Source organism: Haliotis rufescens, unplaced genomic scaffold (assembly GCF_023055435.1).
Source record: "Haliotis rufescens isolate VD_foot unplaced genomic scaffold, xgHalRufe1.0.p SCAF_5, whole genome shotgun sequence".
Taxonomy (NCBI): Eukaryota; Metazoa; Mollusca; class Gastropoda; order Lepetellida; family Haliotidae; genus Haliotis; species Haliotis rufescens.
The window spans coordinates 42,100,399-42,244,577 of NW_025964223.1; the positions used below are offsets into that span (position 1 = coordinate 42,100,399).

The 144,179-nt window shown below is 40.1% G+C and overlaps 11 protein-coding genes across 14 annotated transcripts in view; 7 read left to right on the forward strand and 4 right to left on the reverse strand.

Moving 5' to 3' along the window:
- Positions 1-718: 718 nt before the first annotated feature.
- LOC124110282 lies at positions 719-3,346 on the reverse strand. Its single transcript, XM_046469529.2, has 3 exons — positions 2,971-3,346; positions 1,561-2,093; positions 719-1,267 (listed from the first exon to the last, which is right to left on the reverse strand). Exons 1-3 carry the CDS (start codon positions 3,255-3,257, stop codon positions 1,110-1,112), a joined length of 978 nt encoding a protein of 325 aa, XP_046325485.2. The 5' UTR covers positions 3,258-3,346; the 3' UTR covers positions 719-1,109.
- Positions 3,347-6,599: 3,253 nt separating this feature from the next.
- On the forward strand, positions 6,600-18,626 carry LOC124110296 (tryptophan--tRNA ligase, mitochondrial-like). Of its 2 annotated transcripts, none has more exons than XM_046469543.2 (7): positions 6,600-6,719; positions 8,591-8,778; positions 9,934-10,015; positions 11,794-11,874; positions 12,585-12,667; positions 14,483-14,601; positions 17,181-18,626. In XM_046469543.2, exons 1-7 carry the CDS (start codon positions 6,609-6,611, stop codon positions 17,627-17,629), a joined length of 1,113 nt encoding a protein of 370 aa, XP_046325499.2. In that variant the 5' UTR covers positions 6,600-6,608; the 3' UTR covers positions 17,630-18,626. The 2 variants fall into 2 exon arrangements, with proteins under 2 accessions (XP_046325499.2, XP_046325500.2); XM_046469544.2 differs by having other exon boundaries at positions 6,605-6,735.
- Positions 18,627-21,251: 2,625 nt separating this feature from the next.
- LOC124110281 lies at positions 21,252-24,580 on the forward strand. The gene has a single exon (XM_046469528.2). The coding sequence runs from the start codon at positions 21,581-21,583 to the stop codon at positions 22,478-22,480; it is 900 nt and encodes a 299-aa protein (XP_046325484.2). The 5' UTR covers positions 21,252-21,580; the 3' UTR covers positions 22,481-24,580.
- Positions 24,581-25,572: 992 nt separating this feature from the next.
- LOC124110295 lies at positions 25,573-32,892 on the forward strand. Its single transcript, XM_046469542.2, has 5 exons — positions 25,573-25,824; positions 26,608-27,885; positions 29,294-29,475; positions 30,685-31,076; positions 32,179-32,892. Exons 1-5 carry the CDS (start codon positions 25,767-25,769, stop codon positions 32,369-32,371), a joined length of 2,103 nt encoding a protein of 700 aa, XP_046325498.2. The 5' UTR covers positions 25,573-25,766; the 3' UTR covers positions 32,372-32,892.
- A 4,465-nt stretch (positions 32,893-37,357) lies between these two features.
- On the reverse strand, positions 37,358-45,300 carry LOC125373351. Its single transcript, XM_048384373.1, has 2 exons — positions 44,073-45,300; positions 37,358-37,638 (listed from the first exon to the last, which is right to left on the reverse strand). Exons 1-2 carry the CDS (start codon positions 45,006-45,008, stop codon positions 37,447-37,449), a joined length of 1,128 nt encoding a protein of 375 aa, XP_048240330.1. The 5' UTR covers positions 45,009-45,300; the 3' UTR covers positions 37,358-37,446.
- Positions 45,301-62,524: 17,224 nt separating this feature from the next.
- Positions 62,525-65,468, forward strand: LOC124110294. The gene is made up of 2 exons (XM_046469541.2): positions 62,525-62,613; positions 64,107-65,468. The coding sequence occupies exon 2, from the start codon at positions 64,107-64,109 to the stop codon at positions 65,025-65,027; it is 921 nt and encodes a 306-aa protein (XP_046325497.2). The 5' UTR covers positions 62,525-62,613; the 3' UTR covers positions 65,028-65,468.
- A 1,738-nt stretch (positions 65,469-67,206) lies between these two features.
- Positions 67,207-78,213, reverse strand: LOC124110293. 2 transcript variants are annotated; one of them, XM_048384501.1, is made up of 8 exons: positions 78,089-78,213; positions 76,706-76,754; positions 75,070-76,316; positions 72,242-72,337; positions 70,400-71,129; positions 69,726-69,877; positions 69,234-69,280; positions 67,207-68,578 (listed from the first exon to the last, which is right to left on the reverse strand). In XM_048384501.1, exons 3-8 carry the CDS (start codon positions 75,221-75,223, stop codon positions 68,279-68,281), a joined length of 1,479 nt encoding a protein of 492 aa, XP_048240458.1. In that variant the 5' UTR covers positions 75,224-76,316; positions 76,706-76,754; positions 78,089-78,213; the 3' UTR covers positions 67,207-68,278. The 2 variants fall into 2 exon arrangements, with proteins under 2 accessions (XP_048240458.1, XP_048240459.1); XM_048384502.1 differs by lacking the exon at positions 69,234-69,280.
- A 14,478-nt stretch (positions 78,214-92,691) lies between these two features.
- LOC124110292 lies at positions 92,692-103,824 on the forward strand. The gene is made up of 12 exons (XM_046469539.2): positions 92,692-92,975; positions 93,113-93,174; positions 93,584-94,853; positions 95,181-95,282; positions 96,607-97,336; positions 97,542-97,690; positions 98,241-98,329; positions 98,651-98,672; positions 100,532-100,608; positions 101,203-101,353; positions 101,797-101,822; positions 102,646-103,824. Exons 3-12 carry the CDS (start codon positions 94,697-94,699, stop codon positions 102,835-102,837), a joined length of 1,695 nt encoding a protein of 564 aa, XP_046325495.2. The 5' UTR covers positions 92,692-92,975; positions 93,113-93,174; positions 93,584-94,696; the 3' UTR covers positions 102,838-103,824.
- Positions 103,825-122,537: 18,713 nt separating this feature from the next.
- On the forward strand, positions 122,538-123,839 carry LOC124119684 (uncharacterized protein F54H12.2-like). Its single transcript, XM_046482280.2, has one exon. It carries the CDS (start codon positions 122,538-122,540, stop codon positions 123,837-123,839), a length of 1,302 nt encoding a protein of 433 aa, XP_046338236.2.
- Positions 123,840-125,383: 1,544 nt separating this feature from the next.
- Positions 125,384-126,289, forward strand: LOC125373298 (death-associated inhibitor of apoptosis 1-like). The gene is made up of 2 exons (XM_048384298.1): positions 125,384-125,712; positions 126,112-126,289. The coding sequence occupies exons 1-2, from the start codon at positions 125,384-125,386 to the stop codon at positions 126,287-126,289; spliced, it is 507 nt and encodes a 168-aa protein (XP_048240255.1).
- Positions 126,290-142,595: 16,306 nt separating this feature from the next.
- Positions 142,596-144,179, reverse strand: part of LOC124110280 (toll-like receptor 4) — a 6,337-nt gene continuing 4,753 nt past the window's right edge. For both annotated transcript variants that reach the window (XM_048384009.1, XM_046469527.2), the window contains exon 2: positions 142,596-144,179. This exon is cut by the window's right edge and continues 2,054 nt beyond it. In XM_048384009.1, the coding sequence (XP_048239966.1) occupies positions 143,697-144,179 (483 nt within the window). In that variant the 3' untranslated portion in view covers positions 142,596-143,696.

Consider the following 144,179-nt stretch of genomic DNA (forward strand, 5'->3'; position numbering starts at 1 on the left):
GAAAGAAAAGTGTCATTTCTGTGACAAACTTCCAATACCATGCAGGGGGCAGGGGTGGCCCAGTCGTCTAAGGCGCCGCGAGTTGCGTCCCTTGGGTACGCCAGAAACCTATCATTGTGGCTTCGAATCCCGGTTCGCCCCGATTATGTTTCTAGGTTTGTCAGCACCATACCCGTGCTCGTGGGTTTCACCTGCATCACTTCGGGCTTTCCTCCCACATTGAGCTGACACGGAATAACTGGAATACTGTCAAAAGCGGCGTTAAACCCAACTCACTCACTCACTCACTCACTCAATCCAATTCCATCAAGTCATAATATAAGCCTGGTGTGGCGGTATTGGTATTGTGACGAGATAAGAAACAAGACATTTAGTGAATATATTTAAACGTATTTATTCTAAACTATGTTTCATCATCAAATGTGAACGATACAATGACGCCTCAAATATCTAAGTACATTATTCTTTTTACACATCTTTCTCGAAAGCTGTACAACTGATTTCTATATTTTATTTTCAAATGAAATTATTACAATAAAAAATAACATTATATAATAATACATTATTGCGATTCAACTCCCCACAAATGCGATAACCATGAACAAACCTTTAATGCTTCGTTTAGACATTACTTAATTTACATATCATCTCGTGCACTTTGTATAGAATGTGGCTGTTGCCGTTTTACCGATACTTATTTCACTGTTTGAAATAACAAAAATATGTTATTAGTATCCTTAAATCGAAGGCCTATTTTTATCAATTTTGGATTTTATCGTTTTTATTGTTTTTCCTGTTACCGTTTTCGTATATTTTTATCGTTTATTCCATTTTGCAATGATCAGCAAATACAATCAGTGCAGCGATGACATGTGTATACGAGCGTAAGAGACCAATAAGGAAGTTATTCCGCCTGTCCCCTCTTGAGATTTTGTACAAACTTCGTCGCTACATGGCTGAAGAAATGCCGATGCGAAGTTAATTTTAACCCACTCACTCACTGTCCCATCTTCACTTGCTGCCTTGCAGGGTGCACGCATGATCATATTCACCGCCGTTACGCCGGCGCGCCATCTCACCCTGCATCCCTCACCCTGACCCCACACGCTTTACATCAGGCTTGCAGCCCACTCAGTGACCCCGATCATCACAAACCCCAAGAAGGGCACCAGTGCCGGAAGTTGGCTGAACAGTGAGCGCCACTTTGTTTCGTGGGAAGGTGATGCTGGAGGCGGGATGGCCATGGCTGCTTCTTCTCTCTCGGTAACTGAAGCAAATGTAAACTTATAACATGATTGTGATTTACCTTGTAAACAGACAAATCAAAATGCCAAACCATTCAGTTCACTGGACATCACTATAACATTATATAAAAGTCATATAGTCACGTGGAAAATACATAGCATGCTCAACGAAATAACGGTGACGATTTCCAGCCTCGGTCTAGAAATCAGAGCAATCTCTAACCGCTTAATTGATCTACATCATTAAATGTGAGTTAGCAGACCAATATTGCTAATATTGCCAATTGACGCCTTTAAGAAGCAGAGAGTCACTCACCTGCAAAATACTTGTCTTCGACAGTAGCATTTGCGATCCATTTGGTTGCTACATCCTGAGGCGCATTGCACGTCATCTGGCTGTAGTTGGCGATGTTCACTTTGGTCATGTCGACGTTTCTGTACATGGACACAGGGACACGGTGTTGGATGAGGGACTCGCTGTTCCATCTGGCTTCTATCACAAGACGCTCACAGTTGGTCTTCAGATGACGGTTCCAGCGCTCCTCCCAGCGTCTGACGGCTCCAGTCTCAGCGTCCAGAACCACCCACTTCCAGAGGTAGTTGACAGAACAGTCCAGAACAGTGTGAGCAATCCAGCACCCGGACTTATACGGGTTCTCTCTGGCGCGGATGGCGTTCTCTGGCTCCCAGGACCCGAGACAGGCCTCAGAACCCGCCACAGCCAACACCTCTCCTGGCTGACACTGGTATCGAGTGCGAATGTCTGCTCGGCATGTGCGGGAGATGAACTGAGAGTGTTTAAGACCCCATCGGACCTGCATAGTGCCGCCGAAGAAGTTCAGACTTGTCCTGCAACAGTTAAGTTCACACATACACCAGTCAGAAATTATTCAGTGGGAACGAATGTGTCCGTACAATCAGCTCTGTTTGAAGAAGCTGCGGCGATTGCACAACTAAACACTGGTTCTAAATTTGGACCGATAAATGTTATTTATCATACGAGAAGAAGTCATGTTTTTGAAAGATCAGGTAAAGATAGTTACATTATTATCCTTCAAGGACAAAATAAATATCACATTCATGTGTGAAGTAAATCAAATTTATCTGTGTAAAATACGGTAGGTGCAGGATAAACAGTAACAACAATTATCATACATTAGATGGATTATCATGAGTAGGTACAGTAATAACAACAGAAGGATTATTTTGTAAAAAGATGGGCAGAGAACACGGATGAGGACGCCAATTAAACCGGTTGGAAAAATACTTAGCTGGGATGATTGGAAAACCTACTGCTAGGTAAATTTACAGTAGGCGGATGGGATGAAACAGCCTCGACCTCTTTATATGTGTACTTGGGCGTTTCACGATGTACTGATTTGATTTGATACTATATTAACTGATACTTGCCACGGGAACATATAGGGAAGGCTGCTCTTAAGACACTGATTGCATTAGAGCCTTTTATGGAAATAATTGACAACGTGCCATCAAACGTGTGTATGTTTCAAACACCCTGTAGGCCCTAGTTAAGCTGACGTAAATGTATTTGTACACATCGCGGCTGATTTCGAAATAAAAAGGGGTAGGAAAGAAAAACGGACGTATTGTATCCATCGACTTGGGGAATTGAGTTGACACAGTATACCCAACTGATCACATCGCAAATCTCATGTACTTGGGTGGAGAATGGTGCATGCTAATAACGAGGGTATGGAAAACTCACTGTCTGTTTCTAGCAGGGTCCCAGTACAAAACCTGTGAATCATGCGTTGTCACCAGCCACGACCACGTGAACGTGGCCGATATGGGCAGATAACTCGTCACCTTCCACACGTCCTGCTCTGTCTCCGACGGCCCGGCAGTCAGCGTCTGAGGGATGTTCCAAGAGCCAAGGTCGGGGATCGAACCCAGGACTCCGAGTTTAACCCGGCTATCCGCTCTCATCGCGGCCTTCACACCAGGGGGCAGGCCGTAGACCTGAAACACGACCTGTACAGTCAGGCCTGGCATCTCGGGGAAATACACACTGACAAAATAGCGACAGTCAGTTGAATGCGGCTGTGTATCTAGGCAGATAGACAACAATAACGTCACGTGACACGCAGACTCAACCTCATGGTGTGACGTCATCATAGAGATACTTTCAAGCTGTGACGTCATTGTGATTATAATCATGATTCAATTGTGACGTCACGTGTTTGTGAAAGCAACGAGCAGCAGCACTCTGCTCGTCCCAGCCCAATATGACGTAGTCTGATGAATGAGAAATGTGTACCAGTGTTTTGTTTGTTGTTCAACGTAGTCTGTAAATAAGCGAGTTTGGATTAGACAATCCAGTGACAGACAGCATGAGCATCGATCTAAGCATTGGGATACGATTACATGCATCAACTAAGTCAGCGAGCCTGAACACCCGATCCCGTTAGTTGCCTCTTACGACAAGCACAGTCGATCAAATGTGGCTACATATTTTAGAGGCTTTTTCGAGAGCAAAACAGAAACTTGGACAACATTTAACACTTTCAACCAGTCTTTCATTTTTCCACCATGGAGTTAAAAATTCAGTAATATGCAACTCGGTTAAATTGGAAAGTCAGAGGTTGACCCAGTACCAAGCAACCGCGATTCTCGCACAGCGTTGATTTTTCAAAACTATGCGTCTGAACATAAACTCGGCACCCAGGATCCCATCGGTAATGTAGTAAATCACAATCAGACCCGAGTTGTATGCAACTCGCCGCCGTATGAATGGCGAGTTTTATACAACTTCAGTCCGTACAACTTATTGCATACAACAAATTGTATACAACTAGTTGTACCGTGTGAATGCCCCTTTAGTCCCCTCTTACGACAATGCATGGGTTGCTGAAGGCAGTTCTGACCCGGATCTGCGACCAGCCGAATATACCGATTTTCCTACCAGCACATTTATTATTTCTTCGTTCCATTGTGATAAAATACTCTTCACCACGCAACTGTAGGGTCCCGACCTAAAGACACAACCTATAAAAAAACCGTCCAAGCAAATAACCCCGTTCTTTCACAGTTGAAACAAGCTGGAATTACACCAGAACTAGACTCAATTTGTTGTGTGTCACCTCAAGTACAACTTAGGACACCCTGTAGCACAAGGACAAACCTTCCGTTGTCTTAATACTCAGAATAAAACATTATTTCCAGCTAAAACATTATTATAACTATCTTGTAATTTGATTAATAGCTACGAAGGCTCGCTCTTACGAGGCCTGAAATTTAAAATTAGATGTATGCCTAAGTCCCGTTCAGAAGAGCCGTTCTGATTGATTGTTGATTTCAACCTCATGACCGAGAGACATTCTACGCAAAGTTGGTGAAATGTTTGTCGATAAGATTTTAATCGGGTTATTTATTTACAAAATATGTTTAATATATATGCGTTTAAAATATTACAATAATGACAACCAAGTGACAGGGGAGGAAATATTCCCTCTTGGCCTGCAGAAACTGCATGATGTAAGAGTGAGTGATTTGTTGGGTTAACGCCGATTTTAACAGTATTCCAGTTATATCGCGGCGTGTCAGCTTAATATGGGAGGAAATGACGCAGGTCTCAGACGTTTACCACTTCGGTGAAACCCACGAGCACGGGTATGGTGCTGACAAACCTAGAAACATAATCGGAGTGAACCGGGATTCGAACCCACAATCATAGGTTTCTGGCGTGCCCAAGGGACGCAACTCTGCACAGCGAATCGCGGCGCCTTAGACGACTGGGCCACCCGTGACCCCTAACATGATGATTGTAAGAAACGAGTAGAACCGTTAAAATAGTTTTTTTTCCTGATTATATTCTTATGTAATTAGTTCCGTTGCTGTTCTTTCAAGCATAGGCGTGTCGAATGAAAGATCTCCACCAAGGCATCTGATTTGTTTCCTCTCAAAAACTGGCGTGATTGAAAAACACGATTATTTCAAACATTGAACATTCATTTCAACAACAAAAGGGAGGAAGTATAAATTCTCACTTTACTCCAACGCTCACCACTTTCGGATGAGCGCGGTTTGATATCTAATTTAACATGTCATCAGAACAAGTATGGTTGACCGTAACTATATAGAAACAACAGTCGTGCAAATATAAAAATATAAATATCAGTATCCCATTTTGTTTTGGTGTCAATGAAAAGCAGTATCTTATTAAAAGGAGACTAAACGAGAACCAACTGGCGGTTACGTTAAGTCCACTTAGTCTGATTAGTTTCCTTTGCGTGATGATTATCAATCTAGCGGTCAAGGATTACCACAATCAGAGACACAATTCATTCATATGCGGCCGGAATAGCCTCTGTTTTCGCGTTCGACAGGTGGAGTCCGCAAAAATATTGCAAATTTTAAGTTGATAATTTGTTCGTTGGTATTTTCTATACATTACTATACGGGCGGTGAAATTATCATAACAATTTTATGTATTTTAAAGAATGAAAGATTATATCATTTCTTCCCAGGTGCTTATATCACTTTATTGAATTGGGAGTGGGGGTGAACTCCACACGTGAGTTGAAATAACGTGATGAATGTGATGAAATGGGACTTAACTTTGCAGTTTTAGTTATAGTTTTACAACTTTGGTATTTAAAATAACGAACTGCTAGACAGTATATGCACGTATCTGACTGTTTAATTTGTGCTTTCATTAGATATTGAAAGCCTGCATATCATGAATAGTCTCAACATAATAACGGTTACTATTGTGTCGTGTATGTTCATTATAATCTGTTGCACATTTCGTAGATTTTTTCTAGGTATTTGAATTACATTTTACAGTGATAAAACAAACATTTCTTGGTTCCAAATTCGACATACTTGTGTCGGCTAGAATGCAGCTGAAATGTCACTTAGATGAAAGAATCTCCTAGCTCCTATCTTTGATGATATCGGAAGCAAAGATTGATGTCGAGGTGACACATTAAACGCTTCATGTCATATGCGTGTTTTCGTTGATTGGACAAAGTAAGAAAAATTCTTACGCAAAGCATATAGCATTTGGCAAGACAGTTACTGTAGACAAGGTTGTGCTTAGCTTTGTATATTCAAAAACATATTGACGGGATGAAGAGCTAATGTTTAAGGCTTTTTATCTTCTCGCCGAAGAATAAAATTTACAACATAAACAATGTAATTGGTGCAAGTGGTAGTAAAATCACCACGTGCAGTACAAAATGTGGCTTTAGTGAATCATCTTACAAAACCCATACAAACCAAAGACAACATGAAATATAAAGCATGCAATAGGGAGCCTACAGTGATTTTTGTCCTATGGAATGTTTAAATTTGAGAATCATCTCCCGAATGAAATGCAGTTTTAGTTTTGCACGAACCAAAATGGCTGCGCCCTTGACAAGGCATGTGCCGGTTTGTGTACCAATGTTGCAACAGATTGGATTGTTATCCAGATTGTCAACAAGCACAAACCCAGATAATAACAACAAGAAGGTACATCCATCATATAGTGAGCTGACGCGTTATTAATCGTATTTAATTATAGAAAATGAGACCTACGTGTAATATGTCTGTCCTAATTTCGATCACTTTAGATCTTCAAAATTGTATTTCTGAATTATATTGGGAGTAGCTTGGAGACTTTGCCAGGGCCAGGGTCTTTAAATATGAGTCTTAACTGATAAGAACACCCACCTAATATACACATCGTCATAGGCACGATACGCAAGCATACGAAAAAAACCAAATTGTCAGCTTTAAATTATCTTTGTTTGAAAAAGAAAAAAAACAAAACACCACGCCCCTTCCATCGGTACAAAAACAGTTTGTATCATGGGGACACAACACTGTTTGCACGAGTCAGATAGTCATGAACAAGTGCATGTGCACAAATTGTTTCAGTTACTATAAGAGGCCAGTGTTATACAGCCACGTTTAAACAAGTGTTAGTCACAGCTCCAGGTGCATATTTGCATAAAATATGCAAATTAAATCACCATAATCCAATCAATTTTGCGTTGTGTGCCCACAAGTACACATGATAAAAAATTAATAACCGAAATGAAATATATAGTAAGTAAACAACAGGCACATGTACAACACTGTATTTCCCAGTATAGCATAAAATTTTCAGCTTGCGTAGGCATACACGCATATATATTTAAAGATCTTTACTTACTGACTGAATACAGGCATCATAAAAATACATGCAGTGAATTATCCACAGAATAGAAGTAAAATTAATTTCAAACATGTCATTGTTGTACAAAACCCAAGAGGGTAAAACTATATTGAATACCAAATAAAATAAGTATCAACATGATCAATACCCAATCTGAATGATAACATCATAACGTGAGTGAGTATGGTTTTACGCCGCTTTTAGCAATATTCCAGCAATATCTCCACAGGGGACACCAGAAATGGGCTTCACACATTGTACCCATGTCGGGTGTTTGGCGTGACGAGTGAACGCTTTAACTATCAGGCTACCCAACCACCCTTGTGAGCAAATGACAAATGCTAAAACAATTCTCTTGAGCACTTGTTAGTTGTTTGTTTTCTAAACGTTCCACTCCATGTGACAAAAAGTCTGTAGAGGATTGTTGGTTGTATATACTGAGCTGTAGATAAGCTTTTGGTTATTTGGGTATTTTCCCCAGGGTTTTGATTTTGATTGGGTATTAGTAGTGGGACGATATTCCGATGCATCGCTGGATTGCGATTTTTTACTTCTCGATACAAGTATCGATCACAATCGCACACTAAGTAAAAAGTATCAATTCTTACCTAATATGTATTTTTTGATAAATGTTACACCAGTCATTGGATTACTAGTGACAATAAGTAGTGAATATGTTCATATTTTCATCCACTGCGCCATACTTGACACTGCCAACTGTAAATTGTTAGTGTGCAAGGTATTTGGCTGTCCTGTCTATTAAAAAAGATGGCTTACAGACCACAGCTAAGAGCACATGCAAGTATCGTGATACATATTGGATCGTGAGCAAGGTATCGTGATACATATCGGATCGCACAGTTGGTGTATCGTCCCAGCCCTATTGGGTATCCACAATTTTAGAGGGTATTCAAATCTTTTTCACCCACCTGTTTCTTGACATTTGGGTATTTTAACTTAAAATCTGTTTTGGTACATTCCCCTTAATCATTTAAAACTATGTGAATAGTTGTATAACCGCAATGATAACCCGCTGATACACAATAATGTTTTCTGACAGTTGTAATATATGCAATTTTTTATCTAATAGCTGTAATTTTATTTCAATAGCTTGTTTATAGATTTTGCTTTAAAAGAGTAAAAGAGAAAGAATTGCTAACTAACAGATGCAATTCTTTTTCAGGCTTCCAAGTTTGCACATTGTCCCCGAAGAGTATTTTCTGGAATACAGCCAACTGGCATCCCTCACATAGGCAACTACGTTGGCGCCATTAAGAACTGGGTTCAGCTGCAGAAGAAGTATGATGATGTCATCTTCAGCATCGTAGACCTCCATTCAATAACAGTACCTCAGGATCCAGCTGGCCTCAGGTGTGACATCCTTACAAGCCTTGATGCTGTCATGTTTATAGGACCCGTGAAGATCCGGGGTAGAATAGGTCTTCAGCAACCCATGCTTGCCGTAAAAGGCGACTATACTTGTCGTAAAAGGCGACTAATGGGATCGGGTGGTCAGGCTCACTGACTTGGTAGATGCATGTCATCGATCCCAATGTGGATTGATGCTCATGATATCAATCACTGGATTGTCTGGTCCAGACTTGATTATTTACAGACCGCCGTCATGTAGCTGGAATATTGCTGAGTGCGGCGTTAAACAACAAACCAACCAAAGCAATGTCATGTGTATAGAGGCACAGAGGTCCAGTCGGCCAATCTGCAATGAAGACTCCCCAGGACTCCCCAAATGTTGTTTCAAATCCTTACTCATTTTCTGTTTGTTCGCCCAACCAAGGCCCAGGTTTAATTCCCATATTGGCCATGATATTTCTAAAATTGACATAAAAACATACTTTATCACTCACTCAGATGTTATGTCAATCAACATGGTAATGTTTCCTGTGAGAATTCATGGAAAAAACTTCTAAAGATTTACCATTTTTCTGAGAATATCTTTCAGTTCGAACCTGTGGGGATGCCTGTGCCCAGCACCCTATGTTTGTGATAGACACGACTAAATGGATCAGATGGCCAGACTCTGTTACGTGTTTGACTACATGTCTTTGTATCTCAACTGTGTAGATCGATGTTCATGATGTCAATTACTAGATTTATTAGTCTTCTTCAGACTCGATTATTTACTGACTGTTGTTTAGTAGCTGGAATTTGCTGAGTACAGCATAAAACAACAAAGAAACAAAAAACAAAACCTTTAAAGTTCAACAGTCATAAAATCCAAGGTAGATTAGGTCTTCAGCAACCCATGCTTGCTGTAAGAGGCGACTGAGCTTGTCGTAAGAGGCGACTAACGAGATCGGGTGGTCAGGCTCGCTGACCTGGTTGATGCATGTCATCGTATCCCAATTGCATAGATTATGTCCATGATATCAATCACAGGATTGTTTGGTCCAGACTCGATTATATACAACCGCCGTCATATAGCTGGTATATTGCTGAGTTTGGCTTAAACAACAAACAAACAAACTCTAACTGCATGCCCTCAAGACCAGCACGTTTTGTTTCCAGGGAGAATGTCCTGGACATGACAGCCTGCCTGCTTGCATGTGGTATAGACCCAGGGAAAAGCATCCTCTTTCAGCAATCTGCAGTAAGTGTTACCAGTATTATCACACAATAAGATTGTCATAAGTCTCATGATGAAGAAGATTAGGAGACATGCCAGAAAATATACCAGGCAAGCCTTCAACATGTTCAAGATTAAATATATCAATTGTCGGTGGCGGATCCAGAGGTGGGTTCTGGGAGAGGCAACACCTGCCCCACCTTTTTTTTTTACGTTTTGTATGCACATTTCCTACTATTTAAGATGTTTATGTGATCATTAATGTAAACTTATCAGTGTTTGAAATAATTTTAAAACCCACCAAGACAGTCAGACATGTGGCCCATAAATGTTGCCTGCCCATCTTCAAGTTACCTGCCCGTATTCAGACATTATAAATATTGAAAAATCATGAAAATTAAGAGACAATTCTTGTCCATGTTCAGTTGAAATTATGCAAACAATTACTTGAGAATCTACGAGGAGTTATAATAAAGCTGAATACATAAGTAGTCTTAAAATTATCTGCCAGACAGTCGGGCAGGTGGAAGACAACTTCATGCAGCCCGACTGAAAAGTTACCAGCCACGGTTAGGCGGGCCGGCAGCTTCAGACATTATGAAATATTAACAAGTGGCCCAAGTAAAACACTCTAATTTTAAGAATCTTGGATCCACCCCTGCATTGTTGTCCATGGTGACTTAAATTATGATATGACTCCCATGTGCATAGACATTTAGCAAGTTATGGTAGATTGAAACAGTGAGTGAGTTTGGTTTGATGCTACTTTGATCAGCATATTAAGTTAAATGTTGGTTTGTCAGCTTGATGTGGGAAGAAAACTCAACGTAAGTCAGATTTTAGACATTTTTACCAAGAAAAATAATCAGGGGAGGAATTCAAAACCATGAGTGTTGGTTTCTGTTAAGCCTAAGGGACACAACTCTGCACAACACTGATTGGGCTTAGTGTAAGACAGATTTACTTCCGTAAGGTGAGGTCGACCTCCTGAACATAATGTATGTGGGGCCTGTGTTAGAAAACTATAGGTGTAGTCGTGGTAATTGCCTGGGTGGCATTGATCTTTGCTCATGATTTCAGTCACTGGTTTATCTTGTCCAGACATTGAGAGGCCACCATCATGTAGCAATAATATTGCAGGCTCTAGGGTATAACAACATTCAGACCCTCACTAAGTGTGTCACGATGACCCTGTGTTTTTTTCACCGGTTAATCAACTCTGATGATGGACCAGTTGACTGAAGCAGACCAAAAATCCCTGTAATTCACACATCCAAAAGCATGATATGAGGGAATATCATTATTGTGCTGTTAGTAAATTGAACATCACTGTCTGTAGCCATGGCAACTCCTCAGGGGACTTATTGGGGAATATTAAGAGCTGTGCAAAATGAGTCCACCCGTGCCAAACTTGACTGGAATTTCAGAATTATATTTTGTCTGGCCCAGCAAGTGCATCATCCAATTAAAATCGTGTAACTAAATTGATATCCGGTTCGTAAACATGGCTACTGACGAGCAGATTTTGGTCGATTTTCAAGATTTCCAAATCTTTTCATGTTCTTTTTAACGTGCTCAAATGATTTGATACACTTCGCGAGACTAGATCTATTTTATTACAAGAAAAATCTTGATTATTGATGAGATTGTCTTGCCTGGGCACCACTATTCTGATTAAATCAAATGCAAGGGATATGAGAGGTGGAATCTGATTTGTCAGTAGGAGGGATATAGAAGGGACATAACTCAAGCCCTACTCACTCACAATCTCTCTATAAAGTGTACTTGTATATGTTAATCAGGTGTCCCAGCATGCAGAGCTGAACTGGATATTGAGCAGCCTGTGTACTCTACCTCGACTCAATCATCTGCCCCAGTGGAGGGTAAGTGTCGTCACATTCTCGTCATAGATGGTCGGCTCAGAGTCTGTATAATGTGTCTGAGTGGACCATCCATATTAAACTATGTCATGGTATTTCAGTGGACTTACACTTTAAAACTGGCATATGTCTGGACTAATACAAGCAGCCACACACACACCTGCATGCACATTGCTGTACATGGTAAATAGACCCGTGAAGATCCAGGGTAGAATACCGGTAGGTCTTCAGCAACCCATGTTTGCCATAAGAGGCGACTATGCTTGTGGTATGAGGCGACTTACGGGATTGGGTAGTCAGGCTCGCTGGCTTGGTTGATGCATGTCATCGATCCCAATTGTGTGGATCGATGCTCATGTTGTCAATCACTGGATTGTCTGGTCCAGACTCGATTATTTACAGACCGCCGTCATATAGCTGAAATATTGCTGAGTGCGGCCTTAAACAACAAACAAACAACATGTTAAATAATTCTTAACGCTACATTTCACCTCACCTAACCCTGCCACACCCCACCTCACCCCACCCCAGATTTTCATGCCGCCTTGGGGTATTCATGAGTGGGGTATTCATGTTAAAGGGCAGCATGGTATCTAAGTTGGCTAGCTCTATTCCAGACTAGTAGAGGCAGACACACACATGCACACACATGCATGCACGTCGCTAACCCTGTTTCACCTCACATCACATTGATATTAATCTTTTTGTTTCAGGAGAAATCTGAAAGGCTGAAGGACCCCAGTGTTGGTCTGTTCACCTACCCTATCCTCCAGACAGCTGACATCATCCTGTACAAGTAGGTTCTCTCCACTGAATCAAATCACATGGATGTAACTGCATTCATTAAAGCAAGGGGCAGTCGGGTAGCCTTGTGGTTGAAGCGTTTGCTCGTCACGCAGAAGGCCCAGGTTCAATTCCTCACATAGGTACAATGTGTGAAGCCCATTTCTGGTGTCCCCCCACTGTGATTTTCCTGGAATATTGCTAAAATCGACGTAAATTCTTATCCACTAACTCACTCATTAATGCAAGGTAGCACACATGCCCCAGTGGCACTGCAGCCTGCTGCAAAGCAAAACAGCTTGACCCGTGCTGGTTTTCTACAAATCTCATTAAATTCAGATGTTTTCCTCCATGTACTCCGATATGGTATCTCTGTCTGTTAAGACCATTTTGTTCAGAACTTTTCTTTTCTTTCCCGAGATCCCCAAAGGGCTGATATGGGGGCCTCGGGGTGATATGGGGTATGATATGAAACGGTCATCTAATGACCTCTAAATATCATTACCTTGGGAAAATAGAATGCTGCTCATGCTATCACCCACTGGTTTCACTGGTTTATTTGAAGGCTGTAATGACATACATTGAATATTGTTGCCTGCAGTATGTAGCATTCAAATTGTCTATGAATCAGATACATACAAGACCCGTGAAGATCCGGGGAAGAATAGGTCTTCAGCAACCCATGCTTGTCGTAAAAGGCGACTCTGCTTGTCGTAAAATGGCGACTAACAGGATCGGGTGGTCAGACTTGCTGACTTGGTTTATGCATGTCATGGGTCCCAATTGCGCAATCACTGTATTGTCTGGTCCAGGCTCGATTATTTACAGACCGCCGTCATATAGCTGTAATATTGCTGAATGCGTATCAAGCTACGTAATTGGGAAATGGTGACATGCATCAACCATGACGTCACACAGCATAACCATTAGATCTATATTCTTTCCTGGAAATCCCATGGGTAAGTGGTGCATTGATGAATAGTTGCAGGTTGAACACAACCAAATGTTTTCCATAGACTTCTATAGAAACGTTATATCTTGAAAAAAATTAACTAAGCATTCACCAGCTATTACATGTACATGTGTGCACAGTCTGACCTTAACACAGCATAGTTGCCTTTAACAGCAAGCATGGGTTCAGCAACCCATGCTTGCCGTAAGAGGCGACTATGCTTGTCGTAAAAGAATACTAAAGGGATCGGGTGGTCAGACCCGCTGACTTGGTTGATGCATGGCATCGATCCCAATTGCGTGGATCGATGCTCATGATATCAATCACTGGATTGTCTGGTCCAGACTCGATTATTTACAGACCGCCGTCATATACTTGTAATATTGCTGAGTGCGGCGTTAAACAACAAACCAACAAACCAACCTTAGCACAGCAATAAAAAGAAAGTATCTGACTGGCTTAATCCTTTTTCAGAGTACACAAAACACATCACCCCACATCCGCACCAAATGTCACTTGCTTGAAAATATCCGTAGTCACATTCAGCATAAGACATCATTAAAAAAAGAAAAACACAGTCTTTTTAAATCACTGGATCGATGTACATTTAAAAACATATAAATCTTACACAAAATCCTCCAATCACATGTGAAGGCTCGCTACAAAAACTGTTGGTCGGAAGCTGATTCTGATTTGGTGTAGAACTTGTGCAGCCTTTGTGTCGTCGAGTCCTACAGAACATCAGTAACTTGCATTTTGTCAAAACAAATCAGAAACAGAATGAAGTCGTTATTTGGAGCATGTCACCTTGAAAAAATCTAATGACTCTACTTAGTATCCATCACTTATTTGTCTGTCGAATGTTTTGCTTGCCAGGGCGACGGACGTGCCCGTAGGAGATGACCAGATACATCACATCGAGCTGGCCAGAGATCTCGCCAAGGCTTTCAATAGAACATTCCAGGTCATATTTCCTAGACCTGAAGTTCTTTCAAGTAAGATGTTTTTCATGAATCGTATCTGTATCAGATTCTGTCTTGGATTGGCCACATTAATAGGATCACTGTCAGTGATGAATAATTACAAGTAAAACTGTAAAGGAATTTCATCTGACATACTCTGAATTCCCAAATCTCATGTAGAAAGACATTAACACCAGACTCATTGATGAAAGAAATAGGAATCATTATTTGTGTACTGCAACATAATTTGATCTGAGTAAATGTAGAGTTGTGTCCCTTTGAAAAGTTCACTAAAGGATTGAAGTTATATTTGTTGACGTTCATCAGCTGATGAAGACAGTGCCTCACATGAGCAAATTCCATGATGTGTGAAGCATTATAAAAAATTATTTAAGTTTATCAAAGCTTTTCTAAAACCCAACCTAAAGGGATTCCGGATATTGGCCTCCAGTAAGCCAGTAAACTTTGTATTATACTTGGGTGGTCACACTCGGTGATTTGGTTGATTTCGATGGATTTAACACTGAGTGTAGATTGAAATGTACCATTGCTTATGAAAGAAAGATGTTAATAAAATCCATTGATGCCTATATCATCAAAGCTATCATCTAATCTGTAAATACAGTGGGAACATGTATCAACAAAATTTGATACTCTTATCAGTGAAAAAATGGAAATAACTTGATAGTGATTGGTACCTCATGAAATCATACTGTTTTTCCCTTCACGTTTGTAAGTGAATTGTATATGCTGCTGAATATTTCAGCTCCATCATGATGGCCTGTAGATTATTGAGTGTGGGCCAGCTGAATAATCAGCTTTTCGCAGGATGAATCAGCCAGGTCACACACTACCCAATCTTAATAAGTCAGGCTCGTGCAACAATCATGGGATAACATGGAATACCCACAGGGTAGATCATTGGATGAATTATTCAGAAATTACAGTGACACCATCAGCCGGTCACACACCACTCTTGCAATAATCATGGGATAACATGGAATACCCACAGGGTAGATCGTTGGATGAATTATTCAGAAATTACAATGACATGATCAGCTGGTCACACACCACTCTGGCAACAATCATGGGATAACATGAGATACCTACAGGGTAGGTTGTTGGATGAATTATTCAGAAATTACAATGACATGATCAGCTGGTCACACACCACTCTTGCAACAATCATGGGATAACATGAGATACCTACAGGGTAGGTTGTTGGATGAATTATTCAGAAATTACAATGACATGATCAGCTGGTCACACACCACTCTGGCAACAATCATGGGATAACATGGAATACCTACAGGGTAGGTTGTTGGATGAATTATTCAGAAATTACAATGACATGATCAGCTGGTCACACACCACTCTGGCAACAATCATGGGATAACATGGAATACCTACAGGGTAGGTTGTTGGATGAATTATTCAGAAATTACAATGACATGATCAGCTGGTCACACACCACTCTGGCAACAATCATGGGATAACATGGAATACCTACAGGGTAGGTTGTTGGATGAATTATTCAGAAATTACAATGACATGATCAGCTGGTCACACACCACTCTTGCAACAATCGTGAGATAACATGGAATACCTGCAGGGTAGGTTGTTGGATGAATTATTCAGAAATTACAATGACATGATCAGCTGGTCACACACCACTCTGGCAACAATCATGGGATAACATGGAATACCTACAGGGTAGGTTGTTGGATGAATTATTCAGAAATTACAATGACATGATCAGCTGGTCACACACCACTCTGGCAACAATCATGGGATAACATGGAATACCTACAGGGTAGGTTGTTGGATGAATTATTCAGAAATTACAATGACATGATCAGCTGGTCACACACCACTCTGGCAACAATCATGGGATAACATGGAATACCTACAGGGTAGGTTGTTGGATGAATTATTCAGAAATTACAATGACATGATCAGCTGGTCACACACCACTCTGGCAACAATCATGGGATAACATGGGATACCTACAGGGTAGGTTGTTGGATGAATTATTCAGAAATTACAATGACACAATCAGCTGGTCACACACCACTCTTGCAACAATCATGGGATAACATGGAATACCTACAGGGTAGGTTGTTGGATGAATTATTCAGAAATTGCAATGACACGATCAGCCGGTAACATACCACTCTGGCAACAATCATGGGATAACATGGAATACCTACAGGGTAGGTTGTTGGATGAATTATTCAGAAATTACAATGACACGATCAGCAGTCACACACCACTCTTGTAACAATCATGGGATAACATGGAATACCCACAGGGATGAATTGTTCAGAAATTACAATGACACGATCAGCCGGTAACATACCACTCTTGCAACAATCATGGGATAACATGGAATACCCACAGGGTAGATCATTGGATGAATTGTTCAGAAATTACAATGACACGATCAGCCGGTCACACACCACTCTTGCAACAATCATGGGATAACATGGAATAACTACAGGGATGAACTGATCAGAAATTACAATTCCTTGAAATGTATGGAGACTGGTACAACTTCGTCCTCAAACACAGCATGATTGTAAATGTTTCATTCTTTGTTATCTTCTCTTCAGGTGATGCACCAAGGATCAAAAGTTTGAGAAATCCAGAAAACAAAATGAGTAAATCAGAACCAAATGCAAAAGGTCGCATCGACCTGACAGACAGTCCCGATGAGATCCGAGAGAAGATAAAGAAGGCAGTCACTGACTTTACAGCAGTGTTGTCCTATGAGCCCGAGGAAAGGCCAGGTGTGTCTAATCTGATTGACGTCCACTCCTCGCTCACTGGCCTGGTGCAGGAGGAGATATGCGAGGAGAACATGTTGTTGAGTAAAAGTGACTATAAAGCCAAGTTGGCTGACATTGTCATTGAACAGTTGGCTCCAATTAGAGAGAATGTGCTGAAACTAAAGGGAGATAAGTCTCACCTGGAACAAGTGTTGAAAAGTGGGAATGAGAGAGCCAGGGAAATAGCGGAAGAAACTATGAAGGAAGTGAAGAAGGCTGTAGGGTTGTCATGACAACAGCTAGCTCAGCTGTAATTACGGAACACTAACAAAGGACCAGTCTTAGTCATATTTGAGTGTTGTTCAAGAAAATACGCAATTGTATTGTATACATCATTCTATCATGAATTTGGAAATTACACAGTTTGTATTAGTCATTCAGGGGTTATCAAATCACAATAAACCCCCTCTGATTGAAACAGCCAATTTATTGACCGCATCACCATGGAAACTGATATTTAATGAACAGAACTTCTGTTTCAATCATAACCAGTAGGCATTTCAAAATAATTATGTGTATAGTTATAGATTACTAAATGCAAAGTTGCAGTTACTTCAATATTCAAAGTGTGCATGGCAATAGTTGAAGAACATGTTGTATATGCCTATGTCAGTTTGAGTGGATGCTTTTATGAAACTGGAAGAATGGACAAAAACTACTGAAAACCATAACAAAAATGGAACATCGAGGTGATGGTATCAGCTACCCAAAACACACCGCTGAATGCAATCAGTGGTTGCACATGCAATACATTACAAGTAACAATCAGTGTGTTATATTATAAAATAGTTAATTTCAGATGCAACTTAATTGCACTCTTGAAAATTGAAAATGCGATTTTTTTAGAAATATTTCTGTGTGACCCCTAAATAATGACACAGTGTAACTGAATTTTACCTTCGTGCTGTTTCTCTTGATCATTTTCAGTCTGGAATTAATGTATTCTACAAAGTTGATATGTTGCCATTGAGTGATTTTGGGAACTTTATTTTTTGCTTGGTTGATCTGGATTTTGTAGAAGAACATTAAGCTGTATAATCATGATAATAACCCAAAACTGTGACTGCCATATTTGACTCTGAGCTTAGGTTTCTCAACTTTTGATAGGATATTCTATCTGAGTGTCTAGCCTGGGGACATGGATTGAGATAAATATGTTTTTTATATTGCCTTGGAGCTCAGACAACTTGAGTTTAAGAGATTCAAATAAAAATAAACACAAATATTAAATTCTCTTAGTTGTTATTCTTTTCAATACTTTTCTGAAATATTTAATTTAATCATCCAGTGGAAGGTATTAGTTCAGGAAATGCAGCAATGTGTGACCTCCTCCGCTTTCAACCATTGGTTTATCTATTCCTCCTTTGCTATCAACCAGTAGTTTATCTGACCCTCCTTCGCTATCAACCAGTAGTTCATCAGGCCCTTCTTTGTCATCACCCAGTTGTTTATCTGGTCCTCCTTTGCCATCAACCATTAGTTTATCTGGCCTTCCTTTGTCATCAACTAGTTGTTTATCTGGCCCTTCTTTGTCATCAACCAGTTGTTTATCTGACCCTCCTTTGTCATCATCCAGTTGTTTATCTGGTCCTTTGTCATCAACCATTAGTTTATCTGGCCTTCCTTTGTCATCAACTGGTTGTTTATCTGGCCCTTCTTTGTCATCAACCAGTCGTTTATCTGACCTTTCTTTGTCATCACCCAGTTGTTTATCTGACCCTCCTTCGCTATTAACCAGTAGTTTATCTGGCCCTCCTTTGTCATCAACCAGTAGTTTATCTGACCCTCCTTCACTATCAACCAGTTGTTTATCTGGCCCTTTTTTGACATCAACCAGTAGTTTATCTGGCCCTCCTTTGTCACCAACCAGTTGTTTATCTGGCCCTCCTTTGTCATCAACCCGTAGTTTATCTGACCCTCCTTCTCTATCAACCAGTTGTTTATCTGGCTCTTCTTTGTGATTAACCAGGAGTTCATCTTGCCCTCCTTTGTCATCAACCAGTTGTTTATCTGACCCTTCTTTGTCATCAACCAGTTGTTTATCTGACCTTTCTTTGTCATAACCCAGTTGTTTATCTGACCCTCCTTCGCTATCAACCAGTAGTTTATCTGGCCCTCCTTTGTCACCAACCTGTAGTTTATCTGACCCTCCTTCGCTATCAACCAGTAGTTCATCTGGCCCTTCTTTGTCATCAACCAGTTGTTTATCTGACCCTTCTTTGTCATCAACCAGTAGTTTATCTGGCCCTCCTTTGTCACCAACCTGTAGTTTATCTGACCCTCCTTCGCTATCAACCAGTAGTTCATCTGGCCCTTCTTTGTCATCAACCAGTTGTTTATCTGGCTCTTCTTTGTCATTAACCAGGAGTTCATCTGGCCCTCCTTTGTCATCAACCAGTTGTTTATCTGGCCCTTCTTTGTCATCAACCTGTAGTTTATCTGACCCTCCTTCGCTATCAACCAGTAGTTCATCTGACCCTTCTTTGTCATCAACCAGTTGTTTATCTGGCCCTTCTTTGTCATCAACCTGTAGTTCATCTGACCCTCCTTCGCTATCAACCAGTAGTTTATCTGGTCCTTCTTTGTCATCAACCAGTTGTTTATCTGGTCCTTCTTTGTCATTAACGAGGTTTATATGGTTTATCGAGATAGTACCAGCATATGCTAAAAACATCATCTTTGGTCATAAGTGTGTTGAAAGAGGTTCTCTTGGAGTTGAACATTTTAGCCAATTTTATGATAATTTTTGTACGGTATATGCAAACCTTTCCTTGATTGTATAATTTCAGATTTCCAGCGATCTGTAAAGGGCCCTTATCGTACCTCTTCCTTTACTGATTGTGTGTTGAAGGGTTAGTCCATCCAATAGATTGATGTGGATGTTAAAAGTACTACAGGGTTTTCTAGTTCAAGTGTGTTCGGATGTACAAAATGAGTGCTGAATATGGATAATTCCTCAGATTTGGCTGATGAAGATGTTTCCTTTCGCCTCACGGCATATATCAATGTTCACACTGTTGATCACTCGCTTGGCAGCGCTCTGTAGACCACGTAAGTAGAAAATACGCTGACTGCAGGATTAACTTCAAACAAGCACCACTCCCGTTCCTTATTTTTTTTAAACAAATCTTTTTCACGAAAGTATCTACTTCTACACAATTATGCTAAAGATCTAAGGAAGTGTTGAATGCTAGACTTATCAAAAGTACCCTTTACAGCGAGATAATTACATTTACGACTTTTAACTTCCCTGTACTGAAAGCCAATGCATGTACATCGGCAAGTTCATAAATCAAACTTGAACCGTTTCATGTTTTAAAGTGTGTTTTTACATAATATTACATTTCACAGACACTTCAACCGACAACACTCCAATTGCTTTACCAACCCGCACGAAGTTTGACTAGAAAGATATTTACTTACTCTGTGTCAACAAGAACCTTTCATTTTGCCGAGATGGGGATTATGTTTCAAGTTAAAGTAAGTTGACAAAGCATTTAGGGACTAAGTACATTTAAGGAGAACCAAATACTCAAGAAAAAATAGAGGCTTTATTTTGATATATTGTTCTCGTACTTTACACGAGTGCATGTGGTTATCTTTCTGCCCTGCTTTGAGAAAGTGACCTGACTAATCGCTGCCTAAACAATATGACACAAGGCGAACAAGAATACGTGAAACTTAAAACCATTCAGAAATTCACAAGCTGATTCTATATTCGCCCTAAGCTATTCAAACACGGCGTTCACCAATTATCAGAAGTACAATCTTGACCACTTGCTTCTACAGGACTTGTTTAACTGATCGGTACGATTGCGTAAAGCATGTTGTGTACACTGATCCGACAGGGTTTTCTTTAGAATTATAAACGTATTTATCGAATGCTGTCGTACCCTGTGTATAGTCAGACGCAAGACGGTTAAGTGAATTTTTTAAAAAGGGACTGTCGGTCATGTTCAGAGTACAGGATCATATATTCTCCATGTTCCAATTGTACACCTGTGTGCTTGTGTTTGGGATTTCTTCCCACGGCGTTTTCGACATTTAGGTCGAAAAGACATACAGTCTACGTTTACGTGATCGGAATATGATATTAGATCTCCAAATCATCGAAAGACTATGTCTAGCTGCCGTCAGACTGTAATTGATTTGTGAAGAGAGCAACAATTAGCATCAGGGACGCAATGGATGATCTGTCGTACAAGCTCCAGGTGTTTCACACTGTTAACGAATATAAGGCCCATCGTTTAAACAGGACCGAACAGTGCAAACTTGAATCTGCTCGGACCTTGATCCATAGGGAGAAGACTCTCTATGAGAAAGACTTTCAGCTTCGAGTTCAGAAACTTAAAACTCGACAGCAAGAGATGAAAAGGGACGTGGATGTAGGCACTGATGACGAGAGGAAGGAGTTGCCCGATTCAGCGAGATCGTCATCGCTTCGATTCAGGGGCTGTAAATCTGCTCGCCTACCTAAGAGTGAGGAGTGTTCTCTATGTGACCGGATTACTGACATAGTTCTTAAGTACGAGGCAGAGAAGCGTCCAAAGAACACAGCAACGTATTCCACGTCTACGAATCTGCGCCAATCTGACAGCCATGTCAGACAGTTTCTGGAGTCTATAGAAACAACGGTGATGCCTTTGAAGTGGGACGTTACCTCTGGGAGTTTTATGGATGCTGGAAGAATAAATTTAGACGGACGTTGCAAAGATGGGATGCTTAGTATGAAGACTGATAAGAACCCAGATATAAACCCATCTCAGAAAAGACTGATCAGAGAATCCACCAAAATGCTTCCACCAGACGACATGGGTCACGTGTGTACGACCTTGACCTCGGCCAAAAGTCGACGAACGTTTCCCGCCAAGATTGAAATTCAAAGGAAGGTTGGCGAGTTTGTACAGTCACAAGAGGTGTACAATAGGTCGAATCCTATCAATGAAGACATCGTTGTTCAGTGCGAGGCCTTTCGTCTCCATAGCGGCAACAGGGTGGACCGAAAACCACCACATTTCGTCAGTAGGCGGGAAGCCATGATTTCTGAAGTCTTGGAGAAACTAGGAATGACAAGAGCCAACTAGCCATCGCACGGTTGCTTCTTTTTCAATGTTGAACTTCGATCGTAAACGACAAGTGCAGCTTCACTTATTGTTGTAGATCCATGTCCAAGCGAAATGTGGATGGTGTCCTCTTGGATATTCCTGCAAAACGCGATATGTAAATCAGGTACATCAGTTAAGGTCTGGTATCAGACATTTAACGTTTAGTGAAAGTTGAATGCTTAACATATGCAATATGCACGCTTTTTGTACTTTAGGCCTGAAACCTATAGTGACAGTCACAAACCGCAGCTGATCAAACTGTTCAAAATGAACAGATACGAAACAATCCTACGTCGTAGCTGTGCAAAACGTCACGCAGTATTATGGAAACAAGTCCAGGTCCGTTAATTCATGCGGCTATCTGTTCGCGAGGCAGCGGAGAAAGCACAGAGAAACAGACATCGATATTTAAGTTACATTTTACTTTTCATGAAAGTGGTATGTAATCGAATGAAATACTTATTCTATGACAAATTCTTGTGATGGAATTTTGTTGCTCTTATAATTATTCTTAGCAATGACAAGGTGATTACATAGTGTTGTTTTTTTTCAACTGTTTAAGTCAGACTGTAATATAATCGATATCTTTTTAATCATCCTTAACATCTTCCTGCATTTCTCCCCTACCATCACAATGGTTGGATAAACGTCATTTATCTAATTTTATAACGGATCTGATAGTTTACCCCAGAATCTCTCTGAAATAAGAACCGCCTTACTCTCAGGATCTACAAGTGAGGTTGGTTGAGCAGCAGAGTAGTTTATTTGTTCGCTCGCAATGTCGAATCCCCATGATTGAAGCCATATTTTGGTGATCCCGTCGTCATAATATTTCAGGAATATTGCCAGAAGCGGCGGAAGACTATACTCTTTTACGCCTTAACAACACAATAAGTTGTGCGAGTCGTGTATAACACACAATGTAATAGTACTTCAGTAATATGACGGCGTGGCAGCTTAATGTGGGAGGACATGCCAAAATGATTTTAGCGATAACTACGAGGGATGATTAAATAGCTTTATCTGTGGTTATGGGATCATTTCACTGACTTAGTCAAGAACCTCTTCACAGCGAATTGCAGCACATTGGATCAATGAACCACCGGTTTTCCCTTTAGTGAGTGAGTGTATTTCAGTGATATCACAGCGTGTCAGCTTGATGTGGCAGGAACGCCCGCAGTGATGCAGGTGTCGGACATTTACCACTTTGGTGAAGCCAAAGAGCACGGTACGATGCTGACAAACCCAGACACATAATCTAGGCGAAGCCGCGATCAATATTGTCTGGCAGATCTAAAGGACGCAACTCCGCTAAGCGAATTAAGGAGCCTCAGACGACGGGGCCACCTGCAGACGGTGATTTTGCTACATGGTAATTGTATGATTGTGCAATGTCGTTAAATTTTGTCCCAGTTATTGTAGTGTTCAGTCAGTAGTGGTGTTACGTTTTATGAGAACCGCGACCATGTACCTCAGGGACGAGTTCATATGTCCACCCACACGCACGCAGAGACGCAAGCAGTTATACTCGCACTCTAAAAATATAATGAAAATTATGATATCCTCAAAGAAACTTTCGGAAATAATTTTTTAAACACAATTCATTGTTCCTCCGCACAAATATTTTCAAAACAAAGCAAACCGGTAGTTGTGAAGAGGCCACACCAACACCAACTAGCCATTCGAACCGAACCATGCCCTTTCGCCTGACGAGGTAACACATGAACCATTATCATATGAACATCATATGACACTTTTCACAATGACATGGTGAGTGAGAACCTGAGTGAATGTTGTTTTACGACAAAGTCATTATTTAGTTATATTACGACATACTGAAAATAACTGAATCAGAAACAGGCTGACAGGTGGTTGATGGTATGAACACAACACCGTCAGACTACAGTGACCAATAATCAGACATGTCACACATTGTGACCATTCGCTCCCCATTAGTCTAGTCTTTCAAGCTGTTGACACTGTTTCTTCCTAGGAGTTCCCTCAGGTGTCAGAATGACATGGATATACCTACTTACTTCACATTGGGGCACGGGTGGCACAGTCGTTTAAGGCGCCGCGATTCGCCGCGTTGCGTCCCTTGGGCACGCAAAACCTATGATTATGGGTTCGAATCCCGGTCCGACCCGATTGTGTTTCTAGGTTTGTCAGCACCATACCCGTACTCGTGGGTCCCACCGAAGTGGTAAACGTCTTAGACCTGCATCACTTCGGGCTTTCCTCCCACATTAAGCTGACGCGCCGCGATATAACTGGAATACTGTTAAAAGCGGCGTTAAACCCAACTCATTCACTCCTACTTCATATGATTTCCACGGTTAAGTGTGGTCTTAGATTCAGGTTCCGCTTACTTAGGGTCGTGTGCAGGTGACTATGTGTCGTTGTCCAGCATGAACCGCGACATGTTACAATTGTTTTGGTTCCGTGGAAAGCAAATTCCATACATGCCATGGTCATTGCTGTGCAAAGATATCCAAGGCAACATAATTCGCCTGTACATTGTTTTCCTCACGCGTGCCCTGATCTTATTATCGTTGGTTGGAATCCCAGATTCGACCTGATTTAATTAGAACAATGGTTTGTCATCACGATAAACATGCCAGTGGGTTCATCAAAGTGGTAAACGTCCATGTGGACTCTAGTTGCTGCTCGGAAAGTTTGGATCAGTTTCATGTTATAGGTGCATGTTACAGTACGTTTTCATTTATAATTCAAATCAAATCAGACAATGTTATACAAATATTCAGAATAAAATATGTTTTGAACATTTTGTAGAAGCTTTGACCATTTCAGAACGAACAAATGCCGTCATCTATTGTGAATCATCTCAAATCCACTGTACATGGCCTGCAATAATTCACGACTAGGAACATAAGAAACCTGTCCAAATTCTGTAAAATCATGGTGTCATTGTTTAAATCTATCAAGTAACTCTCCCTCTTTCTGAATTGCACATATATTGCTACCATAGTAAATCTGTATAAATATGCATGCATGCTCGGCCAAGATGTTTTTGTATATATTCTTTATTTATATGTATATGTTTTATGTTGTTGAAATAATTTTGTACCTCTGATGCCGCTGATAGCGGCCTGAGCGTGAATAAAGTTCAATTCAGATTGTGCAAGGTTATCACTATGCTTTTTACAAGCTGTTCCCAGCGCTGTCCCAGATCTATAAAAGGGCTTAAGTTGCCCACATGTTTTGTTCTCAGCAGTGATCGGGCTACGAAAGCAAACCGACAGCTATGGAGAATATCCTGAAGTTGTTTTGGCTTATGTTTTCCTATAATCAGATATGCATGGGTAAGTTTCGATACCTTCAATTCTAAATATTGTACCTACAACTGTAATTGTACATTCAGCCATGGGTGGGAAAAATTATCGATTGTTATTGGTCATCAGGTCCAAATCACACTAACAACCTCTGTTTGAAACAAATAATTTAAAGGCTGCATCAGCTCACAAGTTTTCTCACCAAGTGTCGGCAGACATATTGAAATAATGCTATGTACGATTATATGTGACGACACTGGCCAGAAAACACGACATAAAGCTAGGACTTTGAGTGTCCAAGGTTAAGTAACATTGGAGCGCTGGAAATTATAGTAGTTTTGCATCCGACCATGACGTCATATTTTCAGCGTCACAATGAGCGACGTGAAGTCGTAACAAAGACGTACTGTGCAGAGCTAAACTTGGAAAGGCTTGCTCACGTTGTTTACTGGTGCCCATTTATGTTGTTTACGAAGTAGTAATGTGTAATTACACTCTTTTAATGCCTGTCACGCATGGGGATAAAGTACACTGATGCAAGGTATCAATATGTGTTGGCACATACAGCGCCTTTGCGTTGAAAGACTATCATCGGCTTTTCCTTGAATCAGATCAACAGCCCACAGCTACGTGTTCGGTGCCAAATTCAATTTTACGCAGGTAAATCTACTGGTAACCTAGCGCTACATTTAAAGGCACAGCATGTTTATCTCCAAAATGTGTCTTCACATGTATGATACAATCGAGACAAATAAGCGACACGAATGACGTTTTAATCAACGAAAACATAATTTCACTTATGATGTATTGCAGCTTTCACGGATACAAAAGGAAGAACATTTTCTCTGGCATTCTTTCCCGAATACATCACTCCTGCAACAAGTGATCTTCGAAACATTCTGTACTTCTCATCCACCCTTGACGGTGGTTGTACTGTGAACTACAATGACGGGACAAGACATCAGACTAATGTGCATGTTATCGCGGGCGATGTGGTAAAGCTGGCTTTACCTGACACAACACAGCTCCTAACTGGAACAAGAGTTGAACATAAGGCCATTTATGTCAACTGTTCCACCGAAATAGCTCTTTATGGCCACAATAAATACGCTCTTGGGAGAGACACCTCAGACGCATTCACTGTTTTGACAGATGAAATGTTGTCAACGGATTATCTCGTTGCAAGTGTCGAGAAAACTGCAAACCTTGGCGTTGTGGCCACGCGAGACAATACTACTATTTCAGTGACCCTCAATGCAACATGTGATTATGTATTCAACAGTGTACGATATGGAGATGGAGATACAGTCAGTGTTACACTTGGTTATGGTGACGTATTTCAGTTAGGTTTAGCATCTACAGATGGTAAATGTGATTTAGGAGGAACCCGAATCCATTCTAATCATCAAGTCGCAGTGTTTTCTGGGGCTTTGTATGTCTGGGAACTTGACCTTGCTGCAGGTCACATGGTCAGTCAGGTTCCTCCAGAGAATGCATTTACGAAAACAGTAATTGCACCTAAAGTCGAAACTGATGAACCAGGAGGAATGACGTTGCGTGTATTGGCACGTGAGAACAATACAGTTGTGACTATAACAAGGGAAGAAGCAAATGGGACGATAGTGACTTCGTCTACATCACTGAATACAGCAGAGTTTGAAGACATCAATTCCGATTTAAGCGCTGACGTCATTGTACAGAGCAACAGGCCGATAATGTGTATCCAGAACATCTATTTCAGAAGAAGAGGAGGTTCGTCATTGTTTGTGCCAGGAACGGACCTTTATGACAACAACTACATTGTAGAGAGTTTGGATTTGGATGGCGTGAGCTCAGATGGCCCTTTTATTACTATCATGTCAGAGGTGTCATCATTTATGGATGTTCGTGTAAATGGCCAGCAACGTGATGATATCAAATGGACTAATCTCACCACGGTACCATACGCTGTTGGCGTACTAAGGATACAACCCAAACAACCGTATGTTGTCAACAGTTCATCACCAATCCTAGTCAGGCTTCACGAAAGATTATACCTGGAGTCATATAGCTACAATGCAGGATATCGTCTTCCATCTTTTCCAAAAAAGCGTAAGTTTAATATCCTTTTTTAGAATTGTGTTCTGTGCGAAGTTGATGACATACTATCATACTACTTTTACGATTCCCAAATTTAAACGCGGTGGTAACCCCGAAATCGGTACGTACTGAACTAGATTGTGAAATTAGTAAATTACCCCCCAAGATCAATGAACAGTCAACACATTGTATTGACGTACACCGGATCAGGTTTACAATAATCATAAACATCAATACAGTGGATCAAAATATTTGGCAGTAGTGATATACAATAGCGAGATAATCCCAATTACATAAGTCAGTGCACTCACGGCATGGATAAAGAATTTACATTACACTATGACAAATACCCGGTTGCATTTTAACAGCTTTGACAAGTAATTTTTTTTTATTTGTCTCACATGGTCTCGCACGAACTTACAACAATTCAGTGGAGGCACTGCAGTATTCTGGCAGACATGTTGAGTAAATGTTTCAGTAAACTTTGAGTAGACATAACCAAACGTGCATTAATAACGGACAGAGGTTAAGTTGGAACTTAGTAGGATTGAATGCAATATTTTGTCATTGAAACACCCTCTGATAAGCGTAGCATGTTGAGCATCAGAGTGGGAGGTACCATTAGCATTATGAGTGAGAGACACGTACTCAGTAATATGTGATGGGGGTCAATGCATCGAAAGATTGTATATACACCTGGTTATACAATGACCTATAGCTCGTCACATTGCCTGCGTCATTCGTTTCTCGTCGTACCAGCGTACACCACCATGGCCTGTACAGCTACTGGTTCACCGGACAAGGCAAGACAAACGTGACTAAGTCATTGCATTTCAATCAAATAACTTAAATATTCCCTGAAGAGTCATTGATATGGTTTTCGTGTTTTTGCGTTTGTTCATTTGTAGGTTACCCTGTGAATTATATTTTTAACCTTAAAACCGGGATTTGTCTTCCATGTTATATAGCTTAATAAAACCACATGACGTCTCCAATGAAAGTTAAATGAACGTCATTGCAAATAAAAGTGACAAAACCATTTCCATAGCCACGAGAAATCTTTGTTAAAAGCAGAGTCGTTCTTAGCATACGATTAAATATGTAAACATGTCCTATCAACAGAACACTGCCGATCATTACAATGTAAGCCGCCTTTGGCATTACGCCAGTAATATGACGTCGGTTTGACGAACGAATGAACACTTAAATGAATAGGCTACCCAAACGCCTCTTCGACACACTGAGCTTGTATATATTGTCTGCTATGAAGTGTTAGAATAATAAGTGCTAATTGTGTGTACATATTTTGTAATTACTTACTTCATTGTTAATTAAGCACTAACTTGGCACCTGTATGTGTTCAATATACCCACCTCTACTTGTATTTCTACTGAATGCATACACCTTCTACTTGTTCCAGTAACAAATGCCATCGAACTCAAATGCTTAGCAAAGGGCTGGTTTGTGACGCTAAATGTAGATGTATTATACAACGTTACCCTGTCTCACATCTACATGGGGCAGAGCAAGTGTACCGGAACACTTCATGGGAATCAACTCATATTCAACCAGTCTTACACTGAATGCCATACAGAAACAAGTGTAAGTACACATGGATGTGGCAACATGTTTCTTTGAATACCGTATGGTATCAATAGATGCAGCATATGTAATTGAAGTGCAGCAACCATGCTAGGTTCTAACCCTCTACTAACAGGCAGCTGCTACAGTTATGTAATCGTTTTCTAACGCTATCAGTACCATAAGTTACAAACGAGTTCCATTTGTGCGATAAACACAAGATCATACCAATTGACGACAGGGGTGTCGCGTAAAAACCTTTGTAAATGACTTCATCAATAGTGGATCTTGCCGAAACGATTGGTAAAATATTCGTTTATAAGGGCCGGCATGGTCCGAAACAATGACAATTTGAGGGAGTCTTGACCGCTCCCCTTGCAGCACGTGGCTCAGTTCGACTAACGTAACGGGTGGCCTTTGACGTCGCCGTAAATGTGTCCCGAGCATGTCCCAGACGTGGAACGTGCATGTCCTGAGCATGTTTCAATGGTGGAAATGTCAGGACGATACGTGCACTGTGGGCACGAACATTATCGTCTAGAAAGACAATACGTGGACCAGCATTGTGCACAAACCACACACTACTGGGCCAGTGGGTTCTTTCAGTAGGCCGATAAATACCATTTTGTGTCTGAAAACCTGTTCTAAAGTCTGTAGGTCAAAGACGAGACACATTAAACATTTTGGCTACTTCTCGCTGAGTTCTACGAGTTTGAAACATGGCAATAGCCTAAAGCGTCTATCACATTGAAGACAACCCATTCCCAATCTGATCTCAAATACTGCATTAAAGTATGAGTAGAGAGCTAACTTGTCTCTCTGGATAATGAAAATCAACAGAACGAATGGCCCAGAGCTAATTGACGACATTTCACTGAAATGTCAAAAGCAATTATCACCCCTACCCACGTGCACCCACATACAATGTTTTGGGTGTCATGGGGAGATAGGTGTCCGTTCTCAAGCCGTTCAATCTCTAGCAGACATTTTTTCAAAGCTGATCGTATTTCTGTCTACCGATGAAAAGATATATATTTCATGATCCCTACTATATTTTGAGAGTAAATGTTTATATGTCTGAAATTCAGCAACACTGGGAAGGATACATATCATATTTCAAAATCAGTCTTCATAATTTGCATGACAACCTTTTTGTCTATCATATTAATAATTTGAACTCATTTCCAACCGTGTATGTTCATGTACCCTTTCTGTGTCTTAATGTTCTAGGTTTCCAACGGCATGGTTATGTTCAAGAATAGAGTCATGTTTGTGGCTCTGTCCCCTGACAATGTGGTCAGACATGTCATCTGGCTGCACAGCATCAGTTGTTCGGAACCAGTGGATGGAACAAATGCTGTCCTCATTTATCCAGATTTCAATGAAACAGTAACTGGTAGTTCCACTGGACACATACAAGGTCCCAGCTTCGACATATCTCTTTTCAAAGACGCTTCATATCAGCATCTATTTTCTGGCAACCATGCCCAAGCTAAGATCGGAGAGCCAGTGTATGTTCAGGTCTCCTCATCCGTTAGTCCCAACACCATCATGGTGTTGCGTTCCTGCGACGCCCAAATCGGCAATGGGAAAGAAGTACCTCATCCTCTGATTGAAAATGGGTAAGTATGATCTATCATTGGATTTATCAAAAAGGACAAGATGGTTACTTTAAATAAAGTATAAATGATATAAATGATTTCATTGGATTTATCAAAAAGGACAAGATGGTTACTTTAAATAAAGTAAGCAATTTGACAATATTGATGGGGATCCTTGAAGACGATATTTTGTAACATCCGAACAAAAGAGCATGACAATTAACTCTATGTGGCACTGTTTGCTGTTGTTGTTTAACGTAACAGTCACATTAACTATGTAAATATGTAAATAATCGACTCACAACGATGTGCGGTCACACGCAAACACCTAGTAACCTTGCCATTCGATCCAAGTAGTCGCTTCTTACGACAAGCTTAGGATTCAGGGGACCTATTCTCTAACCTGGTTAAGTGGCTGCATTTTCAAAATATAGTTGTATGTTTAGAAAACTCATTGGACTTTGTGTAACCATGCGTACAACATTGTACTTATTCAGTACACATTATTATTATTATTATTATTATTATTATTATTATTATTATTATTATTATTATTATTATTTTATTTTTTTTTATTTACGGATTAAAATGAAAAAATGCAGCATAGAAGGTTTTGGTGATCCTGGCATAGTCAGGCTGGTTAGGCTCATCATCAGCTCAGGGCTTTGTCCCCTCTACATGCTGGCCAGACAGCGAATGGGACTTCTCCCAGCAAGTCAAACCCTCCCTCAACTTTTCAGAGAATGTGAAGACTCCCCAACACTGCAGCCTTCTGCATTACCCATATTGTCAGAAGGGCTGTATTCTGGGTAGCAAACCCGGGTACTCTCCCGATGTCAGTCAACATAATGGGAGGTACTAAACCTAATGCACCGAGAACAATGGGGAGTCTGACAATTTGGTACTTGGGATGCAAACGTGACATTTTGAAAGCGAGGTCCGCATATTTGTCATGTTTTTCCTCACAGGGGACAGAAAATTTAATAATATAAATGATTTCATTGGATTTATCAAAACGGACAATATCAGGTTTGTTGGCCTGGATACGCCTGAGGCTGTAAATGGGTTATTATTATAATTATTATTATTATAATTATTATTATTATTATTATTATTATTACAGGTGTGCTGTCGATGCCCGCACTCAAATTCTCGTGACGCGTAACTCCGTGACCAGGTTTGAGTTTGAAATGTTTGACCTGCCTGAAGAACAGGACGGCATCTACGTCACTTGTCACGTGACATTCTGTGACCAAAGTGACTTCTCCGACAAGTGTAAGCAGCAGTGTCACACAAGTCCTCACATCATTGGCTAACACATATTACATGAGTAGATGTGTCAAAGTTAAATAAGTGACTCCAAAACGATTAAATGGTACAGTTGTCTGACGTGATGGGCGAGGCAGGGGTATGTAATTGTCTTATAGTGTAGCTTCAATACGATAATTAAATACGATATTATTTGGTGGATATTAACATGTGCATATGTGAGTCACATCTGTATAGATAAATCGCGGGATTTAATTTGGTTCGTGTTACATGTGTATGTTTGTGTTAATGTATCAAGACAACTGATTTCTTGTTTTTTTAATTAGTTTTACCGTAATTGTTGAATATATGTAAAGTATGTAGCTTCAAAACGATCATTTGGAATTTGATTTGTATATTCAAATATTTCATGTTTATGCTTATGTCAAATATGTGCAGGCGTGGGATTGTGTATACGTTTCATGCGCGAATGATTTTAATGTACAATTGTAAATGTACACTTGCTACGTCCTCAGTGGTTAAAGTGTTATATTTCAATAAATGCTTTGGTCTTTATTTGTCAAAAGAACTTTTTATGGACTTTTATTTTAAAGTTTGTACAAGTGAGATGTTACATTTGGTTTGAAATGATCTGTGGCTGTTTTAGAGAGGTGTAGTGTTTCAGTTTTGTCTTATTCCATCGTTATTGCTAGGGATATATTTCCTCTTTCTGCTTATTACATTTTGAATCATTGAGATTAACATTGGCAACTCTCATTTCCCTGTCTATATTAGTCTGGAATTGATTGAAAAAAAAAGGGGGGGGGGGGGGGGTCAGTTTTTCGAAATTGTTAATTCTCAAGGATGGTAAAAGGTGTCGCACGCAATCGGTATCCCAACGCATACATCTTGTATGCATCTCGCTTTGTCACTCAATAAGAGTGGCTTGTGGCGGGAACCTTCTTTCATCTAGTGAAAGGTGGAAGTACTACGACTTCCTGTCTCCTGTCTCCTAGCTATAGCCATGTCTCGAGAAGCTTCTACTGTCGGAGTTCTTGTTAAGGCCGATATCATTGTCATTGCTGTTCAAAGATATATATGGTATCAACGTGCGCTGTGCAGAGTTTCCCTATGTTCTATGATCTAATTATCGTTGGTTGGAATCCCACATTCGGCCTGATTCAGAACAATGGTTTGTCAGCAAGACATACATGCCAGTGGGTTCAGCAAAGTGGTTTACTTCCTTGTGGACACCAGTTGCTGCTCGGAAAGCTTTGATCAGTTTCAAGTTGTCGGAGCATGTTTCCTATAACACGTGTGGGAGACTAGGGACAAAGCCCTATCTTAAACGTCAAACATTTAGGCGTCGTATTACAGACATACATATACATTTAAAAATTGACTTTCATTTTATGTGAGTCTATTGGAGTATGAACCTTCAGAGTGAGGGACAAACTGTATGGACGTCGGAGCTTGTTTGGCCCTCACTCTATAAAGGTTCATACTCCAGTGAACTCATTCCTTCGTTTTGATTACTCGGATCGGTCGTGGAGCGGATATTGTGAACGATGGTGCAGTCAAACACTCTGATTTTTCTCAATGTACACTATCACGTTGAGTTCAAGGGTCAATTTGACCAGGAACAACGCTTAAGTTGACATTTGAGCAAGGGAATACGTCGAATTGTGTCGTTCATACACTTATGAACGTCAGTTTTGGAGTTATTTGACCGACCTCTCATCCAATGGAAAAGCCGTATGTCATGTTAACTCCAAATTATAAAAAAAATACATAACTTATAGTAACTTCAAATATGTCAAAAGGACAAGCACCCTTATATATTAGATTACGATAATCGACACAAAAGACGACTGGTCAAGTCAAGGTCAACCCGAAAAAGCAAAGCCCTTCAAATTTTGAGTAAGAAGTTTCTTACTTAAACGACAGCTCTTCATCACACAGAAACGCTTGCTCCTTGGAAAACCCTCTATGATAATACGTTAAATATGTCATGTCTTTTGAAATTACTGCAGGTACATTCTGACTCGTCAGTCAGAGGTATCAAACCTCTATAACCATCACACCGCGGATGCTAATATGTATAGAAAAGTACTCGTTTCTCATTGCCGGAAGAGGTTTTTAAATACTTACATATACAATTATACGTTACAAAATGCAGACCATGTTTTAGACTTTGAAATATGGCGCTAGTCCCTAGCCGACTGTGACGTAATATGTTAACGTTGTCTTATCAAATGTCTGTGCTGCACTTTCAATGCCTGTTTTATCTACGGTAAAGTAAAATTATTTTGAACAAAAAATGTTATGTAACACCAAACTTTGTTTAATAGCTATTATCGGTGTTCACTTAATTCAGTTGGAGAACCCACTTAAAACATTGATCCAACTCCCTGTCGCTTTGCACAATACCTTAGCTGAATCCAAGGAGAATGGAGATACACATACGGTGATTTTAAAGCGGGGCTGGGTTAAATTAATGATTGAAACATTGAAAACACAATTACAGGAGCATCTGGGCTTGAGTCAGACGACCCGATAGATACCATAATTACATACCCCGAAAGCTCCCATCGCAAAGACATAGTTATATTTTAACTACCAGACTCCCTGCCTCCGACTTCTCAAACGGTTTGCCCAATGTGGTCGCAACTGGGTGCTTGGGGACACATTCTACCCCGGGTACGCAGGGGACACGTCCTTTCATGCAAAGAATTGTTTTGCATTCTTTTTTGTTGAACACCGAAAGACAGTGTTGACATTGTATCGAACTCAACTTAATTAATTCATGTGGCATGGTCATTGTTTTAATTCGTACATGTACAGGTCCAATTGGATATGCCGACTGTTTGGTTGTCTTATTTTGCTTTCGTTCCAAGATATACAAAATAACTTTATAAGTCTGACTGACAATATGACTCCAACGTTCATCACTTGTCAAAATACAAATTCGTTGTCTCCTTTGATACTTACCCTTTTGATAATAATTAAACACCTAATTATTGATCTGAAATGAAGTCGAACTTTTCTTGGATCCCTTCGATTTCAACTAAACAGTGTTAAACTTTAATAAATCTTGTACTGTCATTTCACATTTAATTCGATAGGAATTACCTATAATAGTTATTGTATTTGATAGATTATTAATATGAGACGCCAATATAATTTCTAGCATAATCACAGCTTTATCTCTATGACGTGTCGACAAAAGCATATAAGTTTCGAAATTGTTATTTTTCGAGGATGCACGCAATCGGTATCTCAATGCATCAAAGTTTATTACCCAAGAGGAATGTTGTGTGTAACCGCATGTCCTATACATTCCGAGTTGTTTTTGTTTCTTATCTAACTTAATTTAGTTTTTGTAGGTAAGTTTTTTTGCATGATTATGTTTTTCTTGCGTACGTCTCGCTTTGTAGCAAACACTGCTGTTGGCGGGGGGCCCCCTGTCATCCACTGTAAGGTATAGTATGATGACTTCTTGTCTCCTCTATCCGTGCCAGTTCTCAAGAAACTTCTACTGCTTGATCTACTGGCGGAGTTCCTGGTTAAGGCCAATGTCTGTACCGACTCCGATCTCCCGCTGTGGTATACATCTTGCACCACTTTGTAGTGGGTAATATTAGAGACACTAAACAGATTTGAACGGCATTAACATCGCGCGTGTGTCACAGACTATAGTTCCTTGTCGATTGTAAACTTTAGTTGATACCACCAGTCAATACGCCGTGATCGTTGGTTTGAATTCATCACTCGCCCTGGTCATGCCCTTTGGCTTCACCAAAGTAGCAAAGTAACCCATGCTTGCCGTAAAAAAGCGACTGTGCTTGTCGTAAGAGGCGACTTATGGGATCGGGTGGTCATCAGGCTCGCTGACTTGGTTAATGCATGTCATCGATCCCGATTGCGTGGATCGATGTTCATGATGTCAATCACTGGATTGTCTGGTCCAGAATCGATTATTTACATTCCGCCGTCATATAGCTGGAATATTGCTGAGTGTGGCGTTAAACAACAAACAAACAAACAAAACAAAACAAACATACCAAAGTAGCAAACGTCTCGACTCGCATCAACACGGCTTTCGTGAATTATTAAACTGAGATGCGGTGATTTAACGTAAATACTAATCAAGACAATACTCACAAATCAGGTAAATGACAAAATAAAATAAAGCCTAATTTTCAGATGTGGAAGACCAGAGTCAAGACAAATGGTGTCCTTCGTTATTCTCAACGTCAGTGTATATTCTGTGTCCACATTAGTAACGTTTCTCACATCTACATGACAACGGTAACATGAGTAGGAACAATACGGGGAGAGCAGCTCATATTCATGATCAACATGTCCTACAACGACTGTCACACGAAATCAAGTGTCTGTATCCGAATACATATTTTCTGCTTCTCAACGGACATGACTGAGATGAGTTGAGGTGAAATGGGGTTTAACGTCGCGTCCAAGATTATTGCACTTATATAGCGACGTGCATGTACGTGTATGTGTTTGTGTGGCAGCTTGTACTAGTCCGGACTGATGCCGATTTATAGTGCTAGCTTACTGAGATACCATGCCGCAGTTTAACATGAATACCCCACTCAGACACAGTATACTGACTCCGAGCCGACCAGTCCTTGTTTTAGTTCCTTTATGCCGAGCGCCAGACAGGGTAACAACAAGTACCATCTTTTAACGTCTTTTGGTATGACGCGGCCGGGGATTGAACCCTGGACCTTCCGCTCTCCGGGCGAACGCTCTACCACTAGACCGCGGAGGCGGTTGACTGAGATGAAACGTATTCAAACCATGGCTCTTGTTTCAAATCGGGGATTAACCGACTGTCTAACCAGATAAACACCTGACGGCACTACTATCCAAATAAAAAAGAACATGTGATTCTGCACATAAAATTCCATTCGCAGTAATAACATTTTCACGATTGTTGATACGGATATTGGGGGAGATGTTTATATCTCCCATCGTGCCGGCAGATGAAGTTGTGTATGAAGGGATTAACTGGTCTTTTGTGACGATCTTCGGGACCATTTTGCCGCGAACCAGAATCAGAATCAGTTTATTCTCAGAAACCACAAAAGGTGGCACAAGAGCATATTACAATAAATAATTATGCATATGTACAAAAAGCAGACAAGATGGCAATTAATAACAACATGTGATTACCTAGCATTTTTAATACCACTACACAATCCGACTCCTGCCAACTTCCTGAACCTCTTATAGAGTCGAACATCGTCACTCCTATGGCCAGTTGTGCGTGTGTTGCGCACGTAGCGCAGCGAGTGATTCGAGTAGAATCCTGAAAAAATGAAACATCAGTTTTCAAACAAGTTCATCTGCTCATCAGTTTCTATTCCTTTCGTCACTTTATAATGTCAATAAAACTAAATAGGCTCAGGAGGTGACTGGATATTAACTAGATAACATACCATCGGCCGATACCTTCTTTATTTACCATCAATTGGTTCATGATCGCAGCATCGCAGAGCAGTAAACATTAGAATATACTGCCCTCAAAAAGTAGGGGATAATCGAAAATAAATATGACGTACTGAACACAGGGAGGATCCGGATACACAGAGTGAACCTCTGACACACTGGCAGCTGGCCTCCGAACAAGCATTGCAGTGACGTTGCATACTCCGTTTTATCTCCGTCGTAATCTATAAGGGGTTTGCTGCTTTTCATCTTGAAGGGCCAGGCCAAGTACCGGAAAATCTCTGGATGGTGGTCGTTGCCACTGTACAGTTTGCGAAGCACAACCCATACGTGTTATCTAAGTAGAGGCAACGTCCGCTTCCAATATACGCTCTTCAAAAAAAGAAACGCACAGGTAGATTTTTAGTCAATGTATTGTACTTATAAAGTCGATATATTTAATTTAATATCATAGATACACATATGACATTTTGAAGCTCCATAGTCACATGTTGTCGTCGTACAAAGGCATTGAAAACTGTTCATTGTCATGTAACTTAAGGCCACAAGGTTGCGCTGAACTCAGTATCTCGTGTGACCGCCCCGGGCAGTAATCACGGATCTGCATCTCCTCGGCACTGACTAGATAAGTGTGCGAATTCTGTCCTGCGGAATTCTGCGCCATTCTGCTTGTAACGCGTTGGTTAGTTGTGGGAGTCTCTGCGGCGTGTTCTGACGTTGACGTACACGTCGATCGAGATCATCACAGAAGTGTTCGATTGGGTTGAGATCTGGAGATCTCGGCGGCCAGGGCAAGACGTTGATGTTGGCATTATGAGGGTAGTCCACCGTGACACGAGCTGTTTGCGGTGGAGCGTTGTCCTGTTGAAACAGCTCCCTCTGGCGGTCAATGTTTGGTAGAAGGTGAGGTTGAAGAATTTGATGATTCATGTAGCGATTTGCTGTCAAATATCCCTTAACCACAACCAAGTCAGATCTCGTGGTGTAGATCTCGTGTGGCGATGGATCTGTTCAAAACAGGAACGATAACTGGTCTCCTGGGTCGGATTTCAGCCTCGCAATGATGGTTATTGACAGTCTGGTCCGATATCCTCCTCAAACCAGGGATGCGTCCTGCAGTCTCCGTAGCTGTGGCATAGCGATGACTTAGGTGGAACAGTCGAATGCAGCGATCCTGAGCAGGGATGGTAACTCTTGGTCGGCCGGTTCTCGGACGGTCTGTAGTGGAGTTGAAATGTGTGTAACGGTCCCAAAGGCGACAAATGGTGCTGTGGTGGACGTTGAAGTGGCGTGCAACAGAAGACTGCAATTCCCCCTCTTTGGATACGTCCTGTGGCGATGTTCCGAAAGGCAGCGCTGAGTCTCTCCTTTTTCGAACTTGAAAAATGTTGACAATTGAATGACAAATTATTGGCTTATGCTTGCCTTTTTATAGCCACTACCACGAGTTACGAATGCCATAACTTGCACGTGCATTTTGCTTTACTGTATTCCTCCAAGTGTGGAAACAATGCCGTTTAAGACATTGCAAAGCGACAATGGCTGCGTTTTGACGCACCGTTTGTCGACTACCAGGTCACCAACATTTTCCAATAACATATATCCAATTTATATACCGGACTTTTGTGTAGTCAGGTTCAAAGAACTACACGCTACCTGTGCGTTTCTTTATTTTTGAAGAGTGTATAGGTTTGTAAATAATTGAGTGTGGGCCAGGTAATCCAGTAATTGACATCATGAGCATCGAGCCTCTATAGGTGGTCAAGAATGATGTCATCAAGGTGAACTCTGGTTGGTGTTAACAACACAAAGGCCAGTGCAGCAAACAACACAACATGACTGGTGTCGATGTTTTTTCGGGTAGTAGATACCAGTGGTAGATGTGGAGTTCTGACAATATTAATCAAGATGCATGATCGCAGGTGGCTGATGGCGTCAGCACACCTTCGTACAACCGGCATCGAAGTCCAACATCAATCGGGATTCATCGCTGAACATCACATATACCATTGGACATCACCCCTTGGTGTTTACATTTCACAAGTTGCGGGATACAAGCAAGCATGCTCTTACCATCAAGATGTCAAAGAGCGTCATACGACTCTCGGTCAGAAGTTGTTTGATCAAGGTTACAACATTCAAGGCCTCAGCAAAGCTTTCAAAACGTTTTACGGTTGACATGAGGAGGACATTTCAAAATTTGAAGCATCAGTGACAAAAGTTATGTCCGATGCAATTCTCTATTTTGACATGTATCATACGTTCCCTTGCTTTGACTTGCCTTTGCATGTGTTTGGGACGGTAGCCATCGGTGGAGCAGGATACGCTCACCTTCTCGCGAACACCTGATGTCATGACTATTAGATAGTGATTAATAAAAACATGTTCATGGTATAGTCGGAATCGTTCAATCGACTCAGAGATATCTACTGAATATGTAAAGGCGTGTGTCGCATTATTTATTAATTATTTAGGTAATAGCTGTATGAACAACGTTAAGGCCAGTTTACTCTTAAGAAATGTGCCGAATACAGTTATTTTTTCAAATACATAAGATCATTGTACTATGTCTCTGAACTAGTAGCTTGTACACCCCTTCAAATCAAGTGTATAATGTACCGATAAGAGAGAGGTCATGAACATGCCTCGAATGTGGCGCGGGTAGCTTGGCATGCCTCACACGTTGTATTTACCAAGGAGACACGAATTATGACGTGGAACCTTGAGTGCTTTAGAGTGAAAAGTAAGAGTGACTGGTTGAGAGTGACTTTCGTCTGTTGAGAAGGTGTTGTCATTCCACGGTACATGTCCTCGACTCCTGTGTATTGCCCCTTCGTGGGGTTTCGGGGGCACGTGGGGCCCAAGTATGCCGTGCATGTCGTAAGTGTCGACTGAAGTTCTTCGGGTGGTCAGACTCGATGACATGACTCATCTATCATCCTACACGATGGCATTGATATTTGCACATGTTTCTAGTGTTAGTTTACCTGCCCTGACTTGATTATTTACAGACCGCTGTGGTAAAGTGCAATACTACTGGCTTCAGACAGCATTCACTCATCCTCTATTGTCGTATTCCGTGATCTAGTGGTGGAGCGTCCGCCCGGCCGCGTCATACCAAAAGACGTTAAAAGATGGTACTCGGCATTAAGGGGCTAAAACAAGGACTGGTCGGCTCGGAGTCATGATCAGTTCACTGTGTCTGAGTGGGGTATTCATGTGAAACTGCGGCTAACTCTATAAATCGACATCAGTTCGGACAAGTAGCTACATACACACACACGTGCATGCACATCGCTATATAAGTGCAATAATCTTGGAGGCGACGTTAAACCCCATTTCACCTCACCTCACCTATTGTCGTGTTCGGCTGTGGCCGCTCTCTAGACTTACATCTTAATCAAAAGTAATCTGGCAAACGGGTGAACAAGATGCCTAAAGCGCCACATAGTGCTGTTCAAAGTTGCGTCCGTTACGCGTGTCAGAATCATTGGTACGAATCCAAGACTATGACTATAATATGTATTAGTTTGGCAACAGCAAAACCATATGTATGATGTGCATCACCTGGGTATTCCTCCTACATGAAGCTGTCACACTTTGATGAAACTGAAATACTATTCAAAGCAGTGTTAAGCCCACATCTTTCATTCACTATTCTGGATTGAACGATCCCAAAACTACAGGCCCTTGTGTCGTTGCCTAAATATTTCTAGATCAATTAATATCAAGAGTGTCAAAAATGCACACTCCGTACAACACCATTCTGCTTATATCGCTGTTTCTAAAGTTTGTTTGTTTGTTTGTTGTTTAACGCCGCACTCAGCAATAATCCAGCTATATGGCGGTGGTCTGTAAGTAATCGAGTAGTTAGCGACATGAGCATCGATCCACGCAATTGGGATCGATGACATGCATCAACCAATTCAGCGAGCCTGACCACCCGATCCCGTTAGTCGCCTCTTACAACGAGCCGCCTTTTACGTCAAGCATGGCCATGGGTTGCTGAAGACCTATTCTACCCCGGATCTTCACGGGTCCTGTTTCTAAAGTGTAATTGCAAATCAGGCACAAAACCCTTGTCTTGGGTGATTATTCTATCGATTCCAATACATGACTCCTCCAAAGTCTTTATTGCTATGATGGGCGGTCGGGTAGCGTAGTGGTTAAAGCGTTAGCTCTTCACGCCGAAGACCGGGGTTCGATTCCCGTCATGGGTACAATGAGTGAAGCCTATTTCTGGTGTCCCCTGCCGTGATATTGCTGGAATATTGCTAAAAGCGGCGTAAAACTATACTCACTCACTTTATGAAATAATATCGACCGAAAGCCGTCTACTCGCCACTTTGAAGCCAACCGAGCACACATGACCGACATCTGACCCGCGCAGAAAGGCCCACGTGCAACGAAGCAGTTTTGTTTCCTGATCATGAGGTGCAAAGAAAGGACACATTGTTTACACCATTGGATATTATTTCATCAATATTGATTTGGAAAATGCATGTTCTTTCGTGTTTCTGCTATCTTGAGAAAAGGCTTTGCTTAATCTTAGCGATGTGTATGACAAAGCAAAACTTACTTTCTCAATCTCAATATATGTTTACGAAGGAATGAAATAAAGTATAAACAGACAAACGTCAATAAAACACGGAGACCCTTTCGGGTGTGAAGTCTTATGCTTTACTATACAGGATATGCGAGAAGAGCCTATCTATAGGGGTATTCTTCACGTCGTATGGTGTTAATATTACCGAGTATACCGTGCACCTTCTTCAAAGTGTAGACACTCCTTGATATATCAATAATTCTCTAAGTGACTTCGCCGAGTGTCCTTGTCCTGATAACGATATTTTATAACACTACGTAATAAATCATTTCAGACTTCAGGAGAAGGCCAGGCTTCACTCATAGAGTACAGTAATATAAATATACAACGAATTCTGGGGAAATATTTGAAAATTGTCCTGTCATGATCAACAGGTCCCATTTAATCTTATATACTTTACAGTGTGAGGGGTAGCAACAAAATCATCTTTGGCCTCTATCCAGCGATCTTAAACTTGGTGGGGTGAAGGGGAATGGTCATTAACGTCGCGTTCAAGATTATTTCACTTGTATAGCGATGTGCATGACCGTGGGGGTGTGGCTGATTGTACCAGTCCTGACTTATACCGGTTTGATAGTGTCGCAGTTTAACGTAGATGCCCCACTCAGACACTGTAAACTGACTCCTAGCCAGCCTCAATGCCGAGTGCCAGGCAGGGCAACAACAACTTACGCGAGATGACCAAAACGTCGAGATTATCGTCGTAAATGAAAGTACAATCTTTTTCAAATCATTGTGAAATAACCGATTTCTTATTTACTAAATAGCGATCTATAAATGATAAACATCCCAGCTTGACCTTTTTGCTTAGCGTTTACTACCCGCATCAAAGTTGTTCATGCATGTTTAATTCGAGTACACGTTTATGGCACTGTATTCGTTACGAAATATAATATCGTAATCACATTGTTTTGTTTCGATTAAACAAGCGTTATTACAACTATCCGTTTTGCCCAGCTGCGTTCTTGTGACGTGTATGCATGCATCCCTCCCAGGGACCTGTGAAGATCCGGGGTAGAATAGGTCTTCAGCAACCCATGTTTGCCGTAAAAGTAGACTTACGGGATCAGACTCGCTGACATGGTTGATACATGTCAGCTTATCCCAATTGCTTGGACAGATACTCATGATATTGATCACTGAGTTGTCTGGCCGATTATTGAAAGATCGCCATCATATAGCTGGAATATTGCTGAGTGCGGCTTTAAACAACAAACAAACAAACAACAAACTTAATGAAATGGTCATATTCTTTTTGTGACTCAATATAATCAATCGGACCACAAAGACATATTTTTACTAAAGGTAAGTACCAGTCAAGTATAAACGCACTAAGATCACATCAACAAAGCTCGTTAGACTTGACTTCGACATTTCAATAACAACAGAAACATAAATGAAACTTATGATATATCTCATTACAATTGCCATAAGCACAAGCATTATTACAACATCAAAGTAAATGCCTGCATTCACATCCCTTATGATGTCGAAGTGGTTGTTCTTTTGTACTCCACATCATGACATGTCTCGGTCTTTGTGGAAAATCCACATATTGCAAGGTGACGCACATAATCAGACACTTTATCCTGGCTGTCTTGGAACCTCAGCTTTTCAGATGTCAAAGCGTTCTTCAAATTACGAGTCGGGTTGTAAAGAGATACCAATTTACTTTCAGCAGGGATCACCTTGGAAGGATCGTCCAATGTTGTCCTCGACCTCAGAAAGGAATATTCTGGATTACTCCATCGTACTTTCTTGCCCGAAGCTTTCTTTTTGGATAAAATGGATGAACTGACACTGTTATGCCCGTGCGAATCTTCCCTATTATCCTGTATGGAAGCACCAAAGTCACCATTCCGTACATTGTCAGATATATCTTGTTTTGAACTGTCTTTTAGTTGGTGAAGATGTGAACCATTGTCAGCCGCTTTAATCCGATCATCCTGTTCCTTATCAACGTTCAACTTAGTGTGATACTGTAAATCCGGAACACGGACAGGACTCGTCTCCAGCCTTTTATACCCAACTGTACTCTGTGCCTCTCCGATGTAACGTCTGAGACTGCTATTTCTGTGCAAGGAGGAATGTGTAGTTTGCCTGGTCGGGGTAAGTTGTACCATCGAGGTTTGTCGTTCGGGTGAAGACGCTACTATGCATGATAAAGTGTCATCCCCAACAGGTGAACATTTCAGTCCAGTAATATTTCCCACATGTCCCGACTGTATTGACCGATGACGAGGCATCTGCTTGTAGTTTCCCCAAACACAGAACTTCAAGGGTGTTAAATGAGGAAATCGTGTTGAATGTAACCGGAATCTCAGCGCATCACATCTAATCACCCGAGATGAATGCTGTTTATGTAATCGGATGTCATCCAGATCAGAATTTAACTTACTCTGTATGATTTTGTTTTTCCTGTATGCATCTCTCTCATTATCGCTCCAGAACACAGCGGGTGGTGGCAGTCTCCTCTCGTCCACTGCAAGGTGGAACTGAGACTTCCTGTCTCTATCCGAGCCATGTCTCAAGAAGCTTCTGCTGCCGAAACCACTGGTAGAGTTCCTGGTCATTGCCAACATCTGTCTCGACTCCGGCCGTCTGCTATGGTATCCATCGTCCATCCCTCGTTATGTGCGGGGATAATGCCACTAATTATCGTGTCTCTAGCTAACGTGGATGTTAACAAAATTATTTTAAAATAATCGTTTTTCCAAAACGATTGTCGGATCCTCCAGATCCTCAGTATTCAGTCTTCAGGCGTACGCACAATATAGACAAAGCTACCCAGACAGTGTAATGTGTGCGTCTGGACACCTACCATTTACCTTGGGCTTATATGAGACACCCATAATCATTACCTAGATTTCAAAATCTTTATCTTGTTAATATACTACGACCCATGCCGAGGAGTAAGGAATACGTACAAGACAAATGATTAAATAATCTAGCTAAAGTACCCTCTCTTGTCAATAATCAATAAAGTCGATATCGATGATTAATGGCCACGTATCGATAAAACAAATAATATAGATGCATATTATATATATATTAACCAGATGAATATTACAGTTGATAATATTTTTCTGCTTTGATACATACATATACTTACAAATCCTGGGTACTTCTTAATTTTATTATTTTGATTTACATGAGGAGTGTAATGAAAACGAGAGCATTAATTTGACAATCTATACATAACTATTATTGTTCAATGCTGGGATAGATTATTAATGTGTTCTTTCAACGTGACAGGATGTTGTGTGTGATAACATGATTACGAACTTGAAAATTTAAGATGTTGCTACCCAAACCTCCATTCAGTTTATGTATATCAGATCCTTATCAATTCAAGCCGGAAAAATTAATCACCTTGTGTGACTAGAGATTATGCCGGGGACAATTAATGGTGACATGCACTGATCCCAAAGGCAAATATTGATTCTTTCGGTGATTTACCTCCGCCAAGACAAATAGGATTATATTTACCATTCGAGGAAATATTGATTGAAAACCAGCGATCAGGTAATTGGAGATTGACTAGGTATAATGTTAATAGCCATCTCAGCATGATCCAAAATATTATATGACAATTTTTCACAACGCAGTAGTCACATAGGTGACAGTTGGTAACATGTATTTACTCCATATCGTTGATTGATAATATAGCTCATGGGCCATGGCGCGAAGATAGAGCGTCAACCTTATCAAGCCATGGATTTCGCATGTTATCTATGCTGGGACGTATTGTGCCCTCAAGTACCTATTATCTTTCATTGAATGACATGCTGTGAGTGTTCTTGGGCAATAACGTTCTTGACATTAATCCTACATGTATGTGACGACTGATAAATGTTATTCCAAACATATATAAAAATCACCTCTGTAAATTAGTTTGCCGTACCAAGGGGGCACGGGTGGCCCAGTTGTCTAAGGCGCCGCGATTCGCTGTGCAGAGTTGCGTCCCTTGGGCACGCCAGAAACCTATGATTGTGGGTTCGAATCCCGGTTCGCCCCGATTATGTTTCTTGGTTTGTCAGCACCATACCCGTGCTCGTAGGTTTCACCGGAGAGGTCAACGTCTGGGACCTGCATCACTTCGGGTTTTCCTCCCACATTAAGCTGACACGCCGTGATATAACTTGAATAATGTTAAAAGCGGCGTTAAACCCAACTCACTCACTCACCAGATAAAAGCAAGATATCTTAAACATACTTATTTGATTTTTAAATCCCGAGCTATATGTTATTACGAACAGGTCGGACACCTGCACATGCGATACGAAATATTTTAACCAGAGGTGTGACGCTGTTTTAATCGAAATCATCAATTTACTTTGAGAAACGTAACGTAAAAATTTACTATTTATTATTTTAATCACAAATATGACTTATTTTTATGTAAATGTTCACGTGACCTGGAATTGCACTCTGTGTCTACTAATTGACTTGGATTCTCCTTCAGAAGGTGTATATATGATCATGAGGCAAGGTGAGGTGAGGTGAAATGGGATTTAATGTCGCGTTCAAGATTATTGCACTTTTATAGCTACTATGTGGCTACTTGTACCAGCCCGAACCCAAGCCGGTTTTATAGTGCTAGCCCATTGAGACACCATGCCGCGGTTTAACATGGATACCCAACTCAGCCACGGTATATAGACTTGTTTTATCCACTCAATGCCTAGCACCAGGCAAGGTAACAACAAGTACCATCTTTAACGTCTTTTTGGTATGACCCGGCCAGGGGATCGAACCCCGACCTCACGCCCCCCTGGCAGACGCTCTATCCACTAGAGCATGGAGGTGGTTCATGTATATATGAATGTACTCGTGGGGGTAGGGTGTGTTGTGTGACTGGTGGGCATATTGAACATGCCTCGTGGTAGTCAATATCTGGCCTGTGAGTGAGTGAGTGAGTGAGTGAGTTGGGTTTACCGCCGCTTTTAACAGTATTCCAGTTATATCGCGGCTTGTCAGCTTAATGTGGGAGGAAAGCCCGAAGTGATGCAGGTCTTAGACGTTTACCACTTTGGTGAAACCCACGAGCACGGGTATGGTGCTGACAAACCTAGAAACATAATCGGGGCGAACCGGGATTCGAATCCACAATCTTAGGTTTCTGGCGTGCCCAAGGGACGCAACTCTGCACAGCGAATCGCGGCGCCTTAGACGACTGGGCCACCCGTGCCCCCTTCTGGCCTGTGACCTTATGCTTTACGTCCGCTTTGTATATAACACCTATAGCAACGCGTTGCCACAAGCCCTTGTGGCCAGGCAAATTCGATGATACCAAATGTGCTATGTAATATGGGTGTTTTATCGAGTGGCCTGACGACCGGTTGAGTAATTCTGTGTAGATTTGCGTCTATTAGTTACCGAATCCGATAATCGTGGGTTCGAATCCCAGATTCGTCCTGAGTATGATTCTGCTTAGTCAGCACCCTTGCCTCACCAGCAAAAGGGTAAACGTCTAGTACCTGTATCACTTTGTGAGTTTTCAAATCACATAATGCGGACACACCGCGATATTACTGAAGTGTTGTTCACTCACTCACTATGGGCTAGGCTAACTATACCAGTTGAATACCCGACAACTATATCCAAATATATATTTTTCCCGATTATTATAGGAGTTTTATCAACGTTTATCATTTTGGTTTGATATGTCTGAGTATATGTGAGTACGCGAGTGAAAGCTTGGGAGTGTGAATCACCTTTATACAACAATGTTTGTCATTTATTTGTTGATATATATTTCATGTTTTACAGTTTATGATAAAGCACAAGGTATATTGTAATTCGGTATCTATCAACTTAATACATGATTTACCACTAGAAACTGACAAAATGTTTAGCGCTCTTATCTTTGTCTTAACAATGCTACCTTGACCATAGTCTGAAATCAATGATCTATGCACCTATTTAACTTCCTTTGCCTATCAGTTTGATGTGAAAGGTACAAACACATAGTGAGTGAGTGAATTTGGTTTAATGCCGCTTTTAACAGTATTCCAGTTATATCGCGGCTTGTCAGCTTAATGTGGGAGGAAAGCCCGAGGTGATGCAGGTCTTAGACGTTTACCACTTCGGTGAAACCCACGAGCACGGGTATGGTACTGACAAACCTAGAAACATAATCGGGTCGAACCGGGATTCGAACCCACAATCCTAGGTTTCTGGCGTGCCTTACTCTGCACAACGAATCGCGGCGCTTTAGACGACTGGGCCACCCGTGCCCCCTGAAAGCTTGGGAACTTATATCCGTCATGGTCGTCAACATTCCTACTGCACTATGGCCTATGGACAATCTAGGCTTCGTCAGGTTTCTTAGGGTTACAAGGGCAACGATTCACACTGTCGAGACACCATGATACACAATCTACCAGGTTACTCAACGTAATCACTTGTTATCTAACGACAACCAATGGGGGTTACTGGAGGCATATTCTGCCACATTGGGGATTAATATTTGCAGATACACTGTGCATGCCGTATAATGTATTAGTAACAAGCAGAATATGTGAACTGTGATTGACTAAAGCCTTTCGTGACGTGAGACAAATATGGGTGTGCTTCAACGTATGTGCATACAGACACTTGGTCAGAGTCAAGAGTGGTTCTACTGCATATTTCTTTGCAGCTGTTGTGTCAACAAAATAAGTGTCAGGAACAAGCTCAGTGATTATATGTAGGTGTAGCAGATTGAAAAATATATTGATTTACCACTTTGATAATATTTCGTGCAGAGACATATGCTACTGCGTTATCGTGCGCATAGGCTTTGGTAAATACCCGAGGGCACTGTATCAGTGGAATGCGTTACAAATCTCAAACCCACTACCTACCACTACCACTACTACCTGTACAACCTCAGATCTTTACCACTTCGGTTATATCGCGGCGTGTCAGCTTAATGTGGGAGGAAAGCCCGAAGTGATGCAGGTCTCAGACATTTACCATCATAGGTTTCTGGCGTGCCCAAGGGATGCAACTCTGCACAGCTAATCGCGGCGCCTTAGACGACTGGGCCGTCCGTGCCCCCTATCACTGTATGAGAAAGAGCATACACGAGAAAACATCATACAACATAAAACATCAAGACTATGTCACAACATCAGGGGGCGGTGGGTAGCCTAGTGGTTAAAGCGTTCGCTCGTCATGCCGAAGACCCGGGTTCAATTCACCACATGGGTACAATGTGTAAAGCCCATTTCTGGTGTCCCCCGCTGTGATATTGCTTGAATATTGCTAAAAGTGGCGTAAAACCAAACTCACTCACTACATCAGAGAGCACATGTCATTACACCAGAAAGCACAATATACTTTACCAGAGTGTTACTATATTCACACAAGACAAATATGCACACTTTGGGAAACTACAGTTCAGTTCAAATAGGGTCATTCGGACGTAACATGCACTTTACTATTCCTTTAAAACACCAACCGCACAAAATGCACCATAATGTCCTTCTAAACTTCTAAGGGCCGCTGACACAGTGATCACGGTAGCCCTTGTATCCTGACATCCCGACAATGTTAATGTACACTCATGTCAACACGTTGTATCGTGGTGTACCGTGATCCCTGATAAGCTGTTGACAGCATACAGGCGAAGGCTGAGGGTCTGCAGATGCCTCCTTCTCACCGATACAACATATCTCTCACGCCACAGAGGGGAGGAAAGACTTTTATCAAAGCATATCATAAACCATCATAAAAGCGTCATATTATGCGATAAGCATTTAAGATTGTCCCTTAATAATCCCCATAAATCGGTAATGGCTGGTGACAGAAGCTTATTTATAGAAAAATATTTGCCGATAGTCAACATCTTGTCCTACCTTGTTATCAATGACTGCTTCAGACTGTAATAAAATCTGGCTAATTTGATAGCAATTCTCCGATTATCAAGCACTTGACTTGACGCTGCCAGGCCCTTGGGAAAGGTAGCGACATATCATTTTGTTGGCTTCCTGCAAGCGACCTTTGACTTTGGACTTGAAATACCAACACAGGTAAGCAATACAGTAGGAAACTTAAAGCCCCTCTTAAAATATCAAGTGCTCCGATAAAGAAGGTATAAAGGGCACGGAATACACTTGTTCCTACACTAGTGGCGTGTCACTTCAGACAAAATGTTCATCTTGCTGTGATTGTTACCACGACGGTGATATAAGATGTTGGACTTCATGTGTCTGCCTTAACAAGAACTGTGTCGCGGTGAATTTCATTGAATTTGTTTTCATGGATTAAGCAACAAATAACTATGTCCAAAATAACGCCAAAGGGTGTTAAAGTATTCACCGACGGGGAAGTGTTAGCAAGGGCAAAAAATCGCCACGAGGAAAGAACTCTTAATCTTCATCTGAAACATCTTCAAGAAAAACACCACGTTCTTGAGGACTCATTGAAAAAGGAAAAGCAGTATCTTCTGGAAATCAGACGAAACAGTTTTAAAACATCCGGTAGAAGTCCACTTGTTGAGGATCTTTATTGTCAGGGAAACGTATCAATGTCTAAATCCCATCAAGTCCTGTCGATGCATTTCCGAAAACCCTGGGCTTTCACGTTTGCTGAGACATCCTACAACGCCGTGTATAACGATACATTTGACCCTTATATGTATCGTCGACCAAGTGTTCGGGATTCCAGCCCTATTTTGCCAAGGGTTGGCTGTAAGTCTGCACCAGCTGGACCTAGGCAAGGAGGCAAGTGTCCCAACGTGTGCCGCCCAGTGACCTCCTTCAACCACAGAAACAATATAACCTCTCCAGAGCAGAAACACCATGCTTTTCATTTACAAACAGAGCATGTAAAGGATGGTCCTTCCCAATGTGCAGACAGAAAGGAAGATGGAACAGATGTAGTACAATACGGAACTCAACGACCACATTCAGCTGTAAGGAAAAACACACATGATGGCGGTTCAGTTATGAGAAAGAATAGGAAACAAAGATCACTTTCAGTGGCAAGGACAACACGAGGTGGCGGTGCAGTTCAAATGCTGCCTGAGAAACAGAGATCACACTCAGTTGCAGGAATGGAATATCGTGCTAATCCGCTCTCCGGGTTTGATGAAGTAGACTTCAACAACCAAACTGTTTGTTCCTTGTATTCAGCATCTGCCTTACTTGAAAAGGCAGTTCCTTTAACAGCTGTTAAGTCGACCATAGAACAGGTAAACAGTAATCAAACGAGCAATCAAAGTAAAAATGACTTTCAGGATTCAAAGAAAGTTCCTGTCGACGTAAGTTCAAATTCCGATTCCGCAAGAGGTCTTAACGAAGGTGTGACTATGTGTGATGAGGATGTGGATCCCTCAGTTGATACCTCTAAAGATGACAAGAGCTACATACTATTTAAAGGAAAGAGGATTCACAACTACGTCAGGCCTCAGGATCGATATCGACATGACCCTTTTAAGGAAGTCCGACGGGAAAGTTTAGTTAGAAAGGTTTCAATAGAAAATCCTGTATTTCTAAATGGGTGCCGAGAAACAAATTTCAATTTTGGATCGAATTTTCCAAAATCGGCACGTGACCGCGCTCTTCGACAATTGGTGGAGACAAATACTATAACAGCTGCTGAACGTAGAAGACAGGTTTTTAATAATGCTTCATTGCAGCGGCGAGTAGAAGACTTCTGTCAATCGAAGGAAGTATAGATTATGTATATGGTATTTACGCACATTTCCTTGCTTAAAATGTACTTGGCTGCACGAACCAGTAGATTTGCAATAGTGCTAACCCTCAAACAGTTGAATGTATTGTATACCGTGAAATCCTGTTATTCGCCCGGATTAATTACTATTGTTACGTAATGCCATGTGTTATGTGTAGATGTTCCTTATCGTCTTCAATCCCGAAAGCAGGGAACAGACTGATGTGGTTCCACTGTACATTAGGTGTTGACTGTGCAAGGTAATGTTACTTTTTTAGGAAATGTTTATCTGAATTGCTACAATGTCCGCACTTATGGCAAACAAATGTGTGACTGTGTGCATACATACACACACTCACGCACGTGCGCTTGCAAGCACACACACACACACACACACACACACACACACACACACACACACACACACACACACACACACACATATACATACATACATCATACATTCGTTTGAAGTAATATACTATTCCGTCACTATAATACTGAATGTATACAGAAGACTGAATCATAAACAGATTATTGCATCCCTCGCATCGTTTGTTATTGCACGTAACTGTTTGTATGATTGCTGGAAGTTTGTTAGAAACACGCTCAATCATTCATTCGGTCCCAGTATTGATGTCATTTTTTAGCTGCTTGTAGGACATGTTTCCTATGATTACTTAATTCATGTTCCCGCACCGAAAAGAAATTCTATGCTTCTGTTGCAAAAGTAAATTTCTTGTCTGGACACATGAATATATGTCCGATATGGTAAGAGGACAGTTGCTAAGAACCCAGTTTACCCAGACCCAAATATAGCGTGACGTCGACCTTTACTTGTGGCGAGTACTACTATGACGGCAGAAATATTCCACAAAAACCTGGGCTGTGGATTAATGATAGTTGAAAAATGTTAGGTCTATGGATTGTCACTTCCATTTAGTTTTGACTTTTTTAATTAAATGAGACAACGATCATTCTTGAAACGTTGAAGTTTTGCATGAATAAGCTAATTTACACTCATACTTCAGAAAACACATATTTGCAAAGTTTACAACAATCATACAGATACGTATCAATCACTACATTCCAGTTTACTTATTTTATCCCTTTCGCTGTCTCTGGAATACACCAGACAGAGCAATGTTTTAAACCACAGTGAACACTTTTCTATGTTAATCGAATCTGGCTAAATTTGTCATTAATCACCAACAGCGGAGGGGATGATGTAAATCCGGCTGGGGTCCATGCAGGTAGCAAAAGTACTGTAAGTCCCCATGAACCCTTGCATGGTGATCTACCTTCAGCCACTGGCAATGTATAACCCTTTTTTATATAGTACCGTTACTTATAGTGATATCTTTTTATGGTTTTATGCTAGTTTCAAATATTAATCTGTGATATTCTAGTAATTTTACTGTCCATCGAAGACAGGTTTTTATTTAGTTTGAATATATGCATTAAAAATGTATAACGTCTCGTCACGATACGGCTGAAATATTGCCGATGTGACTTAAAGCATTAACTCACTCACTCACTATCTTAATCGTGTCAGCTTTTAAATAATCTAATTCGATCCCAGCAAACTAGAGGTTGATTGATTTCACATAATCAGCCGTATCACACATACGACCTTTATTGGTTAGCTCTTACGAAGCGAATTTGTATATTTGAAATATTCCAACCGGAATCACTTTAGGCTCTATACATGTAGATTGCTCCAAAGTAAAATCATGGTTCATCTGTTGCACACTCAGTCTTACCTACCCAGGAGTGACAACTTACATTAATCTAGAGCTTATTTCATATCAAATTATGAATTCAACGCCTCAGTCAATAAAATACTATCATAAAACCCACATGATTTTCACTGAATAGTTGAACTTGTAATTGCTTGCAACTTAATTACTGCTCATTGCTCTAGAGTAAGTACCCTTTCAACATGGATGTCAGAATGTCCAAAGTGAGCTACATGGCCGTAGTTTAGTAGACTGAATTGCAAGCAAATATTTTCTTGCAAAGCTCTATTTCCCCTTTTTCGCAAAAATACCCACTTTATTTATAAAACATCATTTATAGCTGTAGACATATACATGTATCATTTGTCAGTTGGTGGGGCTGTTGGGTAGCCAGGTTGCTTTGTTTGTTGTTTAACGCCGCACTCAGCAATATTCCAGCTATATGACAGCGGTCTATAAATAATCGCGTCTGGACCAGACAATCCAGTGATTGACATCACGAGCATCGATCCACGCAATTCGGATACGATGACATGGGATCTATGTGTGACGGCTATTTGCAGTTTCCCCCCCCCCTTCCGTCATATTTCTGGAATGTTGCAAAAAGCGGCGTAAAATCATAGTCACTCATTCTTCCGTTGGCAACAAAGCCCTTGCTATAATCACAAGAAATTCCTAAAAAACTGTGTCGACTGTAAAGCAATCGCATGTATGTGTCGAAATTTAGAGGAAACATCCAAGACCACTGAACCTTGTTTTCTATGCGCATCAGTCTGAGACTTTTATTCCAACAAGACCATACAACGTTCTATACTAGAACGTGTACAACCACACCGTCATTTGATTCACACTTTCGAATTTGGATTTTACCATTATTTATCAAAAGCATCGAGGCCCAGATTCGTTCTGATTATTTTTCTAAGTTCGCCAAACAGATACAAATCTAAAACTTGCATCACTTCGGGCTTGCCTCCTCGGTGATTTAACTGAAATACTGTTCAAAGAGGCATTAAACCAAATTTGTTTCTTTTTTATCATTGAAAGCTTAGATTTCATTGGAGTATTTTATAAATTTTTCCACCCCAAAGCGAGGAATATACCAATGCTAATTAAATTCGTGGGGGTAGTAAAAAAACAGGGACTATATGCGTTCCGTACACATAATCTTTAGCGAAATGCTATCGTTTACCTCGTACGTATCTATATCCAAATCTAAACTATTGCATACCTACGTATTCAGTGCAAGCTGTTTAAGAGCGTATAAATCCTTAGAGACAAATTAATTAATTCAGTTGACAACAGTAAGAAACAGATTGACAGATTTCAATCTGAAATCATAAATAAATCCAAACTGGCGCACCTTAAAACAACCAAAGTTCCTGTAGCATTTCAAAGCTATTTTATCCGTGCATGTAAAACAAATGTGTTAGTGTGTAGATCACAAGGCGCGCACGTTTAGAAACATGTCAATATTGACATGCCAGGTGTTTTGGCAAATAATTGTACCGCTACCTGTCTATTTCTCTATATGTTCATGTATAAAGTCCTGTGTGGTAGTTTATGATCGTTTATATTGAGATCATACGACTTTTCTAACCCGTTTTATGGATGAATTTGATTGAATTATATGTACGTATGTTCTACAAATGTAGGTGTAAATGCTCATTTGGTGTTTTATTGCATCATGATAGCCTAATCAAACAAGCTCAGCGCATTTATTGCCTGACTACCCATTAAAGGCCATAGGGACAACACTTATCTTTCAACAAGAAATAAAGTAAACGACAAATGATTTACGTTGATGAGATGACGTGTCAGTATTCATATGAATCATTTATTTGTCATTCGTTGCAGTTTATTGTCTATTAATCTAATGATATTACTGACAGTATGTTTGAAATGGATTTTAACGAACAGTTTCAGCTCAAATAATAGCTTATATCTGTTTCTTTATTTCTAAGTGCTGCATCCAGCAAGACTCCAGCTATATGGCGACAACCTGTGAATTTGGAGTCTGGACCAGACAATTTATATGTTGAGCAACGATACACGCCGTCGGTTACGATGACACGCAATCAATAAAATCACAAAATATATATATTTGTTTTGGGGGGTGTCCAATTTTAACCCGGATTTCTCATGGGGGTATCATATGGTAGAAGACCAGAATGTCCTTCACAGTGCTGCGTCGTCCATCCTATCCGCCGTTCTCGGATAAATGACTTCAACAGCTATCAATTGATTTTGACCAAATTTGGTCGATAGATAGCCAAATAGATGAGCCCGCTCCAATCGGTCAATAATGAGTAGTTCATAGATCACATGATCATTCGTGAATGGTTGTGGTTCCCTTTCTACTGCTACGACAAAATTTATACAAATGGAATTGTACAGAATGTATGATAGTTTAAAGTCAGTCATACAAAACAGGTTATATGTTTGATAATTACCAAATCAAATCGGCCCATGATTACTGGACAAGACTACATAAACATAAGAGAGATTCCGTTCGCAGATATTGAAAGTGTGTATTCGAATTTGAGTAGTATATAGTCCCTCATACAAAACAATCAAGGTCCACAAAAACCAACAATGATAACGAAAGGTCACATGACAATATCCATTAATGGACAATTCCTTCGGACGACATCATATTGCAACACGCTAATGACTGGTGATGGGAGATATTGATGAGATTTTGTTGTAACCATGTTCAATTTGTAGAGACATCATATTTAAGGGCGGGCGAAATACAAAAGACAGGTAAACTAGTCAATGCCGAATACAAACATGCAGTTGAGTACGAATCTAAAATGATCTCTCTTTTATTGTGTTGCTGTGTTTACTGCATTAATAAAGTAATTCATATTTCGACCATAACATCAATGAAGATATTGTTAAGTGACTAACATGAAGCGACGAATATTTTGCAAAAACAGAAATAATCTATTTACAGAAATGTTTGCAAATTGTTTTTGTTTGGTTTGTTGTTTAACGCCACAATCAGCAATATTCCAGCTATATGACGTCTGTCTGTAAATAATCGAGTCTGGACCAGACAATCCAGTGATTGACATCATGAGCATCGATCCACGCAATTGGGATACGCCGACATGTATCAACCAAGTCAGCGAGCCTGACCACCCGATCCCGTTCGTCGCCTCTTACGACATCCATATCGGCCTTTTACGGCAAGCATGGGTTGATGGAGACCTATTCTACCCCGGATCTTCACGGGTTGTATGTATAATGTGTGAGATGGCCTTGCAAAGACGTCATTAATTATGGCCCATCAAAACATACAGCACACATTCTAAACACATATGTGTGAGAACGAATTACAGGTCCGTGATAGGCAACTCCATGGTGATGACCTGAGGTCAGATTATGACGGACTGATTGTAATTCATTTATACGTTTCTCGAATTCACCTTGAAATCTATGGTTTTAGAGAGTTGATAAATGTTCATTGATCCTATCGATTTTACTTTATCATCTTCGCCTTGACAATCCACAGAAATAGCTGATACGTTTGTTGTGGAGGGTCACACTAGGTATGAGTAGCCGTAACAGTAAGTCGGGTGACGTCACGCATGACCTTTGTGTAACGTATTGATGCGCCACTGCTGAAACATACATAAAATTGTGTGTGTTAGGGTGTGTAAGAAATAGATTACTGCATTCGTGCCTGTCATGTAACGTTTATCTTACAAATCGTTGTTTCAATACGTATCGACGTAGATATGTTTGGAGTGAGTGAGTGAGTGAGTATGGTTTTATGCCGCTTTTTAGCAATATTCCAGCAATCTCACAGCGGGACACCAGAAATGGGCTTCGCACATTGTACCCAAGATATGTTTGGAGACAACTCGCTGTTAGATAAATGGTATATGACAGACACTTATGTAGCAATCTCTATGTATCAGATCTGCCTTGTTTATGGATGTATTTAACATAGTGAATGTTGTTTATATGGTGAATCGGGAGAAAAAAAAATAAAATGGCCTGTTGATGCAAAAAAATGACCTTTACGTTGTTTGCATTTCTTTCTCGTGCGCACCAATCATTATGCGTAAAGTTATCATTCTTGTTGATGCTCGTATTGTGCACCGGTGATATATTGTAAAATTGCTCCTTTGGATTTCTGTATTCAATTCTTTTACAACGATGTTTCTAATCAAAACGTGTTGTATATATTAGCTATATTGACACAATTGTGCGCATGTATATGTCCACGTACTTTTCACTAAAAGGCAACCAACATTTTACAATCAGTTTGTGAATGTGCCATTCACAAGGAACATAATGAACTACCAAAATATCGCCCGTTAATTCGGTTACATTTCACAAACTGATTTGATGGCCAGCTGAGGACCTTTCACACGGTGAGTGTCCCGATTCCCTGTTATCATAGGCCTTATAAATGCGTTTCTTATTTGCTTTTCTATTTTTTTGTATTTGATGCGTTTGATTATTGGTGTATTCAATGTGCTAGTGCACTCGTTATACAGTAAGTGTGTTTATGCAAACATTACCAAACTGTGTACCAAGTTGTTTATATGGGCGACACACACCATGACCTTGTTCAACACGGAAGTTCACCCGCATTGCTCCTGCACGCGGCAACATGAAGTGGTGAACAGATAAAGTACTGTCGGAAATGTTAGAAGAAATGCTTTTCTGGATTCATTTAATAAATACGAATCATTGGGCTATGGAAATAGCATATATCAAAATAACGTAAATCTACCTAATCTAGCATGTCCTAACTGACACTGTGATTGGCCTACAGGGGTACTTTTGCATGTAAAATGATGATGAGCTTCTGACAGGTGCAAATGTCACCTGAGTTGGGGGTGCTCTGAAAATATTGCTGTTATTATACTTTATTGAGATATGTGTTGACGGGGTTACCAAGTAAGATTGTACTGCATTATATTTGCGTGGACAAAATGATGGAATAGTTAACATCTATGAAACGGGATGAGTATTGGAAGGTTGTTTTTCTTAATAGGTAAGTATGTGTTGTTCTACAGATGATTTATTTCTCCCATGCAGCTGATGCCGTATCTGGGTCTGTTCTATCACCCAAAGGTATGATAACTGATGCAACAAGGTTGATGTCTGCGCCCTCACGTTGGCGGTCCTAACGTTCTGTTTCAAGAACGTGATCTTCAGCTTTTTGCTGTTCCTCTGGTGTGATTCTAGCTAAGGCTGCGTTGTGTTATGTCTTGCCACGAACCCTTCACAGTTAGCTCAGATAAGCTCAAAAGGGATGAGCTCACAATGCATGACTGGCGTACGTGATACAACGTGGCCTTGCTGTGTCGCTGTCTTGAACTTTACTGGTTTCTTATTCAGGCGAATTTTCTCCAAGAGTTGAACTTACGTTTTATAAGGCCTGAAGTCGAAATTGCAGATATTCTTGTATTGTCGTCTACAGACTACTCATGGTTGGCGTGACAGTATCTGCTTCCCGGATGGCGTTATCCATGACAATGAATCTGGGGTTGTTTTTATTGGCAGTAACTGATGTCACAACCAGTCTATGAACACATCCCCGTTCATTTCCTTGTGATAATCACCAGTTTTCTTTTTCCGCCTCGAAAACTAGCCCACATCCATCAATCAACCCAAGATCACGGGTTTTGGCGTGCATGACAATGATACGATTACCTTTAACTGATGGGTGTCAGCGTGTTTTTCGTCCATCTGGTTGTAGCCACATGTAGTCAGGGGAATGATTCTTTTTCACCCAGGCTTCATCAAGTTAAATGATCTAGACCTGAAAGCCCTGACTGCAATAGTCATGAATTGTGCGGAGATGATGTGAATATTTTTTCACCTGAAACGGCCCTGTTCTCGCGTTCACTGTATCGAGTTCTCATCTCGTGGAGAACATCAATTAGTGTAGTCCGGCAAACATTAATTGTGTCTTTAATTTCCACCCGAAGGGGGTACCTTCTGCCCATAAAGCTTGCCGGTTTCGAATGGGAAGTGACTGGCCCTGAGCAGCAAACCGAAATCCTTCGGTTTCACTTTTCAGGCCTGCCGACTTCATCCAAAGGAAGAACTGTGCAGAGTTTCTGATCTTCATAACACTGCACATTAACTCGATGCAGTGGTGGTTCTGAAAGCCCCTCCCAGAAAAACTGCGAAATAAACATTGACATTGAGATTATACCCATATACTTGGCTCGTTTAAGAAACTGTGGAATGCCTTGTTTTCATCATGAGTCTTGACATGCTTCACAAGAGGGTCATCAGGAAAATAAATATGTGCAAAAAGTGCACAATACAATTCTATCATGAAGATTAACCAAACCACGCCCTTCCATTATAAGTGGTAAATATCAGTGATTGAGAGAAGTGCGATGGTGATGGGATCTATTGTCTGACATGATTCTCTGTGTACGAATACGAAAGGACGGGTACAGCATACATATATGTGGCTTTATCTTTGTTGTGAGGGTGAACTCCAATTTTTCATCAATCTACATTTGTATTCTGCCCGAAGTTTGTCTTTTGATATAGGCATTCTGGAGTTTGTGTTTAACCTTCATCCCTAAGTACGTATAAGCCTGATCTTCCACGAGATGACCAATAACTCCTTGCCCAAGTAAACTCTCTCTCCTACCCTGCCACGTTTCTGATGAAGAATGTTACATTTGTCAAGCCCAAAAGACATGCCAATATATTAAGAACTCGACAATGGGAATATTTTTAGTGTGGATTCGTCTTTGGCAATGTGTTCAAGGTCATCCATTGGAGTAGTAGTAGTAGTAGTAGTAGTAGTAGTAGTGAGTATGGTTTTACGCCGCTTATAGCAATATTCCAGCAATATCCAGCAATATCACGGCTTCACACATTGTACCCATGTCGGGAATCGAACCCGGGTCTTCGGCGTGACGAGCGAACGCTTTAGCCACTAGGCTACCCGACTGCCCCAGTAGTTGTAGTAGTAGTAGTAGTAGTAGTAGTAGTAGTAGAACGGAGTCACATGCGCATATTTGTATAATCCATTTCAGACTTCCCTCGTTGGACTTAACAATTGTTGTTTTCGGTCGAATTTATCTCCTGTAAAATTGTCGATAGGACTCATTGTGACTGAAGTACTTCATACCTCAGTTAGGTACATGTAGATCGGTTATACTTGATATTCCCCGAGATGTTAGAAGATGTCGCTTGTTGTTCCTCTGCATTGCCATCGGTATTAAGGACATAGGCGTTGGGTGTTAAGGGCATAAAACAAGGACTGGTCAGCTCGGAGTCAGTATAATGTATTTGAGAAGAGAGTCCATGTCAAACAGCCTCTTTGTGTTGCAGTGGACAAGCACTATGAAACAGACACATGCCCGGACTAGTACAAGCATCCGCACACACATACACACACACACATGCACGCACGCACGCACGCACGCACGCACACATACGCACACGTGCATGCATGCATGTTGCTAAGTGAAATCATTTTGAAAGCGGAATTAAATCCACCTCACCTCACCAACTACAGTGAAATAGACAAGGCACGTTCACCCAGCTTTTAATACATAATTTTACGTATGCTTCACGATTTGCACGATCGACAAACAGAAATCCTCTGTTCAACAAAGTGAATGAGTGAGTTTGGTTTAACGCCGCTTTTAACAGTATTCCAGTTATATCACGGCGTGTCAGCTAAATGTGCGAGGAAATCCCGAAGTGATGCAGGTCTCAGACGTTTACTACTTCGGAGGACGGGTATGGTGCTGACAAACCTAGAAAAATAATCGGGGCGAACCGGGATTCGAACCCACAATTATATGTTTGATATGCCAAGAGACCCAACGTGCGAATCGCGGCGCCTTAGACGACTGGGCCACCCGCGCCCCTCTGTTCAACAAAGGAATTCAAAGCGGGGTGGTCATTATCCTTCCACGCTACCTTGACCGCCTCCGTGGTCTAGTGGTAGAGCGTCCGCCCGGAGAGCGTAAGGTCCGGGGTTCGATCCCCGGCCGCGTCATATAAAAAAACGTTAAAAGAAGGTACTTTTTGTTACCCTGTCTGGCGCTCGGCATTAAGGGGCTAAAACAAGGACTGGTCGGCTCGGAGTCAGTATACTGTGTCTGAGTGGGGTATCATGTTAAACTGCGGCATGGTATCTCAGTGTGCTAGCAATTTAAATCAGCATCAGTCCGTACTAGTACAAGCAGCCACACAAACACACACACGTACATGCACATCGCTATATAAGTGCAATAATCTTGGACGCGACTTTAACCCCATTTCACCTCACCTCCACGCGACTCTCCGTTCAATCTCCCTTTTTGTCTACTGTACCTTGTCAGGAATGGCTCCAGGATCGCATGTACACTCACGGATATTGACCTTTTGAGCAGAAACCACTGCCAAATATTAAACATACCCCACTGTATCAATGAGTGCTTTACTTACACGTAATACTTACATGTATACAAATATAACTATTTTAGGTACATACCTGGAAGGTGAACACCAATATTGGTGACAAATAGATTTACTGCGTTGTAGTTCTCAATTACACAGTTGTTTGGAAAAGCTGAAACGCTACGACGTGAACGTTTGTGTAGATCCCTCGACCGTGTCGCAAATGACTGCTGGGTCGAGCTGACATTGCTATCATGTGATACTGACACAGATCCATGCCTTGGTATGGAGTTCAAACTGTAGCCCACCTTGGTTCAGTTCAAACTGTGCATTCACAGTGGGTCGAGCTGTAGTCTATATGTACAGACCTCGACTGGAAAGTGGGTCGATCTTTGTGGCTGACCCCGTATACATCCAGATAGATTCTCCTGAAAGATAGAAGGTAGGTTTTTTACACAGCTGTAACGGGTATAGGTGTACGCCTGGCAATCACCTAGACACATGGTTGCATGTAGAAGCCCGGCTACGAGTTGATAATTTGCTTCACTACTTCGAATTAAAAATCAATCGTTATATATGACAGTATAAATGACAAAGGATTCTCGGTAGGTAGGTCAGGACCCTTTGTCAAACAACCGCGCCTCGTCGGTATAATTCATAATGAGCGTCGTATCAGCTTAAACACAAGGGTTATTTACCTATGGCCTTGACACACATCTCGGACACGTATACTCCCTAACCAGTACCGCATGTAACTGTGAAATAACAATATAAGACTGTTGTTCAAATATGAACTTAAATATTTGCTAATCAGTTGAATAGTGTACAGCATGCATGGAAAGTGAGTGAGTGAGTTGGGTTTAACGCCGCTTTTAACAGTATTCCAGTTTTATCACGGCGTGTCAGCTTAATGTGGGAGGGAAATTATAAGAATTATATACTTTGCTGTACTTTGCACTGATCTGGTTTTGTATATAAAGAATATATTTGATGCATGAACATCGGATGTAAGTTATATTCTAGAACCGTATTTATCAGGCATAAAAACGCAAACAAATATACATAACGTAAATTATATCGAGTAACTGTTAATGCATATTGACGCATTTAACGTCGTTGCATTATAAAGCCACTCTACTAACGATACAGCATACAATAAGGTAACTAACACGACACACATATGAATACTGGTCCTACAGATACACGAACAAATAATTCATACATTATTATAATGCACGCTATTCACATTGAAACATGAAAATTATGAAGCATCCACAACACCTGTGATTAATAATTATTTGCCTAGTAGTTTTAACCCGATAAATAAACATGTGGCATATTTGAAATTTGAGACTTTGGACTAATAAAGACTGGACTGTATGATGGGTTTGGTCTGCGAATAGCCAAAGCAGACGGTCAGTTTGGAAAGTTGAGTAAAAGAAGATTATAAATGCCGTTAGAATCACTCAGCTCGTGTTTGGTTTCGTGTTTACAATTTTCTAGTGGTCAGTTGCGGCTAAATAGCTGATGACGGTACACTGGTAAGTGCCGAACGCGCTGACCACTACAAGTTGTTATTCAACATGTAATTAACGTTTCGCACACCGACCTGTTTATGGCGGCGCAAATCTAGGTTTTGTTATACAATTTCTTATCGCTAGTATGTACCGACAGGTCTTAAATGGTTAACCGAAAACTTAAGAATTGAAGGCGAATTTCACAATAAAAGTTGAATAAAATATAGCAATTTTAGCACTTTTGTATATAGGACTTATAACTTAATGATAAAATAATAAATTTATTCCTATTCCTTTCATCTATAATCAGAAAGTTACTATTTTAACGATATATTTAAAATGAACATGATTTCCTATAGATTGTCACTTTCATATTGGAACCAATTACCAACTAAAAGATCTTTTGTTCAATCTACAGATGGACATGACCAACCCAGTATACAAAATAATAGTGCTTCATGATAACCCAAAGTGGTTTCCATTGGTCAAAGAAGCATTGAAGGATTATGACGTCATAACTGACCAATGGTTAGCTGACGAAGTCGACATCGACCTCACGTCATCCCCACCAAAGAACACCATCTTCTACAACAGATGCAGTCCGTCGTCCCATACACGTGGTCACCCATTATCCCTTGAGCAGGCCCGTGTCATCATCAAGTGGTTACGTCATCACGACGTGGTAGTAGTGAATAGTCTACCTGCTATAGACATCGAAGACAGCAAAGCCTTCCAATACCTCATGGCCAAGGACTGTGGCTTAAAGATCCCTCAGACCGTCTTCACTTCCAAACCGACAAAGGCACTTATAGAGAAGCACTTCGGAACGGACGCACCGTTTCTTATCAAACCAGATAGAGGTGGACATGGCATAAACATACAACTCTACCACAATGTTGCCGAATTCGAATCGGAAAAGGAACTGCCTGGTTCTTATACAGGACTGTATTTGATTCAGAGTTACCTCACCCCAACGTCCGGCGTTTACAGAGCAGAGTTCGTCGGGCAACAATTTCTGTACGTCAGTAAAGCAACAATGTGCGACGGCTTCTCGTCTAATTACTGTCCTGACGATTTACCCAAAGACAGGTTCCAGATTCTGAAAGAACTTGATGATCCTGTTATCGATAAGTGTACGAAACTGTTTCAAACTCCCGGGTTAGATAATGGCGCAGTGGAGTTTATCTATGGCCCAGACGGTGTTCCATACGTCATAGATGTCAACTGTAACACTGTCTACAATACCAAGGTGGAAATTGAAGCAGGGGTACCACAAGGATGGAAGAAAGTTGCTGAAACGTTGTTTGCGAAAATTTTGTATTTAAAGGACGCTAAGTAACGTTTAAGCTGGAGACAGCTATGACGGGTCTGGGGTGGGGTGGGGGTGTAAGGGGAGGGGATGAAACGTTGTGTCACACATACAGGACGCCTGTTATAATAAGAAGGAGCTGTATCCAGATTATTTTGTTTTGAAATTTATACTGAATATTGCGATATGCTTTATGTAAATGGAGTTTATACTGAACATATCTGACAAATGGTTAGCTGACGAAGTTGACATGGACCTCAAGTCACCCCCACAAAAGAACACCATATTCTACAACAGATGCAATCCAACGTCCCATACACGTGGTCACCCATTATCAATTGAGCTGGCCCAACTATTTAGGACGCGTGTTATAATCTGAAGAAGATGTATACAGATATTATTGTTTTGAACTTTATACTCAATGTTGCGATATGCTCTATGTAATTGGAATTTATATTAATAATATTATATATAATCCAATAAACCATTTGTTCATTGTTATGAGTTAACTCTAAGTTTAACCGCCGCTTATTTTGACGCAGAAAGAATGAAAGAAATGGTACGGAAAACTGAACAGGATGGTAAGTTAAACATTTCCTTTTAAACTAAGAAAAAAATACGGCAGTTACAATTTCGTTAGGGTTTGAAATACGGACTGTGTCCGAGGGCTCCGGGTCACGGGAATAAATGATGGTACCATTCATTCACAATAATTTGAAACTGTGTTACTGGCGAGTTGGCATAATCCTGTCTCGACACAAGGGAACACAGAAGTAAGACTACAATTTTAAATGAATAGTCCAACTGCCAATTCTCACTATCTTATTGGTTAGTTGCCTTCCAGAACATTCCCATACTATCGTGCTATCAACTGGTCATACCAATGGTCATAAAATAGTTGATGAATCACCCGTGAAGATCCAGTTTGGAATGGGTCTTCTGCAACCCATGCTATGCTCATCGTAAGAGGCCACTAACGGGATCGGTTGGTCAGACACACTAACTATGTTGATGTATGTCATCGTATCCCAATTGCGTAGATCGATGCTCATGATGACAATCACTTGATTGTCTGGCATTGATAGCTGGCATATTACTGAGTGCGGCGTTAAACAACAACCAAACAAACTTGACTTATATAACAACTAATTATTATGGGCGGGACGTTCAATGTCAATATGTAGAAATTAGTGAAAACACAATTCACCAAAACTGTCTAAAGTAATAATGTAAACGGTGGTTTGAACCCTCCACACTTGCTCTGAACAACATGCAAATAATATAAACGTGTTTGTCTTTTATGCGTGCCCCTCTTAACACGACTCAACTGTCTTAAGTTCGTACACACATGTTAATTGCTTATCCAAAAGCGCTAATACGAAATTCCTTTCAAATGTTTCCTTATATCTTTCCAACGATTACTCATCCAAATGGCCCATGCCCCAAATGCAAATTTTGCAAACCCATAACAATTAAAGGCACATTGCTGCATACCCGTAATTCGTTAAAACAGAAAATTGGAAATTATATAATGTATTCCATCATTTTGGGTGTTCTTCCCAATTTGAAATAAAGCTGATATATTGTTCAAAGCGACGTAAAATCACTCACACAACGTTCATCTTGGGTGACTCTAATGATGGTTCAGATCGGTGACTTGTTGAAGTTATCGTTTCATCAAATAGTCCCTGGATATTGTGCTTCCATGTATTATTCACTCTTTCAAACACTATGGAAACGTAAATTTCGGAATATTTATGTAGTAGTTTTCATTGAAATATATTTCCGTTGAAATGAACACCAAACTCAGTGTCTCTCAGTACTAGTGTGTGGATATTTGTTGCCTGATTTCAGATATAGAAGCATAACAATAATATAATAGTATTTATTTGTTTACAAAAGTTTCATTATTGATATTACCTTTCACAGTCTTTTGGTTTAGTATTACATGTCTACACATTTAATTGTGTCTTATCATATGCATTGTCTGCCATTTTCATATGCGTTAAGGTTTTTCTTAGATGACCAAACTATTACCTCAACAGCTGGATGACGGGAACCTGGGCTACGAAAAGAAGATAGAGGGCGAACACTTATTTTAACGAGTTATTTTATTACATAAAAACAAGTGAACATAATGAAATATGTAATTATCTACACATACACTACATACGAAACCATAAATAGTCAACACAATATGTTGATATAACTACAGGTCAGTAAAATGTGCATCTGTTGACAATAAATTTCCATCATATAGGCTTCTTGCATAACTCAAAAGCACAACATAATGAGCGAAAAGCACCATAAAGTCAAAAACAAATCAAAAACTATCACTAGCTGGGATTAATATTTATCCTCTAGTGGAACACTTCAATAACAATGTCGTGTTCCCAACGTTGACCGCGCAACAACAATCTGAAAACGGTGAACTTCAGCTTTTGAGACTCTGAAGCACCTTCTGTCACTTCGCCATTAAACCTTCAATATGGTCAGCGCCAAATTGGCAATTTAACGTCTTCAGTTACGTGCTACTCGGGCGCATTGAAGCTGTTTATTTGAATACTTCACTGCAAAGGTACATCTGCACGAACGTCTCTGAAAGATTAAAATGGGACGCACACAAGGCGTGAATAGACCCTGCTCTGTTGGCATGATACATGTACTTTCCTTCCACCTTGGTACGATTACATGACACTGGAATAAAAAGCTAGATGAATGAAACTCTTAGAAAAAAATCTGAAAACATAGAAAGATAAGTGAACAAGTAACATATGTTGCTTGCGTTTAACACTGCTAAGATTTACGAAAGCCTAATGGTGCCACACTTTTTCTCGCTATTACAATTATTTTTTTCCATGTTACTTCGAGTTCGTTACCTCGATTATTTTCTCATAATTTCAACTATTTTCTCGAAATAGCGAGTTCTTTCGTTACCTCAAATATTTAAAAGTTCATCTAAAACACCCGAAATCTCAATTTTTTTCGCGTTGCTTCGATTATTTTCTTTTTATTTCGAAAAAACAATTAACCGTTTCGTAAGGTTTATGCAACCAAAACACCTACGGCAAACTAATTTACTCTGATATAGCCTAATGTCACACAATTTATTACAGTTTATAACTGAGTACAACGTCCAACGGTGACTGCGAGTTGATTGCAATTGCAAATATACAATCAACGCCAGGGGCAAGTCAAAGGGGATCTGTTTTAGATGATTGCAATGGGACTGCTCACCACGATGTAAGTAATATGTCGTCACTTCATGTTTAATTGAACATTTAATTATTTTTCCTCTCCTCGTGCCATTTCTTTGTCAGTCTGTCGAAAGTCGACGCTGGCAATTGCCGACGATATCCACTCTTTTCTTTAGTTTCTTTTAGCATGCTTGAGTGGTATTTTAGTGGTCTTGTATGTAGCTCCGGATAATAAGGAGCAAACACCCTCACGGGTATTCTGTCACGCTCTAATGGGATTCCATATTCCTTGGGAAAGATCACTCTGGGATGTTCAATGTTTTCATCCATCCATCTTCTTACCAAAGGTCCCGTTTGAATTTTTGGAAGAGTGGCTCTCACTAACTGTGATGAAAAATACATTATATCAGAACGATGATGTAGATGTTCTATCGCAACACGAACTGAATACTCCACTTACCATGGCGAATTAAAAGAAATTATTCATTGACTAATTTACAGCACTGAACGAAACATCTTACAGTGACCTTGACCATATACAGAGGCCTCACAGTAACCTTTCAGTTGGCAGTCCCACCTACTAAGTACCAAGTTTCATTGACAAACAGAAATAATAATGGTAAAGACATGGTTTAAGGTAATTACACCAAAGAACAGTGTCACATTAAAAATACTTCCCCAAAGAAATTACTTGTATTAAATTTGCTATGATATCCAAAATGTCCAAGTACGATGCAGAAAAGACAAAACACCAAGCGACGTTTCAGCAACACGTTTTAAGTATTCAGATTCATTATGCCTACGTGATGTTTTTGCCATTTCTGAAGATAAAATTAGATCCCACATTAATTCAGTACAGATTTATTTTCTCGATTCAGGATTGTCTACACCAATGTGTCATCAAGTTTCTCAAAGCAAAGATAGTCTGCACATCATTGCATGAATCAATGACTTAAATTCTATTCAAATATTTGATTTTCAAATTTCAAGTACTCATGGATCAAGTGTACCAACGAATACACGAGATACGTTTACTTACCTGCGGTCGTGATATCGCAATTTGCGTTGATTTTCTTACACGCATTTCTACAAAAGATTAGGATCTTCAGTGTTCTTTTATATGTGTCTGCATTAAAAACTGCTTGTTTTGATAACACAAATAGTGACCATACGTATTACTGAATACATGCTGCTATTGATAAACGTACGTCTTTTAGTCACCTGATATGTTTGATTTTTATCTGTTAATTTGTTTCACGTGAAATCGGTGATAAGTAGTCATACCTCACTGTTTTACTGCCCACGATGACTGCTTTTAAGGAAAGTATAATTTGTGCTATGGCTGGGATATTGCTGATGCGTATACTGATTTTATCGTGGCTACAACCTCAATGCACAGTAGTGATTAGCGCTACCACAAGCATTCCATGCGGATTTTGCAAATATTTCATATGGGTGTAAATAAGTTTTATATCTATTTTTCTCTGTAAATTGATCGGATATGTCTAATGAGGAGAATCAAGGCACATACCACCTGCTAACTCTGTTTCAAAGATCCACAAGTTTGTGCTTGGACTGTCATTTTTCACACCGGAACACTCGGAGACATAATGCTGGACACGCGTCATCTCAACACATTCTTTTGTATTGCCTTGTTCCACGTCCAGCAATGGGTTGCCTTCCCTGTAGAAACGAGCATGTATGAATAAGTTACGTATGTCGTTTCACCACATCATACCATGTATATACCGACGTGTCTATCTACATTATCCACGCAACGGGATACGATGACATGCATCAACCAAGTCACCGAGCCTGACCACCCTAAAGGGCGAGTAACGGAATCGGGTGGTCAGACTCGTTGACGTGGTTGGTGCATGTCATCGTTTCCCAATTGCGTAAATCGATGCTCATGATGTTAATCACTGGATTTTCTGGTCAATGCTCGATCATTTACAGACCGCCGTCATATAGCTGGAATATTGCTGAGTGCGGCGTTAAACTACAAACAAACAAACATGAGTGTGTTGCGAAACCGAGATTTAGAAAAGGATTTTAAATTCTACAGCAGTCATCTATTAACCTTATAGGGACATGTGAATATCTACAATAAAAGAGGCACGAACAAGTAGGTGACAGTAGAGGATAATATACTAGTTCATCACTTTTTGCATGTATTCGTGTCTGCTACATTTTCAAACCTACATCAATCTTTCCAAGTCAGTTATCCGACGGTGGGCAGGTGTCAGTTCAAGGAGAGTTGAACTGGTTTTGGCAAGTCGAACAGCAACTTCTGAGGCCAAAAATGGAGCCCAGGATGTCACCTGACGTCTTCCGATTTCTTTCACTCCGTCCAACGACTCCATGAGGAACAGTAATTCATCTTGTGTAAGAAACACATCCTTTCTCTCAGTACTGTCTTTGTGAAAGCAGCAGAATGTTTCCGACAAACCGATACACCTGAGGAAGCTATCAACTGCATCTCGCAGTTTGTCATGATCCATCACAAGCGAACTTCTAATGGCAAAAAGTGACTTCAGCTTCATATCTTCTATTCTCATCTTTGATTCATTTGTTAGATCCAGCACTTCTGACATTACAGTAACGCATGACTTATTCCGAAGGAGAAAAGTCATTTTCCTTCCTACCAGTTTATTATATTCCTCACTTTTACTCAGTTTGTTTGAATCCCTCACGAGACTAAATACAATTGGGGGATAGTCCTTTGTGAAAATGCAGACATCTCTTTCTAGGCACTCGGGGACTTTCGCTTTTTCACTCCTTGTATCTGCGTTAAGTGTTATCAGTAAACACTTTGCAGTGTACACAAATGCACCTTCCCAAAATGTATCTTCGCAGACAAGTATTTTTCTCACATGGCTCACAGATGCATCAGAATCGTCACAAGATCGAGGGTAAATTACCAACTCATTCCCTGTTAAAGAATATCAAATACATTAGTAGATGCATAAAATATGAATTGTACTGGTGGCGCGAGTTTAATTGACATGAACATGATACAGTTAGGAGATAACCATTCTGTGTTTTCAATGTAAAACAGGTTACCTGTAGAGTTAACCGCGCTAAATTGAATTATGAACCGAACCTGACAGACATATGATAAATTACACTCATATCTTCCCAAGCTCCAATCTACCATGACTAAATATAACGCGAGCTCTTTCGTGTCAGAAAATATATTGAGTGACGCGGCATGGGTTGAGTCCAGACTGTTGAGTGGGTTGTCGATCAGAATATACGGAATCACCGACAACAACCTTTTAACAAAATAAGGCGCTCCATATGCTCAAGCAGTTTCTTTACACCCTAACATTTGACCGGCATTCAAAGCATGTAAACACGGCCACTTGGTAAGCTAACATAAGGCCTGCACCCCTAAAGAAAACTAAGCAGGCCTTGCAAAGATTTCGTTTTACGCCGCACGTCACTATTATGACGTCACATCGCTCATTGTGACACAATAGATATGACATCACATCGTACAAAGAAAAGCACAAAAAGCAAGCTCTCTGTTGTTCTCGAAGCTTGAAATACATCCTCTTTGCAGATTTCTATCGTGTTTTCTGCGTGAAAATATTGCCACACATTCTTCGAATATCGTAGTAACGGCAACTTTGCATTTTGTAGTACATAATTGAACGTATAATTATTGAAATATGCCTACCGACAATGACTGTAAAAGAAGTACTATTAAAAATATATATGCTTCCGGTTTTACGCGGCCGACACATCGGCTGTTAAATCGGAGGGCGTTTATTGTGATTTGATACTTCTGACTGACCAGTCAAAGTCGAGTTTTTACAAAATTCATGGTCGAATTTTAAATTTACAATTTTACAACTTTAAGTATTTGGACTGGGGTACTACAAAATATTGTCTAGAACTCTCAAAACATCCCGCATTACCCTGAACCACTATTCAATAAATGATAAGGACACTTCTTTCTAACTTCGTCGATTTACAACCTGAATGTAATACCGTGATGCTATTTTGTCGCTGCTACGCCAAAAACGTTATAAATCTTACCTGCCACCTTTGAGAAAATATCTTCTATCATTGCGTCATATGATACATCTCTGTTCACACCACAAAGGAAGCTTGTTTGATCGCTTATCTGAAACACTATAGACAATTATTAATAGTATGCATTTCATATGCGTACTTCTTATCGGCTTATCGGGTGAATATTATGAATATTATGATCGGATCAATTGCAGAGCGGTGATGAATGAGTTTTCTCGAAGTCAGTCATGCCAAGTGAAGTGTATTCTGGTGAAACACAACATTTAATACATACTAGGTATCTCGTGTGTCCGCCATGTGCATTGATGACTGCCGTGCTACATCGATACATGGAATGGATGAGGCTGCTGATGAACGCCATAGGCACTTGAGCCCACACTCTGAGGAACGCCTGGCTCAGTTCAGCTGCAGTTGTCAGCCTTGGGCATTCATCCGCCTTGGAATCTCGTCCCACAGGTGCTCAATTGGATTTAAACCGGGACTTAGGGCAGGCCACTGCATGGTTCTGATGCCATTCTAATGGAGTGGACACGGGCGTGGTGGCGGCGACGTGCAAAGTGAGGTATGGCGTGTGGTCTCAAGACTTGATCAATGTACCGAGCTCCTGTGACACCATTGCCTCTACCTGGATCGATTTTCTGGAAGACCACAGGCCCGACCCTCTGTCCAAGACCAATTCTACCCCACACCATGATGCTCGGACCATCCCCACGAGTCTCTCTCAACAACACAAGCATCCGAATAGTGTTCCCCACGACGTCGCCAGACTCTCTCTGCCATCTGCTGTTGAGATACAGTAACGGCTCTCGTCTGAGAAGAGGACTCTTCTCCACTGCTGGTGGCACCAATGCTAGTGCTGTGTTGCCCACTGAAGACGGTCCTGGCAATGACGTGGTGTCAGAATGGGTGCTCGGTGTGGTCTGTAACAGTGGAGGCGTCTGCTCGTCAATCGTCGACGCACGGTGTCCGCACTAATGTGTCTGTCGAGCAGTTTCCGCAGGAGTAACAAAGCGATCTTGAAGATGCTGTCGCACAATCTGACGTCGGGTGGTGACCCTTGGTCTTCCACTACGTGGTCGGTCATCTGTAGTGTTGGTGGTCTGGAGCCTGTATATGGTCCTTAGGTGGACTTGAAATAGATTTGCTGCTTACCGGGCGGTTTGTCCAGCTTCCAATCCAGGGCTTGGAGTTGCTGATTTCTTTTCAATCTTGCAATTGGCATGTGGGAGCAATTCAGTAACAAATGAATGTTATCCGATCTGGGTGGATTCTTTTAGGGCAAGAAATTGGGGAACGCATGTGGGTTTCAATTTGCACGGAACTCACGTGCATCGGGTTACCATGGCCATTGCCGTGATGCGTTTGGGAGATCAGTTTTATTGTCATTTGCTTTGGTTTTTTATCATCAAATTTCATTTTTCTGGACAAGGTAATGTTAAATTTTAGAAACGTTGACATTTATTACCCAGATGTTTAAATGACAACTTTATATGCAATGTTACTTGGGGTGACGTTTCTTTTGCGGTTCAGTATATATATGACACATCTACAAACACATGCAAAGGCAAGTCAATTGTTCACCTGACAATGACCTTCACATTTCTACCATAAAACGTTTTGAAAGCTTACTGAGGCCGTGAATTTTGTAGTCTTGATCAACCAACTTTTGAGCACGCTCTTTGTCATCGTGGTAGAAATGTCTGATTGTACCTAAAAGGTTATGAAATGTAGATACCAAAGCCTGGAGCTGCTGGAACATTGCTCGACATAAAGGGAACGTTGAAAGTTAAAGTCCTCCCTTTCGCCATACAGAATTGTGGAGACTTTTTGTCACTGTTAATCGTTATGTATAGACCTAAATATGATTCTCTGAGTTAACTTAAATGTCAATTCACATGTCTTCCTGAATGCTCGCAGTGTCTAGGTATTTCGATGTGCGTTCTTACTGTTAGGTGGATTATGGGCAGGTAATAAAATTCAGGGGCTATTCACACAGGACAAAGTTTTCAAGTGTAATTGACAAGACAACATTGTCAGGTGGAAGTCGTCTTTCAATCTTTACAGCGCTACCATTTGAAAGGAGAAGGTATTCCGAGCTGATTTCCTTTTCACGCAAGTCGCGATCGTGTTCCACATCCTGCGATTACTTGTGTTGACAAAGGAGAGCGTATCGATGTACTTGTGAATTTTCACTTCTTGAAATGTGGCATGTTAAGGAGTAGTGGTGCGGTTGTTGATGATCAGTTTCTTATGTGTTGTAGTGGTATGTTGTCAAAGTCGCTGTAGCAACATTAGTAGTAGTGATGGTAGTAGTAGTAGTAGTAGTAACAGTAGTAGTAGTTGTAGTAGCAGTAGTATTTGCAGTTGTTGATTATAAGTTTCATGTGTAGATGTTCTAGTAGTAATAGTAGTATGTTGTCATATAGTCGCTGTAGTAAAATTAGTAGTATTGGTGGTAGTAGCAGCAGCAGCAGCAGCAGCAGTAGTAGTAGTAGTAGTAGTAGTAGTAGTAGTAGTAGTAGTAGTAGTAGTAGTAGTAGTTATTGAAAAAGTACCAGTTGTGATTTAGGCGCATTAGAAATCTAGGCGGCATATATGACAGTTTGACACTTCTTACTATGAACGTCCTGCGAATACCCTATGAAGATCATCGTCCGAAACCGTCGGATTGCTACCAGACCCAAGCATGGGTTTATGCTGACGATCTATATATGAGCGCGACCTGAATCTTCTTCAAAACGTTAAGTGAGACTTAAGTGAACATGCACCATATTATTCTTTCAAAGTATTCTTACATTTGACTAATTTAATACGTATTAAGATGAACATACCTTTGAAATAATTTTCTTCATCATTATCGTTTTTGGACGTTGTTCTTGCAGAGGAGCTTGTATCCTCTAAATCAGTTGTTGACCAAACAGTATCTCCTGCTGGTGAATATGAGAGATATGATGAGCTCAAACTTGAACCTTTATCAGATGCCATTCCGTTTTCAATGCGACTTATTCATATCATGAAGTGCGTGTTTAAGACATTCCAGCACTTGTGAATTTGTCCAACCACTTATCAAACGGCATTTGAGTAATTCCTTTTTTCCCACCTTCAACAGTCTCATAAGCTTCCGGCCCCCTTTCATAAAAGACAATTCCAGCAACAGACCGAACTGCAATTTCTAAAACTATTCCCGAATATCCAACATCATGAAAACCTACTGCTATTAGACCATGTCCTTTACTGACAGATTCGTCACTTCCCAGAATGAGAACAGTGTTAAGTTTGTCCAACAAACACTTCTTTAATCTGTCCTGGTCAAATTTCAATTTAAATCCTTTTATGACAGGGCGTTTTGATGATGAATTTGTGTTGCTTTCTTCCTCTATGCCAACATAATATGAGCCACCATCCTCAAGTTTCGACATGCAGCTCATATATTCCTGAAAACGCAATTGTTTCCATATATAGTTAGCCAATTCTTCAGGTTTATCTTCAAATTGCTGACCATAAAATGCTTTCAGCTGTATACTTCTATGTTCATGCAAACTTTGCAGGTCGTGTGGAATCCCTTTAATCACTGGAGCAGACACTTTGCTTTGTGATGAATTGGACAGTATGTGCAAAAGATTTGAAGCTGTTGGTCTTTCGACTTGGTGATCAGATGTTACTTTGGTATTATATTCAACTGTGAATACACTTCTTGAGTTAGATATAGTCACCACCACGAAGTCAAAAAAGCTCTGGAAAGCATCCTTCTTGTGAAGCCATTCTCTCGCATACGCATCAGTAAAGAGGCATCCGGCCCCAGGAAGTACATTTTTCAAACTTTGATCAACTGCTTGATCAAAATAACCGAGGAACAAATCACCTTTTGACTGGCCCTGTAGATGAACCAACAACACACCACCACGTGAATTTCCTATGGCTGAAACGTTACGTTCAAATTTCCTTAAAAGTTTTTTCTTGTCGTTATTTTTCTTGTTTTTAGTAAGCAGGTCCACATCAACATGTAAAATGAGTGTGTTAGGTTCCGGTGATGTTTTAATGAAGGACTTGCATGCGGCTAAACATCTTTTACATTTCTCTGAAAGATAAATTCCATATTATGTTTTCATTTTATACAGGATGATATGCGCATTTTGCCATAATGAAGGTATAAATATTGCCTACATGTATACATGACGGATTAAGGGAGAAGTGCTTGTTCGGTATCATAATTCAATGTCATCCTAGTTGGGTTTGCTTTTACTACGCTGCATTACTTAATCAGTTCCTACCATGACAAGCAGTCAGCTCTGACCATACGGCCCCCACTTGTCGAAGGAATATCGGGGATCTCTTCCGACCCAAATTCCAATAAAATTTATTATAATAAAAATATCTATCTAGAAAAGTTATCATTGACTATATTCTGAGACATGTATGAAACCAATACATAGTCCATGAGTAACAATTATCTCATCTGATACTCACTTGTAGCCTCGTCCATTACGATCCATATCTGACGAAAACGTACTCATCTCTAAAAATAGAAAAAAATATGTAAAGCATCTATTCAATATATCATTATGATAAAATGCTGAAACACTTTTTAGAAGCATTTCTGATGATCTGATGCGAGATCTATATCAGTCAGAAGATGGATAGATCTTGGGTGGAATTATAGATCTTCCGCAACCCATGCTTGCCGTAAAGGGTGACTATGCTTGTCGTAAGAGGCGACTAGCGGGATCGGGTGGTAAGGCTCGCTGACTTGGTTGATTCATGTCATCGTATCCCCATTGCTTGGACCGAAGCTCATGATATCATTCAATGGATTGTCTGGTCCAGACTCGATTATTGACAGACCGCCGTCATATAGCTGTAATATTGCTGAGTATGGCGTTAAACAAGAAACAAACAAACAAACAAATAATAAAATACTCGTTCTCGTTAGATACCACAGAAAGAACACGAGTTTCGTAGAAATGGTATCAAACGAGAACATTAGGGTTACATTGTTATTAATCGCGATAAATATGTAATTAAATGTAAATAAATTACGTTTAACAGAAAACTGAAAACAGTTGAAAATCCGGTTGTGTATATTGATAAACAAGGACATTGCTATGCATACGCATGAAAGAAGTGTTCCTGTTACGTGTATAAAAACATGACAGTACCAACGACCAATAGCATTATTTCAAAAGTACTTCGACTAATAGTAATTCAGTCCCCAGGACAACTGTACGAACACTTAAAAGGACATCAACAGCGCCGCTCTTTTACTTTCGGACCGACAGTCGACCTAATGCGCATAGGCCTCGTTTAAAGACTTTCTATATAATTTCTGTAATAAATCTATGTGACTAGTTAAGAATGCATAACGAAATGGCTATGCTTAAAAGCGTATTAAAAAAAAGATATTTGAATGATAAAAACGTTGCGAGGTCACGGTTATCCAATCAACAGAAAACTTGCGTGAATGCTTAGTGTGGTTAACGGTGTAATGTATAAAATACCTTTGTTTTTTATGGTAATGGAACTGTACCCTTAATAACACTGAATAATATCAATGGAGAATTCTAAAAGTCTTTGACATGAAAATCCTTATGTCATCGGCCCTGTATGGGATTCCATGTCAAATAGGTTCCACCATCTGATGTCCTGTCTTTCGCCCTCGAATTCAGTGAATGACCATGGTTCGTACAAACTCGATTATATATAAACTGGATTATTAAAAAACAACTCTCACTTAGTTCACATGTTACATTGTTTCAGAAACCTCGTGTTTTAGTGGACATACAGACAAGGACATTTCTGTATTACTCAAGTGAGCAAGAACTAATAGCGTAGTTACATGTGAATAGTTCTTACCTGTCTAAACGTCGACACAGTTTGTGACACAAAGTATGCCACTCAACCACGGAACGCGACAGAACAGGGGCATGGGTGAACCCACGTGCACCTGAGTTGTGTTTTATTAACAAAGATTGGCGTTCTTCTTCACGATTGTTCAACATTTATTACATACGCAGAGCAGCTCAAATGGCTGTACTGTTGACCTGATAACATGGCAACAGGCATAACATAAACAGGGAGATTGTGATTACATGTCATGGATCCGGGACACATATAGAAAGGCGACGCTCCCTGTAGTGTGATCGTACGAGATCACGTTGTTTCGCAAAAAGCACAGTTGGGTAGTCTGTATACGTACCTTCAACTTTTTTTTAGTTTTCACTGGAGCTAAAAACACAGGGATTGTCCACGGGTATGGAATTCACTTACATGGATCCCTGAGAACATTATATTTGATGGACATATCAGTTAGTTCTATTGTAACTTTTGGTGAATAGATGACCCAAATGAAGATTGGCAAACCTATGTGGAACGCATGGAAGTTTACATTTCTTTGGTGCAATAATATGATTCGTGGAAAGCATGGAATTTCGTTATTTCCATGCAATAGTGGGATGGGGTTGGGTGCATATACACGGTTGAAGAGTTGTGCTGCCCAAGATAAACCTGTAGTAAGGTTGGTGGCACGATATCAAGGGGTCGTGTCATTTTGTTAGGTGTAAAGGACAAATGGTTACAAGCGCCTAACGTACAAGCGATTTACGATGCAACGATAGTTTCATTTTGTTTCGGCTTCGCGAGTAACTTTGAAATAGCCTGTTCAATGAAACGCAGTGACAAGTCGTGACCGCCCTACATTGCTCTGTGGAATACGTCGGACAGTTTCGTTACACATTAAGCAGTCTCAAAAGCACTGAGATGTCACGTTAACAGTTGATAACTTTATTCATTAATAAAAGTGGTAATGTTAATATGCAAAATACCAGGTATGGATTGAACTGAAATAACTACAACAGTTTGAATACATTCAAATAAGCTCTCCTTTGCCGCCACCTTTTCAAAGTGGCACAAAGCGACCCACAGACGATCACCTTTTTGGAGACCCGTGAAGATCCGGGATAGAATGGGTCTTCAGCAACCAATGCTTGTAATAAAAAGCGACTATGCTTGTCGTAATAGGCGACTAACGGGATCGGGTGGTCAGGCTCGCTGACTTTGTTGATGCATGTTATCGTATCCCCATTGCTTGGATCGATACTCATGATGTCAATCACTGGATATTTACAAATCGCCGTCACATAGCTGGAATATTGCTGAGAGCGGCGTATAACAACAAACCACCAAACCACCACCACCGACACACACACACACACACACACACACACACACACACACACACACACACACACACACACACACACGCACAATGCACATATACATAACATTCATCTGTAAGTACACAGTGAGACGTATTACCTCACAAAATAAGTGTCTAGATCCCAGATCGTAAATTGTACAGATCGCAATAAAGAAATGTATCGATCACTTTTTTCAGACACTATCAATCTTCGTGTTGGTTCACGTCCTTTTATAGGTCACTAGGGACCTATTCTAACCACCCGTCATCAAATCTCTATTTACGTTATCAAAGGCATCTGAACCAACAACGATACTATTCAAATATGGTAGGCTTAGTGTTTATCTTTGATAACATATTACGCCACGCCAAAAAACATATGTACCATATTATGTTTACATTTATTTTGCAGTATACCTAACCTTACGTACAGCCGACATAGGAACAGTTAAGTGTGTTTGTGCATGTAGTATAGTCTACCATACCTTCATTACCTAAAGATATTGCTGAAATACTGCCGACGTGACTATAAATCTTAACTCACCAACTCACTCACTCAGTACCTAAGGAGCGAAACTGCACATACACCTTATGCATGAACATCACCTGACTTATTCCATATACGGAACGGTGTAACAATACCAATCAGATAATTGCTTTCTCACCAACCAATTAAACCTAACATCGCTTGTGTATGGAATCACATTTTATCATCCAAAACTGGCTCCCACAGGAGATATCGCTTGGATGAGATCAAGCGATATCTACACTGTAGATATCGCTGCAATGACATTACATTACAATGCTTTGCAGACCCTTGTGATGTCCCTGGTTACCATGACGTCACAATCAAATGACATCACTAATGGCTCTGCTACTGAAGCTGTTTGCAGTACTTTTTACACTGAAGACACTGCTAATTAATGTCTACAAATTGAAAAAGTTGAAAGAATGATGTTGGATGATAAATTAAATCTCACCCTCGTGTCTTTTGATACCACTCGGGTGAGATTCTCTATGTAACCAGACACTGGTCGTATGAAGACCTTAACAGTTAAGATAACCTCACCCAACAGATGAAATATCAAAAGGCTACATATTTGTGTAAATGAAGTATTTGTATAATTTTGAAAGAAACTATACAAGTATGATGAAACATATCATTGGCGATACCTCGATAGAAAATAAATCGATCGAGCTATCAATAGATGTGTGTTGGGTGAATTGATATACAAACAACGATCTTAAAGTTTGAATTTGTTTTAGTATTCGAAATGAAAATATCGGAGTTGAACGATAAACACATTCACGTGAATTCAGATGTATTTGGATACAACTTTCAACAGGATTCCAGATCAAAGTCTGAAATATTTGATTGGTGAGAAACCGTCTATATACATGTAGTTGTTTTATAACTGTACGTTTCAGGTTGGGGCATCTAGTCAGAACAAGCTCGCGAGTTCCATGTTTTGCATGATAGCGAGAAGAGCAGGAATGCCTTTGATGACTAGGTCTAACTACTGATGACTTAAGGTTTCTTGGAATAATGTTGTATATATACACAACGACATTATCACCTACTTCGAAATGCTAGACAATTACACATCTCATTTCAATATAAATTAATGTGATCGAATTCTGAATAAAAGGGGTTAAATATGAAACAACCTGGAACTCACAACTGCCTATATTAAAATACGACACACAAATAACACGTAATAGAAAAAAATATTGGGAAAAGAAACTTTGTTCGTTGATATTTTTGACACACATCTAACCCGACTGTGTTGGAAAATTAACATGTTTTATGCGTGTTCCTCTTCACTTGTAAGCAGCATAATTTCTGCATATGTATACGCCAGACGTAATTCAAAATGAAGATAGTTTCAACACAATCAGCAAACGCGCTATCGTGTTACCCAATTGTCTAGTCCACCACCCTTGGATTGTCTGGTCGGATAACTCGATGACCACCGTCGTATGGCAGGCTTACCATGGTTACAAACACCTGGCGTCTTCTCCGATTTTAAGTGATCCATTTATATAATTGCCATTACAATATGTTTGGGCAGATAATTAAGACTGATTATTCTCTGGTGTGGACCTTTTATATTTGCAAAGGATGGTGGTCTACATGTAGCACAACGATACATGTTAAACACGAGTCCATACCTCCTTTGAGTTCACTGAAATGAAGGGATCGCTTTCCTTTTGAAGTGAAGATATATGTACCACTTTATTCGTTAAGCTTCAACAGATTCAATGTTGTGTTCTAAGCGGCGCAAGATATATGAAGCATGTACCATGCAACGATTATGCTGACTATAATATAAGATTTGCCTCTAACCGCTCCGAAGGGACTCCTCGTATAATTGATTTGAAGGAGAGAGAAATGTATGGGTATGGGATGAGAGTAAATGTACGTATGTTATGTATAACACCCTTCTGACCCGTTTTTCATTATACCACGGCGTATCAGTTTGACATGAGAGAAACACGCGACGTGCTGATGCGAATTCCTAGACGTTTACCACTTTGGTGGAACTCATGAACACGGGTTTGGTGCTGATTGACATAGAAATCACTGTTAAATAACGTGCGTTTAGAAACCTGATGGAGTAAAGATAAAGTCCTACCGTCCTAGTACTGTGGAGCTATCAGGATTACAATCAGAAAATGAGATACTCGTAAGCCCACACGTCTTTATCGTTCGTATCTTCTGTGTACTGTGGACAGCAAGCGCAAGAGTCTTGAAAATGAACAGAACAGATCAGCAAACTTATGTTTATCCACGTTCCATACCTTACTTGAAAGCTTTGTCAGTTTGTATCATTATGTTAATCCAGATTGAAACTGCCAGTTTCTAAACTTGATCTGTAGCTGTTGATGTTGAGAAGAACATCAGGTGACAGACCAATACCAGGACTATATGCACAGACCACGCGATTGTGTAAATACTAAAACGTGAATATGTGAGTTGAATTTGTGCTTGGAAGCCGTAGTTTTCATCATGAGATGTTGCCGACCGATCTTTATGTGACATAAGGAGTAGATCAATTCAATAGTAATACTGATTGTAGTTCAAATTTCTGTTTTTGCTCATCCAGTGAACAATACTTTGTTTTTCTCAAAACCGGGTTCTTATATTACCTAGAACAATAACTCTCAAATTATCGGCCTCTTATAGGAGTGAAAATGTGAATGTTGTTTAACACCGCAGTCAGTAATATTCATGCCACACCAGACGCTAATTAAAAAGCATTTCTCAACGCCGTTTCAACGTATTCGCGATTAATCCAAGGCAAGATTGCGGACATAAATATAGGGCCTAATTTAGATCAAGCTATTGCAATTTCTGAATGTAAAATAGATCTTATTATAGACTTGGACGCCTAAAAATTACATTTTGCAATGTTTTATGACCTATCAATTTCTTATTGTTTGTAGTGTTGGTGTTCCAAAGATTTTCTCAGCATAGTGAGAGTACACTTGTGATGGAGTGCAAGGAAATCCACTTAGCAAGCGACATCGACGCGTTTTTAAAAGTGAAATTCATGATCACGACGAGAGGCCACAGTTTTAGATTTTCAAGATTGCTTTTGTTATGCCTTGTACAACCAGCTGTCAGCTTAGGCACACATCGCGATCGACGCTTATCTTATTCAGCACATACAAACAGCGTTATAGGTGCGTGTTGAGCTTTTCGACACCGGATGAACTCGGGCAATATATTGGCAAGAACAAATGCTCCAACTTACGTCTTAAACACTCTGCGTAGACAATACTAAACGTCAACTGTGAGATCTAGTCACTATGTCCGACAATCTAAAGGTGAGGTGAAGTGAAACGGGGTTTAACGTCTCGTCTAAGATTATTGCACTTATATAGCGACGTGCACGCGAGTTTGTGTGGCTGCTTGTACCAGTCCAGACTGATGCCGATTTATGGCGCTAGCCCCTGAGATACCATGCCGCAATTTAACATTAATACCCCACTCAGACATAGTATACTGACCCGACAATATCTTGTTTTACACCCTTAATGCCGAGCGCCTAGCAGGGTATCAACAAGTACCATCTTTTAACGTCTTTTGGTATGACGCGGCCAGTGCTCGAAACCCTGACCTCCAACTCTTCGGGAGGGAGCTCTACCACTAGACCACGTAGGCGGTCTCAATGTAAAGGATAGCGATAAAATATACACATGTTCTTTCGATAGTTAATTTGGGGTTTCATCACGCCGTCTCAGCTGCCAGTTAGTTTTGCAGTCACCAGTAGCAGATCTGTATTTTGTATACACCGCAATCGTCGATATACCATCAGCGGCCTGTCTATTTAATAATCGGTTCTGGACCAGTGTTTGATATTATGATCATTGTTTGATGCTGTATTGGTTCAATCAACCAAGTCACCGAGTCTGGCCATCCGATCCACCTAGTCGCAGCTAACGACAAACATGGTTTGCTGGAGGACTATTCGAACACATAATTCCATCGGAGCAGGTTATCAGAAACACATAGCCAGACGTAATATATTGAATGATATGTGTCAAATAACTAGTTAAATGTAATCTCTTGGGGATCGTTAATAACAAGTCTGTTCAAAATCCGCACAGACACTGCGTTTGACATGGACCTGCTAAATAATCTGGTCGATATGCATTTCAACTCCACAGACATTTGGTGTGTCAACAGAAGTCATAAATAATCTGCGTTGTTTGGTTAACTACAGATAACAAAAGCGCGATCGATATATACATGCAGGGGTATCCTCAGCGTTGGTCTGTTCTACTTGTGATTGACTAAATACAATACTCTAAGGTTTGAACCAACTTGGCTCGTATTGTTGATCCCCCACAAAGACTGATTAAAAAACAGGTAATGCGCAATTTATGTAGGTAGGTTTTAGTTATGTGCGTGAGGTTGTTTTGTTGTCTAGATACTGCCGTGGAAAGTGTTTGTGTGCTTGGTGGTGGTGGTGGTGTGTGTGTGTGTGTGTGTGTGTGTGTGTGTGTGTGTGTGTGTGTGTGTGTGTGTGTGTGTGTGTGTGTGTGTGTGTTCTGGCGTCATCTGATGAAGGCATGTACATCTTCTGTTAAACATAAGTTCTTTCCTATCAGTCCTGAATATGTTTTCACTAATTACAAGACAATTACATGGTTCTTCTCAAAACAAAAGAATCGCTTATACACGGTTCAAGATTAACTTCAGGAGTATTCCACAAATTGGTCTTCATTTAATTACTTAGATACATATATGAAAGAAGGGCATAACAATTGCATTCCTCTAATTAAACTTATACATAACTTGCAATGGGATACGTTTAGAATAAAACGCTTTTCCCGTCAGATAACGAATATTCTTGTCGTAGAAATGCTGTAACAGCAATTTGTTTTTGTCCAGTAAACATATGATTTTCATGTTAGCTCATATGAAAAAAATTAACTGTGCACTTCTTGTACAAAGACCATGACACGAAACTGGAATATCCCAACCGAAGTCAAAACAGACCTAACCGTCCGACAAAGTCTCAAAGGAATAATATTTGTAGAAATCATGAAATTGAAGCTATATGATTCCACACATACAATTTTCCAAACTAAAATAGATCTATGATGAAAGTTTGATTCATGACTGATAAGTAGATCAACGGATGTATAGAAGATGAATGAATATCTTCACCATGAGTTCTTCTATTCTTGTTTTAGACTTCACCGAGGCTTACAGAGTATTCGAACGTACAATACAGGAGCCAAATGTAAATCACATTCACATAACTTTAGAAGTGCTCCAACCATCTGGACAAAACAAACAAGAGTCATCAGAAAGATGACATATCCCCCCGGCAGCTGTCTGTAAAGTAACCACTAGTAAATGTGCAATTCTGTATGTAATGAGCCAACAGTTGAATGTTCTTTAAGAAGCATACATTGTTTACCCACTGAATGGTTTTCGAATTCTGGCCCGGAAATGAACCCGTTCCCCAATGGAGCCTAGGTCCAACTTCTTTCCATAAAAATTGTAAAAAATTAAAATAAGAAAAATTCCAAAATATCAAAAGGCACTACTTCATGTATGTGCCTGATAGCTTTGCCAAGTTTCGATCAAATACACTGAATTGTTTTCGAATTCTGCCCCGGAAACGAACCCCATCCCCAATTGAGTCTATGTCCAAATTCATTCACTAAAAAGTAAAAAAAAAAAAAATTCGAAAAAACCCAAAATCTCAAAAGGCACACAAATTTCAACTTGTCAGCATTCGATGAATTTGCAGATCGAAGTCTAAAATCATTGATTGGTGAGAGATCCCTTTATACAGATGTCTACATGCGAAAATGGTTAAAAGAATACCCCAATTTTGAAGATTACACCAACATAATTGTACTTACTGTCATTCAGGCAAGGGAGTTTCACCACAAAGGTAGGATCTGATCACGAAATAGTGGACCCTTACTTGTTTGAACTACTTGCTCTTCTATCAAAAGCGGACAAAACGTCAAAACCTGAAATTCGTGGAATCTCCAGCAATATATTGTTCGAGGGTCGTAGTATACAGCTAAAATCCTTCTCCCAAACTCAATTAAATGTTCTCGCATATGGAACAGAATCTAAACTTGCTGGCTTTATATGGAATACTCTTCGTTTCAAACACTATCTGAGCTCATTTTCAAAGCTCTACGAGGGTGGATCTTACCACGTGGGAGTTGCAGAGGCCAAAGCCTAGTCGTCTAAGGCGCCGCAATCCGCTGTGCAGAATTGCGTCCCTTGGGCACGCCAGAAACCTATGATTGTGGGTTCGAATCCCGGTTCACCCCGAATATGTTTCTAGGTTGTAAACACCATACCCGTGCTCATGGGTTTCACCAAAGTGGTAAACGTCTGAGACCAGCATCACTTCGGGCTTTCCTCCCACATTGAGCTGACACGCCGCAATATAACTGGAATACTGTTAAAAGCGGCGTTAAACCCAACTCACTCACTCACTAACTCATAATTTATCGAATGGAAAGATTAAATATAACTACTTAATATATAAAATTTGACGGTAACTATCACAGATTATCTTCTCAGTTTGGTTTGTAATTGCAGTAAAGGATACCTCAGAGGTCAGACACCTACATGATTCTTATAACCTGAAAGCCTTCAAGGACGATCTTGAGACATATTTCAACGATCTGACAAAGATAGACGGTATGCATTTAAATATGTGTTTTAGGTGTGTGTCTGAGAATGAGGCTTAATTACCACGCGTAATTAATAATCGACAAGACAACTGGATTCGAACAACACTCCTACGAAATCGACTTCCTATCAGTGACTGCAAGAAGCATCCCTGGCCTTCGACGAATATCTTCAAAAACCGTACGTCGTCGCCTCAGATGTGCAGGGATTGTCTCCAGAAGACCCGCCAGACGTCCCATTTTGACAGGAAACCACCGCCCAGCACGTCCACAGTAGTGCAGACAGCGTCTACGCTGGACGGTCATGCAGTTGGGACAAGTTCTATTCACTGACGAGTCTCGTTTTCACCTCATGGATCAGCCATAGCGGTGGACGGATTCGAGTGTACCGACGTCGAGGTGAACGTTACATCAATCATTGTGTCATGGAAGAAGATCGGTTCGGGGCGGCAGCGTTATGATATGGGATGGGATTACAGCAAGACAGAGGACCCGTTTGATAATGGTAGAGGGAAATCTCAATGGACAGCGCTACCGCGGCCCTGTTGTTCTACCGTGTTTGCGTCGTCATGGCCCAGGCATTACCTTTCAACATGACAACGCCCGGCCTCATATTGCTCGACTTGTTCAGGATTCTTTTCAACAAAACAACATGAATGTCATCCCCTGGCCCGCTCGCTCACCTGATCTCTCACTTCACGTGGGATGAAATGGATCGGCGCCTTCGACGTCAACCACGTGTTCCCCAGACACTCCAGGTACTGCGACACATGCTCCAGCGGGTATGGATAGACATCCCACAGGACTTTGTGCGACGCCTGGTCCATTCCATGAGACGAAGATGTGTTGCATGCATCACAACCAGAGGTGGACACACACGCTATTGATTTGTAAATTGACATTGCAGTATATTTTTCCTTTCGACATGGCTTTCCAACATCCTGGTTCAAAACGTAGATATACTGAGTCTGACAATTCACCTGACGAAAATACCCCAAACCGACCTGACTATTGGCCACGTTTTTTTTTATTATCGAAGCTTGTGACAAAGACACATCAATCTGAAACTGTTTGCAATCTCCAAAGGTATCGCTGGTATCTGCGGGGAGGTTGCAAATGTCACCAAGCTTCGATTCCGTTCTCTCTTTGTGGAATGTGCACGGAGACAGCAATCCATCAATCTTCCCAATGTGAAAGAGTTTGTAAATTTCAAGGTTGCTGTCTCTGAACACAGGACACTGAACTCATACAAGGGCATTGTCCGCGACAGGGCTCACTGCCTGTTTGGTTTGAGGATGAAATAGTCAAAGAACTTGTCCAACAGTCTGTTACAGCTGTCAAACGATTTACAGTAAAAAAGGATTGTGTGGTTGTAGAGACATCCCCAATCCAATCCGGTGCTACACCTGCCACGCGTTTGGACATGGATCCAAGTCCTTTCATGCCTCTGCTGTTTGTTACCGCTGCGGTGAAGAACACGAGGCCACTGACTGCAGGAAGGATGTGAAGTGTTCAAACTGCGATGGGAACCATATGGCTTCTTCCAAATCCTGCCTTGTGTGGAAACTCCATCTCCACATGAATCCGATGGGAGTACATGTACTACAACGTCTTCCTCATATTCGCCAGTGGAATCACCACCATGAATCCACAAAACATAATACAATAGAATTGCAGAGGCCTTAAGAAGTATTTCAATAAACTATAACTTTTGATCCAAGATTTTAAACCGTCAGCTTTTTGTCTCCAAGAAACATATCTAAAAACCACAGAACTATTTGATATCAGTCAGTACAGTTCCTACCACTCGTTTTCCCCTCCTGGTGATAAAGCTACAGAGGGTTCTTCTATCCTGGTGAAGCAGGCCTAGGGCATTATCCATAGCCCTGTTACACTTCAAAACTACTGTACAAGCTGTTGCTGTTCGTGTTACTTTGACCATGGTGTTTACACTGTGTTCACTGTATCTTCCATCTTCCTCAACTATCCGTCAATCAGATCTTCAGACTTTGTACGATCAGCTACCGAAGCCCTGTATCATCATGGGCGATTCAAACGGTCATAATCCCTTTTGGGGGAGTCAGACACAAATACGAAAGGAAAAAGTCCTTGAAGATTTTATCTCAAACAATGATTTATGCATCTTCAATGATGGTAATAATACATATCTCCATCCTGCCGCTGGCACATACTCTGCCCTAGATATTTCACTGACAGATTCGAATATTTTATACGAATTCGAATGGTCGATCCATGATGACCTTTGTGGAAGTGACCATTTTCCAGCAAAGCTTACAACTATTAATCCGTCTGACGAACCACCTTCTACAAGGTGGAACTTTACAAAGGCCAACTGGTCTTTATTCCAAACACTTTTTTACTGAAAAACTAAACCCTGACAGTTTCAGGAATGTTCCTGATCCTATACAACATTTTTCAGATATATTAAATGCTATTGGAGACGAAAGCAAGTCCTCTGCAATCCCTCATTTACGTAAACCATGGTGAGATACTAGTTGTAAACAAGCTTGAAAAAATAGGAAGAAAGCTGAGAAATATTTCCGCCGACATCCCACTGTCCACAACTTGAATAACGTTTAAATCACGGTCGCCAAAGCGAGACGTACCTTTAAGCAAAATAAACGTCAAACCTGGAGGAATTATGTTTGATAAATCAATTCCCGCACAACCATGTCCAAGGTGTGGAACATGATTCAAAAGATTAAGGGCAAAGGATCCAAATCTGGAGTTCAACATCTCAAAGATGGTAATACACTTTTAACTACTAAATCCGAAATTGCCACAAACTTTGGCAAACCGTTCCTCATAATAAAACTAAAATACTAATTTTCAGAGAAAAGTTAAGGTAAGTTTTAACTCTCATAATAGTGAGCTCTAAAACGAAATATTTTGAATGAATTGCATACTGCCCTAGGGATTTCATGTCACCGAGCAGGAGCCGACAACATCCACTATCAGCTCATGAAACACTTACCCGATTCATGTTTCGAAACGTTACTTGTTTAAAATATTTGATGAAATATGGACAACTGGACATTTCCTCCTTCGTGGCACAATGCTATTATTATTCCCATTCCAAAGCCTGGACGGGATCATACAGATCCATCCAATTACCGTCCAATATCATTAACTAGCTGTGATTGTAAAACCATGGAGCGCTTAGTCAACAATCGATTAGTCGGGTACTTGGAGACCAATAACCTACTCAGTGACATCCAGTGTGGTTTCCGAAACAACAAAAGTACCATTGACCATTTGGTGCATTTAGAATTCAATAAAAATTCCATTGTCAACAAACAACAAACTGTATTAATCTGCTTCGATCTTGAGAAGGCATATGATACAACGTGGAAACGTGGTATTTCAAAAAAATTGCATGAATTTGGATTGAGGGACAGATCATGACCAGGGCGTCCCTCAAGGCAGCAAACTATCAGTCACACTTATCAGCATTAAAATTAATTGTCTCACTGACAATGGTTCTCTTTTTGTGGACGATTTCAACATTTCATGTCATTGTAAGAATATGAATACAATAGAAAGACAGCTACAGCTCTGTCGTAACAAAATTCAAAAATGGGCGAACGATAACGGTTCAAATTCTCAAAATCCAAAACAAACTGTATTCACTTTTGTCGTAAATACAAACCACATAAGGATTCAGATTTATTTTTAGATTGTACTCCTATCAAGGTAGGAGAGGAGGCCAAATTCCTGGGCCTCAGATTTGACCGTCATCTCACATTCTTACCACACCTCAAATATCTAAAGGCAACGTGCTTGAAGGCTCTCGACTTGTCAAAAGTCGTTTCAAATTCCGAGTGGGGAGGGGATCAGACCAACCTCCTTCATTTGTACAGATCGTTAATACGCTCCAAACTAGACTATGGTTCCTATGGAGAAAAATTAGACACAATACACCATCAAGGCTTAAGGCTCTGTCTTGGAGCTTTCAGGACCTCTCCCATGGGCAGTTTGTATGTGGAGGCCGATGAACCTTCACTTAAACAGCGCCGGATTAAACTTTCTCTGCAGTATATCACTAAACTGCACTCAAATCCAGCATACAATTGTGTTTTTTCCCCCTCAGTATGGACACCTGTTTCGAAATCTGTCAAACCTGGTTCCACCACTTGGATCAGAATCCTACCACACATCGCTGCAGATAAAATAAATCTAAATAAGATATAGAGAATCTCACCCGAGTGTCTTTTGATATCAAATATATCAAATATATCAACATCGAGGCTCGCCGAGGATTTTTTCCACTTTTATCAACGAGTGTTGATATATTTGATATCAAAAGACACTCGGGTGATATTTTATTTATCATCCAACATCATTCTTCGAATTTTTTCAGTTTGTAGACAGTAATTAGCAGTGTCTTAAGTGTAAAAAGTACTGCTTACAGCTTCAGTAGCAGAGCCATTAGTGATGTCATATGATTGTGACGTCATGGTAACCAATGATGTCACAATAGTCTGCAAAGCATTGTGAAGCAATTTCATTGCAGCGATATCTACAGTGTAGATATCGCTTGATCTCACCCAAGCGATATCTCCTGTGGGAGCCAGTTTTGGATGATAAATTACCTTCCCTTCCTGGCTGGTGGTGAATCCTATGATAATCGATGTAACTATCATCAACCAGTGTTTTTACGCCAACTCAGAGGTACTGTAAGTCCCAATGATCCCCAGCGAGGTGGCCTAGCTTTGGTTACTGGTGGCCTATAGCCCGTGTTTTAAAACTGTATACATGTACATGATAGTGTTATGCTCAAATGTGTTTCATAATTTTTTTTTAAATATAACTTTGCATAAATTACTTAATTGTAACTAAATTAACTTGGTCTCGTCGCTATATGGCTGAAATAATGCCGATGCGACGTTAAACTTTAACTTACTGTCAGTAATATTCACGCTATATCAGAATAACAGAGTCTAAGCCACACCGGACGCTAAAAGTGTTTATCAACGCCGGTTCAAAATATCCGCGAGTAATACAGAACAGAATGGCTGACATAAATACAGGTCGTCTAATTTAGGTCCTGCTATTGCAATTTTTAGATATAAAATAGATCTTATTATTGAGTTATGGCCTATCAATTTCTGAGATAGTTGTAGTGTTGATGTCCGAAATATTTTCACAATATAGTGAGCGTGCACTAGTATTTGCACTTAGCAAGCGACATCGACGCGTTTTTCAACTGAAGAGCAATTCACGACGAGAGGCCAGTTTTAGATTTTCGAGGTTGCTTTTGTTATGCGCGGTACAACCACATGCCGTCAGCTGAGTCACACATCGCGTTCAACGCTTACCTTATCCAACACCTACAAACAGCGTTTGCTGCTTGTTGGGCTTTTCGACCCCGGATCCATTGGGGCAGTTTATTGGCAAAACAAATGCTCCAACTTGTTAATGATACGTCTTAAACATTGTGCGTAGACACTACGAAATGTTATCTGTGTTGTTGCAGTCACAATATACGACAATGTATAGATAGCCAATCACTATACACATACATGTTCAATAGTGTATAAGGATTTTTATCATGCTGTGTCAGCTGCCATTTGGGTTAGGTAGACATGAAAGGTGAATCAGGTAAACAACATGGGCATACGTGCACATTTCAAATAGATTTGCCTTTCTTTTGTAGTGTGTTGCATTTGTTACGCAAAACCCCACCAACCATGAGTGTGTTAATAATACTGTTTACAATCCGAACAATACGACTCACAATTAATCTTGGTGCTTACGTCAGAAGGGAAACTCTACACTGATATGAGTATGGTGTATCGCAAGATAATGTACCTTTCATGTGTACTGAGCTAGTAATAATGGGCTCAACGCATGATGCTGTAGGTCTGACATTGATCTAATGATTAAAATATAACGGTCGATATTCATTTCAGCTCCACAGACATTTGGTGTGTTAACAGAAGTAAAAAGCCTAAGTTGTACCGATTGAATGAACATGCCCTCCTTGCGATTGACTTGATTGAATCTTAGTCCCACATTGGTAGTCATGAATAAACGTTATGCGCAGTTGATATTGGTCGGGGCGATCGACAGTAGCATAGTTTGGTGCGCCGTTATGGAACAAACAAACACTCACCATGTTATGCAAATAGTGTAAGTGGAGGGTGCTACCGGTAAAGCGGAACATGCTTATCCTTTTTACGAACACCGAGTGTGATCACTGATATCCTGTGATCAAATCAGCCTAGTTTTGCCTATTACATGCAGTGGAATCTGTTTCGGCAGATAACCGAAACTCATTATTCTCTGTGGCCTTCAAACAGAACTGAGGTATAGTTGAGATAGACGGCAATGAGCGCATGTGAGGTAAGTTTTCAAACCTTCTGTCTGTCTGTCTGTCTGTTTGTCTGTGTGTGTGTGTGTGTGTGTGTGTGTGTGTGTGTGTGTGTGTGTGCATCCATATATGCACAGATATAAACATGTTCACTTGTGTTTCATGACAGAAGACCGTTAACATGCCCGGCGTTACTTCAGCTGATGATGGAATGTTCACAAACAGATTCGAGTAAGCAATGCTTCAATCATATCAGTTATGACCTTTTGTCCAATAAAAGCAAACAATTAAATAACCTGGGTCATATCAAAAAGAAATATCACCAACAACCAGTTTATGATTAACTTCCTTGAGTATTCAACAAAGGTTGCATTTCACGTCCAAAGACCGTGACACAAAACTTGAATAACCTGACTGAAGTTTATCCAAACAGTCGCACGAAATTTCAAAGACATAATAATTGTAAAGAATATGAGGTTGAACTTATGATTCCACACATCTCATTTTCCATGTCACAATCGATATCGGACGATGGTTTGATTGATAACTGATAAGTAAATTGGGTTATCAATGGATGTATAGATGGTTGAATAAACAGCTTAATATCTTAACCATGAGTTTGACCATTTTCTTGTTTCAGAATTATTCACGGAAGCTTACCGATTATTCGAAAGGACAATACCGGAGCCAAATGTTAACCACATTCACATAACTTCAGACGTGCTCATACAATCTGGAAAAACAACCAAAGATGCCAACAAAGCTAAACGAGAGAAAAAACGGAACATTTTAAGGATTTTTCAGAAAATTGTATCGGCTCTCCGCAATTCGAAGGGAGGATGCATTCTTATTCATCTGTGTGACAGAACAGAGACAGTTTTCAACTTGTCAGCATTCGATGAATTTGCAGATCACAGTCTGAAATCATTGATTGGTGACAGATCCCTTTATACAGATGTCTTCGTGCGAAAATGGTTAAGAGAATATTCCAAGTTTGAAGATTACACCAACATAATTGTACTTACTGTGAGTTCAGGCAAGGGTGTTTCAACAGTAGAACCCAACACAAAGGTAGGATCTGATCACGAACTAGTAGACCCTTACTATTTTGAACTACTTGCTCTGCTGTCAAAACCTGACAAAACGTCAAAACCTGAAATTCGTGGAATCTCAAGCAATTTACTGTTCGAGAGTCGTAGCATACAGCTGAAATGCTTTCCGCAGAATAAAGGGGACGTTGTCAAAGTTGGAAAAGAAACTGAACTTGTTGACTATATATGGAATAATCTTCGTTTCAAACACTATCTGAGCTCATTTTCAAAACTCTACGAGGGTGGATCTTACTACGTGGGGGTTGCCGAGGCGAAAACGTCTTCAAATCCAATAGTCGCGGGAATCCCCTTTCAAGGAGATGAAGACAAACTGAAAGAAGAATTTGAAAAAAAGTTAGAGAGTGTTGTGATACTTAAAAGAGATGGTACAGTTCATATTGGAGATTCTTGCAAGAATCTTATTGAAACCCATCTACACTCATTGGATAATAGTGACAACAAAGTGCTCGAGATAGCTGTACGTTTTGTTCCTGGAATTATGTTTTATGACAATGGGCCCAAAGCCTACAAAATCGTACCCAGTGTTCAGCCTGTTGTAACAGAAATCGACCTCAGGGCATGGTGCCAAAAGTTTATGCTCCTGTGTCCATAGCAAATGGTGTCTATTAAAAGCTAAACTTGGTCTATATAGTTATCTGACAATGTCGTCAGATGAAACCGATTCGAGTTTATCTTCATCATCGGATGAGGACATCATGTGCTCTCCATGTGATTTGGAAGATATGAGTTCAAGTTCAGGTGATGTAGACGGTTCTAGAGGCAGACAAGGACAAGAACCGAAATATAGTTTCGTGCAAGGTACCCTTAAACAACTTCCCAACTGCATAACAGACTATAGTTTATCAAAAGGCACAAAACACATTCTTTAGATATCTGATTCCAGGCAACACAATTTGCTATTTATGTTTTGGCTAATATTCGAGACCAGTTATTCTCTTCCGTTGGCGTTTTATATTTAATGATGCAAGTTCGGCAATTTATGACAATCTCTTTTACCTAATTATGAAATGTTTTGCATTATTTGTGTGTAGAGCATGAATGTAATGATGAAATAAAACTACCGAATACTCACAATTTGACGGTAACATTCAAAGATTATCATCTCTGTATGGTTTGTTATTGCAGTGAAGGAGACCTCACAGGTCAGACACCTACACGATTCTTTCAACCTGGAAGCCTTCGAGGACGAACTTGAGGCTTATTTTAATGATCTAACAAAGACAAACGGTATGTATTTAAATTTATATTTTAGGTATGAGGTTAAGTTACCTTTGGGAATGGGTGAATCAATTATCTAAGACCCAACATGGAGTTGCTCAGGCGTGTCACAAACCTCAAATCGTGGTTTCGTATTCCGGATTCCCTATGATTCTCGCTTTGTCAGTTCCATGTCCGTGATCAATGGCTTCACAAAAAGTGCATCTGCATCAATTGCTTCACCCTCCAATATGAAGGTGACTCTTCTAATAAAACTGAGATTCTGAAGTGTGTAATTTTCACAATGAGTATGGCAGTATTCGTTAACAAGACACATAGTTTTGGGTTGCTTTAAGTTTTAACCTGAATTTGGCTGCCGCCGCCACCAACAGACATCTCAGAAATATATATCCTAAATAGCCTTTGGGATTTGTATTGATATTTTGATGTGCCGTGTGTCACGGGTCAAGGCCACCCTCAAGGCTTCCCGCTTTACTCAAGAAGGTGTTTCTTTTTCATGTCAATGAAACTTGGTACAGAAAAGATTACAAAAGCTAGAAGTGATCTATTTTTAAGGTCAAGGCCTTTCTTAAAATATGTTCACCATTTTCTCTTAATGCCTTTTTCTGCAAGTGTGTTTTGTTTGTTTTATATTAACATTAAATACTTATGAATGTACAGAGGTGACAATCTTGCGATATCGAAAGTTAATCATGGTGACCGTTAACAACACGAGTATCATATCAATAAGATGTACATTTCTCTTACAACCTACGGACATATTTTTGGCACATTCATATTATGGCGACCGTGTGATAATGTTGTATGTGATAGTGACCTGCTCTCAATGAGTAACATCATACTTGGTATATATGATGAACATCCCTATGTCATGTTCTTGAAGTACTGATACTGAGAGTCACATATACTCTCAAGGTCATACACTCAAAATTGTTTGGGGTTCCTGTAGTAGGATGTCATTTTTATACATATCATCCTTAGGGTGAGATATTGAAGTGGTAAGGTACTGTGTGACCTTTGAAGAGTGAGGTCAAGTTCACTGGCGTGAACATAGTTCTGCCGCTGTTCCGACACATGTATGTGTAAATGACATGTTTGTACAGCACCCATGTGTTGTCAACTAGAAATAGGCAAGCGTACGATTGGCCGAAATTAAGGTCAGAGTACTTAAACCGGAAGCTCACTTAACTATCTTATATAGTTGGCTGTATGCATGTGACTTTCTTTTCCAGTAATTTTGCATTACACAAGCATTATCCCAAACCAGAAGTTCAAGGCGCTCAAGGCGCTCATGATGTGGTGACAATATTAATTTCTTATTGTTTTCACACAGGCAAAATGAGAGTTTTCCCCAAGTCAATGGAGCTCTCAATAGCAAAACAACATCCAAAGGTTTTGGAAAATTTGAAGTGTCTTGACCTGAAAGACGTCTTTGTGTATTTAGGGAACACATTTGTCGTTACCTTAAACATGCACAATAAAAGGATAAGAATTCCGAGCAGGCTCATCTGTGATGCGTTGGTGTTTAGCAGCAACAAAGCCGTACTGGTACTTAGCTTTGTCAATGGTCAAACAGACATGGCCAGGAGACTTGATGTGTATAACAACTTTGTTGCTCGGGGTGTGTTAGAAGCTCTGAGAACACTTATGAATGACATCAGTGTTATTAGAGGTGTCATCGATGAAGAAGACAATCTTAGCTCATGTCTTCCGGAGCTGGAGAAACAAGCCATGTTTTTCAATCCTACCTCCATCTCCATGGATAAGGTTAAGCGGGATGCTGCTGTCAAATCAATTCTAAGGTCTGTTGCAGTTACTCAAGCAGCAAGTGTTTTCACACTGACTGCGAATGGCTCGTGTGGAAAAGGATTGTGTTTCTTAAATCGCAATGAATTTGAATTTCTATCTGAGTTCATAGACATGAAAAGTTCTACATTGATGCACACCGTTAAGGGACAGAAGGACATCATAGCGCTTGAATTGGCAAGCAGGGCATCTAGAAGTGGAAAGGCAGCTCTTCATGTACAGAAATCCGGTCATGATGAAGCATTGAAGGCTCATAGGTAAATACCGCCAGCGTCAGCATCATTAATTCTAAACCACCAGCATCATGTATTCAGGCAATGGCCGACACAGATGTGGCACTCATGTGCAAGTATATATAAATGTAGCTTGTACGAAACACTTTAAGCAGGACAGTTTATATTCAAATTTAAAGTATTGTTGTGGTGTCATTTTCTACAGTTCTGAATAAACTGTCTTATACAGGGACAAGCATCCCAACTTAGATATTTTCCCAACTGTAGCTGATATTGAATGTGGAAAGTACAAACATATCTTTGCTGCAAAAATGGACCATATCAAAGGGGATAAACAGATTGGTGGAAATATTTGCATAATATCCTCTTCAAAGTCAGGTGAGCATTTTGTGATTTGGAACTAAATGGATAATTACATGCACGTCAGAAAACAAATGAACGTTACAATTTATCTTTATTGATATAAAAGGATGCATGTAAACGGGTAAATAACCGTTGCCTTTGGCTGTTTTGATACAATTATTGAACCTATTCTTTATGCATACTTTGGATCGGCGCATCCGTAAACCAAGTAATAAAGACCAAATAATTGGTGTTATATATACCATTTATAGTGTTTCACATTTATGATTGCATGTTTTGTGCATTTTAGCTTTTAGTGTCCTTTCCAATGGTTAAAGCACCAGTGTATAGCCAGAAACAGGTCAAACTTGGTTCTGTTTCACAAAATATTCTTAGCACCAAGACGATCGACTGTCCATACACTAACATTGTGAGAAACGTATACGTTTGTATAACGGACCACGGATTGATAAATCGAGTGATCTCCAAAGATGCTTAAGTGTTACAGTTGTTACCTTATTTTATCTTTGAATGCGTTGCTTTGTTGTCCAATGTTTTTGTTCTACTATCAATTTTTACTTAACAGATTTCAAACCTTTGAAGAAACTTACCAAGCATACGACCAAAAGAAAATCTACTTTTTCAAGATTTTCCCGAAAGACAGGAGTTGTGCATGTGAGTATTAACGTGCACTATTGTTGTACTAGTTGTAAAGTGCTTTTTACATTACAAATACAACTAGTTGTGTTACATTTCATTGCTTAGCCATGCAAAGGTCCTCTTGAGACAGGTATTGAATCCCAAGCGTGTCCTGGTTCTTGGCCTGCAGCGCCATACATGGGCTCATGGTCTTCACTAAAGGTGTAAGTGTCAAGGATCTATACCAGCACCACTTATTAAGATGACACAACATAACTGAAACAATGCTTAAAGTTGGGTTAAACCCAACTCACTCTCTCCGACATAGAAATTATAAAAGACATGTTATTCTTTTAGATATCTGGTGAGTCTGGAATGGGTAAGTAAGTTTTAATCAAGTCGAAAAACATGGTTCCTTATACATGTATATAACAGTTCAACGTAATAGTGCATTGTCTACACGATTGCATATTTCATGTTTCTGTTAGAGGTTTTACTGGAGATACGACATCTCAGAGACATCAATTTGTACCCACCACAACATTCATCTTGTTATTGTTGGACACGTATTCATTGCTTCATATTTATGCTTGATATGAGCCTTTGCTTGTTACGCCGAAGACCCGGGTTCGATTCCCGACATGGGTACAATGTGTGAAGCCAATTACTGGTGTCCCCCGCCGTGATATTGCTGTAATATTGCTAAAAGCGGCGTAAAACAATACTCACTTGCTGATATGAAGGTTTTATCAGCTCAGGTAGCGACCGACATTAGATATTCGGAATTGTTTATTCTGTGTGTGTGTGTGTGTGTGTGTGTGTGTGTGTGTGTGTGTGTGTGTGTGTGTGTGTGTGTGTGTGTGTGTTGTTTGGGTGTGTTTGTTTTTGTTTTTGTTTTTTGTTGTTGTTGTGTTTGTTTTTGGCATATAGAAATGGGTTCCGTCCGTGTGTGTGTGTGTGTGTGTGTGTGTGTGTGCGTGTGTGCGTGTGTGCGTGTGTGTGTGTGCGTGCGTGTGTGCGTGTGTGCGTGTGTGCTTGTGTGTGTGTGTGTGCGTGTGAGTGTGTGCGTCCCGAAATCGTTTCCGGAGCATAACTCAGAAACCGTTAAATATTTCTCTACGAAACTTTGCATGTCTATCAGACTCATGCTGAACTGGTGCCTTTTGCTACTAAGGAATTTTATAATTTTTTATTTTTTACGTTTCCATGGCAACAAGTTGGACTTAGGTTCTATAAGGGTGCTGTTCGTTTCCGGAGCGTAACTAAAAAACTATTAAATACTTTCTTACAAAACTTTGCATGTCTACTAGGCACATACTGAACTGGTGCCTTTTGCTATTTAGGAATTTTATAAAAAAAAATTTACGTTTCCATTGCAACAAGTTGGACTTAGGTTCTATAAGGGTGCTGTTCGTTTCCGGAGCGTAACTCAAAAACCGTTAAATGATTTCTTACAAAACTTTGCATGTTTACCAGACACATACTGAACTGGTGCCTTTTGCTATTTAGGAGTTTTATACATTTTTATTTTTTACGTTTCCATGGCAACAAGTTGGACTTAAGTTCTACAGCGGTGGTGTTCATTCCAGAGTGTAACTCAAAAACCTATAAATACTTTCTTACAAAACTTTGCATGTCTACCAGGCACAAACTGAACTGGTGCCTTTTGATATACAGCACTTTTAGAAATTTTCATTGTTTATGTTACCATGACATTAAGTTGGATTTAAGTTTTAATATAGGATTGGTTTACTTAAGTAGTATAACAAATAAACTGTTAAATATTTCCTTGCCATATAAAGTGCATACTGAACTAGTGCCATTTGATATTAAGGAGTTTTAGAAATGTTTATTTTAGAATTTCCATTGCAGCTATTTTGACATGGGCTAAGAGACATGTTGGGTCGGTGACCTGGTTTGGGACCATAACGTGTTAAAATGGGCGGGGGATGTAGATGACTTTGTCAACTATACGCTTGTTTGTTTTTGGGGGGAGGGGGGGTACGGGGATTTTGTATCGAGATAGGATATTTTCTCAGCTACAGCTATAAAACCAGATATGTATTAATTTATAACTATGTATTTCGTGAGAATAACACCTTGCAGCAATGTACTATTTCAAATGGTTAGTCCATAGGGGGCTCGTGGCAGTATTTGATAGGTATAATTAACCTCACCCTTTTCTTCAGATAAAGTCTTCTCGTCATTCGTGCACGCCTGTAATGATTTTCTTTATAGAACGTGAGTTCAAGTCGATGCCGAATCTGGCGGAGCCAGGACCATTTGTGGAGGATCATGCTAATCAGGAAGAACATGTATGTGTATACATCCACCAATAAGATGTAGCTGGTTGGTATTCAGAAATGAATATCATTGCCATAAATGTGACAATTCCATTAACAAGGCATGATAATAAACAATATAGTGATGATGTTATGTCATCAGTGATGAAGGTTATTACAATCCAACGGTCTACCATGAGCTCATTACTAAACAATCTTAATCTCATTCACCATTGTGCTATATATCTTAATCTTTTCCCTCTTAATACTGGCTTCCAGTCAACTTGAACATACTGTTACATGTCTTGATAATCCTATTTAGTCTATATGTACATCAATCATGCCTCATAATTCAACCTTATCGCACATGTAAATCTGTCATCATCAAACCTTGTACAAACATCAATTATCCAAATGTATTTAACCTCCCTATTGTATATTGCTAGACGTCACTTGCTTGATAACACTGTCAGTATTAACACCGTTACGATGCATTCATTGTAATAAAGAAGTTGTATATCCATGGAATTATCTCCCTTGTTAAACATTAAGATTGCCATTGCTACATGTATATTATATGGCTGTTTCTAGAATTGATATTTTCAAAACAAGCAATTCATGTTACAGGGAATTACTCTGCTTGAAAGAAAACCACTGAATAAGCTGGATGCACAATGCAGCTTTACACCAATTATGCCAGCAACCCAACTACATGTACCACTGCACACTCCCTCATCTTTACCAAGTGTCGAGTCTGAGGATCAAACACTCAGAATACGTAAGTGTTACAATATTGCGTTTAGACACAACAAAGTCGTCGTGTTCAAGTAGGTAGACGGAGGAGTGAATATGACTACGTGTATGCTCAAGCTGTGTTTGCTGCCAATATGCCTTGATAGCAACACGTGCCATTTATTATTTATACATGTAGATGCATGCTACTGTCCGTCATCCCTCAAATTTCAAATAATATTTCTACGTACAGTAATGTTTAAATCAATAATCATACTGCTCGGATCGCTCAACTGCAACCGTGCACGGCGAAGTGAAGCGTCTTTGACAACAGTGTCACGTGGACGTTGAGTGAAATAGAGACTGTAGGATCATTAGCAATCGTGTTTTGTGTATCCAATGTAGTAGTACACTGTTCGATGTAAACGGAAATTAATTTTCTTATGGTGGCTGTGATAGATTATCATATTCTTATTTTTTTCGTTTCAGGTAATCCAAAAGTCCAGCAGATGAAGGTAAGTTTTCTAGGGAAACATGTTTTACTGACCTCAATCTGTATGTATGTATGTATTGCTAATATTCTGAAAACACGTATGTCTTACATACCATTGATAGTGGTATTGACACACGTTTTGCTGGTCTCAAGTAGGCCAGAATATTGCCGCCTGGTGCTTTAAACAACATCCATCTATTCGCTCACTCGCGTTTGTGTTCAGACTATATATGTTTTTTAAGCTAAACCTATATAACACGGCGGTTATCATTATGACTGTGAGGCTATGTTAATTGTTAAAGAGGTGAGGTGAGGTGAAATTGGGTTTAACGTCGCGTCCAAGATTATTGCACTTACGTAGCGACGTGCATGCACGTGTGTGCGTGTGTGTGTGGCCGATTGTATTAGTCCGGACTGATGCCGATTTATAGTGCTAGCTCACTGAGATACCATGCCGCAGTTTAACATGAATACCCCACTCAGACACAGCATACTGACTCCGAGCCGACCAGTCCTTGTTTTAGCCCCTTTATGCCGAGCGCCAGCCAGGGTAACAACAGGTACCATCTTTTAACGTCTTTTGGTATGAAGCTGCCAGGGATCGAACTCCGGACCTTCCGCTCTCTCTCTACCACAAGACCACGGAGGCGGCCCGACTATGCTCGTCATGAGAGGATCCGGTTGTCAGGACTGCTGACTCTGTTGATGCATGTCATCGTATCCCAACTGCACAGATTGCTGCCAGACGCGATTATTTACTGACTGTCGCCAAATAACTGAAACATGATTGCTGAGCGTGGCGTTAACACAAACAAACAAGTCATATTTGAATTTTTCCATTCCAGAGACAGAATTTCACAAAATCAGACAGTGATTATGACCAGAATAGTTATACAAGTGAGAATTCCTATGAGAGAAGATCTAGGAGACCAGAGTTTGACATTTCTCGAAAGTCTTCGCAATCAAGTGGTTATCAGAGTAGGGACGGAAGCCCAGGACGATCAGACACCCCCCCAGAGAACGGAACAAACGGATGACAACCTAGATCCCCAACAGAAACTGTTTACTGAAAAGCTTCCTTACATTTGAATGTGTGTGGTTGAATGTTCTTTGATTTTATTACTTTTATTGAGTATTCAGTACATGAGATGGTTAACTTAACTTTAGATATTATTTCTACTGTAATATAATCACGGTGCTGTCAAGATCAATTAGATAACAGCAGCTGGGTAAATTACCATGACCAGCAGCCCGTCAGTATCTGAGTTGCATGGAAATACCACAGGCATCCACACGTACCATGTATATCAAGAGAAAGAAAACACTGATTAAGAGCATCAAATTCCCTGCCATCATTAATTAATTAACGCATAATTTTGATGCTGCAGAGAGAAGGAATTAAACTTTAATGTATGGCAATTAAAACAGGCGAACATGTAGCTTGAATATACTACACGGAGCTTTTGCAAGGCAAGTGAAAGGCATGAAGGTGCGTTGTTATATTTACCACAAATAAGACAAGGCTTATATGCAAAAAAAATATGTATTGAGCTTTCAAAACTATACCATGGAATTGGGATTCGGAACTTGTTTATTTCTATGTCAGATACACACCACTATTGAAAGAGTCAAAATCTAACTTGTTGCCACGAACACAGAAAAAATATATACTCTAAAATCCATAAAGAGCAAAAGGTACCAGTTGACAACCTGGTCTCCAAGAAAGAGTGCCTATTAGTTTTAGAGATATGGTCTGGACAAACACACCACTATGAACAGAGTCAACGTCAAATTTGTTGCCTTGGAAACAGGAAAAACTTAATTATTGTTACATTCCTAAATAGCAAAAGGCACCACTTCAACCCTTGTAATACAAGTACCAAATTTGGATGGAAAATACTGCGCTGAGTTTTGGGGGGTTAACGTCCACTTCACAGTTAATATATTTCGTAGACGGGGTAGGTGGGGAATGATAAATAATAATAATGTTAGAAATATATATGAATAACCATACCCGAAAAAACCTGTAACTCTAGGGGAAAAACTATCTAATAATACCTTCACCTATAACATATGCATATAATGTTTTATATCTAGATCTATTATTACAAAGAATAGTATTATTTTGGAGAGATGTTAATAATTTATGACGCGAGAATATAATATGACATAGAATATGACATAGAAATAACTACACGAGTGTCTATCATCGAGTTGTTTCAAAACGTATCTAACGGGCGAAAGCGAGTTAGATACGCTTTGTAACAACGAGTTGTAAGATCAATGTTATCTGACAGGCACGAGTGCAGTAATCTGTTTCTTACACACCCTAAAATCGCACCTTTTGTGCATCGAATCGATGCATTTTGTCTAATTCTCATGATCGCAGCAGTGCATTAATACATAACACCACTGTCATAAGTGACGTCATCCTATGTATTGCTTACTACCCATAAATAATGTGACCCTACACAAAAAGGTTTCCGCCATATTTGTGGATAATCAAGGCAATGACAAAACAAAGAACACGCTTGATGCAGAGTTGAGTTAAAAGTTCACACCTCAAAGAAATTACCAAATATGTACAACGATGTTTTCTTCCGTATGACATCACTACCGGTGACCGACTTTTACAAAATGGCGTGTTTACTGACAACAGTACGCGGGATTTCCAGATTAGGGTTTTCGTTGATTGAGGGATCGTGTGTACATACATGTGTCATGTAAGTAATCAGAAACATTCTGACAATCTGTGTACTGTTATTGGTTTACTATGTGTTCCAATGTAACAAAGAGAATTAGTCAGAAATGCAGATAACTACCGTCGTCGTTGTGCGTGATTTAGCGTCAGTCATGGCGTCACACGAGCGTCACACAGGACAGAATTTACCACATCATTGTAATGTATATATTTGAAATTCCATAATTAGTGCGACGATACTCTTCCCATGAATATTCTCAAACGCGTGATCTAGCCAATGTATGCAACAATTAGACAAAGTACCTCTAAAAATGATACACAGTGTAAAATCTGAATTTTGCTTGTTTACATTTCAGCAAGTACAGTTTTCCGAGCACAGAGTTTGTTTTAACACCTAATTTATTTCCAATGATTTCATCTAGATAATTTGCATTGGTGACATTTGTTTCTAAAATGTATGAGGACTTCAGGGATGCATGTAGAGCAGCTGAGTAAGAAATATACCTGATCGAATAGACGTCTCATAACCGGCATTTCGTAAACGACAATCCAATATGGCGGAACGTACGCTTCGGCGTTCGTGTATGCGAATTTTCCAAAACATTGTAATCGATTCTAGGCTATCAGCGACGTTTCAAAGTTATCATTTCTAATTTGATATCTGACATCACTAATATGCTATTTTTCTACATTAATTTTTCGAGTAAATATCCGATATTTAGATTTCTAAACACACAGTATACTCTCTGGTAAATAACGCCGTGATTTGTGATTTGGCGAGCTTTACGATGTACCTAATTTCCAGAAGTCACTTTCAGTAAATTTGCTTTGCCTAAAATGACAGTAAATAATAAACAGAAGGGGGAATACAAAACTGTGATGTGTATTAGTTTGCGTGATGTGTTTTGAATTTTATTAAACTTCGAAGTGAGTGTTGAAGAGGAGGGCATTACACTCTAAAAAAACGATAACGTTGACATAACAACAGATAATGTAACTGATAATAATAACAAACAAACTCACAGACGAGTTGGTTTATTATTATTATTATTATTATTATTATTATTATTATTATTATTAATTACACGATCCTGTGGTTCAATACAGACGTAGGTGAACATTCGACTGAAGCACGAGAAACTTTTGAATGACTTATCCTCAGGAAAGTAGTCCGACATCATCTGACCTCAGGTCATCACCATGGATTAGCCAATCACGGGTCTGGAATTCGATCTCACACATACATGTATGTCTAAGATGAGACAGTCTCACATGATCAACCACTTTAAATTTAAAGTGTTTCTTGATTGATTTAGCCTTTACCTTAACTTTAGTCACAACCTTGGATTTGACAGGTTTGATTAATGTATCAATGTATTGTTTTTTTCCATACTAAAACTTCATTCCTGTTATCAGTGTCTGGTGCTGATCATTGGTTTATTGATCTATGTAGTCTTTGACCAGTTCGTGCTGGCCATCCAGGTAGTAATACGTTTGCTTGAACGTGAAATATCTGTACATGGTTGTGTTGAGAGTACGAATCACACGCTCAGCATAGGATGTTTTTGTTTCATTCTGGGTGATATAATAGGTGATGCTCTTACTTTGTAAATAGGTTTTCACTTTTCTATTGTTGAATTCAAGGTTTTATCCGACCTTATGATTTTGAGGAAGGAGAGGTTGTAAATATTTGCCTCAGGGCTTTGACAACAGAGTTGGGAGTCTTGTTTTTCATCTGTTCCACCCATAGATATCTTGCAAAAAATACTGATATTATTCACAAGTACTTGACACCATCATTATCCGAAGCTGTGTTAGACACGTCAATATCCCATCTACCATTAAAACCTGTAGCAACCACTCTTTTCCGCTTGAACGTATACCTCAAATGCCTCTGAAGTTAATAAGCAACTAAAATTAATGTGATGTAATCCAATATCAAATGTGTCTTCCTTCTTGATAATATAGAGCTCAGTGGGTCCAGAAAAACAGACTGGCTGTTTGGGATTAAAATACATACTTGACAAATACTCCTCTTATCCTTCAGCTGTAATTTTGAGAGTAGAAATGATAAACATCTGTAAATGGCATATTTATACTACTGGCTTACTTCAAAGTTTGTTTTACAGATAATTATGAAAGACAATCCACAGCATGCCTAACTAGACACTCTAGCTATGCTTTACTCTGTGCACACACCCTCTGGAGACGGAACACTGTGTTATGGTTATAGCGAGTGTCTTTCACAACTATATGTATGTATTGCACCACTGCTTGAAATATTTCACTACCGGGCTGCCGCTTGTGTAATACTTCTAACTCCTACCGACGCGCTCTTTCGTTAGCCAGACAGATTAACACACACACCCCACCACCACCACCACCATCCCCCACCTACCCCCGCACCCCCCCCCCCCCCCCCCCTTCTGATCGACCAATCAGAATGTCTGAGGTATGGATGATGTGAGAACTCTCTTACTTCAAACCTGTGTCCTCTGTCGTGATATTGCAGCATAAAATTAAACTCACACACTCACTCAGAAATCTCTGCCTCCTTGCATAAAGGGCCACTATCCACACTTGACTGAGCACAAAGGCCAACTCGGTGTGCTACTTTGTAAACACGGATCTACTCTTTGCATTCATTACACACTCAAAAGACTTCTTTCATAATATTACCTGGTGTCGCTATTGACTGTTGCAAATTGTATTCATGATTTACCTGAGTGTTAAATGTACCACAGTCAGATAAGGGTGAGTAAATATTGTTTCATGTTTATCTAGTATTTCCTGCTGTTATAACCGAGTCTGTGACATGGCCAGGGAATGTTTGTTTGTTGTTTAACGCCGCACTCAGCTAGACTCCAGCTATATGATGACGATCTTTAAATAATCGAGTCTGGACCCGACAATCCAGTGGTTGACATCATGATTGATCTATGCAATTGAGAAACGATGATAGGAATCAACCAAGTCAGCCAGCCTGACCACCCGATCTCGTTATATTAGTCTCACAAGCACATTCGCCTGTTACGACTAGCATTGCTTGCTGAAGACCGTTTGTAAAACCAAGGGATGTCATTCCAAATGGCATGTTTGGGACGGATGACATCACGACGTCACGACTCTCCGCGTTGATATAGTTCCCTTTCAATAATTAAAGTTTGATGTTTAATGGATTATTTTGTTATGATTTATTTATCTGTCAATATACAGATTGAGGTTGCATTTGTTGACGTTCATCAGTATAAATGTGTTTTGCACAAAAAGAATAACACATATACACTCTAAAAACGTAATTGTCTTTTGATATACTAGTATATCGATAGAAACATGGAGAGTCTGTCTGAAGAAATCTGAAGAATTCTAGACTTGCATGGGATCTTTTGGATAGATGTCCTTCACGTCGAGACTAAAGCTTAGTTTCTGAGTATATATTATGTTGATAAGAGGAGTCCCAGTGGGGTGGAAATTTCAGCCTGAACCTGTTGAACATCTAGGCTTGTTTCATTTGGGACAATAGCGTTACAGTAAGGACTGCGCGGAAGGGAAAATAATAGTCTGTATCTTTAGAGTTATGCAATTTGAGCCATCTGAGACGGCGACTCGACTCCTGTTTGCACCTATAAGATACCAGTCACGACTGTCTCTACTTCTCTCTCCCAACGAAAATAAATACGAAAAATGTCGATGAAAGTGTATATTTTTAAACCTGCCAACTTACTGCAGTAGAACACCGAGATCACGAACACGGAAAGCGCGAACAAACGGATACAACGAACTGTTAAAAAATCCCCGAAATTTCTCCTATATATTATCATTTATAATGACAATTCAACACAAAACTTGCAACAATGATTTAATACCTGAGACACATTCAATATAATACATTCCTAACAAAGTTTGGCGTAAGGGGATTCTCACTGCAAATTATACACATGTGACTAGAAAGCTATTGGTACATGTACATGACTGAGCATCAGTCATGCCCAGCTAGGGATTGATTCGCCTTGCACAACTGAAAACCTTCCCAAGCATTGGGTATAAACACAGGCGAATAGACTACATGTACCTGAATTATGTGTACCTGACTGAGCATCGGTTAGGCCCAAGCTGTTGGGATCAATTGTCGAGAGTGATACATAGAATACAAAGGTTTCGACAATTAACTACACATCTATCATTCTACACTACAGATAGAACGCATTAGATGCTAAACACCATGGAGGTCCAGCCTGACCGGTGTTTTGACAACAGGCATCCAATGCATCCCATCCTAATGACTGCAGGGGTAAATATACCCGACTGCTAATACAACAAAAATGAATACAACAGTGAGAATCCAGAAACAAAAATAAGAGTGCAACAAGGATAAACATGGACGGTAGTTGGGGGTGGAGGTAGGATTGCTTGTCATTGTTTATGAGACCTGAAAGGCTGACCTTGAATCGTTGTTGCGCATGCTCGTACTTTGGCATGCTGGGAAATTGCCTTATCTAAGTTACTATAAATAGCATCACGCATGATACATGTATGTATTACTGATGTTGTTGTTGTTGTTGTTGCATTAAGTGTTTAAGAGGTCGCCTTCTGTCTTAGCAATTTCGGCTGACCTGTCCCTCTTTGGTATTCATGTGTGTGAGTAGGGTACACATATCTATTGTGAGTTTGGTATTCACAATTTCTGTTTTTGTATTGATATGGTTTCTATTTTCGTATATCGATATCATTTCATAAAATATCCTTGGCTGCTCTGTTTATATACGTTCGAGTAGCTGTCCATCTCTCAGAACTAGAATTAGTTTGGCCTTCGCTATTGCATCTCTTGGCTTTAGGAGACCTACAACAGATAGCGGATCTAACTGCAGTTCTTGTTTTAACCGACGCCGGGCTGGGGCGTGGTCTTCACATTCTATTTACACGAATGCACCTGATTGCAAGACAAACAAACCTTGTCATAGTGCTTTTTTGTGACCGAGTCTGAGGGGTGAGATGGCAATTTCAATTTTTCTTTCATTTGAGTATGAGTTTGGCTTTTGTTGGATCTTGGTTTTGTGTAGCCATCTGCCGATCTTACTTGGGTCCCACTGGGCTTGCCATCTATGGGTTATAGAGGCTTTGATTTTGCTTTTTATCTCTAGTTTACTAAAGGAATAGGCTGTATCTCCGCTTTGTCTGGAGCTGGCTTCACCAGTGAGTCTGCGTTTTCATTTCCATGAATATCTATGTGAGAGGGGATCCTGTATTTAGATACATGTTTTAACATTTAAGTATTTATATGTATCTCGTATTCAAAAATGTTTTATTGGTATCTGTAATGCTGATACAGTTTTTGTCGCCATTGTGTAGCTTTTGTAGAATATCAAGTACGTGTATTGAAATATGGGCTAGTAAAAGAACTCATCATTGAATCATACGCAGTCGAACCGTACACATGTATTCTGAACATATACAAAATTTCATCGTACATTATTCAAGATGTACCCATGACGATCCGGGTTATAACAGACCTTCAGCAACCCATGCTTGTAAGAGGCGACTAACAGGAACGGGTGGTCAGGCTTACTGACTTTGTTGAGGCATGTCATCGTATCCCAATTGCGCAGGTCGATGCTCTTGATGTCAATAACTGGATTGACTCGATTATTTACAAACCACCGTCATATAGCTGGAATAATGCGGATGTTTAAAAACAAATAATCAAACAAAAACTATTGTTGAACACATTACAAAAATGCGAAATTAAACCGCTTATTTTCTATGTATTTAGTTTTATTTATGAAATAATTAGATTAATAATTTAATAAAGCCTTTCTTTTAGGATCCCTCAGAAGCAGTAAAAGTGTTATCAAGTAATTTGTATGACACATCCCTCCCGCCAGAAATTCTTCTCAGTATGGAACTACCCACAGAATGTATCAGGTTACTACTATAAACAAACAAGGTTTTCCCCATTGCTTGACCCACACAGCCCGTTGGTTGAACACGTAGAGCACAGTCTCTGATGTCGTGGGGTGGGTGTGTTTTATGTCTTCTAAGTTCAGTAGTTAATTTATGGTTACTTAATCTTTGTCAGCAAAGTGCACTCGATATTTCCTTATTTTACAGTGACTGAGATAAGGTTCTAATTTTATTTTATTTGTAACTACCCTGTATGTCCTGAGGTTGTGTCCTGTGCCTTTGGTTGCATTAGCTTCTGAAGAGTTTCCTTGAATGGAGAGTCTAATTTAGACTTTATTGTCTCTTTCAATGCTGGCGATAGCAAATCTGAATTTCTTTTAATATTGTTTTTTTTTTCTAATAATAGGTTCAATTGGTATACCCATCCTATTCGTTTATTCAACAAAGGTGTTTTTTCACATTTTCCCGAGACAAGGATGTTAACTGGCTATAAAAGTCCAGTTTCATAAACAATGCTGGAATTTCCGGACTCGATCGCAGCGCCACCAATGGCTTTTACGAATTATATCCCTTCTATGTCGCTCCTATTGACAAATCAGATTCCACCTCTCATATCACTTGCAATTGTTTCAAACAAAATGGCGGCGCCTTGTGAAGACGATCTGATCGATATTACATAGATCCGACCGGGAGCCAATTAACCAACAGGGCGCCATCTTGTGCCCTAAGCGCTAACCTTAACCAAGGCCTTTACAGCCACGTGTTGTATTGTTTTTTGTTGGCACGAATGCGACTTTTTTTAATAATAAGGTATTCGCATGAAGGCAAATCGCGGTGCGAGGTCGAGGTCTGAATGGATTAAGAACAACCGAAGAATGCTCTTGCAGACGCCAATTTCGTAGCGGCGATGTAAGCGCAAGCCGTGCCTAACTTTTGACGGCGTTCGTCTAACCATTTGAGAATTCGATTAGGGAAGAGGTCGAAAATGGATATAGAACACCCTAGGACACTTTTTCATGGGAATTTCATAGAAGCGATATACTGCAAGCAGGGACTTAATATTTATGGCGTTGGTACCAGCAAACCATTTGAAGATTTGAATATGGCCGAATATGTTAGTAGATAACATTTAATAACTATCCACCCTCACCCTCATTTGATGACGTCACAAGTGCACCTAGTAACCTCACGTGACCGATGACGTCACATAACCTTGACCTTGGGGGGGGGGGGGGTCAACGTCATTGCCTCATTAATATGCAGAATAACTCATTAATATGCAAATGTATGCATGACGTCACAGGTCAATTAGGTTAATAAAGGGTCAACTGACCAAATGCAATCATGCAATGAATGACTTGACCATTCGTTAACCGTAGAACACGGGATAGTAATGAATGTCCCTATATGGACATGATACTACGACCGGGGGTTGGGTTGGGTCTTGACTCACGCGGAATGGAATGTCATTGTGAGACCATTTTGGCGCGAGAACATGTGGTGAACATTTGAACCCTTTGCGTTGAAGACATTTCTCTGTGGGCATTCGGTAGCGGGCTATGTGTGGTAATATTAAAAAGCCCAGGAACAGGTTCACGTAGAAAGATCTCCCGATATTCAATTACGTAAATAAAGGGTCAACTGACCGTATGCAATCATGCAATTAATTACTTGACCATTCGTTAAACGTAGAACAACACGTGTCTAAAAACAAGATGGCGGACGTTGCCATGAACGCTGACGGGTGTCACGTGTCCTCGGTTTGAATCTCGCGCCTGACCTACAAGTCAGTTCTATGGGCCCCATTCCCCATCTCAGGCTAAGTTGATCCATAAGTGCAATAACTCATTCATTGTCAAATATAATCATGACGTCACAGGTCAGAAAGAGTAATGAGAGGTCTGTTGTTCCAATGCAAGAAGGAAATTTGTTAATGAGTCCTTCATTAAGTGAGAACAAAGCGTAGTAATGATTGTCCCTATATGGAAGTGGCTACTACGAGGTTCAAATGTGATTCACGGGGAAAGGAATGTCATTGTTAGACATATTCCATTGACACATGTATTTCGCGTAGTAATGACTGTCACATGTGGCAAAGAGGGGTGTGAGTTGAATTTCCATAGAAACCACATGTCCAGTTCTTAACTCTTCTAGTGTTACCTCTTATAAGTTCCTTTTAACATTCAGTTGCCATGACAACTTCATAAAAAAATAAGGGTTAACAGTCTTGACTCCTAGCTAGAGGTCAGCTCGGAGAAATATAGAGTCGGTATCGTGAAACCCATGTGTTGAAGACTGTAATGTATGCCAGTCTGGTCTAAGACGTTTTAATACTGTAAAATTCTATTCTCTTTATTCTAAAAGATGTTTGGGTTCAAAATGATGATTCAGTTTCCTATTTCAATGGAAAAAATACTCGTTTAACCCATACCCAGAATCATTTTCATGAGAAAAAATAGAGTGAAATAGCGTCGTTTCAAGACATTTTATACGATATCCTTTCACATGTCAACATTTTTCAATGAAAAAGAATAATGTCTCACGTTTACAAGAGTGTTTCAGTTTAAATACATAAAACTCTTGTTCTTAAACAATCTGGTGAATAGAAACAGCTGTTTCAACGGAGTATTGGGTTGTAGCGGACACGCCTGTTGACTGAGCAAACAACTGTGTTGAATGGAAACAGCTGTGTCAACAGGCGTGGCGTGTTAGGAGTTAGGTGTAATTGGTTGAAACGGACACGCCTGTTTACTTAGCAAACAACTCTGTTGAATGGAAACAGCTGTGTCAACAGGGGCGTGTTAGGTATATTGGGTTGTAGCGGACACGCCTGTTGACTGAGTAAACAACTGTGTTGATTGGAAACAGCTGTGTCAACAGGGGCGTGTTAGGAATATTGGGTTGTAGCGGACACGCCTGTTGATTGAACAAACAAGTCTCACGAATGAAATCACCTGTGTCAACACAACAAGGGGTGTTAAATATGTGTCAATATTACCCTATAAATAGCAGAGTTGTCATCTAAACCTCACATTCTGTCTCTCGTGGTTCATAAATGAACATTGTGCCTATCTGTGCCATTTATTTTTCTCCCTACCAAAAGGTGACTCAGGAGTTTGTTTTTCAAATTGGATAGAATTATTCTTCGTACAAAAGGTAAGAGTTTTATGTTTTACATTGCATAAACAATTATATTAAAAATATCTTCTAATTATAATTATAATTTTAATATATCACAAGTATAACATCCTTGCATCAATTTTAAAACAGTGTAAATTTTGTCCGAAGATCTATCATAGTTGTGATTATGAAGAACACTTCGAACTCCTTTAAATTGTCATGTTGACTTTAATAGTCTGAAAGACAAACTATTCTATTTATCATCTCTTTATTTATTTCAGAAAATAGAAGTGTTCCAAGAACATTGTTTGCTAGACTTTATGTAAAAAAAAAATAAATAAATAAATAAATAAAATGTCTACCCCATTTACAACACCTGTGTATACATGTGAGTTTTGTCACAAATCCTACAGTAACAAACAGCACATTGTTAGACATCAGAGAAATTGTGGCCCAGCTTCCAAACATTTTGATTGTCAAATATGTTCCAAATCATTCAACCGTAGTGATAACTTACAAAGACACATACAAAGTCAACACAAAGATCCACAACCATCTACTTCTACTTCTACCTTTACTTTTACTTGTCATACATGTTCGACCACTTTCCCATCAGTGAAAGATCTCACTAAACACAGGAGACAAACCCATTCAAATCAACAAAGTGGTGGCGGGGCTGCAGCTAAACGTAGGAAAACTAATGTAGATAATCAACAGTCATGTTCCAGACAAGCAATAAATGGAAATGTCAGGGAATTTGATTTTATTCCTCAGGGCCAAGAGGGAAATGATCCCTACTATTATTTTGTGAAAATTCAACCTGACATGATTCATCACTTGAAAACAGAAATTGAAACAAAACATAGTATCAAGTGGGGACTTTGTACCCAATTTAGATTCAGCAAAACAAACTCGGATGGTCTGAATTCATTTACTGAACCTTACTTTCGAACCAAAATGTCTCCAGCCACCCAAGCTGATGATTTGGATGCGTTGTACACCGAAGCCACAAACACAATCATGAAACTGATGGACAATTATGAAGGAGATAGCTCAAACTTAAACTTTGAAACTGTGTTGAGCGTGAAATTATCCGTGGTTAAATTTCAACCCTTTCGCGGAAGTTCGTATCTCCCCCTCCCTCCTTCGCTAGAGAACAAGCGCTGTCTGTTAAACATTAAAAACGTGGACGACGACCTCTGTTTTGCCTATTGCGTTTTGGCTCATCTGTTCCCCGTTCAGTCTCAACTGGTCAGAGAACAAGTGAGTCACTACAAGGATAAGCTACACGAGTTAGACTTGAATGGATGTGAATTTCCCATGCCTCTTAAACATATTTCAAAATTTGAAAAAGCAAACGATCTCTGTATCAATGTGTATGGTATTAATGGAGATGAAGATCAACACCATGTTGTCTTTCCTTTGCGAGTCAGTTCTGATATGACCCACTTGCCCAAAGAACGTCATATCGATCTCCTTCTGTTGACGTCAGAAGTAGACGAGGAAGAGTCGGACGAACCTCCCATTTCTCATTATGTTTTGATCACTAGTTTGGCAGCTTTGACCAGAAAGCCTGGAGATTGTAACAGAAAAATAATTTGTCGAAAATGTTTGTGGACGTTTACATCTGATGATAGATTACAAAAGCACACCCCTTACTGTTATCACAAAGCTCAACGAATTAAAATGCCTGAACCAAACAAAGCCTTTAGAAGGTTCGGATTGGGTCACTATGCCAAAACAGTCAAGGTCCCCTTTGTGATCTACTGTGATTTTGAATCCGTGTTGTCACCTTTAGAACATAATGAGACATCGGAGAGAAGAAGTCACCACGTCCACGAGCACATTCCCTGTGGTTACAGTTATCAAATTGTATGTCGAGAACCCGACATGTACACATTTCCATTGAGAACCTATAGCGGGGAACGGGCCTCAGAGCATTTCATGACACACCTTTTGGAGGATTATGATCAAATCATGGATATTTTAAATCATCCCGTGCCCATGAAATTAACAGATGAGGAAAGGTTGACTTTCGATTCGGAAACCCATTGCTATCTTTGCGGGGAGAAAGTACAGCAGAATGAGCGACATATCGATCACGATCATTTGACGGGTCGAGTCAGGGGTCTGTGTCACAATTACTGCAACGTCAACTACAACGAAGCCAAATTTGTCAATGTCATTTGTCACAATGCTTCGAGGTATGACAATCACTTGATTCTTCAAGCTGCAGAACTGTTTGCCGATCGAAAGTTGACGTGCATAGGTCAAAATTCGGAACACTTCATCATGTTTCAAATAGATCAACTTCGTTTCTTGGACAGTTTCAAATTTTTAAACACCAGCTTACAAAATTTGGCCAACAATTTGAGAAGCAAAGGTGAAGAAGAATTTGTCTATTTGACAAAGAACTTTCCCGAACATGTGGATTTGCTGACTCGAAAGTTACCTTACTTTTATGAGTATGTGGACAGTTTTGAAAAATTAGATCGAACAGAATTTCCGAGTCGTGACGACTTTTACTCTTCCTTATCGGAAGACACCATTTCTGAAAGAGACTATGCCTTCGCCCGTCACATTTGGGAGACTTTCAAAATTGCATCGGTGAGACAGTTCATGGAATTGTACGTTGCCGTAGACACTTTGATTTTGACCGATGTGTTCGAAGCATTCCGTGACATGTGTCTGAGCTACTACAAATTGGACCCGTGTCAGTACTTTACTCTCCCGGGGATGGCCATGGATGCTTGTCTTTTGATGACGGGGGTGAGCTTAGATCTTATGACTGATCCCGATATGTACAACTTTGTCTCAAACGCAGTGAGAGGAGGCGTGGCGAGTATCAATCATCGCCACGCTCAAGCCAATAACCAACACATGTCTGATTTCGACCCGTCCAAACCCGAATCTCACCTGATGTACTTTGACATTAACAATTTGTATGGTGCAGCCATGAGTTGTCCTTTACCTCGAGGTCATTTTGAATGGGTAGACGAAACACAAATAGATGCTATTGATTGGTTGCAACTCGACCCTGAAGGTGAGGTGGGGTACATTTTAGAATGTGATTTGGAATATCAATGTCACCTTCATTCTGTCCATCAGTCTCTGCCCCTCGCTCCCACTAAAGAAAGCATTTCCTTTGAAGATATGTCCCCCTATCATAGAGAATTGCTCGCAGACCTGGGTATCAAAGGGGTGAAAGCCACGGGAACCAAACTTTTTGGCACATTAAAAGACAAAGAAAATTATATCATTTACTTTGCTACTTTGCAGCAATATTTACAATTGGGTTTGAAACTGAAAAAAGTACACAAAGTTTTGAAATTTACTCAGACCAAATGGATGAAGCCTTACATTGACTTTAACACTCAGAAACGAAAAGAAGCCACGGATGACTTTTCGAAAGATTTGTTTAAACTGCTCTCAAATGCCGTGTATGGAAAACAGTTGCAAAATGTAAGAAATTACAAACAAATTGAATTAATTGCGACCGAGGAAAGACTGCGAAGGTTTTCATCCAAACCCAATTTCAAAAGTGTAAACATCTTTTCGGAAAATTTGGTCGTGGTGAGCATGGAAAAGGTGTCTGTGACTTTGAACCAACCCGTCGCCGTGGGCTTCACCATTTTGGAACACGCAAAAAGACTTCTTTATGACTTTCACTACAATGTCATGTTGAAGGAATACGATAGTGACAATGTCAGGGTCCTCATGACAGACACGGATAGCTTGTTTTATCAAATCTGGTCCCCCGTGGGTACTCCTGTCCGCGATCCTCAAGACTTTATGTTAGCTAACACCCACCTCTTTGACACCTCAAACTATCCCGTAGACCACCCACTTCATTCCATGGAAAGACACAAGGCCATCGGTTTGATGAAAGATGAAGTGGGTGGCAAAACTATCAGAGAGTTTGTTGGACTTCGTCCCAAAAACTATAGTTTTATTTTTGACAAAACTCCCGGTGAAAGGGTTGAGAAACTCACTGCTAAAGGTGTGCAGAAAGCTTTTGTCAAAAAACATCTCCGTCACCAGATGTTTAAAGATTGTCTTTTTAAACACCAACAAAACATATCAACATTTCATCAAATTCGATCCATTCACAACACCCTCTACACAGACAAAGTGACCAAATTGGCTTTAACTCCTCAAGATGATAAGCGATACCTGTTGGCAGGTGGCATCGAATCTCGACCCTATGGATTTAATCCTATTTAGAACCTTTTGTAACCTGTTCATTTCAAGAAAAATTCTAAACAATTCCCTCTCATTAGTACAATAAGTGTCTAGCAAACATGGATGATATAGCATATGGAAACTTCATCCCTGTGTTCCTGATATGTGAAAAGGTATTTCTTATGCAAAATGTTTTTCACAAATGATGTAAAAAGAAACTTTAATTCACTTATCTTATCAATGATAAATAACATTTTATTGCTGGTAAACTTATTTATGAAAAAAATAACTTATATGATAGAAACTAAAAACTTGTATGTTAGAAACTAAATGTATATGTCAGAAAACAAAAACTTGTATAACATAAACTAAAATTTGCATGATGGGGAAAAAAATTAATGAATAATTAACACATTTTTTTGTTTGCTCTTACAGGATGATTGGAAATCTCATGAGGTATCGATTCAGGGTGACTGGAAGCCAAGGAGAAGTGCTGAAGGAAGGAAGAATTCTCCAAAGAAGTCACCTTGCGGCTTGTCTTACCGGTTCTCGATGTATCGAGAGAATGCTGAGACATCAGGTGAATGGAGCAGCAGAGACTATGTTTCCCCGGGGACCCTTCTCTGTGACCAGCCAAGAAGTTGTTATTTCAAGACGGTGGCGTCACAAAAGAAACCATAACCTGAAGAAACACATTCGTTCAGTGTTTGAATCTGTGATGACATCTGTTTATGTCTTTGAACTTCAGAGCAAAGTTAATGAATTGTGCAATAAAGACTGTTACGGATGTGAAGTCGAGCATCCATCTCAAGTCCATCATCCGTGTCTGATGATGGGTGCTGATGAGAGGGTTGATAGTTATTTTGATGATGCACTGTCAACAATGTCTCACAGGCTTATCCTCGAAAAGACAAGAGAGCAAATGACATCATCATCCAGACTTTTATTTTCACTCCTTAACACCAAATGCTATGAAAATGAACACTACTTGAACACTCATTTCTTTACTTCGAGTAGAAAAGAACGAGTAGAACAGAAGCTGAGAGAGAAAATGAGAGACTTTTAGAATGTGACGATGATTTTATCACATTTACCTCATACTAGTGTTTCTGCATCAAGAGACATGATTCTGATTAGCTCATGGGGAAGGGGCATAACTCTGATTGCTTTAATCCTCTCGGAGAAGACAGTGATGTCACACTAAAAAAACACCAATTTTGTATTATTCTATTGTAATCCAAGACACAAGTGTCACTAATGTTTATAGTTCAAATTCTCATGGTAATAATCAAAGAAATTGATTCATGATATAATTTTATAATAAAATCTATTTGTGTTTTCATTTGTGTATGTCTTTTCTTTGTTGATGTTATCGTGAAAGAAGAAAACAGAATGTTTTTATATTCATCATGAGAGAGTTTGAATAGAATGTAACCAAATTACACTTACACGCATACACTTAGTCATCAACCAATGAGATTCTTTGAATTTAAATATTTACATAACCACATCCAATCATCATAGGTGGGTTGTTATTTTTTTAACACGTGATAAACATAAAATCCTATCAACCAGTGAATTTCAAATACTAAAATAGTGACATGCACAAAATCACGCCTATATCACTCATTTCGTCGTCTACCCTCAGAGACAGAAGTTGAATTCGTAAAAAAACAGTGTACCATGTCAGCAAGGTTAGTGCAATTTTTCTTAGTTCACTCAATAAATTTTTATTTAGTAATCACTACAATAGGTATAGCTTTATGATAAGTACTCTTGAGAAATTGATGCTTGCAAGACAATCAGCGAACCAAGAATATCTTAATGCTGCTGCTGCTGCTGCTGAGCTATAACATGATATTGTCAATTTCTGAACCTCTTCATACTATCTTTTTAACAGAGTGGGAAGAAAAGACAAATCTACATTTTACTCCTGGAAGCAGGTCATGAAAATGCCGCACACCCTAAACGAGGCAGTCATTCACCAATCTCACGAATGGTTTCCAAATCGTGACGAATGGTTTCCAAATCGTGACGAATGCATGAAAAACGCCAAGAACAAGTTTCGAGACGATTTCAACGTCACTAAGCGAGTGATTATAAAAAAATCTTGCTGGGCACTCTCCGCGGACGAGGTCGCCATGGCGGAGAAGATGAAACTCGTTGAAAACTTGTTGACTTTATGCTACTGTCTTCAACTCACCAAGATGATCAAACGACTGTCTCGTGAATTGTGTTTCGGGTGCATGTTCGATGCGGAAGGTGAACGGGACCATACCTGCGACATGTCTGAACAACAACTGGTGGAAAAATACTTTTACATGACATTATCCGACGTAGACGATGGAGAGGTGTACGAAAGCTGGAGAAAACTCCTGCTAGAAGACCCGAGTTTTCGAGATGTGAGGGACTTTAACTTAGTCCCGTATCGATGCAAGGACTATCGTGACTCTCAATTTAAAACGTCTCAATGGAAGGAGGGCTTGAAAGAATGCGTCGAGAAAATGTTAAAGTTAGACAAAATAAAGTGAAATGTTTTTTCTTGGAATGAATATTTTGTTTGTTTATTCTAATTATGATATTAATAATAAAAATCAATGTTGAAAATTTGTATTTTGTTTGTATTTCATCTTCAGTCACACATAGTGAGCGAGTGAGTGAGTGAGTGAGTGAGTGAGTGAGTGAGTGAGTGAGTTAGGGTTTAACGCCGTTTTCAACAATTGTTTTCCGTTATACCATAGCGGCAGGGTTTACGGCTGCAGGAGGAAAAGCCTGCATCACCAATGTGGTTATGTGATGCAGTGACACCTTCGAGCTTCGGCCTGGTACCTGCGAACAGACACACACAGACGCACAACAACAAATGATATAAAACGAAACATCATCCATTATATTCTATCATTACACGATGAGCTCTCGAGAGATAACTTCAGACAAAGTACTGGAAGATTATTATTTCACTCCCAGAGATCCGGGCGCGTTTTTGGGTCCGAGTAAACTCAAAAAGGTGTTAAAAGGTCAATTGAAAGTTCCAGCGAGCAGTGTCAGACGGTTTGTCAACAATCAAGATGCTTACAGTTTACACAAACCCGTCAGATACCGTTTCAAACGAATAAAAGTCAGAGTGAATTCTATCGACGAAATGTTTGACGTGGATTTGGCCGACCTGTCTAGGTTTACGAAGTGGAACGATGGTGTGAGATACTTGCTGGTGGCCATCGACATATTGAGCCGCTTTGCATTCACCCTTCCGTTAGACAATAAGAAACCCGAAACCGTCTTGAAAGCTTTCAAACAAATCCTCGAACAGCGACGTCCCGGAAAGGTGAGAGTAGATGGCGGAAGCGAATTTAAGGGGACGTTCAAGACGTTTTTAGAAAAACAAAAGATAAAACTTACCATAGCTCGCAACGAAAACATCAAAAGTAATTACGTTGAACGTTTTAACAGAACACTGAAATCACTGATCACCAGATACATGACCCACAATAACACCAAACGTTATCTGGAAGTTCTGGCGGATTTAGTATCCAATTATAATCACACCCTTCATTCGTCTCTGCCTCATCTCTCTCCTGCAGACGTCGATAAAACCAACAAAGTGAAAGTGTGGGATCACCTCTATCTGGAACCTCTGAGAAAAGTCAAACCCAACATCAAGAAATACTTATTTAAAGTGGGCGACCTGGTTCGCATCTCATACCTCAGGAAACCTTTCACCAAGGAACTCGATCTCAAGTGGACGGAAGAACTGTTTAAAGTGGCTCGACGTTACAAGAAGCAAACGTTCCCTCAGTACAAGCTGAAAGATTTCCACGACGAACCCTTGATAGGTAGCTTTTACGCGAACGAACTACAGAAGGTCGAGAAAGAGGGTGATGTGCTGTGGCAAGTCGACAAAATTCTGAAAAGAAAAAAGGTGAAAGGCAAGACCCATGTTCTAGTGCGTTGGCTAGGGTGGCCCAGTTCCTTTGATTCCTACGTAGAAGAGAGCGAACTGAAAGACCTCTGATGATGGAAAAGTACATTTTTCTCAAAAGCTCAGACTCCAAAACAACCTCCTTTCCTGAGAATTCACCCTATCATTTTCGAGTCAAATTAAATCAAAGGTTAGTCTTTGACGGATTCTGGGTGGTGTCTTTAGTCGAGCTCAATTTTGGAAAGCTGGATCCGAAAAAAATCCCCAGTGGTGACCCCTACGTGGACGTGTTATGTAACTTATGTGACAGCTCGTTGGTAGGGGAAACTCAACTGGCCTTATTGAGACGCATCGATCTGAGACAGGGGCCTACCTATACGTTTGGTAGTGAATTTACCATTCGTGTCAAATTAAAAGAAACCGACAATATTGAGCTGTATTTAAAGTCGGGGAGTACCTCTACACCGTCATTCTTAACGGAAGAGACCTACGCCACACTTCACTTAAGACGTTATCCTTTTGTGGAGTAAACATGGATTCCTCGCGCCCATTGTATTTCCCCGACTACGCCAAGTTTAAACATTACTTTGACAAACACGCGACAAGGTCATCCTCCAGACTGGTTAACGGGAAGATGCAAAGGATGGTGATCCCAGTTCATCGACAGGCAACACAACAACAAAAGGCAGATCCTCCAACTAAGGTCACTCTCCAAATGACATCCGAATCCCAAAGTGAAGTAGAGAGAGCAGAAGCACACGGCAAAAGAGAAAAGGCTTTAAAACGCAAGGCGGGGGCTAAGTGCGTCACAACCAAGAAGATACGTCGGACTGACAACATCAACGCACCTTCCAAGACGGCTAAAGTGCTCAAGTGTACCCCAGTGAAAGAAAACGACATCTTTAGTTAAAATCATGGCCCTGTTGAACGACAAAGAATTCGAGGAACTGGTTCCCGAATCGTTAAATCTCTTCACTCTTCCTTCCTATCAAACCAGCGTTCAGAAACATTACTTCGTCAACGTGCGTCCTCTGAGCCAAATCAACGATTCAACGCCTTTGGAATTTCACGTGTCCAATTCCGGGGGCGACTACGTCGATCTGAAGCGCACCCGTCTGCACCTCAATGTCAAAGTCACTCAAACGGACGGTACAGCATTAGCAGAAGATGAAAACGTGGCCCCCGTGAACCTGTTTTTGCAGTCGCTCTTTTCTCAAGTGACGGTCTACCTGCAGAATCAGCTCGTGTCTTCCACCAACAACCATTACGCTTACAAAAGTATGATGAAGACCCTGTTGGAGTACGGAGCCGAGGCAAAGACCACTCAGTTGACAGCTCAGCTGTTCTACAAGGACGTAGCCGAACAAAACTCCGACCTGGAGAGCAGCGACGTCACTGGATCTATCAACGGCGGAATGTCATCGAGAGCCTCCTACATAGCGGACAGCAAAGTACTGACCATGTCGGGACCCATCTACGAAGATATCTTCGACATGAACCGGTACCTGCTGAACGAGGTGGACCTGACATTGAAGATGTACAGATCGAATCATAAATTCTGCTTGATGAGCAGCGTGACCGAGCACGAATTCAAAATTCAGATCTTGGATGCCTACCTGCAGGTGTGCAAAGTCAAAGTCAACCCCGCCCTGATCTTGGCTCACAACACGCTGTTCGAAAAGACGAACGCTCTCTACCCGTATACAAAAAATGAGGTCAAGGTCACCAGCATTCCCACCACGCAGCAGACTCACTGCATAGACAACGTCTCTAACCCCGTGGCCAACAGATACGTCGTCGGATTGGTGGACAGTTCGAGTCTAAATGGCAGCTATACAGGCAACCCGTTTAATTTTAAGTCGTCCATGCTTAAAAAGATGACGTTGTACATCGATGGGGTCAGTGTTCCGGGTCAACCCACCGAAGCAGATGATGTCGCCTGTTACGTTAACATGCTAGACGGCATGGGTCTGTGGAAGGAAAACAAGGGAAACGCTATCACCAGAAGTGAATTTCTCTTGGGGAATGCCTTGTTCGTCTTCGACATTGATAAAATGTGTGCAGATTCGGAGTACCTGAACCTGGTGAAATCTGGAAGTGTGAGGCTCGAACTTGAATTCAAATGGCCACTCATCACGACGCTGAGTTGCGTCGTCTTGACTCAGAGGAATTCCATCATCGAAATCGACCAGGCTCGCAACGTGTTTGTCAAGTAACTTTCAATTCATCCAAAAGAAAAAAGCAGAGACAATATGAAAGCCTCTCAGCTTTGGTGCGCCATACGGTGTGACCCGAGTTTACAATCTCACGTCATAGGTGTTTTTGCCAAAGATACTTTGCCCACTCTGACACCTGGCCAGCGTGCCAAAGGTGTGGGACTCATTGTCAACACAGAGACTAGCACAAGAGAAGGTCGTCACTGGATCGCCATGTATTTCAAAGGGAATAAAGCAGAAATGTTCGATTCTTTATCAGAACGACCCGTGGATAAAGTATTCGATCACTATTTGAAGTCTGAGAATAGCCCCTCTTACACTCGCAATAGAAAGCAATTACAATCTTCAAACTCTGATACATGCGGATTGTTTACATTGTATTATCTGTTATGTAAATTCAAATCCAATTTACGCATGGATGATATTGTACAGCAGTTCGATACAAATGATCATTTAATCAACGATGAATACGTTTCCGCATTTGTTTGTCGCTATTTTAGATATTGTACAGATTCGTGTTCACGCCTTTTTCATGAGTCATGTACAAGATAATCATATGAAATGGGAATGTAGTTCGTGAAATGCTTTGTTTCATGTCTATATGCTGTGGTAGAAGTCAATAAAACATCAGTTTTAGTCCTCATTGTGTTATGTTGTGTATAAATACCTATGTGAGTAGTCCATCAAAAACAGTTCTATGGTAAAGAGTGACCAAGACACATCATCACCATGGAAGAAGAATTGAAATGTCTGTTGCCTTTTCAAACCCCTACTACCATATCAGTGGTGGGCGGGTCATCGAGCGGTAAAACATTTTGGGTTGCACAACTGCTAAAAGAAGTCAATAGCATGTTCGACCCAGCACCAAACCTCATTATTTACTGTTACGCTGTTTGGCAAGATGTGTACAGTGACATGGAGAGATCTGTCAACAACAACATTCGATTTCGGGATTCTCTACCAACAGAAGATGAACTAAAATCGTATTCTTTGGAGTCTGACAAGAACTGTTTGCTGGTCGTCGATGATTATATGGAGCAAGTGTGTAAAAATCAGTTATTCTTACGTCTCTACAGTACTTTATCCCACCACCTCGGGATTTCCGTCATAAACATACACCAATCGGCCTATCCCAAAGGAGAGTGTAACAGAACCATGTCTTTAAACACTCATTACTTCGTGCTGTTGTCCAACCCACGTTCGGCACACGAATACAAAATTTTAGCATCACAAATATTTCCGGGTCAAGCGAAATATTTTTCGGATTTCTTCCAGGATGCTGTGAGTAGGAAAAAATATGGGTATCTCGTTATGGATGTGTCGCCCTATGCAGAAGAGGAATACGGACGTTTGCGTACGGGGATATTTCCAGGTGACGTGTGCACGGTGTACTTACCACAGTAAGGAAAAAACAAAAACAACAGAAAACAAACCATTGCGCATGACATTGTTGATGTGTGACTAAGAAGTACAGATGTGCTATACCCTTTTGGTTCATTTCGCTTTCACCCCTCAAACAGAACAGAACTAAGGCTCGAAACACGATGGATGTATGTGGGAGGTTTGATGTCGATTCAGTTACAGACTGCGCAGAAATAATAGAGCGCAGTACAGATGTGTACGGAGAAAAGCTTACCGACAGACTGAAATCCTTCGCTATCTGGCCTCTTCAGATGAAGCAGTCTCCAAAATCCATGGCAGAGGCTGGATTTATATACACAGGACAATACGACAGAGTCTACTGTTTCAAATGCAAAATTCGCGTACACCGATGGATGCCAGAAGATGACCCGATGACGGAACACTTCAGACTGTCCCCTCGCTGTACCTATATCCACATGCTGTGCGAAGAACCCAGGGTCAACAAGGAAGGGTAGAAAAAAGAAATCTCTGTTGTTTTTTGTTTTTTTGGATGCAATAAAACACTATTGACAAGCATGCACCTGTTCATTTGAGAGCGAGACAATCAAACAGTAAACACCATTATGAGTGAACTACTGGAGAAACATTTGACTTTTCTACTGATGCTGGAACAAGCTAACACCAAGCAAAGAAAAGCTTTGCTGACGCATGCATCGCATGAACAGTTTATGGGTGTTATCACTCTGTTATTCAACATTTTAAGAGGGAATATACACTTATCGGATGAGGATAAAATTCGACTGTCGCGTCACAAGAAGTGCATTCGATCCTTGGCCAGCAAGACAGTAAGTCGACGTGAAAAACGTGAGTTGATACTCGCACATCATTCTATTCTCCCGGTTTGCATCAGAGCCTATCGAGCATACCTCTCGTCGTCAGCACAGTCGGAAGATAACGTTCATCATGAGCAAACCTTTGGTTCTTCTGACGAGGGAGACGTATCAAAGATTGATGACCAACAGAGAAGAACAGAATCCACAGACGACAGTGAATCAGACAGCGGAGGATTCTCAGACAGCGATTTCTAATAGACTTGACAATGATACATCACTACCTGTTACAGAGGGACAAACTGAAAGGAAGCTCATGCTTCAAGTTCCTGACCAGTTAATCAGAGACATTTCCTCTACGAAGACAATAGGGAGGTTAATGGCTTTGTGGTTGTTCGTCAAAGAAAGCATTCTGAGTGGGCAATTGAGTTTGAATAAACATTTACAAGTTGTGATGAGCAATGGAGATGTATTGCATAATTCAAACATTGTGGACTTGATTCGCTATGTCATCACGTCACCGCGTGTTCAAAGCAGACGGCATCCGGAGGGTTACCAGGAATTTCGTAAACTTTTAAGACAATTAAACGTTCCAAAGCATCTCGTGAAAAGCAGACAAAAGGAAGACAAAAAAGAAAAGAGTGTAAAAGCCTTAGTTATCAAGCGTAAAGCAGCTGACGGTGTGCCCGGGAACGCAAAATCGAGAAAGTTAGAAGTCTTTTAATGTACATGAACATGTATATCCCTATAGATGATGTACAAGATGTCGATACAAAAATTATGCATAACATGAAATACATTGTTTGTGATAGTTTATGACAAACTAATGTTTACTTTTTATCAACATTGTTAACCTCTTGATGCTTTACGTGAATTTTGGAAAAGGCTGGACTCTTTGGTTCTCAATGTATAATTTCATTGTGATAAATAAAAGGTAGATCTCATTTTTCTTTTTACCGGTGTTGTTTTTAAAAATCTCCTTCCCTTAAGAACACTCCGTTACACAATGGTTGCAGACTATTTCCAAATATGGGGATTGAAACAGGAGAAGAAGTCTACATTTGCTTGCACATGATTTAATTGCAGTTGCAAACTTCAATCCCAAGGTCTTTTGGTTCTACAGTAAAACTCAAATCCCAAGGCATGTTGGTTCTACAGTAAAACAGTGCAGTAAACATACCATCACTTTGTATCAATGACATGTTACTGAGGGGTTAGATGCTTTACCATCATCCTACATTGTCTTTGATTAAGATGGTTCCCGATGTCAATTTGCGTGTTAAATGTATGCAGTCTTCTATTTTCCTAGGATGGACAGTGATATACAAGGAGAAGTTTAAGTCTACATTGTTTATTCACTGATGACGTCGCAAGACGTACTAAAGTAACTTTAGAAAGAAAAGAAATATGGAATCTTTGTAGAAAATAGTCAGCGATATAAAATCATTGTTTACCATCCGTGTTGAATAAACTGTACTTGATGAAAGATATGTTATAAAACCTACATTCATACATATGGACATTGAGCCGTAGGCATCACGCCCTGGAGTCTGGACCCGTCTTGTATCAACAGCAGCAGGTGTTGCGGGTATTGTACGCCCCCACGAATGTCAACAGCAGGGTTGCATACCTATTATGCTTAAACCACATCCAAACAACCACATCGTGCTTGCCCCTCCGCCAAAAAAAACCAAAAAAAACCAACAAAACAAAAACGTGTCTGATAGGTTCCCATGTGTCACGATTCTTTCACACAACACTTTCATAAATATGAACTCAGCACTCCCTATATCGGTATTGTGTTATTTGAAAACAACAAAAACAAAAAGATTAAATAACCACAGCTAGAAACACCCCAGTTGGACTTGAAGTGAAGCTATATAAATGAAATTTCAATTTTTAAAATTTCATAAGATTGCTAGATTTTATCAGACGATGGGTTTCACTTTAATTTTCAACGTGTCCACGACTAGTTTCCAGTTCAGAATCGGGGAAGATTCGTCTTCTGATCAAGCATTGGACTTTAACGTCTCAGAGAAACTTAAAAACATCTTAATTTACTTTTTGACCGAACTTGATCTCTACGAGAACAGAACTTTCAACCTGCCGTACTGTTCCCAACTCACCTTAACAGTTGGCGGAACATTATTTAGTTTCGATAGAGAACAACGAACTCTATCGATTCAAAATAGGGACTGTTCAGTTATTTCAATTTTGGAAGTTGCCGAAATTAAGGAGGCCATAGAGCTCATTATTTCAGGTGAAGGTACCATCCGGTGTGTTGAATTCCGGAAGCAATTTCAACATTTGTGCTAATGTAAGTATTACAAGTTAGCATATTTCTTGATATAATCTGTTAATTATAGAACTCGAAGTTTTCAACCGTCAAAGAACTTGTCATTTTCGATTCTGTGCACAATTGACATTAACTAACAGTGGAACCCTTTTCATTTGCGATAGACAGTTGAAAACTCCATCAATACAGAATAGGAACTGTGGACAAATTAAAGAATCCATTTTGTTTATCTGGTTGACTTAAAAACATCATTAGCCATGCGATCTTGGTGTTGACATATGAGCGTACAAATCCTCGATATTATGTGAAAGTCCGCAATACTTGTTGATATGAGGATGTCAAATTTCACCCCCACCCCCCACGTAGCGTGTTTAGTTTAGAACCGTATGACAAGACAAATTATTCGTTTAAAATATTTGCGTTATTCAATGTAAGTCAGACAGTTGGGTGTTGGAATCTAACAGTGTCGGGACTGTCATCTAGGCCAGCAGCTTGGGTTTTCATTTACAAAACGGGAGGGGTGTTTCAATTGTATTGGAATTACCGACCATTATTTATTGGATAAAATTCAATACGCGGTACGTGTCTCTCCATTCACGTGTATCACATACCATGTGTATAGTAACTCATACCATATGTGAACTTTCTACAACGGAGTGGAGCTGTGGTAAACCAACCCCCTCCATTCATAAGCAGGCTCACGATAAATGGCATGTGGTGACCTCAATTTCGGGAGGCTCTCTAGATGTCAGTATTTCACAAAACAGCTACACTGACAAAACAAGGTGTTATGTGTATAACATATACCAACTCATTCGGAGTAAACCTCACTTGTTACCATATGATCTACTGTTAGATGCGTCGATAACTGTGTACATAGTACACTAACTAAATATGGAAATATTACTATGCCCATTGAGCGTTGTAAAGAAAGAGATCATGTGACTCCCCATCGAATATGTACTTGATGAAGCATGCGTTGAATTGATCATCGGGTTATCTTCCTGACCACTGACAGAGGACACAATACACCAAACGATTAATCTTAAGGTTTTAAAAAGCTAATCATGCTAAATTCAGAATATTCTAACTTTATCTCGAGTAATAGAAATTTATCATGACAAGGGTTAACTAACACTATGCTAAGATCACCTTTTTAAAACCTTAAGATTAATCGTAACTGTTTTGTAAAAAGAGATAAAAAAACAACAATATAAGAATACTTTCATCAATGTCTGACTTTATTAAACAGCACATAGGTAAAGGTAACTACATCACTATGTCTCTTCATTACGATGGTTCTTCAATGGGACGCCATTTGTGGTGCACACATCCTGGAACAAAGGGAACATTGAATTTGTACATGTTCTCTTTTTTTTTTCCTAAATGAGAATTCGTTGGATTCATGATAAGATAATAAACTCAATCAAGGTGTTTTTTTCATACAAATGTATACATCATGCAGAAACAGACTATAACATCTACAGCCAGAAATCGCAATGCTAGTAGCCAAAAGCTCGCAAAGCAAAGTATAGTCTGTATCAGAAATCTCTTTGTTACATTTCATAAATAGTAAATTTTCATGAAATCACTTTGAGTATTCTATTTCTTGCTTTGTAAAATGTTTAACGAGTGATGTTTTATCAACAACAACAACAAAAAGAAGAAGGATTATATCTGATTTCTGTTGGGTATTAAACTCTACAAATGAATTAGTAAAATAAGAATCTGTTTTAAGTTTAACTGTTAAATAACATGAATTATTTAGTCAAAAGCATGATGTACAAATGCATACATAACATTACAAAAATGCTTTACACAAATATGTATTAGAGGTAGACAGATGAGAAAGAAAGAAAAAAGATTTCAATGTAACTAATTACATATCAGTAAATAATTTGTAAAAATATTTAGATTAAAATTATTACTCACCTAAGACTGACTCTGACACAGCAGCACGTCATCTCCATTCTCCTCATTCATTCCGTCTTCACTACACTTGAAGAATTTTATTCGGTTGAACATTCGATTGGATTTAGACCGACCTTGTCCCTCGAAGATCAAATGAGTTGAATTTTCGAGGGCTTCCGAGTACTGCATATTCAGAAGGACGTCAAAGTCCATGCTTCCTACTTTCTTCACTGCAGGAGACAGTAGGACTTTCCACAGGTCTTCGTCCTTGACACAGATGGATTCGTGAGAGATGATCTCGAGCAAAAGATTCTTTGGAAAATCACTCACCTTACATCTTGTGGAATTTTCATGTAGGATTCCGTCTGCATTCACCTTTTTCATCAGTTCATGTCGGGAAACGAAGGTCACTTTGGGTTTGAACATTTTATTCCCCTCCATGTTATCAGCTACTTCTGATGACAAACGCTTGAGAGACGTGGCCATTTTTTTTTTTGGGGGGGGGGGGGGGTATGCTGTTACCGACTTAGAGAAAAAGCTCTCTGTGATGATACCAATGGTGGATTGGAGACCAATTGTATCGCAAAAAGATTTGGGCTTTCTTTTTTATATGATTTTGCATGGCTAACGTGAGAAGCGGCACATGCCCCCTGTTGACACATGTGTTGGTCAACTGCTTCACAATTGCCATGCAAAACGGATGTTTTTTACACAGACCCACCCAAGAGGGAAACCCGTCCCTCCTGTTGACACAGCTGTTTTCCATTCAACAGAGTTGTTTGGTAAGTAAACAGGCGTGTCCGCTACAACCCATTACACCTAACTCCTAACACATCACCCCTGTTGACACAGCTGTTTCCATTCATCAGATTTGTTTGCTCAGTCAACAGGCGTGTCCGCTACAACCCAATATTCCTAACACGCCCCTGTTGACACAGCTGTTTCCAATCAACACAGTTGTTTACTCAGTCAACAGGCGTGTCCGCTACAACCCAATATACCTAACACGCCCCTGTTGACACAGCTGTTTCCATTCAACAGAGTTGTTTGCTAAGTAAACAGGCGTGTCCGTTTCAACCAATTACACCTAACTCCTAACACGCCACGCCTGTTGACACAGCTGTTTCCATTCAACACAGTTGTTTGCTCAGTCAACAGGCGTGTCCGCTACAACCCAATACTCCGTTGAAACAGCTGTTTCTATTCACCAGATTGTTTAAGAACAAGAGTTTTATGTATTTAAACTGAAACACTCTTGTAAACGTGAGACATTATTCTCTTTCATTGAAAAATGTTGACATGTGAAAGGATATCGTATAAAATGTCTTGAAACGACGCTATTTCACTCTATTTTTTCTCATGAAAATGATTCTGGGTATGGGTTAAACGAGTATTTTTTCCATTGAAATAGGAAACTGAATCATCATTTTGAACCCAAACATCTTTTAGAATAAAGAGAATAGAATTTTACAGTATTAAAACGTCTTAGACCAGACTGGCATACATTACAGTCTTCAACACATGGGTTTCACGATACCGACTCTATATTTCTCCGAGCTGACCTCTAGCTAGGAGTCAAGACTGTTAACCCTTATTTTTTTATGAAGTTGTCATGGCAACTGAATGTTAAAAGGAACTTATAAGAGGTAACACTAGAAGAGTTAAGAACTGGACATGTGGTTTCTATGGAAATTCAACTCACACCCCTCTTTGCCACATGTGACAGTCATTACTACGCGAAATACATGTGTCAATGGAATATGTCTAACAATGACATTCCTTTCCCCGTGAATCACATTTGAACCTCGTAGTAGCCACTTCCATATAGGGACAATCATTACTACGCTTTGTTCTCACTTAATGAAGGACTCATTAACAAATTTCCTTCTTGCATTGGAACAACAGACCTCTCATTACTCTTTCTGACCTGTGACGTCATGATTATATTTGACAATGAATGAGTTATTGCACTTATGGATCAACTTAGCCTGAGATGGGGAATGGGGCCCATAGAACTGACTTGTAGGTCAGGCGCGAGATTCAAACCGAGGACACGTGACACCCGTCAGCGTTCATGGCAACGTCCGCCATCTTGTTTTTAGACACGTGTTGTTCTACGTTTAACGAATGGTCAAGTAATTAATTGCATGATTGCATACGGTCAGTTGACCCTTTATTTACGTAATTGAATATCGGGAGATCTTTCTACGTGAACCTGTTCCTGGGCATTTTAATATTACCACACATAGCCCGCTACCGAATGCCCACAGAGAAATGTCTTCAACGCAAAAGGTTCAAATGTTCACCACATGTTCTCGCGCCAAAATGGTCTCACAATGACATTCCATTCCGCGTGAGTCAAGACCCAACCCAACCCCCGGTCGTAGTATCATGTCCATATAGGGACATTCATTACTATCCCGTGTTCTACGGTTAACGAATGGTCAAGTCATTCATTGCATGATTGCATTTGGTCAGTTGACCCTTTATTAACCTAATTGACCTGTGACGTCATGCATACATTTGCATATTAATGAGTTATTCTGCATATTAATGAGGCAATGACGTTGACCCCCCCCCCCCCCCCCCCAGGTCAAGGTTATGTGACGTCATCGGTCACGTGAGGTTACTAGGTGCACTTGTGACGTCATCAAATGAGGGTGAGGGTGGATAGTTATTAAATGTTATCTACTTATGTTTGCGTTTGTTTGTACGCGCGACATTTGGAACCTGCCATTGCCGCTAACATCTATATTTTAATTTAGATATATAATTTGCTGAAGTTATGTGCATCACATTCGAGATTTCTTCCCACGCCCCGATGGTGGTTTCATGTATACAATCGGCAATCTAAAGGCAGGAGAGGTTTATTGTATTGGAAATGTGGGGTGCACTACAAAACATTGAAAAGGAACCTTGAGAACTGTTAGCGACACACCGAGCAAACTATGCATGTCATATTTTTAGCAGTGTCACCTCTTCACTACGACTGCGGGGCGGTCGGGTAGCCTAGTGGTTAAAGCGTTCGCTCGTCACGCAGAAGACCCGGGTTCGATTCCCGACATGGGTAAAATGTGTGAAGCCCATTTCTGGTGTCCCCCGCCGTGATATTGCTGGAATATTGCTAAAAGCGGCGTAAAACCATACTCACTCACTCACTCACTCACTACGACTGCTGTTATTGTACAGCAGTATGGGTGTACGGGCCTTACCTCGCGAGGTGCATCAAATCACTTGAGCACTTAAATTAAGAACATGAAAAGATAATATTTGTCGAGGTTTGCAAATCCTTCAGTCATGGATCTACAAAATCTGAGCTGCTGTTTCTCGGGAATGAATGAATAATTCAGTGTTTTTCAGGCGGATTGATTCTATACCCCAGATTTCACTATTACATAGGATTACTGGCTCGAATAATGTTTTGAATTATTTTCAAGTAAGAGCTGTAGGTATATCTTGGTAAAGATTGGAGACTGAAGCTTGTGGTAGGCCCGAGGGCTTTTTACAGTAGAGGTTTAGCATTATTTTCAAGTTTAACATTTGCTTCAAATATAATTCCTAAGTTTGTTTGCTTGTTTGTTGTTTAATGCCGCACTCTGCAATATTACAGCTACATGACGGCCGTGTGTAAATAATCGAGTCTGGACCAGACAATCCAGTAGTTGACATCATGAGCATCGATCAATGAGCAATTGGCATCGATGACATGCATCACCCGATCCCGTTAGTCTCCTCTTACGACAAGCATAATAGCCTTTTACGGCAAGTATGGGTTGCTGAAGACCTATTCTATCCCGGATCTTCAAGGGTCAATTCCTTAGTAGTTATATCTATCCTTAACTAGTACTTTGTATCACCAACATGTGTTTTGTCACCATTGATCTTTGAGTTATGTGTTGCTCAAAATACACTTGTAGTTTTTTTTGGAATCGGCATTTAGTACTGAGTCATCGGGAAACAACAAATGACAAATATTGAAACCATTAAGTGTTATATTATTACTTTCAGATTTGATATAAAGTGGAAGATTATTGAGGAAATTATTAAATAATGTGGGAGACAAAATGCATCCTTGTCTTATCCCGATGTTGGAGTTCAAGGATTGCGAAATGTCCTTGTCAGTTTTCACTTCGTAAGAGATAAAGTGACGATATTATTTTTAATACATTTCCTCGGATTTAATTTGATAATATCTTTGTTAGGAATAGTGATCTTTCAACTGAATCAAAGGCCTTTTGAAAGTCTACAAAACAACTGTGTTTTCTTTTCTGTTTACATTTTGTAGAATATATCAATGTTTGAAGAACAAATACATTACCTGATGTTCGGTATCCCCTTCTAAATCCATACTGAAAGTGGACCTGTAATAGACTTTTTTCAATGTGTTCCATGTGTTCCATTATTCGTTCATTTATGAAGTTGCAAAATAGTTTAGCTAAGCAGCTGCTTAGTGCAAAACGCCTGTAGTTGTTTGGGTCAGTCTTATCACGCTTGTCATGTAAGAATTCATTGGAATGGCGCTAGCTTGAGATGGCTAGACTTGCTTTTGTAAACATATGTAGATTGTTTTTGTGTTTGTTTCATAAAATAAATATATTCCATACTCATGGTGCATGACTCAACTCTGTGGGAAGTGACTGCTATTTAAGACAGTAAACAGTTTAACCAACTGGTCTATCAATGTACAATATATTGATTAATTATGAAGTTAATTCCTAATGCTATCTTCGCCTGGACTTGAAATGTTTTATAAAAGTGCCAATTTCATTAGCTGTTATTTGTTTTTTTATGTCTGTCACATATATGAACACCCTTTGTTTTAGTTTGTGCTATATTTTCTTATTTTAGTAGATTTAATTCATAATAAGAAACAATAAGTTATAATTCGCTTATTACAGTATGGATCGTATCCGTTATATCACTATCTGCTGTTACACTTTTATTAGAGAAATTATAATGAATTCAAAATGTTTTCACTGCATTAGACATTAATTTGCCATTATTTGAAATGCAATATTTTCAAGCTTTTAAACAATAAATAATAAAAAATAAAGATTAGAATGCCTGTAAATGGTAGTGTTTAAGAAGGGAATATCTGTCGATTTGTTCAATTAATGATTTATGTCCACACGTTGACTAGCAGACGACGCATATGTGATTTAAATTTCAAAAAGAGAGAAATGAAAACATAAGCACAAATAAATCGACTCTTTTTATAATTATAAGAGTTTCAAGATACCAAACGATCATATTATCTGATGATCATATACGGAAAAACGACGTTTTCGGGGTTTGCAGTGATAGGTGAAGTTAGATGAAATGGAATTTAACGACACGGCCAAGACTATTTCACCTACATTGCGACGCGGATGCACGTGTGTGGCTTTTGAAGTATTTCGAAATTATGTCAGTGTAATAACCCATTCAGATAACATGCCGCAGTTTACCATGGATACCCCACACATAGTACTGATTCCGAGCCAACAAGTCTTTGTTTTACCCATAATGCCGAGCATCAGGCAGAGTTACAGAAAGTACCAACTCTTAACGCCTGGTATGAGTCAGGGGATCGAACTACCGACCTTCCGCTCTCTTGGCACACAAGGACTGGTCGAGTTGGAGTCAGTATACTCCGACAGAGTGGAGTAGGATATTCATGTTAACCTGCGTCATGGTATCTCAGTGGACAGTGGACGGTAATAGTCCGGACTAGCGACGTTAAAACCCCATTTCACCACACCTCGCCCGACTTTATGACACATGCTGTCAAGGCATAATTGTACTTTACTGTCTTCGTCAAGACCTCAAACAACTCCAACGCGTCAGGTCAACCCTGAGCGAAGATACACCGCCGAATCAATTTAAAGGATTTGCTGTTCTTGAGCGAAGCGTGAGTGAGTCAATTTGGTTTTACGCGCTTTTAACAATATTCCAACAATATCACGGCGGGGGACACCAGAAATGGGCTTCACACATTGTACCCATGTCGGGAATCGAACCCGGGTCCTCGGCGTTACGAGCTAACGCTTCAACCACTAGGCTACCCGACCGTCCCTCTTGAGCGAAGCATTTTGTAAAATAACTGTTGCTGGCGTTCGGATCTTGAAAAGGACATTAAAAAAAACAGTGTTGCCTATCAACACCTCTGTAGCCCTATGGTACACTTACTGGGCTACAGATATGAAGATTGTGATTTCGATCCTCGGGAATATAAAGAAAACATTTGTCATTTGATTATACATTACATGTTACAATCTGAACGGAAGTTTTATTCATAAAATACCCAGGACATTATATAAAATCCCTGGGATATTATAACACATTATGTAATGGAGAAAACACGACTCAGAGGTTTTGGTAGAGAATGTAAAACCTCGGGAGGAGGGATTTCCCGACTCCCGAGGTTTAACATTCTCTACCAAAACCGGGGAGGAGTGTTTTTTCCGACTTAGAAACCGTTAAACGTTATGAATTACTACAAATTTAATTGTCTCCCATTTAGGGCACTATAACGGGTATTTACTACCTCGCTATTGCCAGGATAAGCGTATAGGAAGACCCCGAACCGTGCACGTGCGATACATGCGGTAAGAACACATGGTTGTCTTTCTCAGTTGAGTTCGAGATGTCGAGCGAGGAGGAAGGCGGAAACCTATTTCTAACTCAAAGTAAGTTTGTGGAAACTAAGGATGTTAGTGACGACGCAGATGATTTTCACTTTCGTTTTGCATCTCCATTGTCTGAAGAAGAACTTCAGAAGAAACTGGACGTATGTGTTCCCAAAAAGACCAAATACAAGAACGACTGGGCCGTTTGCGTATTTAGAAGGTGGCAAGAGGAAAGGCGTCAGCGTTCCATTGCAGAACATTTAATTTCATGATACCGCTTGGTGCATTAAAAGATGACTTCGAAAATATAGATGCAAGTGATATGAATACGGCATTGAAATACTTCTTGCTTGAAGCTAGGAAGGCAGATGGTAGTATGTATCCCTCGGTCACCATGTATGGTCTTTATACAGCGTTAGCTTCATCTTTGAAACTTGGAGGAAGTAAGTTGAATTTAATGCAAGATGATGCTTTTGCTGATGCTAGAAAATCTCTGGACGCAGTAATGCGTGAAGTAGTGCAGGTCTAGGACCAGACGTAAGAAAGCATACAGAAGCAATATCAAGGGAGGAAGAAAACTGTCTCTTGGGAAAGGGATGTCTCGGAGAGAGTAATCCACAACAACTCTTGGACACCATAGTTTATCTGACAGGTAAGAATCAGTTTTCCTACTTCTGTGGTGCACAGTCTAACTGTAATCCGTTTTATAATACTGATGATATCGTTTCACAATCTTAAATTGTCAATATTCAGGTCTTTTTTTAACATTGTCATGTGTAATGTTAGTAGGCATTCATTTTGACAACAGCTTCTGCAAACATAACATTGTGAATTTAAATTCGTATTTCTTATTATAAACGTAGGACTCTACTTTGCACTACGCGGTGGCAAGGAACACCGTGCTCTGCGCTTGCATCAGAACCCCCAGATTACCGTACCTGTTATGGACAACAATGGTAGACGGTATCTTAAGTATAGAGAGGATGTTTCAAAGACTAATGCTAGTCTCTCGTGACCCCCTTGGGTGGCATTTGTACTTTTAAGTTTTTAGATATTTAAAATGCTTTATTTAAACCCCTGCTGTACAAATGGTGAGACTTTAATAAACTATATTGTATTGTATTGTATTGTATTGGTATTAGAGATCGCAAGTTGGAGAGAAAAGAAGTGCGGGCTTACGAAAACATCGACAATCAAGGACGATGCTACGTGGGGCTATTTGAGAAATACAAAATGTTGTGGTAAGCACGGGAAATTTAAGTAATTAACCACAAAAGCTTAGTGTTTCAAACTGAAATCAAAATGTTATGTTCTATCCTGCAAAAATTGTTTCCTAATATGACAAGTAATACTTATTCAAAATATGATGTCAGCCCTCCTACAGATTCCAGGTGTATTGCCTTTTATTACACGCCACTAAAGAAGTCGAAGGAGGGGAAGTGGTATATGGAAACACCAGTTGGTCATAACACTTTGCAAGCTACAGTCAAGCGTCTGTGCCAAACTGCAGGTGTTTCTGGGAACAAAACTAATCACTCACTGCGAGCGACAGCTGCAACCAGACTGTATGAAGCGGAAGTAAGCGAGCAGCAGATTTGCGAACAAACTGGTAAGTTTAGTTCCATGTATAGGACAGTCCTTTACCAATATTTTATGATTATCACCGTTTCGAATATTATCTGTGAATAAAATGAAACGCCCTTAACAAGCGTATAGAAATGGTTAATTTTTACAATAAAAATTTATTTTTGATGTAGCCATATTTTCTAAAGTGGCTTAATGCTTTATAGATGTTTAGAACATACGGTTGTATACTTTGTTGTAATTAACTATAACAAATATTTTTTAGGGCACCGGAGTAGTGCTGTCCGCATCTGCAAACGCACCAGCGACGATCTAAAGTCCAAGGCTCCAGACCTTATCGGAAGGAAGATTCCTAAAAAGACGGAGACAGTGTCTTGTGCGCCACCAACTTCAGTGACTGAGACAACTACTTCCGCAACTGAGACAGCTGCTTCTTCAGGTACTTCGGCAGGTACCTCTGTAGACTCAACGACTGAGGCAAGTCTGGAAGGTCTATCCCCAAAAGGGTCTCTCTACTTTACATTTAACTTTCATTAAAGGATGTTACTAGCTGTTGTTTTCTATTGTCTTTGTGCAGAAGTCCGGGAATGTGCCTTTAAGTAAGACCCTGTGATGAAAAATCACTGTGTATCGGGAATGTATTTTTTTCAGTGGCGATACCTAGTATGGAGGTCTTACCTTTTTACAAAGACCCTGGGATGAGGTTTTACTAAATTTACAAAACCCTCATCCCAGGGTTTTGGTAAAATGTAAAACCTCTTCCCAGGTTTTACCATTGTCAGAAAACACATCTTTTCATAATGGCGATACCAACATAATAGGTTTCTAAGTATTGGAGAAAACAGGCTCACGAGGTTTTGGTAGACAGAGCATGCCCTGGGGGTCGGAGAAAAACCGCGGGGGCTTCGCCCCCTTGGTTTTTACCTCTCCCTAGGGCATGCTCTGTCTGCCAAAACCGAGGGAAAGTGTTTTTCCATGCTTATAAACCGAAAAAAGAAACTTAAAACAACATTTGTCAACATTTTTATGTTTCGAACATACTTTCCATGAACCTTAGGAAACGCGCGTAAAATATCTGTTGCTGGCGTACGGATCTTGAAAAGGACATTCTAAAAAACAGTGAGGCTTATGAACACCTCTGTAGCCTCGTGGTACACTCACTGGGCTACAGATATGAAGGTTGCGAGTTCGATCCTCGGGAATATAAAGAAAACATTTGTCATTTGATTTTACATTTCATTACATGTTACAATCTGAACGGAAGTTATATTAATAAAATACCCAGGACATAAAATATAAAAATCGTTGTAATGTCCCTGGGATTTTATATAATATCCCAGGGACATTACAACGTCCCTGTTGATGAGATTTAACCCGACTGGAAAGTAAAACCTCACAATAGGTTTTAATGCCTATAGAAAGAAGTCTCTTACTTAATAGCGATCCCAATGAATAGGTTTATAAATTGCAAATATGACTTGAATATCCTATAAACTCCCGGGGACATTACAACGTCCCTGTTTATGATATCTAACCCGACTGGAGAACAATAGGATGACGTCACCGGAGGTTTATAACACGAGTTTGTGTTTGTGACTATTAAATGTAAAACATGTTGTATTTGGGATAGTACAAATTCTAGTTCTTTTTTCGGGTTGAGTATTTTGTGTACCCCATGCGAGCCATGCCAATTACCTGTCAGATGGGTTTACAAAGAACGTAATGTAGACTACCTACCAGTTGTCGGACCTCCATTTTTGTGCTCTAAATGAAGATGATCCAAGGCATTTGAAAAAAAGGGGAACGTGACATGCCCAACTCGTTATGATCACAAACAAATCCGAAGGCAAGTCACAGGGATCAAAGTTAATCGTTTATATCAAAATATTATATTGAAAATAATTTTGATCGATACTCACTGTTAGGATACCGGTAGTCTGTGAAAAATGACTTCTACCTGCACAAGTTACAACTCAAAGCAATCCATGCACTACACATGAACGGTATAACACTATGAGACTATTTACAGGAGAATACGCGTCTTTGTGCAGAAGGAGATAACTAATCTACGTATTTCTACTGGTGATTGTGTGCGTGCAATTCAGACACGACAGGCTGCCTTACCAAGTTCACCTCCCAGCCTGGTTGAGAATTCACTTGTGAAGCCCACATCAAATATCCCCCTCCGTGATATTGCTGGAAAGTTGCTGAAAACGACGTGAAGCCAAACTCTCACCCATTGGAAAAATCATTCTTTTCCGAATCCAGGCTCGATTCTCGACATGAGTACAGTGTGTGAAGCGTATTTCTGGTGTCCCCCCGCCGTGATATTGCTGGCATTTTACTAAAGCGGCGTTAAAACAAACTCACTCACTCACACACTATATACCCGTTATAGTATGAGGCATGTACCTGGACAAATTATCTGTCACTAACTTAACAATCTGTTGCCACATTCATTTATCAAACGCCAATAAAACATCACTGGATTGTCTGGTCCAGACTCGATTATTTACAGACCGCCGTCATATAGCTGTAACATTGCTGAGTGCGGCGTAAAACAACAAACCAACCAACAATAATACAAACACCAAATACACACAAGCAATAGGTCCTAGGGAGAAACTTAGTGATAAAAACTTTCGTTCGACACGTCAAAGACCCGGGATCAATTCCCCACAGGGTTATAATAAGTGAAGCCTTTTTCTGGTGTCTCTTGCTGTGATAATGCGGCGTAAAATCAAACACACTCACTTACAAACCTTTGCACACTTGGCCTTCTTGCATAATTATAAGGAACCACTGCTTCACAACTATACACCCTTGACTGAGCACACTGACCAACTCGATGTGCTACTTTGTGAACACGGATCTATACATTATACACTCAAAAGACTTTCATAATATTACCTGGGTTCAGTCGCTATAGACAGCGTTTTACTTGTATTCATGATTTACCTGTAGAATGTACCACAGTCAGATAAGAGTGAGTGAATATCGTTTCGTGTTTGTCTCGTATTCCCTGCTGTCAGAACCGAGTCTGTGACATGGCCAGGAAATGTTTGTTTGTTTGTTGTTTAACGCCGCACTCAGCAATTTTTCAGCTATATGACGGCGGTGTGTAAATAATCGAGTCTGGACCCGACAATCCAGCGATTGACATCATGAGCGTTAATCTACGCAACTGGGATACGACGACATGCATCAACCAAGTCAGCCAGCCTTGGCGACCCGATCTCGTTAGTCGCCTTTTACAAAAAACATGGGTTGTTGAAGACAAATTCTACCTCGGATTCTTCACGAATCCGATCGAAACCGGGCCGTCGGCGCGACAAACGTTTTAACCACTAGCGATCCCACTATTGAGTCAGGTTGTTGTCCTTACCGCACATATCCCGTGGTACTCTCACTGCTTACATATTCATATTTGTTCTTTATATAACACACTGTCAAAGAACTGCGAGCTTTTGAACTCCCTCGAACAAGTTGAACGTGCCACACATTGATATTAATGCGGCTCACAACGCAGGCCTCGAAATCCTTTCTGAGTGTGCCAGGTTGTCTGAAACTTGGGTGGGTAGTTTCAACTAATAAATGCGTCGTTTGCTGAATGTGCCGTGAACGTTAAGCAATAGTGGCAAAGACATGGTGTTTACACCTACAGTCGGCTTGTTGCTCTTGACGACTCACTTTCGTGTCGACTGATTGGTAAAATTTCATTTTATTATCATTTTGTTTAAATGAGTTTCGTAACAAAAGATTCCCATGGGACTCAGTGTTACACTCATGATGATTTCGGAACACGCATTTGGTTTGTTTTACTGTGTGAGGACAATGTGGATGTTTTACAAGTGTGGAATTTGAGTCTAATAAGTGGCCTATAAAAATACAAGTTGGCAGTAGGCAATCCTCGAGCATTATATAACTGCAGCTGAAGGTGCATCAGCTAGGTATGACAAGAAGTTGTAAAAGTAAAAACTAAACACGAATGATGGAAATGATGTGGTAAACACCACTCAGCTAATTAAGGACGAACAATCACATTTGCCGGTCCATGAAACTACAGAGATAGGTATAGTTCTGATCTACTTTCAGGACAAAAGTGGTGATTAACGATTGGCGTTTTGTGATACTTTATTGATACTATTCTTTTTTAAATTTGCGTAGAAATCATCCACCAGTCACAACAACTGTATATCATGTAGCGTATTCTACATTCATGGAAGGTATTCTCAAATCCTGATGCAAGCACAGGGTATGTAAACGTGCAGGGATGTTTCATCCATAAGGTGATTCCGATGCACTGGCACAATAATAACATAGGTAGAATGAGTGGGGTTTGTTTATTCAAACTTGACATCATCTCACGCCTGTGCCATTCGTCGCGTAGGGTAGGAAACTCTCAGATGGCGTGGACCAACTGTCACTCGTTTGAGAACGTCAGGCAGCAGCCAAGACAGTATCTCAACCCAGACACTCGCACACATTACAGTGCCTCTGATATCGCCGCCAACACCTAATAAGCAAAAGGGCACTGTAGCTTTAGGTTAACTAAGCAATTTTGATCACTTTTGATATGATTTCTTCAAATATCAATTTGAAACTTGCATAAAGGTGGACACATTTGAGTGAATTGTCAATCGGATTAATTCAAAAGCCAAAAAATAATAATCAGAAAATAATCAGGCTGGGTTCGGAAAAGTCAATGTTTGCGTGTTGCCTTATGCCGCACTCGGAATTATTAATAATGCTGCCATACGACGACCAGACAAGACAGTGATTGGTATCATAAGCAATGATCCACGTCGTCAGGGCACCATGCCACACTATCACCAAAGTCACCAAGCCTGACCACCCGATACAGGCCAACAAAATGTGTTTCAATGACATTTGAATAAAATGTACATGCTCTGGAGTACGTAAGTATTTTGCGCGATATGAAGGGGAAATTCACGATAGGAAACTCGAGATGTTCCCTCTTGTCATACATCTGCAGATTGATCACATCCGTTAAAAATTGTAATAAAATTACATGTCTCCTTTATTGGAAAGGAACTCACTATGGATTAGAGAATGTAACATCTCTTACAATTTATCCTATAATATATCATATCTGGTCAATTTATCATGTCATACAACTAATTTTGAAATCCTGAATGTTCATAAAATCAACGCATACCCAAGATAAGCAGCAACATATACACAAAAGAAACGCAGCTGAAACCGTCAGTCCAGGTGAATCCATAAACATTACCAGGGTAATTAATTATCTGTTCATGATTAACATTCTTATTTGTTCATACACCGGGTTAAAAGCGTCACAGTCTTCCTCCACCTCCAGTATGTGTTCTTCCGGCACCACTTCCAGTAAGTCCTCTGGTAAATCCCCAATATTCACATCGCCTAAAAGAAGGACAATGATCCTATTGTCCATGTTGTTGCAAGCATAAACACTCCGTCGAGTGATGAATTTTGTCCACCCGTCCTCGTCTCCGTCCAGAAAGTCCTGAGATATGACAAGGACTATTCTCCAGCTAGAATGTATCCCGTTAATAATGTCTTCAGCGATATTTCCACCAGGCACAGTATCTCGATGATGCAAGAAAAGACGTAATCCAAACCTTAATTCCAACATGTCTCTCATTTCCCCGTATACGTAGATCCAGTCCGTTTCCGAACTCCCAATGTACGCATCATAATGGAAATCCTCTCTTTTCGCCTGCGGTTCTTCATTAACAAGTCCTAATGC

Coding starts and splice junctions, on each gene's coding strand:
- LOC124110282 (XM_046469529.2), bottom strand. CDS start 3,257: ATGCCAGGCCTGACTGTACAGGTCGTGTTTCAGGTCTACGGCCTGCCC. Junction 2,094..2,970: donor GACCCTGCTAGAAACAGACA/GTGAGTTTTCCA, acceptor TAACTGTTGCAG/GACAAGTCTGAACTTCTTCG. Junction 1,268..1,560: donor CGAAGACAAGTATTTTGCAG/GTGAGTGACTCT, acceptor CATTTGCTTCAG/TTACCGAGAGAGAAGAAGCA.
- LOC124110296 (XM_046469543.2), top strand. CDS start 6,609: ATGGCTGCGCCCTTGACAAGGCATGTGCCGGTTTGTGTACCAATGTTG. Junction 8,779..9,933: donor CAGGATCCAGCTGGCCTCAG/GTGTGACATCCT, acceptor TTTTGTTTCCAG/GGAGAATGTCCTGGACATGA. Junction 11,875..12,584: donor ATCATCTGCCCCAGTGGAGG/GTAAGTGTCGTC, acceptor TTTTTGTTTCAG/GAGAAATCTGAAAGGCTGAA.
- LOC124110281 (XM_046469528.2), top strand. CDS start 21,581: ATGGATGATCTGTCGTACAAGCTCCAGGTGTTTCACACTGTTAACGAA.
- LOC124110295 (XM_046469542.2), top strand. CDS start 25,767: ATGGAGAATATCCTGAAGTTGTTTTGGCTTATGTTTTCCTATAATCAG. Junction 29,476..30,684: donor AATGCCATACAGAAACAAGT/GTAAGTACACAT, acceptor TTAATGTTCTAG/GTTTCCAACGGCATGGTTAT. Junction 31,077..32,178: donor CATCCTCTGATTGAAAATGG/GTAAGTATGATC, acceptor TTATTATTACAG/GTGTGCTGTCGATGCCCGCA.
- LOC125373351 (XM_048384373.1), bottom strand. CDS start 45,008: ATGGACGATGGATACCATAGCAGACGGCCGGAGTCGAGACAGATGTTG. Junction 37,639..44,072: donor CATTGGACGATCCTTCCAAG/GTGATCCCTGCT, acceptor TCATTTTTTCAG/GATTCTACTCGAATCACTCG.
- LOC124110294 (XM_046469541.2), top strand. CDS start 64,107: ATGGACATGACCAACCCAGTATACAAAATAATAGTGCTTCATGATAAC.
- LOC124110293 (XM_048384501.1), bottom strand. CDS start 75,223: ATGGCATCTGATAAAGGTTCAAGTTTGAGCTCATCATATCTCTCATAT. Junction 72,338..75,069: donor TGAAGAAAATTATTTCAAAG/GTATGTTCATCT, acceptor AATTGTCTATAG/TGTTTCAGATAAGCGATCAA. Junction 68,579..69,233: donor TTGCGATATCACGACCGCAG/GTAAGTAAACGT, acceptor TTTTCATCACAG/TTAGTGAGAGCCACTCTTCC.
- LOC124110292 (XM_046469539.2), top strand. CDS start 94,697: ATGTCGTCAGATGAAACCGATTCGAGTTTATCTTCATCATCGGATGAG. Junction 94,854..95,180: donor GAAATATAGTTTCGTGCAAG/GTACCCTTAAAC, acceptor TTGTTATTGCAG/TGAAGGAGACCTCACAGGTC. Junction 98,673..100,531: donor ATCTGGTGAGTCTGGAATGG/GTAAGTAAGTTT, acceptor TTTTCTTTATAG/AACGTGAGTTCAAGTCGATG.
- LOC124119684 (XM_046482280.2), top strand. CDS start 122,538: ATGGCCCTGTTGAACGACAAAGAATTCGAGGAACTGGTTCCCGAATCG.
- LOC125373298 (XM_048384298.1), top strand. CDS start 125,384: ATGGATGTATGTGGGAGGTTTGATGTCGATTCAGTTACAGACTGCGCA. Junction 125,713..126,111: donor CCCAGGGTCAACAAGGAAGG/GTAGAAAAAAGA, acceptor GGTTTGCATCAG/AGCCTATCGAGCATACCTCT.